Source organism: Carassius gibelio, chromosome A6, assembly GCF_023724105.1.
Source record: "Carassius gibelio isolate Cgi1373 ecotype wild population from Czech Republic chromosome A6, carGib1.2-hapl.c, whole genome shotgun sequence".
NCBI lineage: Eukaryota > Metazoa > Chordata > Actinopteri > Cypriniformes > Cyprinidae > Carassius > Carassius gibelio.
In genome coordinates, this window is record NC_068376.1 from 24,124,991 (window position 1) to 24,267,672 (window position 142,682).

Genomic DNA, 142,682 nt, shown 5'->3' on the forward strand with positions numbered 1-142,682 from the left:
GACTGACAGCCTCAGTCACTCTCATGGCTTCTATAGAAGTGATCAGTGACTGAAGATGTCATTCTACCAAACATATTGGAAAAAGGACAGGGACTTGAATTTAAAAACTAACCAAACTCCAATTAAACAATATCATACAGGTAATGCTACTGTGGATACACCCTCTGGTTGTTGTTCATTACAGCAGCACCAAGATAAAAAAAAAAAAAGCATAACTCTAATACACCTCCTTTTCTCTGTTTCACCAAGCTCACAGCAATTCTGTGACAAAGTGTTCATAAGAGAGAGTTACTGCAGGAGCCTTAGGATAAGACACTTGTATTGATCTGTATTGTCCATGGCAAACACATCCCCTAAACAGATGTACCATCATCTAATACAATTGTTCAAAAGGTTAGGATCAATGAGATTATTGTTGTATATTTGTAATTTTTAAAGAAAGGAAAAGAGAGAGATTAATACTTTTTAGAAAAGAGAGACATTTTACTTTTTTTTTTTTTTTTTTTGCTGTTCAAAGAAATGCTGTTCTTTGAACGTTCTAGTCATTAAAGAATCAAATATATATACTAATATTTTTTTTTAGCATCAGATAAGTATATAATTACAATATAATTGTAATAAAATAATTTCTGAATTATCATGTGACACTGAAGTCTGGAGTAAAGGCTGCAGAAAATTCAGCTTTGCCATCACATGAATGAACTCTTTCTCTCTCTCTTTCTATACTAAAACAGACAGCAGTCATTTTAAATTGTTGCAATACTTCACAATATTATGTTTCTATTTCTTTTTTACTTTACTTTTTTATCAAATAAATGCAGCATTGGTGAGCCAAAGAGACTTCTTCAAATCATTAAAAAAATCTTACAGACCACAAACTTTTGAATGGTAGTGTGCATATTTCATATCTTTGTTCAGTATGAAGGTTGCAGTAGCTGTTAAAATGAACACACAAACCACAAACACATCCACATTTGCCTTTCACATACTTTATACTTTCTTGCAGAATCACAAAGTAAAAGACTGATCAAATGACCTGCTGAACATGAGTAATTGTCAGTATCACAAGATGAAATGGCAGTATGACACAACTGATATTCTAACATTCTTATGGAGTAAGAAAAATATAATCGAAAACAATGCTGTTCCTCTCCTAATTAGGTTATGAAAAATGACAGATATAAAAATACATTGGGAGAAAATTTTATATATTTATAAGATATTTCCTGTATACTTCATGTCTTTGTTTGCATTGACGTTTTATTTTCCCAAAAAAAAAACAAAAAAAAAACAATAAATCAATTACATGCAGGGGGCACAAAAATAGTCAAATGAACACACTCCAACCATTAACAACATGCAATTTTTATTCTCATTGTTTTTCAGTTCTATTCTACAGCAAAAGACAGCATTTGGAATGAATTATTCATGTTTTGAAGCAAACACTACTGAATACTTCAGCTGTAGATCATGTTAATGAAAGAAAAGTAAGCTCCATTTAGCTGCATTAATAATGTTACCTCTCTTTCAGATTGTGCTTGATTTACTTGCTGCCTGAATGTTTTTCATGATTACCGTGGGAAGACAGACAGATAATAGAGAAAGCAACATATACAATTTGTTTTTTAGAAATAAATACAAAGCCAAAGAATAATGTGTATTTCTGCACATTTTCCAAGTCTTTAATAAAAGGTTCTGAAAGAGATAATTGCTTGTTTGCTGACAACAAAGAAGTAACTTTTCGGGGTATTTAGGGATGTTCATTTCAAAGGCTTAGTAAGAAAAAAGCCTTTGATGATTTCAAAGACACAGACAAACTTTCTCCCTCTCACAAATGCATCCACACTCACATATGCACTCATCATTCACCCACATTCCCTCTAATCTGCTTTATCCTTCACTCCTCCCTGTTCCTGATCGTTTCTCCAATCACAGGCGTCTGCTGTCCATTATGGTCTTCCTCCTCCACTTTGTTTTTCTCCTCCTCCTTCTCCTTCTCCTTCTCCTCTTCCACTTCCACGTCCAGCTCTTCAAAGGAAGAGCCACTGCCAACAGACTCACTGGATCCCTTGCTCCCTTGGTCCCCATCCTCACTCTGACCCTCTTCCTCACCCAGGCTCGGCTGAGAGATCTCCAGCAATGCTGCTGAGGCCTCTACCACGTCCCTGCTTTCTTCAAACACTTCCTGGATCACTTGGCTTGACTTTTGCAATGGCTCACCTGTAACAGTAGTATATTAAGAGATTAATCAAGACTTTTCCCCCATAACGCAGAATTCCTCTTTACAATTACAATAATCCACAAGTAATCCACACCATTAAAGTTAAAAGCTCCATCTTTGTAAGAAACAAACTCGTCATTAAGGCATTTTAACTTCAAACCGTAGCTGGCCAGGCTTGACATAGTCCATAGTATCGCTTCTTCCAGTGAAAGTCCAGCGCCCTTTTGTCCTCTCACATCAAAATCCAACAATTAGCAAATGTTCTTTTTTGGGTTTACTGTTCCTTTAACATCCATAGAAACCTTCCATTGCATAAAAGGCCTCTTCATAGAATCAGCTGCAGATTATAAAACATTCTTCATAAAAGTTTAATTAAAGGTTCTTTGGGGAACCGAAAATGGTTCCTTCACGACACTGCTGTGAAACCTCTTTGAATTTTTAATAGTGTAAATTATTATTAAAAATAAGCTAAGAAAAGTTAAAAAACTTAGATTATAAAACTAAAAAAATAAATAAATAAATGCAGTTTAAACTCCTGCTGTTACCATTGATAGCCTTTAGGGATCCTTTAATGGCATTTCAGCATCTGAGGGTTACAGTCATTTACTAACAGCAGTATAATTGCAAGATGCTGTTTTGTTTTCGTGAAACACACCAGGTGAGAGTTATAACTGCCAAAAAGCTAAATATGAGCTAAAAAACCCCCCAAAGGCTGTGTTTGAGCCCAATTAAAAAATGCCTCCAAAGAGATTTCAAATATTTAACTCAGAATTAAAGGTGAGACGTCTGTACACAGCTGCAATTCTTGGGAGAAAAAAAAAAAAAAGAATTCCTAAAAGAGGAATAGAAGCTTTATGAATCAAGTTTAGTCATTACACAAACATACTAAACATGGCAAAGACCCAAAGCAGTTGTTAACATTTTAAGTGCTTTAACTAGTTATATTATTTAGGCTGTATATAGATTAAATAATAAAAAAAAATCTAATTAATTACACAAAATGCTAAATTGTTTGGATTAATCTTGCCAAAAAAAGACTCCAAACGAAGGCACTACATTAATGTGACAAATAAAGAATTGAATAGAAAGCAGCTTTACAAGTCAACAAATTGATTATTTATATATTATTGACCACAAGCCTAATCACACACCAAAATCCTTTTGTAAATCAAATTTGTTCTGTGAAAACAGGAAGAAGGGTAACTTAAAAAAAAAATTGACAAATAATTAAACTGGATTGAGTCAGAAAAAATATTTGGGGCAACAGGCCATGATCTCTTTGTAAAGTGTATTTTAAGAGGGTTATGACTACAAATCCTTGCTAAAACTATTTGAAAATACTTAAAATGAAAAAAATAAAGAGACTGAATCACAACGAGGATGGAGATGGATGAAGGCGGGAGGGGGAGAGGAAGGAAAGAAGAAAGAGAATTAGAGAGTCTATCTACATTGTGTCTAAAACCAGCTATTAAAAACTTCCCATTTGGCCTAATTTCTTTTAGGCCAGCAGTGAATTTGACCTCTTGTCCCTCCCTGCCAGTATTGTTTTAGATGGAAAGGAAAGACCCCTCTCTCATCTAGCACATCTCATCATATTAGATATGGCATCTCAATTAAGCAGCAGCTCTTGACTCATTGTGAAGATCTACAGGCAGAAAAGAGGAGCAGTGAGGGGAAGACCTTTTCAAACCCCATTAGGTGCCACAACACACCTTATACATTATGTGCCCACCACATAAATATGCTTAAATGTCATGCCTTTTAAATAAATCCTCCCTTAGAAGCCTGAATGAATGGTCTTTTTGAATGAATGGTCGGTAATAAACTCCTGTCAAAGGAAAAGCCTACTCAGCTATATGCAAGATCTATATGCTGGATTTTATATATATATATAAGTTTCTAGGTTTATTTTCTGAATTGTTGCAATATCGGTACATATAAAATAAGAAATTCATCAAAGAAATATTAAAATATATATGAAAATTTATATAGATATATGTATAAGATGACAAAGCTGAATTTTCAGCATCATTTCTCCATTCTTCAGTGTCACATGATCCTTCAGATGTCATTCTATTATTCTAATATGCTGAATTGGTGTTTTGCTGTTTATTATTTTGTGGAAACCTTGATAAAACATTTTTTTTTCAGGATTATTTGATGAATAGAACGTTCTTCGACCAGCATTTATTTGAAATATATTTAATATGTAACATTACAAATGCCTTTACTGTCAAGTTTAATGCATCCTTACTGAATAAAAACTATATATACGTGTATATATATATATATCATACCTGTCAAGTATCCCGTTTTGGCCGGGAAAGTCACGTATTTTACCCTTCTTTCCCGCCGTCCTCCCGTATTAGTATTTTCCCGTAAATCTCCCGTATTTTAATTTTTTAATTTTAACCTGCGTTATTAATAAAATAATAATTAAAAAAATTCCAAATCTGAGCTCTGTCACTAGTCTCGCGATAACTGCCACCTGTAGTAGCCTGTCGCGAGGGGTGTGTGAGGTCAGATGACATGAGTTATAACGCGGGAAAAACAATAACAAAAGACAAAACAGAGACGGATGATGGATGCTACGATAGAGAGTGAAGGCACACCATCCCAAAAAACCAAAACCCTTGTGTAAATACCGTGATAAATGGGACAGCGAATTTACTTTTTTAAAGAATGCAAAGTTTGCAACAAATTTGTACAACAACTCACTAAAAGAGTAAAAGAAAAGTTATGTGAAATGAAAAGAAAAACTGTAAAAGAAAAGCAATATGAAATTAAAACAATGTGTGGAATGAAAATAAAATGTAAGTGTAAAGACAAGCAATGTTAAATTAACAGAAAATATGCAAATAAGCCTTTAAATAAATGCTCTTCATATATACCCGTTTGTGTTTTCATTTGGGCTATAACACCTGTCTTAAAATGTAAGGGATACTGGAGCTTTGTTGGGGTGGTGGTACTGCTCGCGGTGGGCGCCGGAAAAATTCCCTTATTTGCAAATCCAAAACTTGACAGGTATGATATATATATATATATATATATATATATATATATATATATATATATATATATATATATATATATATTAATTGTATTTACCCCAAATGTTTGAGAAATGTTTGAACAGGAATCATTACCAAAACCGTTCATCTAAAACCTGCTCGGTAGATGGAAGCTTCCTTTGTAAGTCCAAGTCACCACAGCTCATTATAACCTCTCAGCCCGAGCATTTGAAAAACCTTTTAACAACCCAAAAGGGCACCGCTAAGATTAGACTGGGCTTTCCGGTCCTGGTGAATTTGCCTGTACTTGTCCTTCATATTGTGCACAGTGTACCCTTGCTGCTCTGGAGCATCACGACATTGGAATTAGCTCTGTTCACAGCTTGGATGACACCCTCTAAAAGATCATTGTCATAACCGAGAAGGGTCATTTGGGAGCACAAAGTGATGCTCAGAGGGGCCCTAATTCACCAGCTCTATCCAGTTTTCCTAATCACTTTCCGGCCCCTAATAACTCACCTTATCGTCATTATCGGGTTCATTTCTAGACAGCTCCCGGCTTGCATGAGTCGCAGAGTGTCATACCACAGGAGATAGACACAAAAGATTAAATATGGAAAATGAGACACTATGGCCATTAACCAGTACAATACGAGCATGATAATAAATATCACCGTGATATTAAACAAGTCACACTCTGAAAATTAGCTTCATGTCTTTTCATTGAACACACCATCTTCAGGAGGTCTTAGCAGATTAATTTACATATGCAAAGGGATGTTACGATTCACTCAGATTTTCTCACATTTTATTTTTTTTTTATAAAATTAGATTTAAGACATTATAAATGTATAAATGAAAAGATTTCCTTTTATTCTTGCTCGGACAAATGCTTAACATTTATTTGTGAAATTTTTACGCAAACCACAAAACAAATAAATAACACATATAAAAGGAATCTCTTCATATGAACAAACTCAGGCTTTGCCTGTGCTCTTTCCATTCAGTTAGAGTGAGGCAACCACTGTATTTTAATCATGATCCAAAGAAAGATGTTGCATACATGCTGCATGAACAGTTTTTAATTAAAATTACAGTAGATTGTATAATTTCAATAATTTGAAGCAAAAATAGAATGGTCTGACTTTAACTTTGTGAATTTATGCTACATAAAACATCTGCCCAAAAGATTTAAGTTGCTGTGTGAACAAGACATTTTGAAACATAGTTCCCCTTAGAGACACATTCATAAAAACTTCTACTCCCAAATATATCACATATCCTTTTGATATCTCAGCTGATTTGAATCGTCATAAATTTGTCATTATATTGTAAAAAACTTTTTTTGTTATGTAAAAATTAGTATCTCTTTATTAATCACTTATTGAACACATATGAAGGGCTGAACTCAAATCTCAGTGCACAGTTGAAAAATAAAAAATACAGGTTTGGCACCAACAGGTAGGGAAGACCTTCTAGTAGAATATGAGTCCAGGCTCTTCAAATGGTTTGAAATCTCAACAAAGCTGAAGTATATATTTCCACGGAAAGCCTCTTAATATCGCATTTGCCTGAATTAGTTTCTAAATTGGGTCCAGTGGGATTGTTAGCCAAGCGTCAGGATTTTTGTTCCGTAAAATGTTTCAAACGAAAGGGATTTTGAAAGAGGACAGGACTACGTAATTATAGGTACAGTAAAAGAAAGTGTGTTTTTGAAATTGGAGAAAACTAAATATTCTTTTAGAGGATCTACCAAATGTTATTATTTATTATGGACTCCAGTGATCTCATACTTTGAAAAGGCCATAACTCTTCCCCGAAAGTAAAATTAATAGAGTATCTAAAATATGTATGTAAAATAATATATATATATGTATGTATGTATGTATAAGTGTGGGGGAGAGTGTAATATATATATGGTCACCTTTCAATTATAAGGTCCTATCTCCCTTTTTCTAATCAAAATTGGGTTTTGAAATAAGTCTCTTACTTAACTTATTTACATTATGTAATTTTCTTTTTTTTCTTTTTTTAAGTTGTGTACATTTTGGGACTGATGTATGAAAGAGACTTGTTCCCCATATCCCACTATACTACTCTGAATGCAGATAGAACCTTATAAATTCCAAGTTGGCGACAGACAGACAGACAGACAGACAGACAGACAGACAGATAGATAGATAGATAGAATGGGGTATATTATTAATAAAAGAGCATTGATATACATATGGTTCCACTCTCTATTTATATAGCTAAAATGCCCTTAGTGTGAAAGCACAATGTGAACTGCTGCACACTTACATACTGCTTATGCATGTGGTGTGAACAAAGGTCACTGCACGTTCACATCCAACTCATTGAATTCATCCAATGAGCTTGAAATACCTACTCTGAAATCCAAGCACTGATGGATTCATTTCTAAATGCGGAAATGTTAAGTTCTTTGGTTCTCGTTAAAGCAGCTAAGAGACAAAAAAGAAAGGAACGGATGGAGAAAGAGAGATGTGCTGAACTGCCCTGCAATCCCCCAAAGAAGTTTGATTCACAACCTGCACTTGTCAGATCCAGCTGAGCAGCTGTGATTGAACAGCCTTTAATTAAGAGAGCTGCAGGCACACACACACACACACAGAGAGTTTAGCTGTTGTCCCGCTGGAGTAATGACTCTGTTTAGCTGTGCAGAGCAGAAAACAGCCCTCGGACTTTAGCATCAATCTTCACAGCCATTAGTTTTACTGACCACAGAGTGAATTGTGATCAACTGCCGCTGTGACTGAGCCGCGCTCTTTCATTTTTCTCAGTTTCACAGAGCTTGTCAGCTCACAACAGAGACATAATATGGCAGATAAGGTGTGACTACTGTGCAACTGCTCTGGAATAAATGCACGTGACATGATGAATGAGTCCTCATGAACTCTTATTGAGAATTGTTATGGATTGATTTTCATGTTGCTTGTTTCTATTAATGGAATGTCTGTATTTCTTTCATACTGTAATGCATGTAATATATAATCTACTGTATGCATCAGAGCCTTGAAATCTTGAGCTTTGAATCATACAATTACAATTAATTAATATTAATGTTATAATAGTATAATAATATTAAAAGAAAATTAATACCATCGCCTTTAATAGTAAAATGTTTAATATTAAAATAATTTAAAATAAATATTGAATTTGTAAAAAAAATTACTTAATTTTTTAAAGCAATTTCATACTGATTATTAATGATCCTGATGATAATGAACATGATTAAAAAACAGTAATAATAATTAATAATTATTACAATCCTCAAATAATCATAATCAAAAATAAGCAATACTAAAACTACTCTAATACATTTCAGTGAATAATTTTTTTTTATTTCAATATGTTGTGGAATGATGCATTTGGACTTTTCTTTATTTAAACCTTAAATGTTTCCATTTTACTATATATTTTTTTTATTTAACTTTTTTAAATATTTTAAGAATTTAAATATTTTAAATTAGTTTTAATGTAGAAGACACTGTCATCACATCATCAAAAATAATCAAAACAAAAACTACTCAAGAACTACAAACAAGAACTGCATATATGATTTGTAGGGGTGTAACGGTTCACAAAATTCACGGTTCGGTTCGATACGATACACTGATGTCACGGTTCGGTTCGGTTCGATACGTTTTAGATACAGCAAAATGCAAAAACATCTCAACTTTTCAGAATGCCGCAAGCGCACCGCGGGTCATGTGACAAGAACCAACCAATCAGCTTCATCCTTTCCCGTAACAACGTTGAGAGCTCAGCCAAGATGAAGGAACAGCTGATCATAGTTGTATATGGATTGCAATTTTGAAATAAATTTAGTAGCAGAGCTACTGCAAGCGATTTTTAGAGCTGCAAATCCATTTATCCTTCGCTGAAATTTCCGTGTCTCATGGAGAGAGCACGTCATTGTTGCTCAGCAAAGACAGACGCCTCATGAGCGCTTCTGCCCGAGCGCTTTGGAAAGGAGGAGAAAGACGCGCTTAGCGTTTTCCATGCGTTTTTAGGCACGATATGTGAACGGCCCCTAAGGCGCTCGCTCACTCAGCACGCGCTGAAGGCTCGTTGCAAAATGTCGAATGCATTTAACAGACCAGAAATATAAGATCCTAAAATAACCAACAGGTCTGGTGTTTGGGTTGGATTCCCTGTAAGCTATAGTGTCTAAATGCTGCAGGGATAGTTTGCTGCGTGCATGTTTCTCCTTTTTTTCGTCTTTTCCCAGATAGTACTGACGCATATATCCCAGATATTCCCGCTGGTGTTTTTTTTTTTTTTTTGTATTCCCGCTGGTGTACCCTGTCATGTTGCAGATGCACATACCGTTGTTTTTTTTTATCCACCACTCTCTTGCCATCACCATTATAGCTTAAAGGGAATCCAAAGTGCACCCAAACACCAGACCTGTTGGTTATTGGAGGATCTTCTCATTTCTAGTCTGTTCAACGCATTGGCTATTTTGCAACGAGCCTTCAGCGCATACTGAGTGAGCGAGCGCCTGCTGAGTAGCCTAACATAAACATATAAGATGGTGTTTTTTTCTTCTTCGGGAGTGTCAGGGGCGTTGCCTGTTACGTTGTTTGGGTTATTGGGCTACCTTGTTGAACGCATATCATTATATTTCTCTCTCTCTCTCTTTTTTTTTTTTTTTCAAATATAATTAATTACTCCAACGAACCGTTCGGTATACGTAATGCGTACCGCGTACCGAACCGAAAGCGTCGTACCGAACGGTTCAATACGAATACGCGTATCGTTACACCCCTAATGATTTGTTATTACTGTTCTGTTAAAACATAAAATTTATCTCACAATTTCGCAACAGGTTAAACAAAGCTCATGCTTATTTAAAATAGCAGACGAATAATCAATGAACCTGCATCAATCCTAAACTCTCATCCTTAGACTGGGCCGATGAGTATAGTAACATACCTGCTGCTGACTCTGTGACTTCAGCATCTTTATGCTCCACTGTTTCCTCAGATGTTGTCTTCTCAAGCAGTTCAGGCACACAGAAGTCCTTCTGATTCTCCAAAGGACACATGTAATAGATCAGATCACCTTTGCATATCTCCAGGAATGGGTACGCATTCAGACTTCTTTCCTAAGAAGAAAAAAATAGAGAAATATGATTAAATGTTACATACTCACAATGTCACAACTCATGCATTTATACTGCAGTCCTATGCAGTGCTGAAACCACAGATGATTTAATTAAATTATTTTTCTTAAATATATAAAGAAATGAAAGAATTGTTCTTTTTTTTGAGCCCATTTGAAAAAAGAAACAAAAACTTCCTGTATTTTATTAGCTGATCATACACAACTGTAAATTTCTCTTGCATTTCAACTCCATCCACAGAGGTTTCTATTAAACATGTTAGCCAACATATAATATTTTTTCCAACATACAACAATAGCTTAGCTATATAAACAAAATTAATGGTGACACAAAGTTATTAGCTCTTTAATACATTCAGTAGTTGTTAGAAACAGAAAGACTGATTCAGCAGAAGGTGCAAGCAGGACTGTGTGTGGAAAGTGTGCGTCAACAAACAAATACCACACACATCTATACACACTTGTAATCTGTGATGCCTGTGTGTTGTTCATCAACAAAGATTGTCAGCAATTAACCCTTTTTGTATGGAACTGATCAAATCTAGTGTTCTAATCAATACCCTATTTATGAAAGCTAGAACCTTTTATAATTCGAACTTTCAGTCCTGCTATCGTACAGTACTAATTATTTCTGTTCATTATTGCTTAGAAGGGAATGACACTGTCCTCTTCAAAAGACCTTCAATGATGTCCTACCTCATTAGAATCAAACTTAAGTCAGACCTTTCCTGATCAAACACACCAGCCTTATGACAACTTTGCAGCTGGACTAGGCAGGAGTTTACACCAATTAGTCTGATTTTAATGAAGCAGCCTCATTAGGGATAAGACTAAATGCCACTGTAATGATCTGAAAGAACAATGCGAAACAGCAAGCTGATCAGGCTGTTGAGCAAATAAAATCGCGAAGCATGAAATCATGGACTAAAGTTAATACATTTGAGACTATTATTTAGATTCTAGCATGTTTAAGCAAGAGGTCAAACACATTTAGATGTAAATAAACCACTGTCCTTTATCAAACTGAAGTTTGAAATCTTTATTTATGCATTTATGCACAGTAAGCCATGCCTTAGTTTCATTTTTAGATGCCATATATATATATATATATATATATATATATATATATATATATATATATATATATTACAGTATATATATATAGTAAAGCTCACATGTAACCAACATCATGAAGCTTATTGTTTAAGAATACATTCAAATGAGAACAGATTTAAAATGCATAAAGTAAGAATATATGAATATTGGATATGACATGCCATTAAACATCATGAAGGTTTCCTTAGAATCAGAATACATGTGCAGAAAATACTTTGCAATGTATGGTTATAAATATGCAGATGCTATAGCAACATCAGACAGGGCTGCAATATTCTTTTGCACTGTAAATGATTTGATATATATTTATATACATGGAGGATGTTATGTTCCACCGAGCCCTCAGGATAGAACTGTGCTTCCATAATAATACTGCCTCTTCATTCTGAGAGCTTTATTTTGATACAGTAACGCTGTTTAAGGCCCATTGAAATGACAAGTGCCATTATAAAACAAGGTACAGATGGAAACAAACACATATATGTGCAAATATGCACAGGTGAACCTAAAAGACACATGCCATTCATTAACAGATAACATTATTAGATTTTAAACAATCATTTTAAGCCATCAAATTTATTACAGAGACAAACCTTTTAAGTGGCAAAATATTAACATTAGACTGAATAATCTTCATGAAATTGAATGTAATTAAACACTTTATTTTAGTGTGTTTGTTAAAGTGTTATTATTAGGGGTGTCACGATTCTCCAAATCCTCGATTCGATTGCATTTTCGATTCTAAGCTCACGGTTCGATTCGATTCTCGATTTTTACATTTATTCTTTTTAAAGCACAGATTGTCATTTTTCAAGCTAGACTTTTATGCAATATAATATCTGACCTTTGTTTGCAATGTACCACACTACATTGTCAAATTTAAAACTTTTATTAACAACAATGTAACAATGACTTATATCTTTAGTCAATTGAAACCTTAAAATAAACTGCCATCCAGTTTCTCTTTTGTAAGTGCAGTCTTCTTCACAAAAGATGACATTCAAGTTCACAACAAAACAAACAAAAACAATAAAAAATGACTAAACTAACCTTCAAATATTACGATGTATCTATTTAAAAGATTAAAGATAAAACACTTGTTAAACACTTCACTGTTATTCATTTGGATTTATATATATATATATACACATATATATATATATATATATATATACACAAAATATGTGTATCTCTTATTACAAGACTGCAATCACTAGCAATCAGAAGAATTCCAGTTAATCAAGTATCTACAAAAGATCTACTCTATAAACAATGCATTAAATTACATTAAAGACAAAAATAAATTAAACAAGCAAAATAAATGATTACTCACATGTATCTGGTCCACTGATGAAGTCATGGGTCAAGTCAAGTGAATTATTAATCATTTTCGAACAGGCGTCGAATACTGACTTTAGGAAAAGGGGAATAACCAATGACATTTGAGATAACAACTAAAACAGCAAGCCCCGCCCCACGACTGACAAAAATAAAATTGTTCGCGCGAGCAGAGGTGACTCACCTCAGGTGAGATGATAGAGCACGAGGATGTGGGGAATGAGCATGCGCGCGCGTATGGAAAGCCAAGTGGACCAGAAAACGCGTGCTTTTCAACGCCGTATTAATTTTAAAACGCCGTTTTCATAACGCCGCCAGGTGTTAAATAAGCGCCGTTACGCGATAAGTAAACGCCAGACGCCACCACGCGTTAAAATAACGCCACACGCCGACAGACGTTAAGATGCAGATTTATTTACTCATCTACATGGACACACCTCTCATGGCTACAAGGACTCTACGGCAAGTCAGAGCATCCAGTTTGCAAGAGCGCGAAGATGGCAAGGATAGCCCTTACAATTATACATATAGCTTTTGTCTCATAAAGTTAAAACACGAATGAGTGCAAATTTGGAAAATATTTTATTCAACAGTTAAATTAATACGAAAGTAATATTATTATTTTATTATTATATTATATTTTGAGTAGGCTATCATTTCAATTTAATAAATAGTTGGTGATAGTTTCACAAAAATAGAAATTCTGTTTATTTACATTTACTCAACCCAATGATTCAGATGCAGTTTCTGTAACAAAAGTATAGCATGTGTAATTCTAAATTAAATATTAATATTTAAAGCTACATTTTGTTTGCTTTTTCAGATTTAACTCAATTAGGCTCTAAAATATCTTCTGAGGGTACTTTTTTCTTCCTTTTTAAAAACATAATAACATATGATAAACTGAAATCATACTCAAAAGTAGTTACCTGATTTATTTTACAATAAAGCAATTACAAATATGGATATAGGGAATATAGTTATCGAATGACACAAATAAGTCCAAATTTGGAAATTATTACAATGGTTAAATAAATGAGAAAATGTATGGCAAGTCCTGACCTTTTGGATGTATTTAATTATAAATACCTTTGTAATCTATAATAACAGTACATTTGTTCATTCTTGAATATTAATATAGGTACCTGTAATTTTGGCCAAATTATATATACTTTGTTTGTGAATTTGCACATGCTATAATGTAAGCATCATTAATGACCCCTTTGTGTTTAATAAAAAAAATAAAAAAGATTGATTAGTGAAATGAAAGAATGATTTAATATAAAATGAGACTGATTATTAATTGTCTCCCATTGGCCTGATTAGCTTTGCCCTCAAAACCTTTCTTATTTAGTGGTACAGTATTGCATTATTTGTACATAATACACTTTGCATAAACGTTTGCAATTAGTTTTTTAAAAGGTAACGTTACAGTATCAAGGCCTCTATGCTTTTCTTTTTTTGATATTTCTTTGTTTAGGAACATAAATTAATAGGGCAATATTTTTTTTTTTTTTTTTTTTTTTGATCCCATTTTCCATCTAATTTTTATTAAATTAGTAAAATACAATCCAGAAGAATAAGTTACCAGTCAAATGAAATCAGCATCAACATTTCAGCTTTGCAAGACACAGAACTCTGCTGTTGCATTAAGGATTATGCAGACTTTTTAAAAAGACTTGGAGGTGGCGTTAATGTATTTCATAAGAACGATGTAATGAAATTAATGTTTAAAATATAAAGTTTTGAAAATGGAAATATTAAACGATTTAAATGACTCATTTATACTTTCAAATGAAACTGAAACCGACAGTAGGTGGCAGCATGTCACTGCCTTATCAATGAATCACAAAGCAAATGACTCTCTTTATGAATGGGTGATGGGTAAATCATTGACTCGCTAGATTTGTTCTAAAATGCAGATTCATTCATAAACGTTGTTCAGAAACAGCTGTGTGTTTGTTTGGAGATGCACCGCGATCAGCTGTGACTTTGTTTGAATTTGTTTTTAAGAAATAGAGCAAATTAAGTGTTCCTGAAATTTAAGTCCATATGTTCAGGGGCGCCTGCAGGATTTCTTCCGAGGGAGTCATCTCTACACTGTTTGTTATGATGAATGACAATACTGCAGCCTGCTTTCACGATCTGAGGTGAACCAATAAACATTTACTGCCTTCATTCAATCCCCATACTCCGTCTGTTTAATCTTATTTACTATCCTAATTGCATTATTATTATTATTATTATTATTATTATTCAGATTTGCCTTTGTTGTTGATGCTAATACAAAATATCAGGGGGGACTCCCATAAGTCTATTTTTAGTGGGGGTCAGCTCTGCAGTTCTGCTTAATTCAGCTATGATTATCATTTCAGTTTATGTTTATATATATATATATATATATATATATATATATATATATATATATATATATATATATATATATATAAGAAAAATGATATTTAATTTAGAATTACATATGCTCTACTTTTGTTTCAGAAGCTGCATCGGAATCGTAATATATTTACAGACTAAAACAGTTTGGTTATCAGCATTCTTCAAAATATCTTCCTCAAACGCAATAAAGGCATAAGGTTTGAAACAACATTAGGTTGAGTAAATGTAAATGTAAATAAACAGATTTTCTATTTTTGTGAAACTATCGCCAACTATTTATTAAATTGAAATGATAGCCTACTCAAAATATAATATAATAATAAAATAATAATATTACTTTCTTATTAATTTAACTGTTGAATAAAATCTTTTCCAAATTTGCACTTATTCATGCCTGGGGTGATAACTTTATGAGACAAAAGCTATATGTAGAATTGTAAGGGCTATCCTTGCCATCTTCGCGCTCTTGCAAACTGGATGCTCTGACTTGCCGTAGAGTCCTTGTAGCCATGAGAGGTGTGTCCATGTAGATGAGTAAATAAATCTGCATCTTAAGTGGCGTGTCGCGTTAACTTAACGTCTAACGGCGTGTGGCGTCATTTTAACGAGTGGTGGTGTCTGGCGTTAACTTAACGCGTAACGGCGCTTATTTAACGCCTGGCGGCGTTATGAAAACGGTGTTTTAAAATTAATACGGCGTTGAAAAGCACGCGTATTCTGACCCATTTGGCTTTCCATACGCGCGAGGGCTTGTATTGCGCGCAGAGTACATGTCACGCGCGCGCGAGAGTTTGAAATGAGCTCGCGGGCTCCCGTTTCTTCGCATCCGATTCAGTTTTCCTCTCGCGGAAGCCATATAGCGCGCGCGCCAGCATCAGTTGTATGCTCGGTTGTTTTTGTCATTGATTTGCCGTCATACAACATGGGGGCGTGGCAGCATCGACGATTCCATTTTTTTATTCGAAGTTTGAGACTGTGAATTAATTTCGATCGATTTCGATTTAAAATCGAAATCGTGACACCCCTAGTTATTATACATTTAAGTACAGAGTTATATCAATTAACTACATTTACTTACTATATCATTAGGGTTAGGGATGAGGGATTGGTTTAGGGTTAGCTGCATGTAATTATAAAAAAAATAAAGTATTACCATGAGCTCGCGGGCTCCCGTTTCTTCGCATCCGATTCAGTTTTCCTCTCGCGGAAGCCATATAGCGCGCGCGCCAGCATCAGTTGTATGCTCGGTTGTTTTTGTCATTGATTTGCCGTCATACAACATGGGGGCGTGGCAGCATCGACGATTCCATTTTTTAATTCGAAGTTTGAGACTGTGAATTAATTTCGATCGATTTCGATTTAAAATCGAAATCGTGACACCCCTAGTTATTATACATTTAAGTACAGAGTTATATCAATTAACTACATTTACTTACTATATCATTAGGGTTAGGGATGAGGGATTGGTTTAGGGTTAGCTGCATGTAATTATAAAAAAAATAAAGTATTACCAAAAAAAAAAATGAAAATAAAATATAAAGAAAAATATAAGGACTAGCTTTATAAAATATATTATATACAATTTCTGTATGTATAATTTAAAAAAATATTGATATAATTATACATAATTTATGTAATATGTAATAAGGAAAAATTTTAATGTTACCAAAAAACTAGCTTAGGGACTAGCTTATCTTCAAAATAGGCTTAGCTTTTTGGTAAATATGTGACCCTGGACTACAAAACCAGTCTTAAGTACGAATAGTCCAAAATACATGGTATGGATCAAAATTACAGATATTTATTTTATGCCAAAAATCATAGGGATATTCCATGAAGATATTTTTTTTAATTTCCTACTGTAAAAATATCAAAACTTCATTTATGATTACCAATATGCATAGCTAAGAACTTCATTCGGACAGCTTTAGAGACATTTTCTCAATATTTTGATTATTTGTCTGCACCTGCAGATTACAGATTTTCAAATAGTTGTATTTTAGCCAAATGTTGTCCTATCCTAACAAACCATACATCAATGGAAAGCTTATTTATCCATATGATGTATAATTCTCAATTTTAAAATGACACTTAACACTGGTTTTGTGGTCCAGGATCACATATAATTTCTTTTTTCGAAATAATATATACCCCATTTCAAGAAGACAGTAAAAAGACTGAAGAGTAATGCAGAGTTGAAGATGTTTATCAGTTTCACTGTTCTCTTTCTCATTGCTAATTGAATGGTTGTATTCTAATCCTCAGTAAAAGAGTCCTGCTCTAAGCAGTATGAATCACCTGATACACAAAGACTGCAGCCCTTAGGGGCGCACATGCAAATGAGAGCACATCTCCTTGAACCAGGAGTGATAATGAGTGCGAGAGGAAAAAAACAAAGACAATCCACTCCACACTGTCACCCTCATGAAAACAATGGCACCAAAGCAAAAAATAAGAATAAGCAAACTGCACAAACCTGTCTGGAATGCTTTAGCTCCTTTACCATCAAGACTGAGCATTAATGTACTATATATTTAGGTAAGTTTCACAACATGTCACTACGATCCTTTCGAAGAATTTCAGTCTCTTATAGTAGTGCCATCTGATTGCTATCCATCAACTGCGTCAACTAGCACTGCAGTAATAACTATCTTCCAGACACCTCATTAGTGTAACAGCTTGTGCTCTCCATCACGGCTCAGAGCGACACTTTGTGACAGACAACAAGCAGTCAGCAGTCCAATATATATATAACAGGAATATTAAACAACCTTCACTCTTTTCATGCGTGTCATATAATCTAATAATGAATCTAATTACTACCTACGAGATGTAATAATAATGATTAATAAAGCAAAGAGCATGCTAGGTATGAAAGAGCCAGCGGTGCTCTGAGGAGGAAGTCTTTATGATAACATTGACTGTCTTTGTTAGCACTTCTGTAGCTGTCAAGGGGAAAACTAGTTATATTGCACTTTAACAGGTAATTAACCCAATATCCTTTGTGACAGATATTTTAGCTCATATCATCGTGGTTTGTAAATTATACTGTCAAGTATTGAAAAACAAATTATAAAGATGGGGAATGAAACTAGTATGGAAAAAAATCTGAAATATTAAGAATATGAAGTTTCAGAAGTTTCTATGATATTCTGCATGGGTTGTGATGCTTAGCCAATGCCACTAATGCATTATAATTCAATAGTCAGTAAGTATCACTGTAGTAGTAATATAAAATAAAAGCAAATGGATAACCCTAAAATGTTTACATATCACACATATATAACATATGCTTCTATTATAAGGCACCTGCACCGCTGAGAAACCAACATCTGTATATAAATAACACCTGGTGGTTCCAGCATCATCCATCTCTCATAGCTCATTTATTATGTTGAATATCTTCATTTCACGTCCATCATAAAAATAAACAAATAACCAGCCACTAGATTAACCAGAGCCATTATAATTGAAAGTAAGCTTCCAACATAAACAGTTTTAATTACACAGAGACCATGCTCCATTTTCCTTGTTGCTCTTTTATGCGAAAACACATCCTTGTTGGTGGCCGCTGGGCGAGTGTTAACCAGTCCAATGAGTCCACATGACTCCACTTACCCTGAGCCAGACAGGGTGCAATCAGGAGATAATGAAAGGGAAACATCACCTCCTCAGGAGGATGAAAAGTGTCCGGTTTACCGGAGCAAGCAATCATGAGAGCTCGACTGATGGGGCTCTTTCTTTCAAAGCGAATTCTACAGAACAGTAGCAGATGTTGTCAGGACTGTTAACAGCAAATACAGTTACAATAGCATCTACTTCAAATTAGAATTAAGCAAGTCATGGTGCAACACACCTCAACCAGCAAGTGGTTTGCAGTTTTTTTAAGATGGTTTAGCCAAGCCAAACTTACGTCTTAATGGTTTCTAGTCAACCAGCTGGGCTCCCATCCAAATAAAATAAGGATGCACCAATATTAAACTGGCTGAAATAGATTAATTGATAATACGTTTCATGTTATAGGCACTATTTATTATTATCTTTATTTTGGCCATTTTTCATGCTTATTTAGACAGTACAAAGCAGACAGAAAGCACTCGAACATCGATCATGTTATAATTACTAAATGGTAGACATTAAAAGTCTATATTATTTTATCTAAATTAAAATAAAATAAATAAACTAAAATAAACTGTTTAAATGCTATATATAAATCTAGCCGTGTCTATTATAAAAACAAATTATATTAAGATTTATTTAGATTTTTTAAAGATCACATATTTTTTATTATTCAGATTATTTAATTATTCATGCTTAAAGATAAAATTTACTGAGCATTAGCTGAAGACAAAGGTAATCTTTGAAAGTTATTCATTTATACAGTATTTATCTAATATGAACCTGTACAATAAATTAAACAAATCTCGAATATCAGCCAGTAAACAATATGGTACCGATGCATCATGCATCCATACTATGAAATAATCAAATCAGAGCAGTCCGACCATCTTGGAGACAGCCAATACAGGTCTCTATATTGGTCATATTTAGAGTTCAAGTAGAAATTTTCCACATAAGCACTTTATCTCCAGTGTGGCAATATTTACCCACTAAGCGTTGGCCCAACTCTGTTCATTAAGTGTAATGGTATATAATTTAGAAACGTCTATACATGCTGAAACAAGCTTACATCAAACAGGTCATGATGATTTGATACCTGTCCAAGAGATAAAAGGCTATTTTTACCCCATTGACAGGAGAGATTTGTGCAGAGAAAGTCAATGTCTCCTGATAGATACCTGATCCCGGGTTCACTCAGGACCATCACTCTAATGACCGCACTAAGAATAGTTTTGAAAAAAAATTGGAATAAACCTCTATGTTTGTTTTCACTTGAGAGTTGAGAGTGTCTGAAACAGATGTGTCTCTGGATGACAAGTAAACATAAATAATAACGGAATAACCCTGGAAAAAAAGGCATGAATGAAAAAAGGACTAAGTCTAAAAGGACACCCATTTTCCCTCCCACTAACCAACTGGCATTAAACTACAAAAACCAAGGTAACAAGTGAGGTGTACAAGATGAAGGTGTTTGTCAGTGCCCTTGCGAATATAAATAGCCTGTTTCATTTTTACTCCCACAAGTCATTTTACACAGGGGTTACAAATAAAAGTGGGGGAATAAAAAAAATGCTGGTTAAATACTGATCAAGTGCTCTGAAAAGCGTCCCTGCTTCATCCATGTTTCATTAGCAAGAACTGTGAAATGAGCAGCCTGTATTAAAACATCAGGGTTGAATCCCTTCCTGTTTGCTGTCAAAGATTGTTGTAATTGTGGTGCTGGACACAGAGATAAAGGGGATGGGCAGAGCATGACAAACTAGACACGTGGAATGCTAGACGAATAAACATCTGCACCAATGATGACAGAGGACACTCAAGGAGGACTCCACCGCACCGCACAGGAACGTAAGAGTCTGACACAACAAGTCACAAAACATCAATAATGGCTTGATAATGCTAAGTATCTTTTAAGTATCTTAAACTCCATGTGTGCAAAACTTTATCATATGAAATAAATAATGAGAGGTAAATTGAAAGAAGAGAAAGAGAGCGAGGCAATGTGAGGGCGCCTACAACTAATTGGTTTTTCTACCCTGGACTGCTAATGTTTTCTTAAGAGTAAATTAGCAGGTTAAAAATCAATCGAATGTAATTTGAAAGCACATTAAGAATTAAACAACATCCAGTAAAACTAAACCAAATCACAAAGCAAATTAAAGGAAAAGAACCAATGAAATATGAGAGCTAATCCACTGGTGTTAACAGTGTTCAGCATGCTCACAGTGTCATCAAAAATATTAAATATTGAATTTTTAAGGAGCCCTAAATAAGCTTGTTCCTATACACACTGTACAGTGTAGTAGTGCACAGGGAATCCGGGGAAGAGAGTGACAGAAGGGGAACACTCCAGGGAGATGTCGTGACTTTGTTCTTTCAGGCAGCTGCTCCATGGATTTGTCTCCTCCCACAAACAGAATGTGAGGACTCACAGGTAAGCACATCCCCAATCTCCCTCATCTCCCCGGGCTCCCACTGTTACATAATACACATCTCTCTCAGTGCAATCAGAACCCAGCCATGAGAGCTGAGAGCTGCTCCTATCAGACAGAATCCATGTGAGACAACAAATACAAATTCCAGAAGACAAATTTGATGATTAGCTGCTATTACTATTGTCACAAATGCAGCATTTTAGTAGTTGTTGATACTATAAATCTAATAAAATGTCACAGATCTCAATACCAGTTTTGCTAGAACAGCTATTAAAGGGGGGGGGGGGGTGAAATGCTCGTTTTCACTCAATATCCTGTTAATCTTGAGTACCTATAGAGTAGTACTGCATCCTTCATAACTCCAAAAAGTCTTTAGTTTTATTATATTCATAAGAGAAAGATAGTCTGTACCGATTTTTCCCGGAAAAACACGACCGGCTGGAGGCGTGACGTGTGGGCGGAGCTAAAGAATCACGAGCGCCAGTAGGCTTTTGCGTTGAGAGCGTTTGGAAACTGTGACTTTACCGTGAGGGAAAAACCATCATCCAAAACAAACCATGGCTTACAGTCAGATTCAGCCATTTATTTATGATCCAGAATCAGATCCCGAGGCTGAAACTGAACGAGAGCAGCAGCAGCAACGACTCGCTCCGAGCGGGGCTCGAACCCGGGTCTCCGGCATGGGAGGGGACACACTAACAAGGAGGCAGAGATATTTTAAAGTACACATGAAATCAAAATTGACTATATTTACTTTCTTCGCCTAAATTGATCGTTTTGTGCTGAACAATTCATCCATGCGAGTCAATCCACACAAAAAAATTTTTTGGCTTCATAATCTTTAATCAAAATCTGAAAATGCCCCTCCCCTCTGCATTGGAGGACCTTCACTGATGACGTAGGCTTGAGGAATTGGGCGTCTGCTTGATCCGTAACCATGCCCCTTCAACTGACAGTAGACAGGCTGCCTGTGTGTTTGCGAGCTTTGACAGCGCGTGAAAGGAGAGATGGCAAGGAGGTGCATTTTTGGTTGTGGAACTCACGGAACACTTTTCCCTTTCCCTAAAATTCCCTCGTTACGGTCCAGATAGCTCGATTTTTATAAATTTCGAGGAAGGAAGGAGAGATAACAGAGTGGTCATGGATGTGCTCGAAGCACTTCACGCGCGAATGCTTCAAAAACTGGACAGAACACGAAATGGGGCTTGTCAGATAACTGTCATTAACAGATAATGCTGTCCCGTCAGTGTACACCATTGGTACCTCACAAAGTTTGACGACGGTGAGTTGAAATGAACCATGTCTCATGCAATTGAACACACCTACTTATCTAGATCCAATCAGGTGCTAGTTGGAAAATAAGCCACGGCCACTATTTTCCTCATTTATTATTCCATTTCTGTCGGAAATACGTCACAACACTGGAGAGAATTTGTTTGCAACTTCCGTTTCACGGGGGCTTTAAGCAGTATTTCTCACCGCCTGCGGATCCAACACACGATCGTGACCCTTTTTCGTTGGGAATGCATCATCCTTAAGAAATAAACGATACACAAATCCGTGGTCAAACTGGCCCTTGTTTGTAAAACAAGCATCTTCGAAATGCAGGGAACAAACAAAAACACTTGCACAACTCCGTTGATGCTCTGTAAAAATAATGTCTGTGCTCAGCCTCGCTATACGGGAGCGGGCGCTCTTCCGGCAGAAGTGCCCTCAGGACCCATATAAGGAAATTCCGCTCCATATAACGTCACACAGAGCCATACTCGAAAAAAACTTTCCGAAACTTGTGACAAACCGGAATGAGTATTTTGGGAACAAAAATACTCCTTCAAATGTACAACTAAATTTTTTAAACTTTGTCCATGTTTAGCATGGGAATCCAACTCTTTAACAGTGTAAAAAACTCAGTATGCATGAAATAGCATTTCACCCCCCCTTTAAATAATTGTGCTCTCTACAACAAGGTTTCAAGTAAACTTCAGAATCAACACTATAAGCTATCTTGACCAATTTCTACATTCGTTCCATTTATGTTCTATTTGTGGTTATGGCTGCCAGGTAAGGCAGATAAATAAAGTACCACTGCACTAAAGTCTGTTCAGGTCAAAGTGGATGTCCTCGAAATAACAACCCACCTGCTCTTTTAACTCTAGTTTGTGAAAAAAATAGTTCACAGAGCAGGGAGGAAATATGCCGCACGATAGGTTTTTTAACAGTATTTTTTTTTTTTTTTTTAGAACCAGCTTTTTCCAAATAAATAAATACATTTTGTCTCATTAATGATTCCTGAACATCTGCATGCTTTTTAAAATTTTTAAAGAATATTTATAAAAACATAAATTAAAAAATGTATTATATGCCATCAAATATATTTTTTTATCAGTAATGAAATAATTATGTTTTTTTAACAATTATTTAATTAATATTAAAAATAAAATATAAAAAAACAACTGAGTGTCTTCAGAGTGTTTTGAGCGGGAGTCCGAGATGAACTTGTTTTTACACTTAATTTGACACTTTAGAAAGTTAATAAAGTAGGCAGTTGCGGTTTAGGGTCAGCGATAACTTTATCTTATCTAATTTCCAAAATATTTTAAATAATTTAGGTTTATTTTATTTATTTATAGGTTTTTGTTTATTTTAATAGCAATATCTGGCAACATTGCATCGCCGGCATTATTCTGGCAGTAACCAAAAAAGGCAGCGGCTATTTACACTAAGTGCAAATAGATACAGATTTTTAAATAGCAGGATTTTCTGCTATTTGTACTACTTATTGTAGAAAAATTGTGGCAATTATCTGCACCTCATTATTGTACTACATTATAAAACAGAATGCAATAATAACTTACTAAGTGTAAATTTTCATTTTAATTCAAATTATGAATTAAATTAATTAAGTAAGCAAATCTGTATTCATCCTTTAAATTTTAAGTAAGCAAATCTGTATTCATCCTTCAAATCATTCATTCATAAAGAACTGCGACTATACTCTATGGTAGCAGAAGGAGGAGATGAGCATCATGAACAGAGAGTGACTAGACATACCCATCAAAAGTGAGTGAGAAAAAGGAGGCCTATCAGTCACCTGAGGCATAATAAGACAAGAGGACAGCAGCTGACAGCACACGCATCTACTTGTGAGACAACAAATGAGGGCGACAGTCCACTGAATAATGAGGAAGAGGTCAGAGAGAGGAGGAGAAAGATACTTCAGGGAAGAGAGAAAGCGAGGGGCCATTTAAGTCTCCTATAAAGTGTGACAGGAAGTAGCTTCAAGACTATAGCAACAACATGCCCGCTTCCTTTGCCCAGGAGCTTCAAATGCAAGGTCTGATCATCCTTGCTCGCAAGCTCTTCAACTTATAACAAATATCCCTACCTATTTTTAGACCAGCGATTTCTTACAAGGATCCCTGGGCAACATACAGATGCTGGAATTAATACATCCACAAATCACAGTGACAATTGGCAACAGTCCCCAGAGCGCTTCCTCCCCTGCCTATTTACTTTCATACGCTCACACACTCGCGGACACACGGATCTGTGAGAACAGAAGCAAACTCCATTTCACACCTACGGTGCTGTTCAATTACGATCATCCCTTGTGGTCGCACGCTTGAAGAGGGCTGTATTTTTATCTTACATGATAACACCTTTATTCTCCCCCCTCCACCCGCGGCAGGCATGTCCAAACCAGCGACAGAGTTCTGAAAGTTTTCTTTTTTTTTTTCCATACAGAACAAATGAACACACTCGGGACAGCGTGTTCATCTTTGTGAAGCGTGTCTGGGTATGAGTGGGTGTGCACTGCGTGTGCACTGCGTGTACCCTGCCGATCGATACGCCACGTTTTCATGATGAACAGTAATTGTGGGGACTTAGTCTACAGTGGTGCCCGAGTCGACACAGAAGTCCTAAATCGATTGGCTGAGCTGGGGGAGAATGTAGCCAATCAACACTGATCTAACAGTCACAGTTCATTACTTTTGTAAATCTAAATAGATTATTCTGCTGGTGTTTAAAGGGATGAATCTCACAAAGTAAAGTCTCAGTCATATTTAAGTCAAAAATCAAAAGGTAAAAATAGCAAATTATATTTTTCAAATTGCAACATTTTCCAAACAAATTTAATGACAATCAAACACCCTTTAAACTGTCTTTACTAATCATTTAAAAAGGTAATGAAAACCATGGTGTCTGGATTAATAAATGTAAATATATTTTTTTTAATTAATGCGACAAGTTATAAAAAGTTATAAAGTTATAAAATATTGTTAATTGACACTTAAAAGTAATCAGTATAATAATAGTTAATTAAAATAACATGACAAATATCTGTGTGTGTGTGTGTGTGTGTGCGTGTGTACTACATTTTACTACAACATTAAAAACATACATTTTATAAATAAATAAGTTAAATATTCTATTACAGTGGGTTCCTAGTTACTATGGATTGGGGTATGAATGTGCAGTTTTTTATTTTATTTTATTTTTCACAATGGAAAAATCTACATAAATGGTAACAATGGACTTCATTTTCTTTTTGCTAAATAGAATCGATTCATTTACATATATATTCTCCTCATTTTACGATAAACTCATATTTCTTGACACTATTTATGAGGTTCATCCACACTGAAAAAGAATTGGTGTAGGAATCGTTTTGAAACAGTTTTTACTCAAATACTGCTAGTAAATTTAAGAAATAATTGCAAAAAAAACAACAACATAAATATAATATACAATATAATTTTGATGTAGAATGACTGAACTAATATTTTATTTAAAACTCCAAAAATCTTTTTTTTTTTTTACAGTGCAAAACATACACCAACATACAGTCAAACATATCCACAGGTGATTTTCCTCGAATTTCAGACTCCTTTATTTACTTGCAAGGAAAACATGAGTGCATGTTCTGTGCATGGATCAATATTTAATTCCTGGAGATATTCCTTCCTCTAAAAACATATACAATACACCTCAGCACAAACAAATCTGTTTGGCAGGAGACACGTCTGTTCTCTGTGCTCCCTAACACACATACACAATGGAAGGTGGAAACAGCCAATTAAAAAGCCATTTATGCTTGGCACTGGTAGGGGATACACTTACTCCAGCACACATAAACATTTTCACTCCTAGCAACCCAGCAACAGGCCCAAACTCTACAGAATGAGCAGTATAGTGAAGGGACACTTTTAGCTGGTCTCATCACTATACATCATCACAAAATGTGCTGCTGGTGGTGCCAGGGTCAGCTCTGCAGGACATACATTCTCATCCTACCAATCTGACAAGGATAGATAGCAAACAGACAAACAGGCGTTTGACAGCCGTGAGTATGGACATGTAGTTGGAAGCCTGCTCGTAATCATGGCTGTCAAATGACTATTGGTTGAGTTTTTTACCTTTACCATTCCTCCATTTATGTAAAAAAAAAGAACTATATGATAATTTCAAAATAGTTAAATAAAGTAATAAAAAAATGACAGTATTAAGAAAATAAATCTATAAATAAAAATATAACTTTTATAAATCAAAAAGTAGTTGTAATGCAGTATCAGATGCAGGTAATCACACTTACTCAGTCCATCTCTCTCTCTCTAGTAATACAACAAGCTTTTAATGAAGCAACTATACGTACCTTCGTTACTAGTTCTAAAGTGACGTTTTTGAATTACTGTAGTAACGGAGGCTTGAGCTCAGCTTTTAAACAGTCAAACTGAGATTTGAATCTGTGGCAAAAGGAAGTAGTTCTGCACAAAGGGGTTTTTAAAGACACTCTGTTGTTGTTTTTCTTATATATTTACATACTTGTGCAAATCATGCAGTCAAACTGTTGCAAAAACACAATATCACATTCATAGATGTGAGATATGGCTATATATCGGCATGCTGTGATTACCTACGGCCGAATCACAGCCGTGCCGATATATACAGTACAGCTATATCTCACTACTACGAGTGTGACATTGCTAATTTATCCTCTCAAGAAACGTTGTGTCTTTAAATCCATTGTTCCTTAAAGGGATAGTGCACCATTTACTCACCCTTATGTTGTTTCAAACCTATATGACTTAACTTTCTTCTATGGAAAACAAAAGAAGATATTTTGAAGAATGATGGCAGCTAAAATGTTTTGGTTCCTTTTTACTTCATTTGTACAGACAAAAAAAAACACAATGGAAGTCAATGGGAACTGGTTGGTTTGAAACATTCTTCAAAATATCTTCTTTTGTGTTCCGGAGAAATATAAATTTATACAGGTTTGGAATGGCATGATGGTGAGTAAATGATGGCAGAATTATAATTTTTGGGTGAACTATGCCTTTAAGAAACCGTCTTGTGTTCTATGCCAAATTACATTCAACACACAGGAATACATACACCATGAGGATTTAGGTCCCTAACCCCTTCTGACCCCTGCACCTGGGCCCTGGTTCACTCCTGGCCAGCGACTATTAACGTAAAAAGAGCACAAACACTGCACTAATACTCTGTATTTACTGTCTTCACAGCTGAGAAGCCTCTCTGAACGTAACACACTTTTTCCACACTAATGACTGTGATTTTGAGAGAGAGAAAGACAGACAGACAGACAGACAAGACAGACATACAAAAAGAGGAGCAGGGCATCTCTGGAGATCATAAATCAGCAAAAAAGGCAGTTTCACAAACAAAATAATGTTTTTTTTTTTCAGTACAATATGATATAAAATAATATAAAATAATATAACAGTCAAATCTAAAATGCCAATATTACATTGACAACAATGTTTTATCATGCGGTTTACAGCATGTATTTGTTATATAATTGAGAGTGTGAGAAATTGTAAAATCAAAGTGAACTGATTTTATTCAAGTTGAAGTATTCCTTAACATCACTGAACCGATCTATCTACATTCATTCAAACAATCAAAACGAGTGAAATCAGGTTGACTTGACTTAAGCTTTTTTTCTATTATGGTCTGGTCAGACAAACAAGGTGAACAGGAAATATGCATGTAATCAAAGCTGCATTGCTTTTGCAATATGCAATAATGACTCTTGAATCTATTTGTGTGGCCATCTGAGTATGTATATACTCCAAAATAAACTGATTTTCAGTTTGTGTGCTTCATTTACATATTTGTCATCACTCACAGCAAATCAATTCCCTGCTGAATCAAGAGCCCTACCAACTCTCTTTCTGGTTACATTTCTTTTTTCAGCCTTGGCAATGTCAAATGACTTCCTTTTCACCTCTAATTCACATTAAAGAACTGACAAACAATTGTACTTCTTCCTCTATAAAAACATATGCATGAATTGCATTCTGATTCACTCTATCACAATTGTTTAAGTATGCACTATACGCTCTAGTTCTTGTTTCTATTGATTTAAACTGATATTTATTTTGTAACCAGCCCTTCTTGTTCCTAATGAGGGTGTATGAGATTTTAAAGGTCCCGTTCTTCGTGATCCCATGTTTTAAACTTTAGTTAGGGTGTAATGTTGTTGTTAAGAGTATAAATAATATCTGTAAAATTCTAAAGCTAAAGGGTTAAATGCCAAGCGAGATATTTTATTTAATAGAATTCGCCCATGAAAAAAAACGACCTGTTTGGACTACAGCCCTCTAGTTCCTGCAGTAATGACGTCACAGAAACAGTTTTTTGACTAACCTCCACCCACATGAATACACAAAAAGGGGGCGTGGCCTTGTTGCACTCCGACGGAGAAGAGGAAGAGCTGCGTTTGTGTTTGTCGCCCTGTCGTCAAAACGCTGTTATTTTCATCTCGGCCTTCCCAGGGACGCTGTACCAATTAATGGTTACAATGCATGTTTTACTCAGTTTCCGAAAATTATAATCCACATGTAAAACTATGTGCAGCACATTTTGTTGAGGACAGCTTGCTGAGGACAGCTTCCTCAATCTCAATCAGTTTAATGCCAGATTCGCACAAAGATTATTCCTGAAAGATGGAGCAGTTCCCTCTTTGTCTGGAGAAGGCGTTGTTAATGGACCACAACCGATAAGTGTATTTTATTATTTATGTTGGTGCGTTTAACAGTTTCTGTAACTTATTACACAAAGGGCAACGCTGTTTAGCTTTGTTAACTAGATGTTAATCGAATGCGATTTTCATGCGCATCTCGTCAGTAAAAACGCTCCTGTGATTATAAGTACATCTCCAGCACTTGTGTTCTAGTCCAATCACGTTTCCAGGTCAGCCTGCTCTAAGCTGCTGTCGAATCACAACACAGGAACCGCTGGCACAATCAGAGCTCGTTAAATATTTCTGAACAAGGAAGTCATCATCAGCCCGTTTTTATGACAGTGAAAACAGCGGTATACAGATAGGTGAATTGTGTGAAAAATACAGTTTTTTTTACACGCGAAACATGAACAAATGTTACATTGCACACCGTAAACACAATCAAAGCTTAAAAAAAAGCACAAAAATGGGACCTTTAATGAATCAGTAATACCTAGAAGTCCTAACCATACCGCTAAAACGTTTTGAGAATTTATTACTAAATTAGTCATTCTGTTGTTGTTTACAGATATTTACACTTTTTCCAGAAACTGTACAAAGAGAACATTTCAAACAAAAAAAATTTGATTTAAAAACAATTGTTATATATATTTGTATTATTTATAGTAATAATAAGAACAAAAACACATTTGCAAATATGCATTATAATATATTATGAATATTTATTAGTACTATTTATTTTGTACAATTATTATTATTAACAATTACTGTCAAAATCCAAATAAACAATAACAAAAAATAAGTTCTATAAAAACAAACAAATAAATAAATATTGAAATAAAGATTTTGCTGTGGTTAATATCACAGACATCTGAGGAAACAACTCATGAATTTAATCATAAATTGGACAAGTTCTGGAGGTTTCTTTCTTATAAGAACTCTGATTGTCTGTTCCAGGAAGGCTATGCCTTTTTTGTTTATGTATTTATTTATTTTTTATTTGTGTACACATTTATGTATTTATTTATTACATAGAATTTAACTGTTAAACATTTTAGCACTTTCTATTTGTACACTTTTAGTAATGTACATGTTTGTAATGTATAAATTATTAAATTAAAAATCATATTAAAAAGTATAAATCTTATCGGATAAAAAAAAAAGTAAAAAAAACCTACTGGTCAGTCTCTAAAAATAACCCAGTTGATTGTCAGCATGTCAGTTCTCCCTACCTTGCATTGAGCTGTTCTTGACATTAGGTCAGCTCTTCCAGATATAACCACAGCATCTCTCTGGACTTCATTAAAGGGTAACCTCTAGGTTAAGCTTGAAGCACTCTTCAAAATGTTCACAATCCTGAGCCCATTCAAACAGAAGGATGTTGCCAAATCCATGCATCTTAATGTCATTACTAGTTCATGAAAACTGACAAAGGAAACCAATCTTATTCACACAGACCTACTGTTATTTCAGACTGCAAAGATGATGGAAGACCAAAACAGACATCTGTTGATGCAGTGCCGAGTCTTGCACTGAAGGAACTAAAAAAGAATTAGCACAGTGGTGTTTGACATCTGCTGCGTCTCTGTGCTTCTCGCTAACATCCAAAGCACAATGCTGGGGCAGTTTTAGTTTGCCCTGTTTTTTTATGTTTGAAGTTCTGAACTTATTAATTGGGTTTGTAGTCCCCTGTTGGGATGTCAGAGAGCTTTGTCAGCAGTAAAGGGGAGGGCAGAGGAATATACGATTCTAAAAAAGCAAAAATAAAAAATAAACAACACTACTTAAACCCAAGTCCCCATCCAGTTTCCCAGAGAGAGTTTGTGCTGTTGTGGCCAGAACTGCATGGCCTGAGGCTGAGAAGAAAATAATGCAGGTAAATGATGACGGAGAGGAATTTAAAACCCAACAGGAAAGATGAGAGAAGAAATCACGCTCAAACACAGGCACGGTGCCATTTTTTCTCAGAGTGTATTAGTTGAACTTGAATAAAATGAGTAGTTGGGATGTGCTAATGTCGAGAGGCTTATTATATGTTTTATTGGTGTTTCGGTCCGGCGAGCCTGTGAAATTGAAAGACCTACCAAGCCAGGAGGGAGCACTTTAGACATTTTAGACAGAACTTTTTTAGACATGAGCATTTTAGAAATATCAGGTGAGAAAATATCTTTGCGTATCTTCAAAAGGAAGCACTGCTTTTATTCAACATTACAATTTATCTCAATTTAAATTCTTGGATGGCAACCGTGTAATTACACTTGAAGCTGAATGACACGATTATAAAATAGCAAAATTAATTTTAGACTTACAGTATAATATTGGCCATCATATAAGTTCCAGCCACAGTAAAAATCATTATTTATCATAAATAAATATATACATTTACATACATGCTGTGACTTTTCATAGACTCTCGACTAGACCTGTGTCCTGCTCCCATTTGTTTTTTTGTTTTGTTTTGTTTTTTAAGAAAAGGTGACTAATGCAGAGTGCCAAAGTGATGCGTGTTATAAACTCTGTCTTGCATTTTGTCAGTTTAGCTGTACTTACTCCTTCATCCATAGGCCTGGCTTAAGTGAGCTTGTTGCCAGGGCAACCGTCTCCTCTGAGCATCACTTTTTAAATACATTAAAAAAATGATTTAAAAACCTTACTTAACATTTATTTGAATCTCAATGTTATGACTTTATTCAAAAAATTGTAAGAATTAATTTGTGAAAATTGTACCTTATTTTCAAAATGACTAGTTTTAATTCATAATGCTACAGCTTTATTCACATTATTTTGGTTCTATTTGATGAATATTACTATAAAAAGTCAATTCCTAAAAAAAAAAAAAAAAAAACACTCCAAAAGACCAACTGAAGAAACAGAAAACCATAAGACCAATCACTTATAAAAAAAAAAATTAAAATCATCCTCATCACATCCATGATTTGAGGCAGCATTAAATGCATGCAGATTGTTAATTATAGCAAATAATAACAATAATAATTATACTTTAAAGCACCCTTAATTAATTTACAATCTTTGTAAAATCTCAGAGAAAACATATTGAAAAAAATACGAGCACCAAAACTGCCACAATTCCAAATGGGAGAGAAGTTCTTGCATTCTGCACACATACAAGGAACATGATAGAAAATGAGGGGAACAGAACTAGAGGAAGTGGATTGGGAAATGTTCCGCGACTGCAGCAAATGGAAATGTTATCCCTCATCATTAGTGCACGACTAAAAAAGTGCGTATTAGTGTGAGTGTGCAATTGAGTGAGCTAGCAATAGGGCACAATAAGGCATTGGGTTTACTATAGCTCAGATTATCGTGTCTTGTGCGTAATGCCATAAAAAGCAGATCAACTCCAAAGGCAGTAGAATGGTGTTGGTCGTAGGTGGTGCTATGGAATGCTAATGGCGCAGGATAGATGAGATTTCCACTGGCACATTTCTGCAGCCGCTAACTCCATGCGCAAGCCAGAGACATGGACATGATGTTTGCCATGCCTTAGTGATTTTTTTTTGCCCATCTCTCAAAGCCTGACCTAAACTGAGCCCTTTAATAAGGAATAATTTATTTGGTATTGAGTTATAAGGTTTAATTTTTTTAATCTATTTTCCCCACATTTCTGGAAGAGGGTTTTGATCTGATCTAATAAAATTTGTTGCTTTGTTAAGCTACCATTCAAATCGCAAAAATAATATAAATCCTTGTTTATTATTTTTTGAGCCTATTTGCTTTACTTAATAACTGATTCACCAGCATTATCCTTGCTGCCGCCCAACCAGCTCAGGAGAACTTGTGCTGTGTCCAACTTCCATATCATACAGAATATGAAAAAAAAAACTTAAAAAAAAAACGTATATATATATATATATATATATATATATATATATATATATATATATAAATAACATCCAAATTCATGGTAAATTTATGCATTTAGCAGATGCTTCTATCCATAGCAACTTAAAGTGCACTCAGGCTATCAACTTTTACCTATCATGTGTTCCCGGGGAATCGAACCCCCAACCTTGCGCTTGATAGCGCAATGCTCAACCAATTGAGCTACAGGAACACTAGTATTCGAAAAACAATAGGCAAAAAGTACCTGGATGACCTATTACTTTCAGCGAGATTCTGGAGTGTGCATTTGATGGACACTTTACTATCCCATGAAGCAAAAGGAAAAAATTTACCAAAAATAAAATTCTTGTAGCATTACTAATCCATTTGACTTCCTTTATTCTGTGAAACCCAGGACTTCTAAACGATAACTATATACTAATAACTATAGAGTATAACTCTTTACCCTAGGGTTGTGGGTTTGAGTCTTGGGGCGGCAATAACATGACTGAGGTGCCCTTGAGCAAGGCACTGAACCCCCCACAGCTCCCCGGGCGCCGCAACATAAATGGCTGCCTGCTGCTGCGGGTGTGTGTTCACAGTGTGTGTGTGCACTTTGGATGGGTTAGATGCAGAGCACGAATTCTGAGTATGGGTCCCCATACTTGGCTGTACATCACGCTACTTTCACTATATCAGCCTCCACACCAAAGCACAATAATCTTCTGTTTATTAGAGGGGTCATATGACGCTGCTAAAATGAACATTATTTTGTGTATTTGGTGTAATGAAATGTGTTTATGCAGTTTAAGGTTCAAAAAACATTATTTTCTACATACTGTACATTATTGTTTCTCTCCTATGCCCCGCCTTCTTAAAACACAAAGATTTTTTTCAAGACTTGTCACTCTGAAAAGCGAGGTGTGCTCTGATTGGCCAGCTATCCAGTGCATTTTGATTGGCTCGAAATAGAGTGAGCCGCGGTCTAAAGTGAGCAGAGGCTGGATTGAGTGAGCGGAGGCGGTCGGCTTGAGACCTGTGCGGCCGGTGGATTCTACGAGTGAGTGTCCGTTGGGCTTGCGGCAACCACATGTGACGATCCCGGGCTGGACTCCGCTTTGTCCATGGTGAAAGGCGATCCGGCGATCCACATTGCAAAGTTGATGCATTTCCTCAGCGACCAGCACAGGTCAGCTCCAGGCATGATGAAGCAGATATCGTCCACTTTTGGAAGGCCAAACGAAATAGTTTCGTATTCCTATTATTATTATTCCTAAACTTCATATTTAATAGGAAAATTGCAGTGTTTATTTAATTTAAGATAATCATTTTTGAAAAAAATACTATTCATTTTTCCTTGCACCTACTGCCTCTATCTCTTTCTGTCTTTTTCCAGACATAACATGTGCTCATTCATCTGTCCCCTGCCCTCCCTTTTTCCCCACATGCCCCATTTACCTCTGTCTCCTCAGTGGAAATCACTCACCGACTATCGACACAACACAAGATGCATTTTAGCATAGCTCAACACCCTCGACACGAGGCGCTACATTCCCCTGCCACAGCATCACGACATATTAAACAACCATCAACATCACAGAAGCATCCATTAAGGTCACCCACACAACTATAACTTTTATGAACCCATTCTCTAATCGAAGGAGCATGCGAATAGATCTTTGACGAGTTTCTCACTGCACAACCACCAGGACGCCGCAGTCCCTCAGGAAGATGAAGGGATGGGTGGCTAGATGTCTGCGGGTCGATGGTGGTAGGTTAATGGTCTCCAGCCCCCCCTACATTCACAAGGGATAACAGGAGTAGAAAGAAGTGCTTTCCGCTCATGGGTGCAAAGGCAGGAGCGGTCAGATGTAAGTTTGATTGCCCTCCCATTGCCTGTGTCAATCAATAGCCGCTGGTGGAAGGAAACTAGCGGAGTTAAAACAACACTTTTTCTGGTGGCACTCAGGTGGAGGAGACTCAACCCCAGCAGCTGAGAGAGCATGAGATGTGCATTACAGCAAGCATTTCAGTGTCTAAGCCAGAAGGATTCAATAGAAAAAGTGGTTTTAGCATCTCTCTGACCTCCCCCTCTAACTGACTTAAAGATATTGCCTCCTTCTTCTTAATTTTTCCCAATGTACTTCAGTTTATGGATCAACGTAGTCCATTAAACTAGTATCTGGAATTTGACTATGGCTTTCTACCCTATTTGGTATTGTACACAACAGAAATCTGAAAATTGAGACAAAATAGTCTGGAACATAAACCAGGGGTCTTGAGATATCATTTAAATAGCTAAGCTCGGCTCACTAAAAGGCAAAGATTTAATAAAACTACCAAAGACGCGTATCTGACTTATGTACATTTCTGTACATCAGCATTTAAAAGTAGCCCAGACAGAATGCATTCTTTGTGTACAGGCTCTTAACATCAAAATCAGCTTCTATAAAAGAGAAATGTAAATTATACATACATGCATTTCATTCAATATTAAAACGGGTTATTAAAAAATATTTACTCAAATTAACATTACAATTTAAAAAAAAAAAACTTTTATTCAGCAAGGGTGCATTAAATTGATGATCAGATGTTACAGTAAAGACATTTATCATCCATTCCATTCTGAAAAAAATATAGATATATTTTCACAAAAAGAAACACTGATAATAGTAAGAAATGTTTTTAGAGCACCAAATTATTCCTTTAGATTTTTAAAGGTTTATGTGACAACTTCAGCTTTGCCTTCTCAGGTGTAAAATAGAAGGCTAAAATATCTTTAAACAGAAAGCAGCAAACAATTATTTGAAATTCAAATAATATTTCACAATATTATTGCATTTTGATCAAACAAATGCAGCCTTGATCGACTTCAAATTGTTTAATTAATGTACATCTTCTATAGTTTTGAACTGTTGTAACATTTTATTTTTTTTAATGTGCCAAAGCTTATTAGTTTTTGGTGGCAATAATCACCAAATTTCACTGATACTGTTACTGACCGCTGAAATCTTGGTAATTTGATAACAATACTTAATATGTCTATGAAAACCGTAAACAGCAAGCAATCTATCAAAGCAACATCAATGATTTAGAAGCTATTACAGACTTTTTAAGATGTTCATCAAACGTTTAGTTGCTTAAAAAACACAGTGCCTTTCAGATGATGAACCCTAACAAATGCATCAGAGGTGGATGTGCTTATTAGTTATGATGACTGATGAACTGCTGTTCATCTATCCATTTAATCTGTGGCTATAGTTATTCACTACCATCTATCATCCTTTCAAAGCAGTTGCCTTTCATTCTGTTCATCTGTAAAGTCATGACAGAGTTGAAAAAGACTCATCTGATGCGAATCCTGTCGGACGATGCTTTTTGCAGCAAATCACCCCTAAGTAAAAGAGCATATCTTTACTTTAATATTCTATTAGACTCACTGAGGAGTCAAGAGGGGCCTAAGGGGCCATCCTATTCGTCACAGGAACTAAAGACCGCTCTCCCACTGTCCCACAATAGTTTCTAGCATCAAAAGCTTCAAACCGCCTCAATACAGTAGAAAAGGTTGCCATTATAATAGCAAGACATAACTGATGCTACATTCACTTTCAGTAGACAGGTTTTGATGTTTTGTCAAATGAAATACTATGAAATGTGTTGAAAAACTTGCTTAGACATGTGAAAGAAAAACCCTTTGAGGTATTTATCTATGTCTGATGTGCATTTTTCTCTACAATTTAACAAAATCCAGTTAAAAGCATCTTACAAAACAAAATAAAAAATGCCTCCCTGTCTGACAAACATATAAAGAGGCGTCCTGAGAGACCACAGCAATATACAGACAGCTGCAAAGAGCATCGGTGAATAGAGATTGAATAGTAAGCAAAAGGGGTTTTGGAATCCCAAAAGGGTGCGAGGAGAATAGAGACTCTACTTCGGAGATGCTAATGTGGTATTTGAGGGTAGATCTGATATGCAGGAAATGGACAGGAAATTGCAGAGATGCTTTTGAACTTTTTTTTTAACCTTTAATAATGACCATGGGCTCACTCAAAAAGACCTCTTGATAATTCTGTCTGGTTGAAGTTTATTGGTAAACCCAAAGTTGCTGTGTTGGTCTTGTTATGATGCTAAAAAACAAAGCAATGTTTAATTGAAGCTGTTTCTTAAAATGATGCTGGGATAAAATAAGGTAGTTTAACCCTGACAATTTGACACACATCACCTTTAAATAAAGATTGGCATTTGTGAAGAGCAGGATTTCATTTCCTGTCTGATTTCAGACAGCAGACAAAATGACAAAAGCAAACAGGCAATTGCAGAGACAGTAATTGCAGGTTTGGTCCACCAGCTTTCATACAGGAAAGACGAACACTGGCAAATAGTGAGAGATGAACACTTCCTGAGGCCTCGAGACACTTGAGGTGTCAGGTAACAGAAGTCTGCTTTTTCTCTAATGAACATAGATCAGACAGACGCAATCATCTCACGATATTCTCCCCAATCTATCACTTCTATTAATCTCATTCACATGTGATAGCTGTAACACAGATTACATTAGCTACAAAGAGATCAAATTAGGGCCTGGCATGTTCACCTGAGTGACAGAAAATGCTGGCAAGAGCATAATCAATTGGTCTTCATAATTTAATCAAGTTGTTCAGTGAAACCGCAACTCACATTGTCGGTTTCAAGCCCATGAAAAGGCAGAAGCTCTCAAGAAAACAAATCACACAGCAATACTCACACTTTATGTAATACATACCAACAGATGAGCCACACAAAAACCCAGCAAGATACATGATGAAAGACACACAGTGCTTCACATGCAGAGCAATGAAAGTCTACACATGAAAGTCCGCCTCCTCTCTCCGCCTGCACAGAAGAGGAGAACAAAAACATCTGATGGAAAGCCACAGGGGGGGAGAGCCAATCACCTGCCTTTTTAATCAACATCATACAATCAATGTGATTGTAACAAAAAGCATAATACTTAACATTTCAAATGTATTATATACATAATGTTCAACATAAGAAATAAACTCATACAGGTTTGGAACAACACAAGTGTGAGTAAATGTTGACAAAATTTTCATTTTTAGTTGAACAATTCCAAACCAGGGATTGTTCACATAAGAAAATATATATTTTTTAATGTGTGGCTTAATTCTTATTATTTTATGTATAAATACATTATATATAATACATGTTCAACATTATCAGAGCTGGAGGAGATACAACAAGCTTATAAAGCACTTTTAATATGAATACACATTAAAACATTTCTTTCAGTTCTTCCGAGTCAGAGTCTAATTTAGGTGAACAGCACACAGCCAAAATGAATTGTTTAATTACAACCTAAGAACCCTATGATTTCCGGCTATCTCCCTGTGTACCTACGATCGTCTCTGCTGGACCAGTGCCCTAAAATGTACCCCCCATAGTGTACAATTACCGCTGCAATACCAGCAGCCTGATCGCCAACATCGAACACATCTCTCTCTCGATGAGAATAACCGCTTCCTCACAGCGCTGGGAGACCAGCATTGTGTTTTGGACTTTAATGACTGTGGTTAAGAAAAGTGGGATGTGATTTTTGCCTCTTTAAATATCTCTGATGATGGACAGCGCTGTGTGAAGGCTTATTAAGGATATTAAAGGGGCGTTACTGGCAACATTAAAGAAGCACAATTTTACAATACAACAAAGGTCAGTTTGAATCAGTCAAAGTCTGTGCGTTCTTGGACTATCAAATCTATTTATTTAAACTATTGCACGTTTTAACTGATTAAAACACCCGTCTGAGAATCACTTCAGGCACATTTGTGTTCAAACACAACAGAACTGAACCAGCATCACAAAAAAATTCTTTTTGGGGGGGGGGGGGGGGGTTTGTAATTTCTGCCCAAGTAATATGATAAAATATAATTATATTAGTTCCTTGGTTAAACATTTGGTTAAAGAAATGTTGTTGTGTCGGTTGTGTGGTGTCATGCCTCAGTGTTTATAATTTTTGTTAAAATCAACCTGTGATAGGCTTATTTACACTTGTCTCAGTATATTAAACTGGTGTGTAGGATTAACAATTTTCCCCCAAAATGTGTTTCAAAATGTCCTGCGACTTAAATTTTAAGCCAAATAAATCCATTAAAGGGATAGCTCTCCCAAAAATAAAATTCTGTCATCATTTATTCACCCTGAAGTCATTCCAAACAGGATTCTTCAATAAATAGAAAGTTCAAAAGAACAGCATTTATATATAAACATTTTTACTACAATGGCTGTATGTCTAAAAAAAACATGGTAATACTAAGGTGCTATATAAATGAAAGCGAGAGTGGTATAATAATCTGTGATCATACAGCAAACACGCAGGGGAAAACAAATTCATGTTAAGGGAAAAACAGCTCAGTACACATACCTGCACGCACACTTTTAAGAAAAAAATATTGATTGTGATAGGTCTAGGTAATATTTTCTCGCATTCCACTGGGGAAATAAATGAAAATACAGTCTAGAATAATTATCAGGCAGTCAATCTTATACTATAACCGATACCATTAAAAGAATTCAACAAAAAACATTTTAAACACCTATAAGCAAATATATATATATATATATATATATATATATATATATATATATATATATATAAAATCAAATGATGTGTATATGAATGAGTGTTTGTGTGCATGGACTTTGAGGTGCTGGAGACTGATTCATGCACTGTTAATGTGTAAGGGTGTTGGTCTGACCCATCAACCATACTCCCTCCGGGTCTCACTTCCATCACCACCAACTTATCACCTTAATGCAAAAGAAAAAAGTAAATGGGAAACTATCTTAACACAAATCCAAAAGATCTATACAACTGTCTCAGGTACTGGTCTGTAGTAGACTGTGTAACGTGGGTCATTTAAACTCACAATGTTAAATACTACAAGCTTTAAAAGTCTAAGGTCCTTAAGCCATTTCCTGACAGATTTTAATAACCATTTAATGTTTTAGGTCAGAATTATTTATTAATACTCAACTCTGAAGTATCAGTAGACTTGTTTTAGCCTAGACTGCCCCATCTGAACAAATTATTAAAGTTTGAGAACCTCTGAATTAGAGGACAGACATATGGACTAACAACTTTTTCACCTGATGCACCCTTGCGAAATACAAGGTAAATAGAGTACGGTAATCATTCAGTGCCATGCCATATATTTTATCCAATTCATTAAGGGTTCATGCAAAATGAACCATATAATGTTAATGCAATCTAACAACCTTTAATGAACATAACATGCATATTTTTGGATAGCTTTGAAAACAAATCCTAAACAGATAGAAACTGAGCCCCGAACTACACTATATTTAAATACATTTTCTATTTATCTTCATGAAAATCACTCTTGCCTGAAGGGATTTTCTGCTGAACTTTCCTTAACCTCCAGAAAAAAGTGAATCCGTGAAATATCCCAAGACTGGATCTTAAGCATCCATTACAAAACCCACCATTGCTCCTGGCTCATGCCTCAGTTATCCATGATAACGTACACATATTATCAGTGTCAGCACACAGTGAACAATGCTCCACGAAGACCATATCAATTACAAAGCAGCTATATCTGGAATACAGCCGTGCCCTCACCAGAATGCATATGCACACACACACACACACACACAAATACAAACACACTCACTGATTGGCTACTTCACTGATTTAGTCAATGATCGTCTGACAAGAATAGTCTAAAAGGCTGCACAAATAGTGTAGTTAATTTTTGCTGAATGCTAGGCAATCTAAAGCCACTTTAGTCAGTTATAGCTACCACATATTTAGGCTTAGAGTGATAGAGAGAGATAGATAGATAGAGAGATAGAGAGAGAGATAGAGAGATAGAGAGAGAGAGGCACCTACTATTAACATCCATCCAATTACAAGTGGTTAGTTTGCCAGCAGATTGCCATTTAAACCTTCTTTTTCCTTCTATTATTCTTATCTAAATTTTTCTGTTTAACATTACACAACCTGATATTCTCATGGTTTTTGTGCTTGAATTGCAAAAATATCATTGACTATATTACAATTACAAATATAATTGAATATTTTTGATTGATGTACCAGTTGCATATTATATTGCCCAATAAATAAATTTTATTTTTACATTTGTTTTATAGTGTAGTTGACTACTTTTTACAAAGAGTAGTTTGGCTGCATGTTTAGCTTATTTAAATAACGACTAGTCTAGGTACAGTCTGTAGGTATTTATTTAGTTTTGAAGGAAATTAATACTTTTATTCAGTAAGGATCCACTAAACTGATCAACGTAGACAAATAAAAGACATGTATAACGTTACAAATGATTTCCATTTCAAATAAGTGCTATTCTATGACTGTGTGATCTATTTCTATTCATCAAAGAATTCTAACTTATATCAGTTTTCTAGGGGTGGTGAAAAAAATCGATTATTGATTAATCGCGAGTATGTTATGGACGAGTATGAATCGATTATTAAATTTTCAAAAATCGTTTTTTTTTTTTTTTGTTTTTTTTTTGCATTATTTTATTTTGTAAAAAAAAATTATACCGGGAGTTGAACGTCACGAACGCGCCCAGTTCCAGTTAGCAAGCAGCCAGAACAGGTGTGTAAAATGGAAAAACCAGGAGCGAGCAACCAACCGAACCACCCAGCTCCATCTGGGCTCAAAGCAAGCGTGTGGATTTATTTTGGTTTTCATGGCAGGAGCTCTAACCCTCTTGGCACCATGGTCGAGTTTACTCGACAAGATGCGGCACTGAATAAAACGGCCGATTTTGTCAAATAGGGTGTCAAATTTCACGCGACCTCCCCTGCACCAGATAGCAGACATGTAATACTTAATCTCTGACTCAAAAAAACGTAATGCTCCTTAACAAAATATTCGAGAGCGCATTGAATCAGTGCGAAAAAAAAGCGGAGCTAGTGTGAAAGTGAGCCATTTTATCTGACCAATGTTGTCAACGTCAGCGAGTATTGGCATTAGATTATTATTATTATCATTATTATTTTTATTATTATCTAATGGCATCAATAAGGCTTCAATAAACCCGCAATGAAGTGTTGGGACTTCTATTCGCGGACACTGATTCTGAAGGGGAATATCTGTATCCAGAAGATGACGGTGATATTGAAAGTGAAAGTACACCAAGCACAAACGGTGAATCCTTTGCCCAATGTAAATGGTCCTTTGCCAAATGTCAGAGGTGTGAACAATGTTTGCAGGGGTCGGAGTGTTCATTGCGAAATTAGCAGGCGTGTTAGTGTTGCGGGGACGAAGCGGGAGATTTTTTCCGCGCTAGACATGTATATTTGTCTTCTGACCGCACCTCTCCGCAATCGCGGTGACAGTATTGTAGTGGAAACTTTGTCTAATGCCTCTGGGTATGTTAGACGAGGTCGAAGTATTCATAGGACAGTTAGGAGGCAAGGTGGGGAGTCGCAATGACCCTGACAGTAGTCCGAGCTGTGCACACTCGGCGCGTGCGCGAGGCAGATCTGGCCGCGCTGCTCATAGCAGAAGCAGAGGCGATGTGACACGGGGCATAGATTTTGAACTAAAAAAGTCTTGTCTACTTGTGTTTGTGTGTCATATGAATAATATATATGTGCCCCATACATGGAATCAGAGTGCCTGCTGCATGTAGTAAACTGAAAATCCCAACCGCTACATGCATTCGGTTTGTTTCTACCATTTATTAGTAATGATTTACACAGTTTGTTTACTACTTACTGTTGTGAAATGGAAAATCAATAATCGTTAATCGAGAATCGTTAATAATCGAAAATCGACTGTAATCGAATCGGGACTTCAATAATCGTAATCGAATCGAATCGGGAAATCAGACAGATTAACCACCCCTACAGTTTTCACCAAAATATAAAGCTGCACAAAAATTTTCAACATTGATTATAAAAAGAAATAATTCTTTAAACCACCAAATCAGTATATTAAAATGACATTTTAAAATATAATGAAATAGAACAGTCTTAGAAATTGAAATAACATTACCGTTATTATGTTACCGTTTTTATTGTATTTTTAATCAAGTAAATGCAGACTGGTGAATTGGTGAGACTTGTTTTAAAAATATTACATAATCTTATTGACCCCAAATGTTTGAACAGTATGCATATATGCTTCCAAATCTTTTAGATGCCCAAAACAGATATTAATAGCAGGTGTAAATAGGCCCAAAGGAAGGCCAGGTGAAGGTAAAGAAAGTGAGAGAGATGGGGGAGGGTGGATAGGGTCTCATTAAAGATGTAGGGCTACCTGTGAGGATCAAATAGCTCGAAACAGACCGTCTGCCAGCCCACCCACACACACTCCCTCTAGAGGGGCACATTCAGCATAAAAGGGGAGCCTGTGGTCAGCTTCTATCCGTTTCTCTTTTCTCATCCTTTCTAGCTGACGTGTTAGAACCAGCTTCAGTTAATAAAAGATAACACAAAATTAGTAGTAGGAAGTAAAACCGTGCTAAGAGAAATAAGGTATTGCCTATTCAGAAAAATATTTCATGAGCGACTGGTGGTATACACACACACAAAATTCACATTTTGTACAAATTTTTAAGTAATCTTGCTTATCACCATATGTTTGATTAATCTTTTTATTAGCTTATTTTTTTTGCCCTATCAGATTCATTGCGCTTCTTTTCCAGCTGCCCACACAGTGGAAACCTCATTAAATATGGATGCCGTGTACTACCATAACCGATTTTGCATGTTTAATTTAACAAATAATAACATCAAACAGGATACAGAGGGACAGAGCTGCATTATTCATGAGCTGATGGACTAGAGGGAAATAGAATCAGTATGTTGTCCAGGTAACTGCCAAGGTGGGCGGAGTCAACTTGAGATAGATTAGCTTGAAATTAATAACATGTAATGATCATTACAAAAAGTATTTTACACGTGCAGAGAATACATCATATGTCCTGAAAATCTTCATGAAAAATAAGTTAAAAAATGGCAAAGATGTTCATTAATCTGCAAAGTAAAAAAAAAAAAAACATTTTTATAGGACTTTATAGAACTTTTTGAAACCAAGGACTATAAAAAGTGCAACCAACATTTTCATCATCAGGCAGAAAACACTAATCAGTTCAATTTCTTAAACGTGAAGTTGAGTGGATCAGTGAGATGCTTTTAATCAGATTAAAACTTTGTGTTTGGAGTTTAGTCAAAACTCTAGCATTGAGACGGGGTGCGTTGTTAGAAGACTGTAAGAGCTCAGACAAATCCCTCTAATGTAGTTCATCTCGCCCTTCCTTTATTCTTATTTCTTAAAAATCGTCTCCTCATCTCTTTTAATGGGTTTAGTCAATCCTCTGACAGCCAGCCGTCCACTAGATTCACACGGCTCACTCAAGGGTCGGCATGGACTCTCACAAACACACACATACACACACACGCGCGCGCTCACAGCTTGAAATCACTGTTACGGTGTAATGGGACTGCCCAGATACTCTGTGTAAGCTGTGTTTCTTAGGGATGAAGTCCTGTGTGGGTGCAGGAGATTCTGCCCTCTCGCTGTCTAACAGATGGCCCATGTGTTTGTGTGAGTGTGTTTATCATCTTCAGAGAAGCCTCGGCTTCTCAGCAGATTGAGAAGAATGTGTCTGTGTCTTCTAACGATAGCGGGTGGACAAGTGATTTATCTCCTCCACAAAGAACGATACATAAGAGAGGACTGAGGGACTAATCCAAATATGGAGAGGTGTGTGGGAGAGGAATAAAGAGAAGGAATTTGTCAACGGAGAAAATAAAAAGGGATATCTAGGGTTGGCAGTGGAGCAGTTCAATGTTTGACCCGTGCCACAACAGACTGCACCTCCCCGTGCCAAATGCCAAGCTCGGCAGAGAACCAACAGAAACCATTCCCAACACGTTCACTCCACAGGATATTTACAGGAACTACACACACAAGCCCGGGCTGGGTGACACACTGAATATCCACAATGAATTTAAGATTTAAAATTAAGCAACATTGTGAATATTACAGACCTTTTAAAGTCATCACTGATTGATACTTGGTAGCAAAGTTGTTGCTGGATTGTTGCCTTTTTTGGTCATCTTTTACAGGCAAGAGGGGGACAAAACGTTAAAGTTGCTGGTGGGAGCAGGACAAATGTAACATTTTGGGCGAACAGGACATCTTATGGGAACAGGATTTAAAAATCCATACAATGCAGACCTTCAGTTCATTTACATATAGGAATCAGTACAAGCTGAATCACTTTTAAAATCATTCATTCTTAATTTATCCAAAAAATTTCACAGATGACCATATGCAACAATTTAAATATACTAAAATGTATTAGTAAAATATATGTAGGTATATTCAAGTGATATTTTCGCCCCAAAAATTACAAAAAAAAATTAGACATATCATGATAACTGTTAACCATTTCAATTCAAACATACTGTTGACAAAAATATGACTATAAAAATAAGCCTGCTAGATAGTGGCAATGCATTACCAATGCTTTTAGAACATAAAAAAAATATGTTGAATATAGTAATTGTATGCAAGGGACTGATCTGCTTGAGCATATTACAGCAAACACTCTAGACATTATATGCCCTGTCTGAGTTGTCGCTGAAGTGTGGCGCATGCTCTGTGTCATAGTGGAACGTGTACAGAGGTCTTCTCATGAAGTCTTACTTCAGTTCCATATTAAAGGAAGCACCAGTCTGAACTTCTGCCAGACCTTATTCAATAAATCATTGTGAAGACATGTCCCTTCCTACATACACGTGCATTTGTGAATGTCTCTCCATTATTCATCTGCTCAGTCCCATTATTGTACACTCTGCCACTCCATATACATCATATTACAAACTCACACACACAATCCCATAATGCAACATCTTGTGCCGACTCCTACACTGCACAGCTCATGTAACTATTGCACTGCTCTTATAAGCTGCCAGACAAGCCAAGTTAGGACAGGTGTGTGTGTGTGTGTGTGAGTGTGTGAGCTGATGAGAGAAAGAGGAAAGGACAGCCCAAAAAAAAAAAAAAAAAAAAAAAGACCTGCAAGGTCAACAAGTGAAATCAGGTGCTTTCACTGTTCTTACATCATAGTTTTGGCTATTTTCAAGAAAATGGACAGAGACCTGTAGCTAAATTGTGTTTATAATCAATCCTTAATATATATATATATATATATATATATATATATATATATATATATAATAGAAAAATAGTATACATCTTACATTTTAATCAATTTCTTGAAAATATTAACCCTTTTTTTTCAGAATACCACCATAAAGATTACCAAAACTAATGTTTAATTTAAATTTAATTAGTTTAAGTGAAAACAAAATTATTCATTTTCAAATCGTAAACAAAAAATGAACCACAATTCACTGAGGTAGTGATTGTGAAATCAGCAATGGCTCTGAGCTGCATTCACTAAAAACATTGTAAGCCAAAGTATATCACAGAAACCATTCAAACCAAAGGTCTCTAAAATCATCTTAGGCTTGTGATGTTCCTGAGAAACACTGCCTTGACTGATTCCCTGACTGAATAGATTGACTGCATTCAGCAATTTAAATAAGACTGATTTATTAAGTTGTAATTCAAACTGTTTACAAACAAGCAGGTTTGAGACTGTTTTGTAAATCTATTCAACTGACGGACTCATTAACAGGATCTGGTTAATAAAAGCCACTTGTTCACAAATCAAACATCAAAATTCACACTGCACACACTCTAACAAAATAATATCTGACAAAAACACATATGGACATAAAGTTATCTTGACAGCATCTACATTATAAATTATTGCTGCAAATGTTTATTTTATGTTATGTTTATTTTAGTCACAGTATGGAGCCATGCCAGTCCATTAACTACATACATTTCTTGTATTCAAGGGTAGTATGTAGACAAAATACAGTTTATCTAGGGAAATAAGTGAGCATCTGGTACAGACAGCATTGTACTATATGTGATGGCCCATGCACCAGTGCAACAACTAGGACAGATTGTCATGTCAATATTGCAAGCCACGAGTTTGCCAATTTTGGTTGTGCATTCCAATGTGCACAGCTACCACAATGCAAAAGTGTTATATGGGGCTGCAAATGCATTGAAAGCTAGCTGCTAGTGTACACTAGATGTTTACTTATTGGAAAAAGATCACAAAAACAGCATTAGAACTAGCGCTAGCACAATCATCAAACATGATTGACAATTAGCATACAGTTTAGAATGGTGTTATGGTAATTTACCAATATAAATGTATTGCAGATTTTTTATTAATGTTCAATAATTTAATGTACTTTTTTTATTGTAGTTAAATCTAGGGCTTTATTAGTCTGATTCAAAGGAGAATCAGAAGGCCGAATCCTGACTGGATGAGAGGAGGAGCTGGGGATGGAGGAGGGTAATTAGCTATTAAGCAACATGGAATCTGCTGATAATACTAAAGGACCTTATATTTAGATGCTGTGATAGGAATTGTATCCCTTTAGGTAGACCTGGAACAGCTGAAAGTCAGCTGATACGAGCTTGACTGACGTGAGTTGCCAGAACTAACGCTATGCCTGATTTCTGTCAGAACAGCTATTGTCAAAGATGACAGACAGTTAGCACATAGTCTGGATTGGTGGTATGGTTCTTTTCTGGACAATAAATCCCTGCACATTTATGTAGCTTAGCATAGATAAGAGCAGGGAGAGCAGCGATACACATCAGATGATACTCTAGGATCTTACATATGGATGCTGTGATAGACGTTGTATCCCTATTGGTTGACATGGATCAGCTGAGAATTAGCTGATGCGAGCTTGACTGATGTGACCTGCCAAAACTAACACTTTGCTTGATAACCAGCAAGCTCACACAAATTGAACTCATTAACAGCCCCTTTACCATCTCTCCATCAAGTTATCTGTCCAAACAGAAGTTGTTAAGTTGTTACCTCCATAAGATCTGCCATATATTGACCAGTAGCAATGTGAGGTGTGTACAGCACCATAGAAATTACAGTATATAAAGCAGAGCGGTTCACTCCAACCAAGTTCAGTCAAGGTATCCTATATTGTAATTTAGTGGTATATTATCAGCTGTGAGAATGGTTTGGAAATTGATAAACCCTGCAACTCAATAACAGTCTGCAACACATACATTGGGATTCCATTTTGCTGTAAACTATAAGTTGAGCCATGTTCTATAAAAGGTAAACATACAGCATACATTAAACAAAAACAAAACATTCATGCAGTAGTTCTTTGTTAGTAATTATGAGTCAAATGTAAAAATAAGCATGACTGTTACCTTTATATACTGTTGTAGTTCAGGATAGACTCTATAAGCACCACAGACGGGGGACAGAGTGCATCTGTTTGGAAACGAGGAAGTTACAGCACAGGTGACTTCTGGGAAGGAGATGACCTTGTAGCCGAATTTCTCGTATAGACGCTGAAGCTCTTCATCAGGTTTCTCTTCATTTTCACACAGTATGCTGCCCACTACATACCGACACTGATTTGCTTGAGTCTGAAACAAAAAGAGAGAGAGATTACGTCAGACTGTGCCTGCAAGAAAAAAATATTTTTCAGGTCAGATAACAAAGTCTACACATTTCTGCAAAGTACTTCTAGGTTTTCTAAACCGTTTTTTTTCTCAGCTATGGCCTATATTTGTGGTTTCAACAATTTCTCATAAGCCCACCCCAAAATGCCAGAGCGGTCTGTGTTTTGGTCAGATGGTTTCTTATTATGTTTTACAGTGCTATCTACAAAAAGCTTTAACCGCCTTTGTTAACAACATAAAATGCCCAAGAGTTTTAGACTCAGTGTAGGACGGTTTAAACACCCCCTCAAAATCACATATGCACTGGAGCTAGCAATCAAATGATACATTAATGACAAAACAGTTAAGGCGTTTATAAAGTTGACATCTCTAATTACTTATCTAGCATGCAGTGGTGTCAAAAGTACTGGCATTCATTACTCAAGTAGAAGTATAGATACTAGGGTTTAAAAAGACTTTTGTAGAAGTTGAAGTATCAACTCAAGCTTTTTACTCAAGTAAAAGTGTAAAAGTACTGGTTTAAAAAACTACTTAAAGTATAAAAGTAAAAGTAATGTAAGGGGAAAAAAATGCCATTAAGAACAAAAGCTTAGGCCGCACCACAGGGGCCTATTGTGTACTACCCCACCTCCTCAAAAAACATTTTTCTAAAGGCCATATGCCATAATGACTATAATGTTATATTAAAATGTTCATGTTGAAAAATTTGGGATGCACTAGGCTTCCTGTTTCAGCCGCATATATGAAAATACAAAAATGGTGTGCACATCCCAAACATCCAATTAGGACACAGGTGCAAGACAACTAAATGATATAGACAAATAAAGAAGTGAAGTCTGAACACTGAAAACTACTGCTCCAGAGGAATTTAATCAAGCAACGTTTCGACCTTCAGGTCTTCATCAGCCGCATATATGCCCATTTAAAATGAACGCACTTTAGTACAATGCAAATACATTAAAGGACTAGAGATATGATGACTAGTTGCCAATAAGTATTGTTATGGTGCAAAAAGTCAAACTTCAGAGGCTTGTCATCAATAACTTTTAATGGAATGTAAATGTACATCCAAGATTAGCTGCAGGAATCTGCGAGGGCGATGGACAAGAACATTGGTGCAGGCTTAATAACAATTACACTTGTATGGTTGTCTATTTACAGTAAACATTATAGTGCTGTCAAAATGAATGATTAATCCAAGTGATTAATCAAAAACTAAAACTGAAAAAGAAATCATAATCCTGATACTTTCTTGATTGATAGCTTCTTGTATTTGGTACATACGTCTGCTATGTCCAGTGTTGGGGGTAACGAGTTACAAAGTTGGTATAGCCTACTTATCACAACTTTGTCAATCGCATCGTCAATCGAAAACGCTAAATTATTCAAACGTCTCGCTACCAAACTACCTACAGTAGCTTAATTTGTGGAGGACGAAGAAAAAGCACTCATTTGGTAAATGAGCCAGTGAGAAATAATAACTTTTAAGTAGGGTCCAGTGCCTTTTCAATACTTTTAAAACGGTACCGGCTCCTAAATGGTGCCTGAACCGATACTTTAAAAAAAAGAACCACAAAAAAACTATGGATAACTTTAAAGAACATTACAAATATTTTAAATAAATCCATAGCTTGTTGTGCAAGTTGTGCTTCCCTTAATCTAAGCCTAAAAAATGTATTTCACAATCTGGGTCATTATTTAATACAAAACCACACATAATGTTTCTACTGTATCTCTGTCACTCACTCTGATATTTAGTTAAGATGAGTGCTGTCTGTCACTGTCTTAAATCAGTTCTGTGAATTACTGTATGGTCATTCTTTATAAAGTAGCAACAATGTCGTTTTTAAAATACAGTACTGTGCAAAAGTCTTATGGAAAAATGAGTATTTTCTCCCCAAAAAGGGTTTTAAGCCAGTTATTTATATCTTTTGCTGTAGTGTGTCAGTTGGAAATATCAGTTTGCCATTAATTTTAATAATAATCTAGTGCGATTTTGAATGCACAAGCAGTCTGACAACGGCAAAATAAATGTTTGGAAATGTAAACTGATATTTTATACTGACACACTACAGCAAAATATATAAATAACTGTCCGAACACCATTCTTTTAAGTGAAAATACTAAAGTGTCTAAGACTTTTGCACAGTAGTGTATGTATAAAGTCCGTATGATTAAATTAAGTATATTTAAGTAAGTGTAATTAAAGTATGTGTTCATTCATATGTGTTAAGGGCTAGATTTTCGCTGGAGGAAACGGCTGTGGTGTGATGAGCGAAAACTTTACAGATGAGAAACCGACTGCTACCTCGTGACCTTTTGTAAACTGTATTTATGACAAAGAACTGCACAGATATGGATATTCTAACAATCTATCGATAAACACACACCTTGTGTCCTCTGTTTGTTTAAGTGCGCATGCGCTGCTCCGTTCGCGGTCTGCGCCTCTGCGGATTGAAGAGCGCGCTGAAAGACGGGAGGAGACGGTCTGACGCTGGTTTCATGTGAAATTTAAGCGGACTGACTCTGAGGCGATCGGATACCGTTTCCATACCCAACCCTACTTTTAAGAAATATATTTTTTGATAAACGAACCCAAAACTGTCTATGTCCTGGCTGGACTGTGATGTGATTTGTGTCACGTGCAGGTGCGATGGATCGCGTACAGACCAATAGGGTGTAGGAATGGTATATGTTTATACTTCTCATCCAACCACAATCAAATTCACTCCATCCGGATGGCGCGATTTATCTGGATAGGTTTTTTTTTTTTTTTTTATTAATGATGACAAGCCGGAATGTAAACAAGCCGAAATGAAATAGCAGTAACGAAGCTATTTTTAAAATGTAAGGAGTAGAAAGTACAGATACTTGCCTGAAAATGTAAGGAGTAGAAGTAAAAAGTCGGCTGAAAAATAATCACTCAAGTAAAGTACAGATAACCCAAATTTCTACTTAAGTACAGTAACGAAGTATTTGTACTTCGTTACTTGACACCTCTGCTAGCATGTGCTCGCCCACTACGTCGGTGAATGATTCAATATGTTGCTAACATCCTTATTTTAGACTGCATGCTGCATGTCGGTATTGTCGGGCGACGATTAAATGATCTTCTCGAGAAGTTGACAGCAGTGACAGGAACCGACATCATGCTAAATGTATCAACATCCTTTTCATAAACCTATTCGTTTCCTGTTTCTTGATCTGTCATTCTTTTCCACCTCCATCCTTTGAATCTCTCTCCCTCTCTCTCTCTACCCTGCCGTACTTTTCACTTTGTGTGCATTTTGTCCCTTTTCCCAGAACGAAGAGCTTGTTTCTCCAACCAGGGACTAATGATGGTATTCAGAACTCTCTCCATCGCTGCTGTCCTACACAACTGTCAGCAAATTAAGTGGGAATTTCTGGCAGTTCTCCAGACAGCGCACCCTGGAGACAACAGGCAATTACTAGGAGCAAGAAGGCCTAGAAGTAAACTTCCCTTCACTTGTCGTTTGCCGGTTTATGTCAAATAATTCAACCATCCAATGTGGATGAAACAAGTAAATGCAGTACCAATTCAAATAATAAGCAAAGCACTCTCAAACACTCTGCCAATCAAAGATAACTGGGAAGACTTGGTCGCCAGACATCCACGAAAAGGAAGCAAATTCATAATCAGTGTTCCTGGCAGTGGCCCTAGATTTGACTACAAACATCAATGGGCATGCTTAGGCCTTCTCTGAAGGCCTAATATTTTTTCGAGTTGTTGTGCTGGCCATGTGGACGGAGAGAAGAAGCAATACAGTGTGTTACGCATCTTTCCAAACTCACTGCGCTTCTCTACGATAGTACACTGAAATAGCCAGTCTAAAAATGGCTCTGCGGCCACATTTATAAACGGATCTTCTTAATTTCCCAATTTACTCAGAATACTAATGATTTGAACTGGATGAAATAGGAAACAGTCTCTGAATGCATGTTGTGCCCTTGAGAATATAAGATGGCCACTAAAACACAGCACATTGCCATTTGCTTGGCTTCTTTCTCTGTATTCCCTCCAGAGGCCTGCTGCAGGGAAAAGCAATTTTCAAAAGCAAATCTCTGCTCGGCTTTGCATAGCCCGTCGTTTTTAGACAGATAAAGGCTCTGCAACAATAAAAGGTGGTAATTCTTTATTAGCAGACATGTAACAAGGATTTACTTCTATCATCTTTCCCAACCCTTATCCTCACCCTTTGCCAATTCTCCCAGGTCTAGGACTTCCGGGAATTCCCCCCCAAGCCTCGTTTGGCATTGCTCACGGGTAACACACAGTTTGTGAAGCATGCACTCCAGGGAGAGTGTCACTTTTTTTTAAAGGGTTGGCAGAGAAATGGCAAAACCTCTCTGCATGCCGCAGAAGTCTCTAAGGTGCTCAGATCTGCATAATTGTAGAGAGTGAGGCGGCTCAGCCTTGGCTCAAGAGGCGACTCATGAAAATTCAACAGGCACCACATTAGCAGCACCACATCATTTAGACATTGATAAATAATTCACAGACGGTGAATCTTCAGACTTCGCTCCAAAATTAACACACTTGGAGATTACTGGAGCAAGTTTATATACATATACATATGTATATATGCATATACATATGTATATATGCATATACGCTGTATATACACACACACACACACACACACACACACACACACACACACACACACACACACACACACACACACATATATATACAGTACAGACCAAAAGTTTGGACACACCTTCTGATTCAAAGAGTTTTCTTTATTTTCATGACTGTGAAAATTGTAGAGTCACACTGAAGGCATCAAGGGCTATTTGACCAAGAAGGAGAGTGCTGCGCCAGATGACCTGGCCTCCACAGTCACCGGACCTGAACCCAATCGAGATGGTTTAGGGGTGAGCTGAACCGCAGACAGAAGGCAAAAGGACCAACAAGTGCTAAGCATCTCTCGGGGAACTCCTTCAAGACTGTTGGAAGACCATTTCAGGTGACTACCTCTTGAAGCTCATCAAGAGAATGCCAAGAGTGTGCAAAGCAGTAATCAAAGCAAAAGGCTGCTGCCAGTTGGATTTGAGGCTACCAAACCATATGAAAAGAAACAGATAGTGAGCTTAACATGGCTGCCCTGGTTTGAACCATTAGCTAAAGTTTGTGAAGTAGAGTTTTCATGGTGCTTCTCAGTATGTTTCATACAGAGAGCAAAATTCCACTTGGAGACCTCCGGTGGAATGTTCTAGAAACCATTAAGGTGTGTAATTACTAAAAGATGCATGGAGTTTACTTTAGAGATCAGGTCAGGACGTTATATGGCACAGAACAACTTTGTAGTCTGACTTTAAATTTAAAATATACCTCAGAGTCCTTCTCTCTATAAAAATTGTAAGGTCTGTTTCATACCACATGCATAAGCACCAAATAAGCAAAGCATCAACATAAATGCAACAGCAAGCTCACATTATGTTTCTGCACCATAACAGAACTGCAGAAGAACAAACGACATCCACACAATCTAAAATTTAGAATTAAATCCAAGGAAAAAAGTCAGAGGCTATGTATTTAACACTGGACATTAAAGTCCTGAATCAGCATCAGGGAGACCTCTGCTAACCACCTAGAGGAGCTGCAGGTATGCTATAATCAGAACAGACAAAAGTCTTTAAAAAGTTTAGGTTGGCTTAAAACTATTTATCAAGCTTTTGACTAACACACAAGCTTCACTGCTTACAGAAAATAGTGTCTCGAGATACAAGTAGAAGCAAAACCAGGCTGTATGCAACATGGCGAGTGTAACAACACTATCCAGGTCAACAAGCAGCAAACCACCACATTAAGCTTACAGCTAGCCTGCATACATTAAAGAATAATAGCAATGACACACTAGTGGATGAGCCTAGAGCTAATGTTTTTCACACGAGTTTGAAAAAAGGCTTTTCAGAGGGGCTAGGCAAGGAGTTGCATTACACATGACATTTATTAGACACGGGCATGAATTGCAAAAATGTGTTCCAGTTCCTGGATTCCACCTGGTAAGTTCAGTTAATTTCTGTGAATCCATTTTCAGTGAGACAATTTTACATTTTGATTCAACGATTCATTTTAATCATCACTGAAAACTATTCATGCAAGTCCTAGAGTGTCATTTTATATTAAATATTTATAAATATATTTATATGCTAAAAATGATAAGCACATATCAAAAAACTTAAATAATTTATAAATATTGCCGTGTATGACTAGGTATTGGTGCATAAATGAAAAATTAAATTTTAAGAGCATTTAGAGCACATAAATTAAGAACACACACACTTTTATATCACCCTAAATCAAATTATACATTGATGTAACAGTAATTAATTACTGTTACATCAATGTATAACCTACAATTTCCAGAAGATGATTAGCTGCCCTGAATGCTCCAAATGCTGAATAGCCTCCTATGCTGACTCAAATTGAAACTGACGGCGTATCATTTCCTCGGAACTGTAGGTGCGGTGTTGGGTAGGGGGCAATCTGGACAAAATTAATGGGGCAGAAAATAGAGTATGCAAAAAAGCCCAGTTTGGAAAGCCTGTGATAATATTTGAGTTGTCATGGAAAAGGATCACAAGAGTTTCGGTATTTGTATTTAGCTGACAACCGCAAGAGTCTGCACTGCAATAGCCAAAATAATCAACCTGAAGCTTTAAGGAAAACCTTTTACATTAATGTGATTCTTAATAATGCATGCTTCAGATTAAGTTCTCAATTAAAGATGGTTAACATCAGATGGATGCTTCATACATAAATCAGAGAAGAAACGCGAGGAACACCTCACATGCTCTCGATTCCGGCTTCATTAGCTGACTGACACCGCTAAACTGAAGCGCCTGGAACCACAATGACCGTCCATCATTCATGTCCTGCTCTCACAACCAGGCTATAACTAATCATAACTCCCAGCTCCAGGCTAAGTTCACGCCATCAGTCCTAATTAAAAAAGGCAGAGGAGGGCGACTGGCATTCAAAAGTCAAGCATGTAGGACATTTTGCTAGTAGCTGGACAAAACACTCATGACCGGTTCATTTCCTTTTGTCATGTGAACAGTAAGTTCAGATAAAGTGCTGAAAAGGTGAAGAAACCAGTAATATGAAGACTCAGCAGAGATTTATCCTGAAAATGGCAATAAATGTGAGGACAGTCTACCGTTTAATGCCATCTAAGATGAGGTCTTCTTAATCCCTAAACTTTAAACCAGTGCCCTGAGACAACAAAAAGTCATTCTGGAGAAAGCATTTCCCCCTTCTTTTCTATTCGTTCTTGTAAAATGCACTTATTCCCCTGCTCTGTGTCTTCAGATGGGTAAACAAGACAAAATAATGTACAAGAAAGCTGAACATGAGGGATCAGGTCAGAGCCCAACCTAGAAATGTGTCTCTCTATTTCTAGCAGTAAACATAAATGTATTGGCATGTTTGGCATGGGCATGGCGAATCCAAAACTAGACATTTTCAACTTTGACTAGTTCAGTGGGTTGTCAGAATGACTAGATAGCCTAAGGAAACGCTGTATATAATTGGGCTGGTTTAGGGTCATGTTCTCCAAAGACCATTTACATTTCTTAGAGATACATACATTACTGTTCAAAAGAAGTAACTCTTTTCAACACTGATAAACAAAAAAAAATTTTTCTTGAGCACCAAGTCAGTGCATTAGAATGAGTTCTTGAGAATCATGTGCCACTGAAGACTTGAGTAATGTCTGCTGAAAATATACATTATTATATTAAGATAAAATACTTATTTTAAACTGTTATAATAATTCACAATATTTCTATTTTTACTGGATTAATGCAGTGTTGGTGGGTATGAGAGACTTCTTTCAAAGCATTTTTATAAATATTACCGACCCCAAACTTTTGGCAAAGGTAGTGTACATGCAAAGTGCCGCTCTTCAATAGAGTAATATATTAAAAAAATAAATAGCCTAACTCTTATTCTTTATTCCACAAAATTACCGTAGTCCTCAAAACCTGCAGGTTGTGCATAAAATGAGAACACTGCTCACAGCAAGTGATTTGAAGTTTGAAAATAATTGTCTTGAAATCGAGTGAAAGCTGCGTTTTGATGACTGTAGCAGCACTGCTTCAAAGGTGATGAACTGAAAGAACGATGCGACTGCTATGAGAGGGTCGCTGTAGGATGCTGCTGACAGTCTGGTGCATTAATGTCCTAACCAGATGTGATAAAAGTGAAAAAGCTCTTTTGTCTATATTTATATTTATTCTATATTTATTAAATGTAATACTTCAGACAGACAGATTCGATGAGTTGGGTGTTTGACTGTGAAGAATTCTTTGACCTACAAAACAGAACATATAGCAAAGAGAACAATAAAGACATGTCAGAGTGATTTTAGTTTAGACGATGAATGTATAAGGCAGAGTATAGGGACTTGATGTGCTGTGAAATAGCTGTAAAGGCTTCGCTGGTTCGCTGATTTAATACATTAACTCTCGACAAACTAGGCCAGTTTTAAATGGCAGCTCTTTGCTTCTACCATTAACTTTCATGATTGATTCAGTGTTTGCGGAGGTTCTGCTGATTGTTCATCAAGCCCGTGTTCCACAGAAGTAACAACTGATTCACTTTGACTGCCATATAAAACCTGAAAAGCATCCTCTCCAATCAGCCCTGAGTGTGGACACTTGAGCTGAATGAACTGCCTGAAGAGAATAAGCTCTTCCATTTATAAACAGTAATAAATAGGCTGGTTTCATGCTGGTGCATCACAAGGCTGAATGGCATTAATGAAGGGTGACTGAATGTAAAAATCATTTAGAGTTCAAACAGTTGGAGCATAAAAGTTCAAACTTGTCTCAACTCTGAAGTTTTTTCCCTGACTCATAATACCCTGCATAAGTCACAAACCATCACTTGAGTCAGTGTTTCTGGTATAAGCTATGACCATCCACAGAAATGGGTCAGAATTAGGGTGGGAAACCAAATTAACAGCACATTTGTTGGTTCAACTGTTTCTGTTCTCATTCCCTATATCAGATCATAACGGTGACTGCTCATACTTTCAAAACTTTTGCCATAAGTTTAATCTAAAATAAGACCGATCATCAACAAGAAAATTGACAAAATTGACTCTCTCAATACTTGGAGTGGAATTCACAAGAGGCCTCATGATATGTTTTTATTATTACAATACGTAATTGGCATATGATGTTAATGTGATTTTAAACATTTTGTGATTTTTAAACACACCGACTGTGTGAGTATTGCAATAACATATTGCAATAATTTTTTTGCAAATATTCCCAAAGGACATTTTTCCACATCTGTTTATCTAATAAGTTGAAGTTCTCAGTCTGTTTATCTCACTTTATTTTTATTGCTGCTAAATTGGATTGTCAAGCAGACAGATTGATCAACACAGAAAAAACTTCACCAATATTGGTATGAAAAAGCAACTGATTTTAGCATTCAGTTCCAAAAACGTATTTTTATTTATTTGGAAACGGTGTATACTTTTATTTAGAAAGGATGCATTAATCTGATCCAAAGTGACAGTAAAAAGTTAAAACATTTAAATTGTTACAAAAAGTCCTATTTAAAAACAAATTCTTTTGAATTGTGTTCATCAAAAAAAAAAAAAAAAAAAATAACAAATAAAACACTGTTAATAATAATAAATGTTTCTTGAGCACCAACCCAACATAGTAGAACGATTTCTGAAGGATAATGTGACACTTAAGATATGTTTATAAATTGTAACAGTATTTCACAATATTACTCTTTTTTTCTGTATTTTTCTTCAGATGAATGCGACATTATTTGAACCAATAGTTTTGCTATGTTTAGTGACGCTATACTACTCATCATTGGAAATACTGCATGTACTGTAAATATAAACTGTGTTTATGTCTAGAATATGAACCACTAAGAAGTGTCATTTAAATGCAGAAGATGAATCACAGGTTTTCCATTGCCACTAATAAGCCAGTAGGTACAGTCATTCTCAGTATTTATATATATATATATATATATATATATATATATATATATATAAAAAAGATCTACCTCACTAAAGTGTAAATTCCTCTATTTTACGCTGTCAAGCTCAAACACTTTGGCTCCGCTGGTAGCTGACCTTCTGAACAGACCATATCAACCCCTGCCTCCTGCGGGAGAGCTGAGCATACTAATAAGTTCAGAGCATAATGCCAATTAAAATCGGACAGCGACCTCAGTGAGTGCTAACAACCGATCATAGTCAGATCTCAAGCTAATTGGCTTTAGGGGAGACAGTGGCTGGACACTAAAAGGTGAGAATGCCAATCGAAAGCCCCAACCCATCTCAATACAAAGACAATAAACAGGGGAATCCCCTCGGATGTCACCCCTGCACATGACTGCATTAAGCAGCTGGGAGAGCAGCCAGAGTACTGTAAAACAGCATCACTGTATGCAATGCAATGTAGCTCAGAACAAAATCGCCTACATGAATGGTACCAGAATCATAACACTCAAGGTATTCTATTATATACAATGATCAGTTATATTCACATGGCACATGGCTTTTAAAATGAATGAATGTCACTGCATAACTAAATATTAAAACCACAAAAGACATGTAAACAAATTCAAACAAAACATTAATAAAAATGACAGTTATTGTAATTGTAAAAGTATCATTATTAGAATTACTGTTGTTGTTTATAACAATAGTAATTATCATTATTTTAATAATCTAAAAAAGGGCAAACAATAATTATTATTACTATTATTATTGTTCTATTTCCTACTGCTTCCTACTACTACTAATAATTAGTATTATAATGATTATTTAAAACAGTTATTTAATTATTTAAAATATTATTTTAAAAAAGTGTCCAAGTATACTGTATAGCCACTGTACTCATACATAATAAAAGAATCCAATTATTAGCAATATTATGTTGTTGTTAATAATAATTATTATCTAAAAATGACAAACAATTATTATTATTACTATTATTGTTGTTGTATTTACTACTTCTAATACTACTACTACTAATAATAGTAGTACTAGTAGAAGTAGTAGTAGTAATAAAATGATTACGAAAAAATAAAAGAAGACCTGTACATCCTTGACAATCAACCTGTATGCCTGAACTGGACAATTTCCACTGCAAGTTACTTTCTTTATCCTGCACCATGAGTGCCATCTAGTGGTTAGAGATCTACTGGCCTGATTACAAAAAAATGCATGACCTGCTTTGACAACTTTCGTAGAAACACAGGGATCAGCTTAAGCCAACTAAGCTAATGTGTTTTTATGCTTTTTTTACGCAGCACTGGGAGAACACCCTTTACTTTGCATTTCCTTTTTGGTTTAGCAGTGCAAATATCTGAATAGTTCGGCCCCACCAAAAAATTACAATCCCATCATAACTTCACATCACCACAACTTTTAAATCACATCTTTACTTTTTTCTTCAGAACACAGATAAAGTTGTTTGATTTCATACAAATAAAGTGCATTATGACTATGGCTGCCAAACAAGGTTTCTTGTTCCTCACACATTTCAGAAGACTTGGAATATAGCCCAGAAACTGCATGGACTATTTTATAATGCATTTAAGGTGCATTTTTTGTTTTTGTTTATCCTTTAGTAGCTTGACAGTACCTTGTCTCCATCTACTTTGAAAGATTGCAGCTCAAAATTTCTACTAAATTTCTCCTTTTGGGTTCCATCCATGTTAAAGAAAGATTTATATATATATATATATATATGGTTTAGAACAACATAAGGGTGAGTAAATGATGACAGAATTTTCATTTTGGATGAACTAAGCATTTCATTTAGCTCACTGGAAAAGAAACATATAATTTAATGCATAATGTCATGCCATGTCTCTTTTTCCATTTACAAAAAATACTGGGGCACCACCATGAAGTGAAGTACCGAATGGGTAATAGCATGGAACGTTATAATATTAATAATTGTTTTTCCCCCACAAGTAAGCTGGTTTGTCTTGAGTGTGTATAATAATATCAATGGTGTTCATAGTGTAATATATTCCTAACTCACTTCAGACAATATCACAGCCATTAGTACGGTCTGTAACAAAATACTGCCAGCCTGGAATTCACTTTATTTTTAGTGTCCAATTTTTAAACCTACATTACTTACATTTTGTCCGAGTCGCTTCACCTTATGGTTTCAATAGGCCTTGTGTTGAATGTAGAAGCATGTGACTAAAATGTTTAATTTTTTCCTTTTTCTATTCTAAGATGTATGCCATATTCAACCGAGTGTCTGTCCAATTAGGTCCACACATTTACTTAAATCACAAAGAAAAGGCTTAATTTGAATGATTAAATTGATTTGTGACATAACAGACATCCTTTGACATATTTTGATTGTTTGGACAAACAGAATGACTATATTAACACTATATTCTAAGATTTCTAATCAGCAATTCTGTGGGTAGATTACTTAAAAATTGTAGTATGCTACTGATTCCAAATTACATTACATAAATTGTTGTTAGTATCATAATTGATATCATCATTTTAGGTAATATAATCAGAGTACTTTTTGATTACTTTTGACCTAACTAGTTTATCACATTGATTAAAATAGGACAATCTTATATTATAGGGGTGGTGTTGGCGCAGGGGATAAGGCACATGCCTTTGGTGTGAGAGACCCGGGTTCGAATCCACTATGAGACACCAATGTGTCCCTGAGCAAGACACTTAGCCCCCAGTTGCTCCTAGTTGGAATTGTAAGTCACTTTGGATAAAAGAGTCAGCTAAATGAACAAATGTAAAATGTAAATGTTATATAAAAATAAAAATAAAATTTCTCTTGATGAACTATCTGGTGTATAACCTCAAAATGGGCCAATGGTACGTTCCCAGTCATTCCTTCACAAACCAGCAATTCCATTTGGCATTGGGTGTCATACTGCACAATATAAAATAGAGCAGTTACCACGGCTCTCAACTTTCATTTCCAATGTGCAACCATAAATCTGATGCACAATTACTGCATAACTGCTGTGGTGACTGTACATACAGCCTTGGATCAGTGCAGAAATGCTAATGACATCCGTCCAGGGAGTCTATTAGCATGACCTGTTCTGGTTTAAATATTCATCTATTAAATGCTTAAACATCAGACATATTTTGCATGCTGTAGCTCTTCCATTTTCCGCTGACCAGGCCAAATTCAATCCATTCTCTTTGAGTTGTGCATGCATGAAGTGCAACTTTTTAGATTATACCTAATATATGCGTATGAAACACTAAATAGTAATGTATAATAGTGGATATGAAACTTAAGATTGACTTAGGGTTAGTGTTAGAGCAGACTTTTATTTTTGTTGTGGCCATGAAGTTTAAAAAAAAAAAAAAAAAAACAGATGAATCATACAGTAAGTATAAAACACATACAAATGAAATGCTTGAGGCTTGATTCTCATGAGTCTGTGCTGCAAAATCAAGTGAGAAAAAATGGTTTCTCAGTAAGCAGCTCACTAATGGACCAGAAAATAGTGAACCTGCTGTTTTGCAAGATTACAATTATACCTGCAACGACAACCCTCAAATTATTACTTAAATGCATCATGTTAGTACTGTGGTAATGTTTGAAACTCGGTACTGATATAACAGACAAACATCTTACCAAGTCTCAAGTATTGGGGCAAAATAGGTTAGTTATGGGTTAAGGTCTGCTGACAGGTGGTTTTAGGGGTTGTGATAATAACATAACGTTATTTTTTTTTGGGGGGGGGGAGATTATATATGTATATATATTAGGGGTGTAACGGTTCACAAAATTCACGGTTCGGTTCGATACGATACACTGATGTCACGGTTCGGTTCGGTTCGTTTTAGATACAGCAAAATGCAAAAACATCTCAACTTTTCAGAATGCCGCAAGCGCACCGCGGGTCATGTGACAAGAACCAACCAATCAGCTTCATCCTTTCCCGTAACAACGTTGAGAGCTCAGCCAAGATGAAGGAACAGCTGATCATAGTTGTATATGGATTGCAATTTTGAAATAAATTTAGTAGCAGAGCTACTGCAAGCGATTTTTAGACCTGCAAATCCATTTATCCTTCGCTGAAATTTCCGTGTCTCATGGAGAGAGCACGTCATTGTTGCTCAGCAAAGACAGACGCCTCATGAGCGCTTCTGCCCAAGCGCTTTGGAAAGGAGGAGAAAGACGCGCTTAGCGTTTTCCATGCGTTTTTAGGCACGATATGTGAACGGCCCCTAAGGCGCTCGCTCACTCAGCACGCGCTGAAGGCTCGTTGCAAAATGTCGAATGCATTTAACAGACCAGAAATATAAGATCCTAAAATAACCAACAGGTCTGGTGTTTGGGTTGGATTCCCTGTAAGCTATAGTGTCTAAATGCTGCAGGGATAGTTTGCTGCGTGCATGTTTCTCCTTTTTTTCGTCTTTTCCCAGATAGTACTGACGCATATATCCCAGATATTCCCGCTGGTGTTTTTTTTTTTTTTTTGTATTCCCGCTGGTGTAGCCTGTCATGTTGCAGATGCGACATACCGTTGTTTTTTTTTATCCACCACTCTCTTGCCATCACCATTATAGCTTAAAGGGAATCCAAAGTGCACCCAAACACCAGACCTGTTGGTTATTGGAGGATCTTCTCATTTCTAGTCTGTTCAACGCATTGGCTATTTTGCAACGAGCCTTCAGCGCGTACTGAGTGAGCGAGCGCCTGCTGAGTAGCCTAACATAAACATATAAGATGGTGTTTTTTTCTTCTTCGGGAGTGTCAGGGGCGTTGCCTGTTACGTTGTTTGGGTTATTGGGCTACCTTGTTGAACGCATATCATTATATTTCTCTCTCTCTCTCTTTTTTTTTTTTTTTCAAATATAATTAATTACTCCAACGAACCGTTCGGTATACGTAATGCGTACCGCGTACCGAACCGAAAGCGTCGTACCGAACGGTTCAATACGAATACGCGTATCGTTACACCCCTAATATATATATATATATATATATATATATATATATATATATATAACAAATACATTATTATTTAAATGATTACTTGTGTCATGAACGTTCTATTACTAATCCGGATTTATCTTAAAGTGGAAATGTTTTAAAAACAAACGGCAGAGGAAGCTGCATGAAGAATCAGTCAAATAAAAAAAATATATATAATAATAATAAATAAATAAAGGTGACCTACTGACCTGATTGGGGTCATCGTAAAACACACCGACAGAAGACAGCTTCGGTCCGATACTGCAGCTCTCCGTGAAAGCTGCTCCGCTGGCCTTGTACGATCCTTTTCTAAACTTATATGCAATCGTGATGTTTTTCACCGGAGGAGATCCAGTCCGAATCACGACTTCAGAGAAAAGCCCGGAGTAAAAAACGAAGCCCACCACAGTTAAGATAAGACAAATGACCAAAAACAGAATCAGCAGTAAAATTACAAAGTCAGACATTTTTGCACGGCTGTCAGAAAATCCAGCACACACGCTCAATGTCTATGAATAATTGTCAGTTACTGTGATGGCACACACAAAACCAATCCTTCCGCTTTCCGAACAAGCCTGTTTGCATCCGTGTCGCCCGGTAGATGTTTACAGTATCTGTGCTTCACTGCAGGTCAGTTTACACCCGTGTTTTAGTTGTGTTATTGACACAGCTGAGCATTTGTTTATCTTCCTCTGTACATATACATTGTACGCGTTTCTTCCTGGATGCACCATGTGACTGTGACTCAGAGGGTTGGCTTGAAACGAGCCAACCAAAGTGATGAGAAGTCCGACTCATTGCCGCGAATCGGTTCTTTCGAACAGGTAGAATGTAAAACCGATTCAGTGATTCTTGGAGCGATCAACCGAAACACGTGGATGTTCTAAAGTTTTTTTCACCAATATTTAAATTAAGGTTTAATAATAATGTTTATTATAATTTCATTATGTGGAATTGTCAGCATCTCTGTCATACATTCATATACTGTCAAGAACATACATAAAAAAACACCCATGGTCAAAATTAATGTAACTGACAAAATTATTAACATTAACATTTGTATTGAATATAAAAACAAATAAACAAATTATCATATAAAAACAAGCAAATAACATTAGATCTGTTCAAGAAAACCACTTGATTATTGATAACTGAACATTGCGCAACAGCATTAATCAAAATCTTCAATTTAATGAGATAAAAAAATCCCCAAAATATATATTTTTTGTAATAAAAAAGCAACAATAGTGTGCTGTTCACTAATATATTGTATTTTTTGGAATTTTCTAAAGAGAACATTTAAAGCTGCAATTAAATTTCATTAATTACATTATAATTAATCCAAAAAACACAATTTTTGCATCATTATAATCTACAGTATGAAAAATACATATTTTGCAATTTGCCAAAGATTACACTTAACACTTTTATTAAAGTAAACTATTTAATTGCATTATAATGCCAAACTTTGGTGAATGATGGCATAATTGTAATAATTAAAAATTTTCTAAGATTTGCTAAAGATTACATTAAAATAATAATAATAAAAATAATAGTGTTTCATTTCTTAATTATAAAATAATAAATATAATAACTGATTGGTTGATTAGAACAACATTGTAGAAAAACATAAAACAGGGTAAAGCAGGTTTAGATGTGTGAGTTCTCATTCTTTGAGAAATGGAGCCTTTTTGGCTGGTGCAGAAGCCAAACTAAAGTCCAGTTTACGCCACATGTTCTCCAGCAGGAAAAGTAATTCTGCATGGCCCAACTGCACTTCCTCCTTTAACTACAGACAAAACAGCTCTCTATTATTTTTCATAAAATGAAAGTATGTACTCGTACTGAGAACGGACTCATTTTACCTTACTATGCAGCTCAGTGTCTAAAAGTGTCGGTGACAGAAGGCCACACTAAAGCACGCTCAGAGCTTCAACATCCAGCTCTCTGAAGAACGGCCAGTACGAAGACAGACTGATCCCTGATTTGGCATCCTTTTCTTTCTCCTTCTCGCTCGCTTTCTCTGGATGATCCTGCCACAAATAAAATTGTCAGTTTGGGGATGTAAAAAGTTCTAAAAGCTTGAAAATAAAATAAAAATGTCAGTACAGATGTCAGTAAACCAGTGGACATCGAGTATGTCTGGACCTGTGAAGGACTGACCCTATATATAGCACAAATCAGTATTCTGATTTCTCCAGCATTCTTACCTTTCTTTCCTTTCTTTGGCAGAGCAACTGAAGAAGATGGTATCATCCATCAAAGTTAGCCTGAGGAGGAGTGTAGCCTGGTGTAGCCAACACAACAAACAAAGTTAACTTTTACAGAGAAAATTAAATATAGCAAATAGACAAATTTACTTAAAACGAATACATGCATATAAACAAATACAAATTAATAAACATAAATAAAATACATAAGTCGCTCTGTCACTGGTACCTGCCAAGCACGTTCGCAGTAAACTCTGAAGGTAAGTGATATTCTGAATACGAGTTACAACCTTCATTTTCATCTCAGGATCATTCTGCTTGCAAAATGTATTCACCAACTACATTCATAAAATAGACATGCATACCAAAAAAACAAAACATAATTCCAAGCCATAGTTCCAATTTCCAAGTAATAAAATGAACACAGAATTTTCATTTTTGAATGAACTATTCATTTACACATGAAGTGAGTACTTCAAAAAGGCAAAACAGTCATATGAGAACTTGAACTGATCGATGATGGCTGTCAAGTCACTCTGAATTTAGTATTCTGCTGTACTGAAGAGGTGTATTAACCTCTCTGAACCAGCTGATGGTGTAAAAGAGCAGAGAACAGAGGAACTCTCTCTCAGTCTCAGACAGACTCTCCACCACCTCTATATCAGTCACAATCAGAGGACAGCCTTTAACAGCACAAAACTCTCCAAACATGCTTTTCAAACTTAAATACATTTGATGCATCTTGTGATGTTAGAACTAATCTTACAGGTTATACATATTCATAATAAGAAAACATGAAAAAAATAGGGCCATCTAATAAAACATTTTCTTTTACTCAGTGTTCAAGACAAAACACAATCTAGAATAGAAAAAAAAAACTGCAGGAGTACAGTATCTGACCTAGCAGAGCATCAGTCTCCTCCAGATCGCTTTGGTGCTGCACTTCTTCACAGAACCCCAGCAGGAGGAAAAACGGGGACAGAAAAAAGTGGAGACACATGCCTGTGAGAGTCATTCGGATTGTAACATTGCAGAGATTATTAATTAATTCAATGCTGATAAAAAAAAAAAAAGCAAATTACAGGTTGATATACTGTATGGATTTGCGCCGTCAACAAACAGCAAATAAACACAGAATAACTGTGAAATATTTTGAAGTGAATTTCAGCCATTTTTCATACATCACATATAATGAAGCTATATATATATATGAAAATATTAGCATACAAAAAATTTACTCGAAGTAACCCCTGAGACTTTCATTATATAAGTATTTTTTATATTTGAACAATTTAAAGACAACTTGTGTAGTAAGTGTATAATTTTTACTGTTTCTGTTTTATTTGTATATAAACCTTGCTCTATATCAAGGAACATCATTTATGGTATATAAAAACATCTTGTTTTACAGTGTACAGTAACAGAAGGGTTAGTCTAAGATCAGCGCTGAGTATTCAGTAATAAACTTTCTTTCTTGACTCCAGTTTTGTCTGTTTACTGCTTTAGTGAGCATGAGAGACTCGTTTCATAAATCTAGAATACCACAAACTTTTGAACAGTGTTGTACACACTCAAACCATCAGATCATCTAACTCACCTGTCTGTGTGTCTCTTTGGGCAGCGTGAGAGCCTTTCAGGTTTATTCTACATGAACAACACAAGATGAAGAGTGAAGATCAAAGATCACAAAACTACTGAGGGTATTTAAGCGAAAACCATTTCAATGCACCAGCAAAGACTTTACCTGCATGCCCCCATACTGCCCACCATCATGACTACCAATACGTTTGATTTTAGTCTGACTTAATGAAATGAACTGATTCAAATACAATTTCCTTCCAAATGGACATCAAAGCAGGCATTTGTTGTAAGCTGTTATTAAGAGGTACTTCTTACCTGCTGACAGTAGGAGTCAAAGCCAGTGCAGGCCTGTTTGTATAAGTGACATCCAAAAGGCACCACACAGCAGTCTGGAGATGGCAAGAGTCCCTGAGCTAGAGCCAGAATTGATGAGAAATAAGCCTGCATCACCTGTATTGAACATTTACACCATACCTGATATGAACAAGGAAAACCAATACTTCGGGTAGCATAATTAGGGCTGTTCTTTTAGCATTTGAATGAAAGCATCCCTGAGTATTACCCTTAAAGGTCTTACGCAAGAGACTTTCCTGAATCAGACCATTGCGAAATTTGACCTTGAGCACTCTCTCTGTCCCTCGCTAGCTGTGGTTTGCATTAGTGGAGTGAAGGATGAACAGCATCAAAAGATCAAATACTGGAGAGACAACAAGTTTAGTTAATTCTTGCATTTGTATTTTCAGGCACGAACTGTGTCAATCTAATGGGAAACACATAAAAACATTTTGATAGAAATCAATCAAACCTTGATGGCCTGAAAATCACTCATTTGAACAGTAATTATATCACTTCAGTCGCATGAAAATATAGTACCTAGTGCTTGGAAGGCAGAAAGGCAAACCAAAAAGATTAAACCAAGATTAAATTAGCTCTCATCTAACTTTTTAGCCAAGCCTCTGAGATGGTCTTCTGAAAGCGGATAGCTGACTTTAAGACCTCCAGAACCAAAGCTACACTATCCTAACCACTGCTGCATGATGGGACACTGGAGGACCCAAGCAGTGACAAATAAAATCAAGAACAAGACAGAATATGGCCAACAGATCTGGACATATTACCAACTTCTTCTTTGTCTTTCAGTGAGTAAAGCCAGTCGTGGGTGTAACTCCTCAATGACAACACTGCACATGGTTTCTCGAGTATGGGCGCATTTATTAGCTTTCTCAGATGCCATGAAACACCGTGAAAACTACAGGACAGGGTAAACAGTGCAATTAGACACTCAATTTTGGCTTGCTAACACACAATTGTAAAATAAAATTAGCTACCTCGTGGCCGCCTGTCACTTCAGAGGTCTTTAGGCAAATATTCAATCGATTTGTGCATTTTCTAGCTGTGTACATTGAACAGTATAATCAGCACAACACAAATTCACACAAATGTACAAAACAAGTACCTTATGCAGCTGGATAGCTAGCCTTTGGAAGCTGCCTTAAGCGTGTCTCTCGCTCTGTTGTAACTGTGGCCCGATAGTCTCTCAAGCGCTCATTAAATCTTGCAATACTAGCGGTACAAACCAAAAGACTAGTGTAACTGTATAATAAAACATATTGCATCTTAAGGAAAATAAAGACACATTTTATCAGTTTGAGTAATAATAATATTCAACAAAAAAATATTCCCTTTTTTTCTGAACAAAAAGAAACATCTTTATGCATGAATCCTTTCAATGACACTGTGGGTTTGAGAGGGATGGATGAGAGTAGGTAGATGAAGATAGAATTTCACTCAAGAGAGAGCAGGAAAAAGTTTCACCCTGACATGGCTTTGCTTTTTATACGACTCTGGGAGGTCTGCAGCACAGCTGGCAAGACACACTGCTCCAACTCCAGCTTTTTACGCAGGTCACACACCACCATGAATGGACATGAGCATAACTACAGCGCTATAATGATCTGAAACTGATTATACAAACTGATCAATTTTCACAACCAAAAACAAAAACAAAACAAAGGTCAGTTTAGAGGCCTGACCTCATTAGCATCAGATGCCGAGATGGAGTGTAAGATGAACTTCACTACAACAGGAAGATCCTCTAACTGCACAGCAGAGAGCGTTCCCATTACTGCCTCATGAACCTGACAGAGAGAAAAACACACAGGATTTTTAATAGCATATACTACAATTGAAATTGCTAAATTAATAAAAAAAAAACATTTCAGCAAAGATGCTTTAACATTATAAAAAATGATTTTTACATAAGCATATTTAAAAATATATTTCAAATAAATGCTGTTCTTTCAAACTTTCTATTCATCAAATAATCTTCATAAAAAAAGTGCACAAAAATATTTGACGGAAATTGTTTTCAACTTTGACCATAATAAATACTTAAACAACAAATCAGGATATTAGAAGGATTTTTGGAGGATTATATGACACTGAAGACTAGAGTATATTTTTAGGGAAGATATTTGCCTGTTTAGAAGTACCTCAGACAGTAACGCAGAGCTCAGATTCAAACTGGATAAAGCATCCAACATAGGCACAGCGAGCTTCAGCGAGTGTTCGGCTGAAGTAAACCACTGCACAAGAGAGCAGGCACAGACACAGACTCACTTAAACACAACGTACACAATGATAATAAGTATCTACATTATAGTCATAGACAGCATTACCATCACGGCCAGCTATAATTACTAAACCCAACATAGGTCAAAACAACACAACTTTAATTTCATGCATTGGGAAATGGCACAAAAAACCAGCAGGAACAGCTACTGTTAATTTACTTCAGTTGTTTGGCAATGTCTCCATGCTGGGAATCCTCCAGGATTTCAGGAAGGCTGGTAATAATGTCCCTCTGGATCTCCACCAGAGCCACAGACACCATCTGCATCAGCTTACTGCTCAACTCCTACACATACACAGCAGTTAATCAGACATCAGTCAGACACTGGTCCCAGCAATGCCACAATTTGGCTATTACAAACATTTATGTCTACTACAAAGGAACTGTTGGCATTTTCTTCGAGTAGGTTTCTCACATTATCATTATTAATGTACCTTGCCATCTACAATTTGGTCCAGTTTTTCAACTGGTTTATCAATAAAGAGTATATGAGTAATAAAACAATTGCATAAAACAATGTTATGAATTCTTGTAAAGTTTCAGATGGAAAAACAAGAATCAGTGCATTAATATCCTGCTGTGAAGAGGATGCTGGCACACAAGGTAGCAGGCAGTTTCAGAATCTCTCTAGGTCTTCAATGTATGTTTCCAGTGTAGATATAAATTCCTGAATTATCTATAAAACAGCCATTTAACAATGTAATCATTTAAAGTAAGCTTGAAAAAAAAAGTAATGCAATGATAAGCTGTTTCTCACACTGGGGAATCTAGGATTTTTTCGTAGATGCTACTGAAAAAATATTGAATGCAAACAACATTGTCATAATTAAGCTATCAGTTGTGTGATTTCATCTACCTAATGTGAAATAACTAATTTGCTGTAACATCTCATATCAGTTCAATCTTACAATCATGGTACATGAAAGATCTCATCATATCTCCTCAAAAAAGAAACAATCAAACAATCCCAGAATCCATCTCTGAAGATGGTAAACAATCATTTTATGACGCAAGAACTAAATTACACATTCGACTAACTCGACGAAATTACCGTATTTGGAACAAGGTGTGGTCAGAAGTGTTTACCTTAACGTTACTCCCAGTAATGCTGGTCTTAAACGATTGTTACTTAAATGTTATATTAATAAATGCTGATTAATTTTAGGCTTGAGCATAAAATAAATGACAAGTCTGTTGCTGTTGCAACCTGCATCCTTGCATATCCTTGCCGCGCTAGTGTTTCGTAAAATCTAGGGACCGTGGTAAAAGTTTGTTTATGGTACGAATTGTTTTGGGAGTTTACTGTATGTTTATGTCTATTAACTATATCTGTCTATATCTTTCTTTCTCTATATTGATTTTAAAAATGCGAAATACATCAAATAGCAAGTAATCATACCCACAGGAAAGAAGATAAATATTCCCAACCTTTAGCTGTAAACGTAACTCTATGATACTCCCTGATATTTCATGGGCGTGTATTAAAAGTAGGCGTGGAATCTCTTGCCGTGATTGGTCGCTGCATAGCACGCCTCCCACATTTGTCAGTTTTATACAGGTGTAATTTTCCTAGTTCCTGTATTAGTTACCTGCGAGACAACGGTGTGGGAGTAAACATGGCCGGAATAAAATCGTTTTACGACATAACAGCCAAAACCCTTACTGGTGAGGAGTTAAAGTTTTCTTCTTTCCAGGGCAAGGTGGTCCTGATCGAGAATGTCGCTTCTCTTTGAGGAACGACCACCAGGGATTACACCCAGATGAACGAGCTCCACGAACGCTTCTCAGAGAAAGGGCTTGTGATTCTGGGAGTTCCCTGCAATCAGTTCGGCTATCAGGTAAGATGACTTACAAAGCAAAACTCGTTTTTTATTTATATGAAATGTGCCAAATTTATTAAATAACTAAGTATAGGACTTCTAATATATATATGTATATATTTATATATATATATATATATATATATATATATATATATATATATATATATATATATATATATATATATTTAACAATCAACATTTATATAAAAATATATAAAATGAGTTATATGAAATTAGATTTTATGTTTATAAAATTTACCAAAACAAAATCAATTCAAATTGAGTAATCACATATTAAGCAACACTCTTTCAAAAGTATTTTTCTTTGGTTTAGTAGTCATTTTATCTTAAAGAGATTCTCTAATATGTTTATTTTTTTTAAAATAATTTTTACTTTTAATATATGAGTTTAATAATGAGCCATCTGCAATGCCTATACTCAGTCATCTACTATATATTTTTCTTTGCTTTGCTGTTTTAGGAAAACTGTACAAATGAAGAGATCCTTCTGTCCTTGAAGTATGTCCGTCCTGGCAATGGCTTTGAACCTAAATTCCAGCTCTTGGAGAAGGTTGACGTGAACGGGAAAGCCGCTCACCCTCTCTTCTTATTCCTCAAGGAGAAACTTCCATTCCCGAGCGATGAGCCAATGCCCTTCATGAACGACCCCAAATTTATTGTGTGGAGTCCTGTGTGCAGAAACGACATCGCTTGGAATTTTGAGAAGTTTCTCATTGGATCTGATGGAGCGCCATTCAAACGCTACAGCAGGAGATACCTGACCAGCAACATTGAAGGAGACATCAAGAAACTTCTAAGCGTAGCCAACTAAAATGGCTAATGAAGTAATAATCCAGCTTCTGCATTGCAAACCTTCCCCTATATGGATCTCCAATAGGCTTTCATGACAGGTTGTGCTCTCACGTGCATGATGATGCTATGTTTGGACTTTTACTTCATGAAGGTGCTCCTGTAAACATGCTTGTCTGTGGGGAGCATCTGATGCCGTGCAAAAGTCCTAACTGAACAGTTTCATTTAGCTCTTGGGTGGCACAACATGCATTTTGAACCAATAAATGTTTCCTTGCTCAAGTTTCAAGATTGCCTTCATTCATTTCCCTAAGGGTTGTATCTGTTGTGTAATACGGTACTGATCATCAGGTGCTTTGAAGAGGTTCATTCTATTTTAATGAGTTCCAGTGGAAACTTATCTCTAGTGTGGGTGTGTGAGGCGGGAGTAGAATTTCCCACTGCAGGTACAAAAAAACAAAAATCGAAATTTGCTTATATTTTGGACCATCTATTATATAATTATAGACCACCAAATCAGCATATTCAAATAATTTTCGAAGGATCATGTGACACTAAAGAACAAATTAATGACAACTTTGAAATCACAAAAATCACACAATTATTATACATATGAATAAATATACTGAAATAGAAAAAAAAAGTTATTTTAATTGTAATATTTCACAATATTGTTGTTTACTTCTTATCAAGTAAATGCATGCTTGGCGAACATGGCGAGCATTATTTTAAAATCTTAATTATTCCAAAATATTTTACTGGTAGTGCTTATAGTTTATTGATATAAATGCACACATCTTTATTTAAAAAGAATAATAATAGTAATAATAATATGTAAACATTAATACATCCGATTCGGTGGAATCTTTTGACTGATCCTGAAGATTATTACACATTTATAAATCATCTGATGCGAATCGATTTCTTAATGTTATAAAAGAAAAAAAAAAACAGTAACAAAGACATTATCTATAACCAGGCTTCCACATTTTATTATATTTTCAATTCAAATAGGCTTTAATCAAAATCTGGTGTTGCACATGTTGGCATGTTAAATAGCAGAACACAAAGCAGCTATGTACTGTGCCCCAGATTGTGATTATGTACATCTATGCAAGAAAGGTCTTTGAAATTTAAAAATAAAAATTAAATAGATGTTTCACTAATGAAGGAGCTGCAGGGGTACAGCTCGAGTCAATGATCAGTTTGTGTCTGTAAATAACAATAGTGGATTTACCAGTCAAGGACTGCTAATACCATAGAAAGGTGAACACCGGAAATAAGTGTAGTTTTGTAGATTCAAAAGTTGCATGCTGTTTTGCCACACACACACACTACACACTTGTATTTTGTTCTTAGCAATATGAAGCACTTGTCTTTCGAGCTTGGAGTTGCTGCTAAAGCCATCTGACACACATATCACAACTTATCACATGGCAGATGTGCCAATGTAAATCTACAGGTAATGATAAAAGATATTCTTTATATCTATAAGGTTGCTCTTAATTAAAACAACGGTCATTCTTTGTGTTCCTCTTTGCCGTGTACTTGTACCTGTTCAAGGGTCATAAATTTAGCACCACTTTCGAATACTCTGGACTGAAGCCATTTAGAAAGCAGAAAAATCCACCGCAAAAACAAGCAAACAAAGCACAAACCATCATTATCTGAAATAAAATGCTTCGGAACTGCATTGGGCACAACAACCATGACTTAAGTTATTCCACATATTTTTTCCAGCTTCCGTTTTGACAGTTTTCGGGGCATAAAAGGCTGTTAGTGTGAATATATTAGAGAGCAGCCCCCCAAAAAATCAACGTAATAAAGAAAAAAAAAAAAAGTGAAATGTTTCTCTCTCCCGTATGGTACATTTTGAACAAAAAGTGTGGCTTGTGATAGGATAAACAAAACATGGAGACAATATTTAATGTAAGAGCGCAAGCTTCTCCGAGAGAATCTCTGTGCTTATCACCACACGCTAAAGTTATTAAACACAGAGTGTCTATTCTTCACAGGAGGCACATGTTACAAGATGCTGATAGCTAGAGTCCAACGTAAGTGTGTAGAGGCATAATTGAAACATTTCAGATGAGCGTAATGTTGCATACATAGTCTATGTCTAGGCATTTCCCCTCTCCCGATCTAGTTCATCTAACATTCATGTTGTCCAAAGAGAGGTTATATTGCCGTATCTCCCTCATTCACATTTCAGACTAAAAGAAATGAGCTTCTATGATCAGCAGGCATCAAGGTCCAAGAATAAAGTCTTTCATGTCACGCTTCAAACTAAAATTCTCTTTATTATTAATATTCATTTTTTTTGGCTCTTGATAAAGAAGCATGTGTGAAAGAAAACATTTAAATAAATCTAAAAACAAAGGGCCTGTTGGTGAGCCTTTAATAGTCACTGAAGTAGCCAGGGATGTGCATTGGTGCATTGATGATTTCATCTTTATGTAGTTTTTGTTTCAGTGCCAGTCCTTGAAAGACTAAAAGAAACTCAGTTGGTGTCCATGTGGTCATCCAGGGTCTCTGGAGCTCCGCCTAGTGATGCGGAGGGGGTGGATTTGGACGGCGTGTCTGCATCTCTGCGTTGGTAAAAGAGCACATAGGCTGCTTTAGTCTGCAGAGAAAAAAAAAAAAAAAAGACAATTCTGAGTCAATGTACAAATCAGCAACTGCCAATCCCCAGTTTCTATTGGACAACAACAGAAACTGAGGAAACACTTGTTGTCATAAACAAATGCTGGCATATCTTTTAATAAAATGGAAAGCATGGTAGCCTCACCACAATCTGATCCTCAGTTGACGACGACACACTGCTGTCGTCAAAGTAATACCATTTTCCATCCATCTTGTTCTTGCCGTATGCCGTGTCTGCAAAAGGAAATGAAATTGAATTTTGGCAATCAAAAACAAACCAAGCTATCGTTTCCAAGAAGCAATATAATGACAAAGACATAAATGATCAACTCGGTGTTAAAGTTTCTGTAGTAATACATCAAGTGTGAGATTCCAAACTAGATTGCAAAGGTGAACAAGTGAAGGTGATAGAGGGAAAATAAAAGGCTGCTGACACAACCTGTTAGACAACCCAGTTATGTACTGATATGATTGTTAATATATAACTGGACATATGAATAGTAAGGACGTCATCTCATAATGGAAGAGTCGTGCAAATTTAGAGAGACTTACAGTGGCCTCCGCCCATTCCTCCATAATGGTTGGAAACGGCAATCAGATCATAGACATATGGGTCAGCTTTGGGGTCACAAACAAACTCTGACATGTTCAAGTCCCTGTGTGAGAAAATGTACATTCATTTCCAAACATGAAGTCACCAGAATTCCAGACATTTTCTAACACTTTGTACATTTTTATTTGTAAAGTTAATTTCATAAAAAAACACAAACTACTAAAGATGAATCCCTGACAGTAAGTGTGGCTGATCAAATTGTTTTTAATTTTTTTCATCAAGACATCAGTACTAGACTACAGTTTTGGGTTTGTCAACTCCTTTTACCACAATGAACAATGGATACCTTTGTCTGTCCAGACAAACATGACTCAGCTTCCTGGTACATTGCACCTGACTTTTGTGCACTCTTTCCTGCTTCCTGTTCAGTAAGGTAACCCAAATCCAAATAGGATCAAGGCCAAATGCGCATGGCAAATAACATTAAGAAAAAAAGCCCAAATGTGACATTTTTGATATCCGAAGTGCCAATATTATGTCAACATTTATACCTGCTTGCTATAAATGAATGCGTCACATTATAACAAATTAATTTGATGAAAAAAAATCTGATGAATGAATACAAATGTGCACTTGAAGTCAGATTATGTATCATCCCCAAATGGGTGCAAAATAATGACAAAGGCTTGTGGGTGGAGGGAATATTTTTGGCACCATCTGGTGGGAAATTTACACAAGCACTTTACATGAAGAGGACACACTGTGGCGTCTTACTGAAAGGAACAAGTCCCATGTTCTTTGGAAAATATGAATAAAAATACACATTTTGTTATATTTACTCACACATATATCATCTAACTGCCTTGCAACAGAATTACCTAATTGGAAAGTCTACTACTGTGTCGAGCTTGTCTCTCCAGCAGCGGTTGTATGAGAAGCGCTTCAGATGCACGACCAGAATTCGTGGGAGAGACCATAGGTCAAACTTCTTTGTGGCCTGCTGGTGTTTCTTACACGTGGGGCAGTACCTTCAGAGGAGCATAGCAATCATTAAAAATGCACTAAATGTGTCAAAACTTCTGCAAAACACTTGACCTTGGAAGTATGGGCAATAAATGTCACAATCTGTAATGATCTAAACATCCTCCTCACCAGGGGTCGTGTTCTCCTAGGGTCTCCATTGTAGTAAAGAGCTCAATGCATTCTCGTAAAGCTACTGTAGTCTTCTTCTTCTGAGCATGTAGCATGCTCTCATGTTTGTCATAGGCCTGAGGAGAGACTTCACATTAATGTCTTTAATTCAGATTTAGCAGGCAGCAAAAAGAAAAGGCTGATTAGTCAGTTTTTGTAAGGATGATAATAATAATAATAGACTTTAGGGGTGTAATGGTACACGTATTTGTACCAAAAATGTCAGTATTGCTTGTGCTGAATGTAATTTCAAACACTGAGTTTCTCGCCCTAGGATGGGAAAACATTGTTTATATTGATATGCTTTGCTGTAGCAAACACATCTGAAAAATAACCAAGGACATAAGAGTGAGCTGCTGCCAAATAAGTGAACAATCCAAGATTAAAAAAAAAAAAAATCATGCTTAATATAAAGTTCTTGAAACTAAATCAAAAACTTAAGTGGGCTTGTCCTACTGTTAGATGTGTTTGATAAATGTAAGATCCATTTTCCACAGAGAACAACCAACATCTTACAGTTGTAAACTTACCTGTAACTGTTACAAATTCAGAAGTATTATTTTAATGACAAGCTCATCTTTGTTTAACTTCACAGACTTCAACGAACATGTGCACAAATGTCAAATAAAGTGGATTAGAATTGGAACAGGGTTGTTTTTTTTTTTTACATATTTGCATCCAAATCTCTTCCCCACTTACAAAAGTACCATGAACTGCAGTACACGATGAAAGACATTTTTTAATTCAAAGACAGTTTGTTCAGGACACTACTGTTTTATAAAAAAGAAACAGCACCCCCTGCTGTACCAAAATTATGCCGCACTGTGACTCCAAAAACACATAACAAACCATCATTTTTGTGTACCATTAAACCCCAATAGATATCTTTTTGACCATTGTGTCACATCTTGCTGGACCATAATTACACTATTTCCTTAACATCCACTGATCTACTGGTTAACACATTAACTAGATGATTTTATTTTATTTTTTTCACAAAAATCGTTCATAAGTTTGAAGTTTTTTTTTTTTTTTTTACTTTCTACAAAGAAATGAACCCACCATTTCCACAAAAATATTAAGCACCTGTTTTCAAAACGGATAATAAGAAGAAATGTTTCTTGAGCATCAAATCAGCTTACTACAACGATGTCTACAAGATCACTACACTTTCTAGAGTAATGGCTGGTGAAAATTCAGCTTTGCATCACGGTAATAAATTACATTTTAAAATAAACTAAAATAGAAAAAAAAAATTAATAATATTGCACAACTACTGTTATTCCTGTATTTTTGATCAAATGAATGCAACTTTTTAAAAGTAGTGTAATTTTGCACACTTCGTGGAATATAGAGCATTACCTCAGCCTCCTGGTCATCATAGCACAACTTCTTTGTGTCCGAGTCCCAATCAATGGCTACTGTAGAGTGAGCTGTAGAAAGAAATATTTATCAGTTTTGATTGAAGGGCCAGAGCAAGTGATCATAAAGAGTCAGAAAATAATGGTCACAGTTAACTATCCACCCGATTCATTTTTAGTGCATCAAATGTAAAAAGGTAATAGTTACTTGTGAGCTTTAGGAGATTGCCATCAAATGGGACAGAACTAATGTTGGCTGTGCCGTAGGAGTTGACCATGCTGAAAGAAAAGAGTTTTGGCCGAGAAGTAAAAGATTTTCCAGCACTGCTATTGGGCCCATTCTCTGGTTCTGAATCCTCCTCTCCATCCACAGTGTCTGAATGGCTGTTCTCTGGTTCTGGACTCTCCTGGTGATCCATGGCTTCCTCATCACCTGAAACGAACACATTTAACAAGATCAGATCTGTATCTGATGAATGTGAAAAAAACTTGAAATGGATGACAGTATGAATGCAGTATTTGGGAGCTTTTATGACATTTGCTCCCAATGGTTGAGTGTCCTACCATCACAAATTCCATTGGGACCGTTACAGGTTCCAGAGTGGTTGCTGTCATTGGATCCAGCGCTGCAGGAGGCTCCATCTGAAACTTGGCTGCTGCAGTCACTCAGGCCAGTGATATGACTGGAAACTGAAGCTAGGCATTCTGGTGATTGACTGCTGCTAGAGGACGTGGCCGAGGCAGATGCTCTACTATCAGTAATGGTACCCTGTGAACGTTTAACGTAACGCCTAAAACAAAACATAAATAAAAGTTAAACCCAGATTGCAGTGGCAGAAAAATCTCAAGTAAAATTGAAATGGACCACCAAAGCACAACACCAACCCGATCCTCTCCAGCACGCGCTCATAGAGGGTATCCACGGTAAGGTTGTGGCGCTGGACAGTGATGAGGAGAGGCTGGCCGAAGAGCATTGTGCCCGAAGAGCCTCCGCTGTGCTTAGAATGCCTCTCTCTGAAGTACACTGGAAGGTTCATCTTCTCACTATCTTCCTCTAACACCTCATAACTGAACCACAAAGACACAATCAGAAAAAGGCCACTCACTCGAACAAAACACTTAGCTGAGCAGCAAAACCTATAGTATGGAAGACAATTCAAAAATATCCTACAGTTCAGAAGTTCGTAGTCAGTGATTTGTTTTTGTTTTGTTTTTTTTAAATAAATTAATATTTTCATTTAGCAAGGAGCCATCAAATAAATAAAAAACGACAGTAAAGACATTTTCAATGTTACAAAAGACTGAGATTTCAAATAAATGCTTCTCTTTCTTTCAAAATAAAATTTTTTTTTTTTTAATCTTTTCAAAGATTCCTGAAAAAATTAAAAAAAAAATTTGTGCAGTTTCCATTTAAATATTCAACAGCACAACTGCTTTCAACTTTGATTGAAATTAGAAATTTAGCACCAAATCAGCATATAACAATGATTTCTGATCATGGCACAATTAAGATTGACTTAATAGCCATAGAAAATTCAGATTTGCCATCAAAGAAATAAGCTACATTTAAAATATACTAAAATGGAAAACAGTAGGGGTGTTGAAATTAATCGTTGCATCGCAATGCGGACGTGGACGATTCTGCATCAATGCAGTAAAAGACCTTAATCGATTATAGCCTATGACGTCATTCGCATATACGCGTGTCAGTCATGCGAGTTTAAAATGTCAGAAGGATGCAAAACACATATGCAAATATAAAAAAATGCACCTACAAATTTTATATCTGAGATCTGGGCACATTTTGGTTTTTATAAACGAATTGGTAGGCACGACGAGCTGGACAAGACATGCGGTGTGCAAAACCTGTCAAGCTGATATTAAAAATGTTGGGAATAAAACTAACTTAAGAAATCATGTCAGACATTTTCACCCTGGGATGCTGACGCAGCTGGCCCAAAGGCCGACCCAGCTCAGCCAACGATAGTTCAAACAATATCAACTCTGCAGCACAACTCAGAGAAAGGGAAGAAAACAACTAGATCAGATCTGTATTTATTAGTTCTAAATGCTCTGTTGTCTGTTGTGTGCAGACTTAAATTTAGTCAAATGTTTGCTACATTCAGGAAGTGCCCAGCACTGTTATTTTATATTTATTAGATTTTATGTTGTATATTAGAGCTGTGCAGAAACTTTTAGTTTTGAAGACTGTACTATTTATTATGGGTTATAAATTAAGTAATTTTTTATACTTTTTATTTTTGTTAACATTTAAATACTTTTTGAAGTAGTACACTGCACTTTAAAGGCATTCAGTACTTGACAGTTTCATGTGCCTTTAGTATTTATTTACTAGTGTTTACTTAATACTAGTGTTCATTTAGCTGTTCAGACTTAAGTTTTATTTGAAGCAGATAAAATAAAAAGGTTCGAGTTCAAATATCTGACTGCTTGTAGACTATTTACTGATGAAAATGTAGCCATGTGCAGGATTATTGAAAACAGAGGTTGCAAAGAATGCATCGTGAAATCGAATTGAATCGAATCATTGACATGATAATCGTAATCGAATTGAATCGTGAAACCATTGCCATTTCACACCCCTAGAAAACGGTTATTTGAAATTTAAGTTAAGTAATAGTATTTCAACAATGTTACTTTATTTTGGATAAAATAAAAATGGCTCCTTGTTAAACATAAGAAGCTTCTTTAAATAATAATAAAAAAAAAAAAAAAAAAATTAACGGTAATGCGGGTAGAATTAAAAAAAATGACTTACACAAAAATGTCATCCTTCTCCAAGATGTGATTGAGACCGTCATCCCGTTTGTAGTTTTTGTGGAATCTGTGATTGTAAACATCTGCAACAACCATCTACAACAGTATGGGGGTGGGTAAATGACAATTTTTTTTTTAAGAAATAATTGTTTTAAGCAACATAAAAAAAATTGAAAAATGATTGTTAGGTGGGAATGAGGGGACACCATGAAAGTCTTACATTCTCTGAAGAAACTCCGGATAGCTTGGCCAAAGCGCTGCACAGGTCTGCAACTACACCCATTTTGGGAACGACTACACGATACTGAAAGATAAAAAAATTTAACGTTTAGCCCACCTCCTGGACGAAACCATGTCTCTGAGTGTTTTCGGGAAAATGGTTCTTACTTGCATGGGTCTAAACTGCGGGTCAGTGCGGACCAGGAACACCTCCATAGTGCGATCCTTTTTCATGGGCAGGGGCAGTGTGAGGTAGCAGAAGGGGTCAAAGGTAACGGAAACTTTGGAGCATTCTGGGCAAACCAGTGTAGATTTGAACAAGCCATGGAAGATGTCCACGATTACAGAATCGTTCCGCAACCGGTGATTCGCCCATGCTTCCTTGGCTACAATCTACAGATAAATGAGATACCCACAACTCTTCAGTAATGATACAACATTCTTCGGTTTGAAACGTAAGGGCCAAATGCTTATAATGTTATAGTGGTCAGAATAGTGCTTATTCACAGGTACAAAAGAAATAAAATCTGTCATCTGATGGTTTATCATTTTCACTACTCCTGTATTTTGTTTCCAACTAAAATGCATGCCATGTTGTTTACACATGAATGTTTACCTCATCAGGCCGTCCCTCAGCATCTCTCAGGGCCAGATAAGGCTTCTTCTTAACACGGTTAAGGTCCTCATGTAGGCCGTCCAGGAGAAAGGCCAACAGCTCCTGAGAGTCTTGTTGCTGGTACCCTGAGAACTGCGGGGCAAACCGACCAACCTGGGTCTAACCATAGAGAGGAGATACGGTTCATTCAGATTGAATTATAAGTGTCCATTTTAAAAATGGCCAGTGAGTTCCATAGTAACTTTAGCCTCTGTAGGCTAAAGATGCACTCACTTTAAAAGTGCGTGGCGCCACATAACTGCTCCGACTAAGCCACATCTGTTTGACCAGATCCGCATAGGCCTCTGCAATCTCCCCTCGCATCCCTAATGGATTTTCCCTGTTGATCTCAGCTTCGTATCGGTCTTCCAAGAAATATTCCGTTAGAGGGGGAGTGTTGCTCAGGCACTGAAATAAGAAGTCAATAAGAATGAAAAGGAAATGAGGGTTTGTCTGCTAGATGTGATAACTACAGACATCCATCAGATTATCCATATGCCCATTAGCAAATAGGGCAGATTTCAAACATACTATTTAAATGATCATTCACTTTTGCATACCTGGAGAGCGGAGTTCATGAAGCAGGTGTTGCCCAGGTTGCTCAGACCGCAGAGGCCTTCCTGAGCGGAAGATTCTCTGTAACTGTAAGAGGAGCTGTAGGAGTTGTAACTTCCCAGTCTGCAAAATGTATGGTGGGTTAGCAAAGACATTCACCATTAGTTAACACCCCAATTCAGACCATCACAAATGGTCCACCCAATGTTGAATACAACAAACCTGACCTTGAACTGAAACCTTGTTTCAGTTCCCCATTTAAACTCTCCCAGTAAGGAACTAAATTACTAGTTTATCTGTGGAGTAATTTAGGACTGTTTTATGTGATTTAATCTGACCTGTTACCAGAAGTACTGTTGTTCAGCATGTAGCCAGAGTTGCTATTGCTATCCCCATTTGTTATTGTGGAGGATATGGTGGCAGATGAGTTAGAAGAGAGTTTTGGGGAGGTTGTAAAATTCCGAGAGGTGGAAGTACTGGACCTAGGCATGAAATCAAAGAATAGGTTAGGGTAAATCCAAACGGATAAGAACAAGAGTTAATGGCTGTAATGATATGAACTCCATAGTCATCGGGAAGAAGGAGGCGGGAACCGGCGCACAATCAAAACATCTTTAATAATCAAAAATAAATACAAAACGGCGCGTCAGCCCCTCACGGCGACTGACGCGCACAAATAAAAGCCAAAACATAAAATAATATCCCAGGCCTGGTCCTCTCTCGTCCTTCACGGTCGTCACTCCAGTTTTATATCCTTCCATCTCCTACGTGGGACTCGATACTGGCGGTGGGGCGCAGGTGTAGCTCATCTCCAATCACTACACCTGGCCTCACTCCTCGTTCCCACGCCTCTCGGCCCCGCCCCACTCGCCACAATGGCAATCAAAGTAACCAATTTAAAAGAAAGCTCCCAATAATTTAAAAATTCAGGTACCTCCAGTTCTGAACCTAAGCATTAAGCTCCAATGTTAATACTAGTTTGAGTGTGAAAAGGACCTAAATTGCATGTACATACTTGGAATGGCAGGTCTGTCTGGGCCATGTGCCATCCTCATTCTTCTTCTCTATAACAAGAACCTGAGGAGTGAGATGAGGTTGACAGTTTATGAGTTCACATCACCAGTCAGACTCTCAAACAAACCACACCTGGAATGGAATGCAGCACAATGGTTTACCTGGCCCTGAAAAAGCCCTGCGTCCTGTACGGTACTGTCGAGCTTGTTAAGTTGTTCGTAAGTGTTACTCATATATTTATTCCAAAGTCGAGTTTCCTTTTCAGATGGGATATCGAATAAAGACCTCATTTCCTTTTCAATAGTATCTAAAGGGGAAAGAATGGATATGAAATAATTAGTCACAAGTAGGGATGTCAACGATTAATCGATGATCGATTAATTGTCGATAAGAGATGCAATCGATTAAGGCTATCGATGGTCGGTTAACCGATTCAATGTTGGGCTGCGTGCGGCTCATGCGCACTCAACACGTGCGAGCGGCTGTGAGTGACGGTGACGATATATAAAAGCATCATCATTCATTCACAATGTACAAATTAAGCTTTTAATGTGATTTAAACTTTAAAGTACATTAAAATAGAAACAACATAAAAGTTCTTCAACATTAAATGCAATAGAAATGTAGTTACTAATCATTTCATCAGATAACTGTTTTATATCGCGCGCTTTGCAGGGCTGCGGGACACAGTGACAGGACAGGTAGTCTATTCATTCCTACAACTTGTTAATTCATTCCTACGAATTATTAATGTGGCAATTGTCCATGTTTCATTAATTTTGTTCCCTAAATAACCCATGATTTAAGTGAAATAAGGGAACAAATTAATAAATCGAACGAATTCTTAATTCATGAAATCTTTAATTTCCCTTCCCATGTTTACCACAGTAAGAGATGCGAAAACAGTTATTAAAAGCGAAAGATAATAAAATAAACCTGGGAAATTAGAGGGTTAGACTATGAAGATTTAGGAAAAGAAACAATGCCTAAATATACTGAATTTGTGGAAATTCGTGACCAACCGGCAAACCAGAACAAAGCCGCGTAAATGAAGACTATGGGGTCCAAAAGCATGGTCGCGATCTAACATTTTCCAGTTAACCTATTATTCCTCTAATAAACAAAGCTTTTATACCACACTTGTCATAATCAGATCTTATCATTTCTAAATAAATAATTGCTGGATTCAAAACAGCGATTAATAGGCGCTGTGACCGACACATTCCTGGAGCATTCAGTTTAAATAGACCGTAGTATACTGGTCCACTCTGCTGTTATGCCAAGGACGTTTTTGCTCATATGAAGAGGATCATCTTTTCCGTCTATATGCGAATGCGTGTTAAGTACAAGCCTAGTTTACATTATAAATAATAGTTTAACATTCAAATACATTGCGAATATGGAAACATTTCGATTTGTGCCGAATGAGACATGAGCAATAACATCCAAATAAATCTAGCCAAAGCCAAAACCATTTAAAGATGCGCGTTCAGCGTTCTACGTGCGGGATTGGAAACTGTCAACAAAGTAAAATGACCTCAAAAGTATGGCGCGCTCTCTTCATTTTATCAAATGATCATAATCGCATCTATTCATTTTATAATCCTGCTACTAGCATTTTATTCAGACTAAAACCTCTTTAATTCAAGTGAGAAAGCGTTTTGTGTGTGTGTGTGGCTTTTGCACATCCTGTCATACCGCTGACTGCGTGCCTGCAATAGACACATTTTGCAGTATTATGGTTAACGATTAATCGATTAATTGATCGTTAATTTAAACGACGATCGATCATGGAAATAATCGAAATTTGACATCCCTAGTCACAAGGTCAAATTTGAAGTCAACCATATGCACAGCTGCTGATAATAGCTGTAAACAAATAAAATGAATGATGAATGAGCAGTTTTCAATAACTACAGTGCCTTGTAGTGATGGTAATGGATATAATCAATAATGAAATACTACTGATGAGAGAAACTGATATTTGAAAAGTTTGTAAGTCTCGTACCTATAGTGTCAGCTTTGCTGAAATGGCGGGTAACAACTTTGTCGATGTTGTCATTATCGCACAGGTTCAACTCAAGCAAATACACTTCCACTTTACAGTGCTTCACAAACATTCCATGTTCAACAACCTGGAAAACAAGAAGAAGAAAAAAACACTCATTAACACAAAGCAAATCAAAACTAGAGGATTTTAAAGCATTTCAGTCCACACCTCAACTCAATTAATTAAACTTTAACCATTTAACTGTGTAAGAGTTTCAATGCAATTCAAAAATGACAATAGTATCACTCAATAACCCTGTCTGTAATCACTCAAGCATATCAGACATGTGTAAATATAGGTATCTCAAAATAAAATGGAAAACAAGATATTACCACAATATGAAACACTACAAAGAAATATACAATACACAAAGAAAGATGTAGAACCTTTCTGATGATGGGTTTTTGACCCTCCAGACAGCCGTACCAGCTGACCAGCTTATTCCAGGCCTCTGTAGGAACTAAAACATAGTCTAACTCATCTATGAGATGCTCTTTCAATGTCTGCGACTTGTGATCTACAATACAGAGAGAAGAGAAGAAAACCATTAGAAAAACACATTAGAGCCCTATAACACTACACTATATTGTCCAAAAGAAATAGCCATGCAATGCTCAGATTTTGTGTGGTGCACAACAACAACAAAAAAAAATTCCTTCAGTAATAAAATTTGGTCATCATTTTTCAAGTTTTTTGACTTTCTTCCATAAAACACAAAGGAGATATACTGAAGAATGCACTTGTTTTTTTCTGTCATTACAAAAATGGGTAATGGAGATTTCAAGCTTCAAAAAGAATGCAAACAACATAAAAAAGCCATACAACTATATTTCAAGTTTTCTGAAATCACATGATAGCTTTGGGTGAGAAAAATCAATACAAGTAGTTACGCAATGATAATCTTCTCCTCCAGTGATCTGTTAACTCACATTACTTAATTATTAAGTAACTCAAACAAATAATTTAGAAGAAGTCCAATGAAAAGACCCGATGTATACGGTTTGTTGTGTATGGTTTAAAATCTCCATTTGAGCGCCACTGAAGAAATGAAGTTGGATTTGGGACGACATGAGAGTGAATTAATTAAAAAAAATCAAATTTTCAGACAAATTATCCCTTTAAAACTGAAATATCAAAACATAAGTACACAGTAAGCTCCTTAAATTATTTAGGTATTCACATAACTGCATTAGAATTCATATTCTTAAAAAGGGCTGATAAAAATGTGTCTAGTATTATGACAAAAATAATTGTACTGCTGGCAAAAAAAGAAAGAAAAGATTAAAAAAATGACAACACTTATCTATGAGAATGTGAACGACACTCAACACTGATTACCTGAAAAGAGTCCAGAGTTGTCAATGGGTCCTGGGTACAGATTGTGCTCTCCAACATTGTACAAATCCCAGCTGTCAAAGCCCACATATTTCTTCCACTGTTTGAACCACCGGCTGTCAATCAAATACCTAAACAAGTGGGACAATAGGTGGAGATCAATGAAAAGACAGTGGAAAAGGATAAATAATGTGTTTCTAACCTAAAATATTAGAGCTAAACTGATGGCACAGCAAATATATATTTGTGTTGTTACACATCTACAAACATAGAACAGTCAATAAGGAAGTCTTTCTTAATCTAATCTAAAGTAAGAACTTGTTCCACTACATAAGCTTGTTAACACTGGATTCCACTCTGCCAAGGGGCAGACATATATGACTTTTTCTCTGTGGAACACAGAAAGAGAAGTTCACTTTCATTTTAGGGAAAATGCATTGAAAGTGAAAGGTAATAGAAGCTGTAAGCCTCTTAACTTTCTGCCTAACATCTCCTTTTAAATTCAACAAAAGACTGAGCATTTAAAAAAAAAGGTGAAAGTTGAAATGTGAATGATCCGTTTATTTTATAATGTTAAATTGTAGTTAAAGAATGTAGTAAACATAACATCTTTAAAAACTGAGTACAGTGACCTTCAAAATCAACACAAAATACCGGTTTGGGTAAATTAAATAATTTTAGAACAAGTCTATACACTGAAAGTACTTCTAATCCTACTGAAACCTAAAAACCGTCCTTTCGATCGAGTCGCTATTTATTCTAACTCCTCAGTCTGCTTTCAAAATAAAAGTGGACTGGCCATCCAAACATATAATATACATATAATAACGGGCTTAAAATCTGAATAATGTGTATACATTTTGGGTTTCTAATCTCGAGTAACTTAAGATACATTTTTGTGTATTTACTATATGTTCCATAAACAACAACAACTATCGCCAAACAACACTGTGAGTAACTGGGTGTTATCCAGAAGCCATGACAAAGCACTCACTGCCTCACAGTAATACTGATTTAGGTAGCTTAGTCTTCGTCACAACTTCACAGGGAGGGGTTTGGCCGTTATTTAAATCTAGTTTGACAGTTCTAGTTTGATTGTTTTGACAGAAGGTTGTCGTCTGACAGAAATTAACACTTAACCCGTCAGTGAAACGCAAACTAGCCTGGCTAACTAGCATCGGCTAATGGAGTGCCTTACATGCCTGACGCTACTCTGCCATGTAACTTAGCTTATCAGAGAACTGATAAGCGACAAAGAGGTGAAGGAGTTTATTTACCAACCTTTACACAACTAACGTGTCTGAATAGGTCTTATGTTTCCATTAATTTGAAATTTAAGATGAAAACGGGGGAAATATGGGAAGCTATGGCTGGTAAACCTTTGCTAAGTTAAATAGCTAATGTTACAAAACAGCTTCCTCGTTTTCAAACCGATATAAATAGCATTGAATCATTATTACAGTAAATTACACGCGTGACATGTACACCAACTCGATAACAATAGCAGCCTTCAAGTGTATGGGTGTTAGAGGAGCAGGTGGCTGTCCACAGCCCGGCTAGTTTAGAGATTTCCGGCAGCCGGTGTCTCCGTCTGTAACGTAGGCCTGAGCAGATGCCGACAAGCTTTCTTTGACTTCGGCTTCACATAAAAACCTCTTACCACTCATCTCCCTTTCGAAGTGGCCTCTTTAGCAGGGTGCCGATGCTCTGCTTTTGACTTTCCGTGGACGGTACTGGTGTCTGTGCGATCACCGGCTTCTCGTCAGGGTCCGAAGCGTTACCCGACTCGGGTCCGCCTCCCTCCGCCATCGTGCAGCGAGTGAACCCGCCGTGACCGCGGGCGCGCTGAAGTATACAAGGTACGCGCGGCGCTAGAGGGAGCGCGCATACTTCCAACCAGGAATTACATACTTCATGAATAATTAGGGATCTGGGAAGATAAGCATAAGCACTAATACAGTTTAAAGTATTCCTATCATACGCTACAATAATTTTTTTGCCTAATAGGAACTGATGCAAATTGTCCATGAAATTGCGCTTTAAATAACGTATTTGGTTTGATTTAATCGCAACCCATAAAAGTAAACCGACTTACGAAAGATTTTGGTCTGAATGTTCACAAACTCGTCTGAAGGATTCATTTATGAATCTGAGTTGGTTGAGTTCGAACCGACAACGGCCTCTCTAGGATATGTCATATTTTGTAAAAAAAAAAGTACTATAGTTAGATTGCATGAAATGCTTAGACTAGTCTTGAAGGTTTGTCATCTAATTCTTTTCTGTAACTTCTTGAGGTCACTTAATCATAGATTGGTGTTATTTGAATTCCAAAAAATAGACTGATTACTACTTTTTACTACAGTTACTGTTCATACAACTTGCCCTCTGTAAAACATTTGTGATGTGTTCCTTATAATAAGATAGAATTGGTTTTAATAAATACATTTTATTAAAATGTCATAAGAGAAATGTAAATAAAGGTAAGTATTGTTTAATGTAAATGCAAATTATATTTAGGTTATAAATGACTGTAGGAAAAAAGTGGTAAAAAAAATAAATTAAATAGTTAATAAAATAGATACAGAACAGAAAATGGTGCATAATCCTTTAGAAAATCAGGCTGCATTCAAAATGTACAAATCCAATAAATGTAGTGAGAAACATTTATTTAAACCAAAAATGCCATTAATAAAACTCAAATAAGTATATTAAACATGCCAATAAATATTAATCTCTCATGAGGAAAATCTACTGAAATACTTTGCCAAATGTCTTTTCCCACTACATACTCGGTGCATGGTGTACTGGCACCATAACAAAGCCTCTAAGGCAACAGTAAATTAAGGAACCTACTATCTAGGTAACCGAACCGTAGTTAGGGTCTGTTATGGTCTTTATTTCTTAAAAATTACTTTTTGCCGACTTGGTCCAATAAATCATATGGTCCTAGCAAAATAAGAAAACGGGGCTCTTAAAACAACAAAAATTAATTAGATTGTGTTAAAAAAAAAGAAGATTATTTTCGAGAAACCCAGACAACATGCTACATTATAGGTGAACTGTTTTTGTTGTGCTGTATAAATGCAGTTGCAAGAGATAATCCATAAAGCTTAGAGCTCAAAGCTATGTCACACAATGACACTAATGTCTGAGCAAAATGGAACAATGGAGGGAATGGTGCATGCATATTACACAAAATGTGATATGTCTGCAATGAGGTTTATGACACTTTCTCGAAAAAGAAAAATTCTGAATGGAAGCTATTTGCCACTTCCAAAACCAGTCTGACAATTCACTCTTATATTTCGTGAGGTCTTTCAAAACCTCACAGTAGTGGACAGGCATTTAGAAGATGCCTGTTGGCAACTCTTTGCTGAACATCCCGAAAAAATCCAAGTCTTTACTCATCAGATCCTCCTCGATATTCTCTAAGGACCACTGATGATCCGTCAACTCCAGAGCCTCCCATTCCGCCTAAGAGAAACATTCATATACATAAATCTTTAAAAAACTAAACAAAACGTAGTCTGCAGCCTCAAAATAACATATAAATAAACAAAAACTGTTTTGTTAATTTAATAAGACTAGGGTGCAGCTCCTAATTTGCGATACCTTGAATGCTTTGTTTGTGTCAGCAGGCATTGCCATTGCAGCACCACTCATCTGTTCCTGCATGATGCGAGACTGATCTGCACCTGTTGTAAATGTAAGAAAATTCATTGCATACATACTTCATATACAAGGCCTACCCTATTTAAATAATACAAATTTAACAAGAAAAGTATGCTTATAATTCTAAACTGATTCAAATTATTTTTAAGCTAAACATTTAAAGGCCACAGCTATTTCTATAATACAAATTTAGCCATTGTGTTGTGCTAAAAATCTATTACCTAATTTGGTGATCCCAATCAAAAATGACCTGATCTTTTTGTCAACCAGGTTTTTTTTTTTTCTCAATTAGCACAGGTTTTGTATTTCATTTCTGGAAGTGACCTCACTGATCTGAGCTTATGCATCCATGTTTTTGAGTGAAGAATGGCATTATTTGTGGAGAATGTTGGCAATATTGTACAAATACAGTACAAAGTTACCCCAGCACCCCAAAACGCATCCCAAAAAATTACAATAATAATGGTGTATTGAAATGGAACATCAGTAAAGTTATTTACCATTGTCTTGTCCAAGAATCAGAGAATACATGCTCCTGAGACCAAAGACATTCAGGAAATACCAAGATGCTGAACTGACCCTGTGGAGGTATACAGTATGAAACGGTTTAAAGACACAGCTTTGAATGAAATAAGTACAACATTCAAGGGTTTGAGAGCACTAACCAGGAAGCATCTAGAGAGAGCAACTCAATTCCCTGCTGCAGCATCGGCTTGAAGCGGAGTGTGAGGGGAAACGGTACCTTTGCTTAAGAGAGAACAGATTTATGAATGGGTTAAGACGAGCTCTTTGAGAATAGACTATAGGAAGCCATACTCTCATTTTTGATTGTGAAAACTCTATCTCTTACTTGTGACAAACCCAGAGAAGGTCCAGTTGATCCAACCACCAATAAGGATCATAGGCAGGACATTTGTCACATTGCCTTTCATCATGTCCGTCAACATGCTGGGATCTATTTGAGTAAATAACATCATGACATAAACATTTCACTCGATCCTTACTGCAATTTTATGACATATATGCATAAAGGAATTTCCACCAAGACTCACCAGTCATTGGAGATGGTGGGACCACCTTTCTTTTGGTCTTCTTGAAAAATCCATCTTCTTGATTATTAAAGTAGAATTTTCTCATCAAGAAAGACTTTCAGCAAGAGACAACATTTCAGTTTTAGTACTCCAGTAACGTCTCAAGCTAAAGACACACAAAAAAGATAAGAGCGGCTCACTTGTTTGGGGATGTATTTTCCATTTTCCCGTAAAACCCTGCTCCTGATGAGAACCTGGCTGTGTAGAGAATATGATCTTAAGTGTTTTGTAACATTTTGTGAGTTGCAACACACGTGGATGGATAATGAAACACTCTAGTGAACGTTACCTGTCTGAAACCTGCTCTAACGTGAGCTTCTTATCACTTTGTAACAGAATTGAGACATAATGACGGATCACTCCAACCAGAAAAGTAATAAACACAATAGGCAGCACAACCCAAAGACGAATATTGGAGTCCAGGAGGAGCTCAGGCTCAGCCATGCTTCAGTGAAGGGATGTTGATGGGATATGCCCACCCTGAAACAGACAAACAATCTAGTTGTCTCTTGGCATTAAATCGATCAAATGTATAAAGTAAACTTAAAATAACAAGTTAATAATCGCGAACCATTGTGGATTAATGATAAGTACATGTATATAAAAGGACATCACTGATATTTGCTTTTACTCGATTCAATAAAGTGCCTAATAAAGGTTAAATATGTTAAATCTTCTCTGACCTTCATGAGATTGCCATTTATCTATTACATTTATCGCTCAATCTTCACGGAGAAATGTCCAATTTATTTTTTCATATGTCAAATTCATACATGTGTATGTCGTTTCTATCTGTTACAGAACAAAGAAAAAGAAAAGCAGCTGATTTAGCTTTCAGTGTAAATCCACCCATTGTAACATCGCATCAGGGTTAGCTTGTTGCTAACAACCTTCTTTTAGGCTTAGGGTGGTGAGGCATTTTTTTTAGCATATAGACAAAGGAAACGAGCATATGCTATGTTTTCGACACTAAATGTTGCGACAGCTGAGACTTTTCATATTGCAGTTATTGTACCTACTCTCGTATTCAAATTGTGGTTTATCTCTTCGAAGCAAGATAACGACTCAAACCAGGATGCGACTGCATCGAGCCGCTGCTGCTCTTATTGTGAACGCACTAGGTAAGCAGTTTTTTTTTCCAAAATAAAAGCCATTTCTGCAACATTTTCAGAATTAATTCAAGTATCACATTGACATTAATGGCAGTTAAATAGGTTTATAAAAAATTATTTTAAACTAATGTAAATATTTTTTTCTTTCTGTTTTATCACTTCACTGTCGGCCGGGGCAGAGCCATATAGTCTCTATATGGCTCTGGGCCGGGGTTAAGGGTTATGTTTTGACTTGAAACACCAGAAACCGGAAATGTAAAGAGTTCCCGGAAATACTACAAAATGTCATAATAGATTATCGTTTACATTTATTTTCTAAATTATTCAAGCATCATGAGTGGATTTTTTTTTACACCGTATCTGAAAGGATAGTACAGTGTGTCCTGAACCCAAAATACATGAGTATCAAATGTGAATTTATGAACATAAGCAACCAATTAACACATTTGTTAGCAACATAAGCAACAAATTTCAAATTAATTTTATTATCATGGATGAGGGCATGCATTACATCGCATTAAAGCACATTACGACATTAAACTGAGAAAAAAAAATTAACTTAAAGAGAAGTTAACTTTATTATTATTAGTAGTAGTAAAATGTGGTAGCCTTGGTGGTTCTTATATTTTCACTCTAAAAACTACAGGAACAGTTTATTTTATTTTCAAATGAACCGCTTTAGAAAAAAATAATGTACAAAGAACAAAACTCCATACGTGGGTTATTCTCAACATTTTAATACTATGGGCTTTATAAGAAAAAAAAAACAAAAAACCTTGAAACGTTCTTTTACAAACCACATCCTCTAATATCAACACTGGCATATTCATTAACGGGCAGTTTCTGTAGCATTTGCTTCACTAAAAGAAACCACAGTTAATTAGATCTAAAAGTGTAGATAATAGAAATATTTCTGAGTAGTGTAACTGAAATATACAGAACTACTTTATAACAGTTTGTAAATACAGGAAGAAAACAACAAACATAAATAACTTACTCTGTTGGCAAAATTTCAACAAGTCCAACGTAGTAATCTCAAAGAAGTCGCACCGATAAACTTGGGAAAATTTAACAACCAATCCCATGTTATCACAAACTCAGTCCACACGAAATGCAACCGGCAAATGTGCACATACCCACACATACACTAAGATCAACCATTGCCATGATAGAACATTGTGCTTACCTCATCACACACATACTGAGACACATTTAGTCCAAGGCATATCAAAGGCTGATCAAGTTTGGACATGTTTCTTCTATTATGCTTTAATGAATGGAATGACATGTAATCAGAAACACCCAAATGCGTGTGTTTCTGGATTGGAAGATTCATTAAAAAAAAAAAAAAAAAAAAATTATACACAATTTTTTTTTTCCCTCCAAGAGAACGGATTACAATTTACTCTGCAACTCTGATGCGAAGCGAGCCACTACAGGTCAAGATCAGATGCACAGTGGGAGGACATCCTTGATGTAGAACATTGAATTTGTGTGTTAAAAAAAAAAAAAAAGAAAAAAAAAAAACAACAACAACTTAACCTCATAAATTCAGTCAGTCCGATGTGGTCACAGAGGGCTGTACTAAAAGAGGAGGGCACCCATACTGCCCATTTCACTCTGCTCTTTCACAAAGATCTCAAAGTACTGGTAGATGATGGTGACGGCCAACAAGATTCCAGTTCCTGAACCGATGGCTCCCAGGAAGTCTGCCATGACTGAGAGGCCACCTATACACAGGCCTCCGAAAGCTGCTGCTGTGGGGATGTACCTGATTGAGGATTTAAGGAAAGGTTTTAGTTATTCCATGTTTGATTCATTGAGTCCAATGAAGTTTGAGTGCACTGCATGTTTTACCGGTTCAGTTCATGGACCATAGAAGTTTCTCGGTGTCCCCTCATAACCATCTGCTGTTCTTTCAGCTGTTTGGCAACCTAGGTAATGCAAAGGGTACACATGAAGCCTGCATAGGTCAACTGTACAATGCAGCTCAGAGTAATCAATAAGCAGGACCAGTCTAATGCTTCTTACATCTTTGGCAGAGGATCCAGACACCTCAATCCAGGTCTTAGAGAAGAATGCACAGGATCCCAGCATAAAGATGATGTAAATGATGGCATGGACTGGATCCTCCAGAACTGTGCCGAAGGACTCTGGGGGAGAGAGGTAGTAACACAGACCACCTACTGGATAAGCACGAGCTGGCCCTCCACTTGAGGTATCCTGTTAAAAAAAAAAAAAAAAAAAACCTTTATAGGTGCACAAAGGTGTATTTTTTCAAATTTATGTTACTAAACTCAAAGAGTGATAAGCAAAATGAAAATGAGTAGCATTGCTATGGTCATGTGATTTTCTAAATGAGGGTAGACCACACATATGTAGAATAAACGGTTTTATAGGCTTCAGTTGAACATGAATGACAGTGTACATAATTTTAAACATGTGATTCTAAACCAAAGGGGACGGGGTCCACTAGAGGGACCTCAGCAAACTTACAAAGGGCCATAATTGTTAAACATTTAAAATTACGAATTACTATTACTTTTAATGTGTTTTAACTCTAATTTAAAATAGAAAAAAAATAATAATTATACATACACATATATACCTACATATACACATATTACATATAAGAATATTGTGTTGGACAATGTGGAGCTTTTGAGCCACAAAAGTAGTTTTAGAAACTGATTTAAAACACATTACTCTATTTATAGGTGAAAGTAAAAATGCACATTCAAACTGCAAAAAAATAAAAAAGGATTCAAATACAAATATGGGAAAGTTTAAATGAGTGACTTACCGACCAAGTACCCAGCAGGTTGACCAAAAAGTTCCCACTAAAGCGAGTGGAGAGCATTTGAGAGATGACATACAAGTTGGACACCAATGCAGACTGCAGGATGATGGGAATGTTGGAGGTGTAGAACAGTTTGATGGGATATGTGTTATACTGGCCACGGTAACGTGCAGATTTGATAGGGAGATCAACTCTGAAGCCCTGTGGAACAAGAAATAATATACTTGGCATTTAATACTTGAGTTGTGATCAATTAGAATTAAACCGCAATATCTGATATCATTTCCAAATGCACATTATTAGTGACCCAGACTGAGAGCAGATACAGAAAACTAGTTCCTCGCTCTAGGACATTTAAAAACACTGGATCATGAGATGATTGCATTTTGAAAGTCACTGAACCATTTCATTATTCCAGGCTTTGTTTTGAATTTATCGTACAGCCCTATGTGTGGGGAAGAGTTATCAGCTAATTAGGGTTAAGGATTTGAAGAGGCAATAGCAGCAGATATGGCTTAGCAAAACACCTCTAAGGTAGGGACATTTTTGTGGGCGAAATCCCATCATTCTAACAAGACTCTGCACAATCAGGAGCTTTGTGTGAGGGTGAAAAACTCCAAGTTTAGCTAATTTTTTTTTAAGTTGGTCACATGAATTTACTGCATTTAGAAACAAAAACCTACTCTGGTTGGAAGTTATTTCTGTGTGAGCTGTGTTTCTTACATCACTACACTTTGGAACTTCTTTTGCTAATGTGACCACACCTTTATGCAATAACTTACTAACCTGAAAGTATATGACCACTGCAAAGACGAAGACTGTAGAGATGAGGTTCAAGAGGTTGGGCAGGTTCTGTCTGTAGAAGGCTTCTCTCAGAGCTCGAACTTTATCAGTACGAGTGGCCAACAGGTGGAACAGAGCAATAATGGCTCCTTCAAACTCTGTACCTGTACGTACACAAACAAAGTTCAGTCAGCATCACGCAAGACACAAGAGACTGATTCAAAACCAGATGCAACATCCTGAAAACAAACCTCTTCCTGTGTTGACTGTTGTTGGGCTGAATGCCTTCCATACGATTGTCTCACAGATGTTGGTGGCGATGAAGAGAGAAATACCAGAGCCCAAACCGTAACCCTTCTGCAGCAACTCATCCAGCAGCAACACGATCAGACCGGCCACAAACAACTACAGAGAGTAGACAAATCATTAGTTACTGATCAAGCATAGCATAATTAACTAAAGGAAGGCGTTTTCAACAAAAGGATCATGTTTTTCACAAAACAAATCATAAGATAAGACTGATGGGATCCAAAATGTTGATCAATCAGTCTTTTAATGAGGCTCATTTGCGTAGATAGCAGATGTGAATACAAACAGATGAGAATATTTGAACAATGCATGCAAAGGTCACTGCGTTAGATAGGGCAAAGTCTTGTGAAATTACAGGTTATTTAGCAACCAACAGAGACATAACCAATAACTTGAAGGAAGCTAGAGAGAGATAAATTATTCCACAATAACGCAAATATAGATCCAATGTTTTTTTAATAGTCCTTGTCAATGATAGTATCTAGAATGAAGAGTACTAAAATTAAATGTACATTACATTAATGACAGAACATGAGCATTATCCATTCATAATAGTGTCAGAACATTTGATTGGAGCCAAATGCTTCTGTTAAATGGCCAAGCAGGGGACATCATCAGCTGAATAAATATCTTGAGTTTACAGATACATCAGTTTACCACTACAAAAATGCCTAAATATTTCATGCACAGGTGACTATAAAGAATGCAAATTAACCTGGATGATGATGAGAAGGCAGATTCCAGCACCCATCTCTGAAGGGTCTCCATACATGCCAGTCATCACATACACGATAGACTGGCCAATGGTGATGATCATGCCAAAGACTGGTGGAAAGATCTAACAGTTAGAGGTCTACAAAAGCAAATGCAATAACATTAAGATGGGTTTCCCAAAAGAGTATTGCACTGGGAGCTGCATTAGACCTTTCCATTAGTTTCAACCAATTAAATCACTTAACAGTGTCAGAGGAGCACCAAATTTATATAACCATGGCTTCTAACCTGACTATGGTTTATTAACCATATGAAATATAGAGTATAAATAAATAACTTCTGTGTGTGTGCACTATTTTTTTATGATGTGCCAAATTATAAGACCCTCTATACGCATGTTTGTGTGTGTGAGCTATATAGCACACACATACACACAATTCCACAACTTACCAATCAGAATTAAGAATTTCAGAGTTGTGTGTAATAAGCCATGGTATTATCCTGCATGCATAAGAATCATATAAGAGAATGTTTTAACATCTTACGTTTCTGAGCTCCGTTAAAGAGTGCTCTATCTTTCGGTGTGTCTCCAACTTCAATGATTTTAGCTCCAGCCAGCAGCTGCATGATCAGACCAGATGTCACAATGGGAGAGATACCCAACTCCATCAGAGTACCTTAAACACACATTATTAGACTTAATTAAACTTTTAATCTAAATCTAATGGTTGGCAAAAATGGCCAATGATCAATATAAAACACACACAAAAAAAATTGTGCATAACAAATATTACATATAATTGAGTGGATTTGGAAGAAATATTAATTTGGAATAATTTTGTATTTATTATGAAACAAGCAAGCACAGATAGTTTCTGGCTGATGTTTAATTTCTTAAAATTAAATGAAAGTTAAGTAAATGAAATTACTGTGTAACTGTTATTAATCAGACAGTGATTCTTAATTAAATAATTTGTCTTTAATCAAGGCGATGACTGATTCAATCACTATCTTCTTGCAGTGCTGATTCAGGTATACGCACCTCTGTTGGATGCCAGGATCACTCTCATCCAGTAAAAAGGATCTGCTGAGTCTGAAGACATGATTCCAAAGAGGGGAATCTGCAGAAGAGACACCATAGGAGATCATTCAAACAAAGTTTACGTTCTCCTAAAGCAATAAAACACATCTAAAAATGGTAATGTTTGGCTTGAGAAGTTTATAAATGCAAATTTTTTCTGATCATCAACAGTTTACAGCACTTCAGAGAGCTCAGAGTTTAAATGGGAGTTAACATACCTGGCAGCACACCAGAAATATGAACAGCGTGATTGCGGTCCATAACACCTTTTCTCTGAACTGAATCTGTGGGGAAGCGATTCAAAGAGTTTAATATCACTGAAGCTCCACAAGAACAAGTCAAGCAAGAGGCTGTTGTGATCAAACTGCATACCCTCCTCTCTGGTTTCTGGATCTCGGGTAAAACCGCACAGAATGGCTTTATCACCTCTAAGAATTTAACTGAAACAGAAAAGAGGTGCACTTAAGTTTACAGTTCTTATGCCCAACTTGAGAAAACAAGACAACGTATCCTAAGAGGTCTTGGTGGATCAGGCGACGTGGCTTTAGAGTTTCTGGCGTTCAAACAAGTTACTTGAATCGGTCTCTATTGCAACGTCATCATTCAGTCCAAGAAGAAAACTCCGACCAAAATCACACGATCAGACCGTGACATTAATCTGTCCATTAAACCAAACAAATCACGCTTCAAAACAGAGATAATTATTTACAATTATCGAAGTTAGCAGACTTTTAAATGAAGTTAGCGTTATATGTAAATTACGTACCATGGTACTAAATAACTTATGTGCAATATATATATACACACACATTTAGACAAATGTAAAAAGCATGCAACGTCTGTGCGATGAAAATAAACAGCAAATACATTTGTGACCATGCTAGTTTATTGACCAAGTGCTAACGTTAGCTGGCTACGGTCGCTTTAAAAATATGAATAATGACAAATGTATCCATTAAAGTCACATTTAAGACAACAAAATAAACAAATTGTGTGTTTCTGCAAACTGGACAATAAAAGAATAAAGAATATGACGTTATAAAAGTAAAATATAGTTGCTAATCTGTAATGAACGAGTGAAGCACTGAAGCTAAACATTTTTTTGTTTTGTTTTCAAAACAGCAGTTGTTAATAGCTCCAGAATGCATTAAACTCATTTTTAGTATACTCGAAGTAAAATAAAGTAAAAATCATGACGACTCACTGGCCATGGTGTTCCTCCGACGATCGTCTCCTGTAGTCTAGCGGCTAGCTGGTTAGCGCCGGTCACAGCCTCTATTAAGAGCGTGTTCAGGACACGTCATCAACCGGAGCACACAGCGGGCTGGATGGAAACCGAATAATGTATTAAATGGGCGGGATTAGTGGCCCGGAAGTTGTCTTTAAAACATGTATGATAGTTCTAAAAAACATTTTTTTTTTTTTTCATTTTTTGAATTGAAAGATTATTTTGGTGAGTGTGTTCAGGCGTAGGGTGGGGTCACGTGTCAACTGTTACTTTTCTCAGCGTGTGCAAAAATTGACCAATCAGAGTCATTTATGAGCTAATAAAAATAAAAGACTTTTTATAGACATTTCGGAGGGGTTCTGTATTTATGCTAGTAGAAATCATTTGAAATTAATACGTTAAAAATATATTACATTTTGTATAAATATATACCCAATAACTAAGACAAACACGTTCTATACACGAATGATTTGCCTGAGCCTCCATGCGCCACCTGGCGGAAGACATTTTTTGTCTCGAAGGACACGGGCTACGAAAATGTTTTGTTCCTTTTCAGCATAACATATTATATATTAAATATATTTTTAATAGATTACAATGATTACAATAATAAAAAAAAATCGATTATTTACAAGTTTTATTACAGTTACTTTTATTCTGTCAGTCTACCCTGCTGAGATTGACAGATTAATTACAAAGACAAACCTTAAGGTAATATCTATGGTTTTATTTTGTTAGAATTAAAAAAAAAAAAACACAAATTACGTTAAATTAGAACCACATATTATTCCAACGTAATATAATGGTAATATAATGGCGAGTTTTAAGAAGCACAAAATATAAATGTTCATATAAAATTATGGTAAATAATTAGTGTCTGCGCAAGATAAATGAAATCTTCAGTTTCACGTCTAATTTAAAAACAAAAACAACAACAAGTTTGTTTACAACAAGTTTACAACAACAAATGCAGTTTAATATCGGTAACTTGACACAAATAACCGCCAGGGGGCGTTCGTTCATTAGAAATCCGGAGGCTCTTGATTCATGAAAAACCTGTAGCCACGAGGATTTGACTGGTGAATCAGAGAGATTAGAATGTACCAGGTATTATGATACTCGTTTTTAGAAATCCTACCACATTTATTTGGACATGCACCAATGACAATACCATGCTTTTTGGACATGTATCATAATTTTGCTAGTATTCTAGTAATATTATTCATTTGATACCATAGGGGTGGTTCTAATTCAGTGCTTTTCAGCCCAGCACAGTTTTGGGTCCCACTTTATATTAATTGGCCTTAACTACTATCTACTTACATGTTAATTAATCATTTGGTACAATGCACGTATTGTTTATATAGTACATACATGTTTTACATTGTACTTATAATTTAAAAATGCCTGCTTGTAATTACATCTGTAATTAATTTCTAATTTCTAATTATACTGTTGACCCATCACATACACCTTAACCCACTCTTACCTACCCAAACCTATCCCTAACCTTACCCATATCCCACCTCTATAGCATTAGAAGTGTTTAGCAATATGAACACAATAAGTGCATTGCACTTTTTTTTTTTTTTTTTTGATGTAGGTACAATATAAAGTGGGACCCAGTTTTGTTATTTAAGATTATGATGTGATTTGAAAATGTACGATTCACATTGTTGCAAATCTGACGGATATAATCAGATCTATTTTATTTATTTATTATCATATAATTATATTAAAATGATTCATTGTTAATATTTTATAGCCTAATTACTAAAAGTATCATTTTTATAAGATGATGTAATTCACATCACAGCAACATTTAAAACTTGATAATGAATTATTTATCTAGTTTATCAAAACGTGATCGGATTATATCCTAGTCTTGTGCCTGCAGCTGATGCAGGCCAGTCTGACACACATAATCACTGAGCCCTATAACGTTCACACCAACCGGGGAATGAGCAAATGACACAGCAGAGAACACATGGCTTTTTGCTCAGTACTTTATAGACATTTATGCACACAGCGGCTGATTGAGATGAGCCATTGTCTGCACTTTAATAAAGAGGTATTGTTCAGACTGATTATATAATGTCAGTGAACTGTGAGATAACACAGAGGTGCCAAGCAAACACCACACAAATCACACACTTTTCTCACCCAGCATTTTTTATTTTTATATCTGTTTTGTGTCGTATAAGGCAAAAATGGTAATTAAGCTCTTTGTTTGTGTGTGTGTGTGTTTGTGTGTATCTTGTGTAAATTTATAAAGGAATACTATTTCAGCCACGTTAAAGGATGTGGAATCTGGACTGAGAAGAAAGTGGCGTGATACATAAGCAAAGGAAATTAATATTTTCCAGAATGTTTATTTTCACGTACACCAAGGCCTTCCGCTTCATTTATTTTCGTGGTGTTTGCATTTCTCAGTGAGATATAGTCCAATTGAGCTGCTATTTTCAGATACTGTTGACATAACCCAAGAACTAAATTCTTCCGTTGCTAACTGTGTTGAGAGATATATGATTTATTTTATGGAGTACGTGACATTCCAGTTGGATCATCTGATTCACTTGGGTTTGGTTTACAATTTGAGTGAAACAGATTGCTGAATTACATCCTATTTTCAGTGCCTTACATAAACTGAAGTTAACTTATTTAATTAAACTTTAGGAATCAAACTAATAAATGCTGTTTTACTCCATTACATCCATTGGTTCTCAATTTTAAGTTGTGATAAGCACTCAAAAAATACTAAGCACCAGTACAAATTCATATTTCGCTAGTCATCATGGCTTAAATATTTCCTCTTAATGAACTGACAAGCCAATTAAAAAGTCAATGAAATCTATCTATTTCAAATGTAATGGGCCACAATTATAGTCATATGTCCATGTATATAGTATGACATTACTAAAACATACAATCTTTGACCTAAAGCAATTGCATCAATGCATTTTAACCATTTAACCAATTAATGTTTAGCAAATTTCATGTCTATACAGTTAAAAACACTGAAACACATGGTTGTTTAACTAAGTTTATGAAATATATACATTTTGTATATTATATGTATATTTATTTTTGTTGTTTATTCTTGCTTCTAAGCATTTACTTTTCTTTTTAATGTTTAATCATTAAAACATTAAATTATTATTGTTTAAATATTAATATACATATTTGGAAGCATTCATTTTCTTGTGTTTATTTTAAAATATTGATCATATTAAAATATTGTTTTTTTTTCATATTTAAGAAAGTGCAATTACATGTGGGAAAACACTTTTATTCACAAATTGCTAGTGCATTTCTTAAATAATTTCAAAGAACACCTTAAATTAAGCTTGACATTTTAAAGTAGAAATTCTGAAATAAAATAAAATGTGCTTTAATAATCTTTATTATATTTACAACTTGGAAAAAAATCAGTATAAAAGGCATCTTGGGAGAGATAATTTATTATAACAAAAATTATACAAATACTACAAACTACTGAGGTAAATTAATTTATTATCATCAAATGTCAGATCCATTTTGCTCATTTGTGCCTGTTTTTCTCCTTATATTAGACGCATCTATAAATACTGTTAGTGATTTAGAGAGGCGTCTGATGAGTCAGAATGTGACTTTATATCAGGACAGGAGAGGAAAGAATGCACCAGGCAGAGCGCATTACATCTCAACAGATTCATAACCCAAAGAGTGCAATATTAGAATCAGTTGGGAAGTTAAAGCATTTTTTAATCTTTTTTTATTCCTCCTTAAAATGCCATATGTAAAATTGTAAGAATGCCTGTGGACCAGCACCCAAAATATTTTTTTTTTTGCAGTTTTATTGCATATTTTTACAATTTTACACCAACATACTATCTTCTAAGCAGAGCAGAACTTCATATACATACATATATATATATATATATATATATATATATATATATATATATATATATATATATAAATAACATGAAGTTGAGTAAATAATGACAGAATTTCCATTTTTAGAATGTCAATATGTGGATGATTGCAAACTACTTATATATATATATATGTATATATATGTATATATATATATATATATATATATATATATATATATATATATATATATATATATATATATATATATATATATATATATATATATATATAAGAAATGTAAAGGGTTTTTCTTTTTGTTTTTCTATACAAAAAAAAAAGAAAAATATGGCACAATATGAGGAACTTATATATATATATATATATATATATATATATTAACTGGTGTTTTACCTGCATTTTGAATTTTGCACTTAATTACGGTGTGTTTTAGAGTGGATGGATAATGTTCTAGTAACAAAAGACCAACATTATTGTCTGCACACTGATATAACTGCTCCATAAGAAATATCGACATTTGGACAATCTGTCATGATTCTGCCCTCGTGTCCTTGATTTTTCCTAGTCTTGAGGCAGGATCATGACAGACCCGTGTTTTGTGTACAAGCACATGGCCTTGCCTTTGGGCCATGTGCTTGTGTTGTCTCGTTCCCTTGCCCCGCCCCCCTTGTTAACCTAGTCGTGTCTTGATTGATCTGTGCCACCTGTCATGTCTTGATTGTTTCCCCTATTTAGGTCTCCAAGTGTGCTCTGTCTTGCGTCGGTTCATTGTGATTTGTGTACCTCATATGTGTTCATCATTCGTGATTGTACCTTGTCCTTGAAACTCCTCGAAGTCTTTTGTCCTGCAGTGAGTGTTTGTTAGTAGTTAGTGTTCAGTCTTTGTTTACCTTGTTTATTGTGTTTTGTAGAATTATTTAGTGTTTACCCTAGCCCTTGTTTTCCCCCTCGTGGGTTTTTATTTTCCTCTTTTTGTAAATAAACCTGTTTGTGTTGTAAATCCTGTCTGCACCTGAGTTCCTCCTTGCCAAAACCCTGACAGAATGAACCGACCACGAAGGAACTCAGCAGACAGGAGGCAATGCTGGATGGCATCAGCCAGCCAGCGAGATTGTTTTGAGGGCTCTCGCCTTGTGGTGTTCCGGGGGACCAGGGGAGGTCGTTCCGGAGCGAGTGGGCGAGAGGAGGAGCCCCAGAGGTCCCCACCTACCCAGCTGCCGGCGATCCCGGAGGGTCGTGTCCTGGCCGTGGCAACCCTGGGGGATCAGTTAGGTCCCTCCCAAGATCCTGAGGTACCTCCCACTACCTTAAGTCTCCCCAACAAGCGAGGGAGACGGCTTTCATGGGAGTCAGCTTCAGGGTCTTCGGCGTCCGAGGCTGCCCTGCCCGAGACCAAACTCCCCCAACCCGCCTCTGACCCAGCTGTAGCCTCTGCACCGCGCCCGAGGAGGAAGAGGAGGAAGAAGGGGCCTGCCAGTCCTGTGACCCTGTCTCCTCCCGAGCCAGCAGCGGTGAGCGTGCCCGAGCCAGCAGCGGTGAGCGTGCCCGAGCCAGCAGCGGTGAGCGTGCCCGAGCCAGCAGCGGTGAGCGTGCCCGAGCCAGCAGCGGTGAGCGTGCCCGAGCCAGCAGCGGTGAGCGTGCCCGAGCCAGCAGCGGTGAGCGTGCCCGAGCCAGCAGCGGTGAGCGTGCCCGAGCCAGCAGCGGTGAGCGTGCCCGAGCCAGCAGCGGTGAGCGTGCCCGAGCCAGCAGCGGTGAGCGTGCCCGAGCCAGCAGCGGTGAGCGTGCCCGAGCCAGCAGCGGTGAGCGTGCCCGAGCCAGCAGCGGTGAGCGTGCCCGAGCCAGCAGCGGTGAGCGTGCCCGAGCCAGCAGCGGTGGGCGTGCCCGAGCCAGCGGCGGTGAACGTGCCCGAGCCAGCAGCGGTGAGCGCTGGCGTGCCCGAGGCGGCAAAGAAGAAAGCCGTATTCAAGTCGGCAGTCGTGAGAGCGGAGGAGAGAGCCGCGGCCGACTCTGCAGCAAAGACTCTTGTACAGTCGGTCTCATCTCATAAGGAGATGCCAATTGTCCTAGCTGCTAAAGCCTTTTCTGATTATTTGTCCCGTCTTGTCCAAATTTTAGAAATCCCCGTCAGTCCTGTCTTGTCCCCTGACCCTGTCCCGAGTGTCCAGCCGTTGTCTCCCCGTGTCCTGTTGTCTCCCCGTGCCCAGCTGATGTAGCCCCGTGTCCCGTTGATGTAGCCCCGTGTCCCGTGAGTGTTGCCCCGTGTCCCGTGAGTGTTGCCCCGTGTCCCGTGAGTGTTGCCCCGTGTCCCGTGAGTGTTGCCCCGTGTCCCGTGAGTGTTGCCCCGTGTCCCGTGAGTGTTGCCCCGTGTCCCGTGAGTGTTGCCCCGTGTCCAGCTGATATTGCCCCGTGTCCTGTAGATGTAGCCCCGTGTCCAGTGAATGTTGCCCCGTGTCCTGTTGTCTCCCCGTGTCCAGTAGATGTTGTCCCCCCGTGTCCAGCTGTCGTCTCCCCGCGCCCCGTAAGTGTTGCCCCGCGTCCCGTGTCTGCTCCTGTCATGTCCTCTGTCAGTTGTCCCGAGACCCCTCCCCACCCCTCACCACCCAGACCTGCCCGTACCCCCCGTCGTCAGCCTTCGTCCTGTCCTCCTAAGATCCCTACCCCACCCACCCTGGTCTGTCCCCCATGAACTTTGTGCTCCCTCCTCCTCCCCTTCCCTGTTTGTTTTTTTTGATTTGTCACCCTAACCCTGCCGTCGTGTATTCATGTCTGCCTTTGTTATTATTTGTCATGTCTTGTTGGTTTGTGTCGGTGTCCCAGTCCGTCATGTCAGTCATGTCTCGTGTTTGATGTTCCCTTGAGGAGCGTCTGGAAGCCGCTCCTTAAGGGAGGGGTTCTGTCATGATTCTGCCCTCGTGTCCTTGATTTTTCCTAGTCTTGAGGCAGGATCATGACAGACCCGTGTTTTGTGTACAAGCACATGGCCTTGCCTTTGGGCCATGTGCTTGTGTTGTCTCGTTCCCTTGCCCCGCCCCCCTTGTTAACCTAGTCGTGTCTTGATTGTCCCATCTGTGCCACCTGTCATGTCTTGATTGTTTCCCCTATTTAGGTCTCCAAGTGTGCTCTGTCTTGCGTCGGTTCATTGTGATTTGTGTACCTCATATGTGTTCATCATTCGTGATTGTACCTTGTCCTTGAAACTCCTCGAAGTCTTTTGTCCTGCAGTGAGTGTTTGTTAGTAGTTAGTGTTCAGTCTTTGTTTACCTTGTTTATTGTGTTTTGTAGAATTATTTAGTGTTTACCCTAGCCCTTGTTTTCCCCCTCGTGGGTTTTTATTTTCCTCTTTTTGTAAATAAACCTGTTTGTGTTGTAAATCCTGTCTGCACCTGAGTTCCTCCTTGCCAAAACCCTGACACAATCAAGTCTTCATTAAACACGTTCTATTACGACATAATAGAAATTAAAATATAACAAAATACAATTAAATGGACATATTTAATAGAAACAATAAATAAATAAAAAATAAATGAGTAAATACATAAACATAAATTTCATTAAAAAAAATTAGGACCTCTGTCTGAAAACTGCTTCAGGCAGCTTGATCTTCCATTTCTTCAACTTTTTAGGTGGACAACAGAGAACGTCAGTTATGTAAAAACAATGCTTAGTCAACCTTGGCCTTTTTTCTGCCTGCCGAGAGGTTCAGCTGGGCTGAGCTGGTATGACTGAATGTTCACAGTACAATACACACAACACATGAGAAATAGGACTGGGATAGGAAGTGAAATGTATTAATCAAAAATTTATTTTATTCATGCACTACTCAAATAATAGTCTTTTTACCTTGCAAAGAAACAAAGCATTTACAAAGAGTTTCTTGCACAACCAGAATCACCTGAGCATTTGAAGCTATACGCTAATGAAATAATAAGACAAGCCAAGTCAATGGAGCTGATCAGGAATGCGTCGGTGAATAGATTTAGTTGATCTTGTTAGTGTAATTGGCAGGCCTGATTAAACACATGTTGACAGCACAGTCACAGTCCAGCTCATGCTATATGAGAGCGGCGTTTATGTCATGGCAGTGCTTATGTAAGATTCTAATTCTTCTTTGGACTGGTTTACTCTCACAATCCCTGAGTATGTCTTCTTCTTACGTGCTGTCTGAGAGTTTCAGATGAAGAGTCATGGCCACAAACACGCTTCCAGTGACGTAGGATCACTCTCGAAATTCCCTTTCCTGAATTATAAAACTAACCTAATACATGAAAGTATCACTTAAAGTAAATGAATTCCTAAAGCAATAGTTATTCTCCTTATTTCCCCTTCAACATACATTCAGTGAGGTCCAAAAACCCACTAGAGAAAATGCTTTTATTTTTCATTTTAAATTCAAACACAGTTTTGTCAGTTATATTTTCAGCAATGTATATGTGAGTTTATTAACATATTTATAAACTTTTTAATAATTTATTAATACTTCATTTATAAAGTTCGTTTCATAATCCTACAATGTTTTATAGTGAAAATGCTTCAGTTGTACATTTTAAATGTAACATTTTTCTTCACTGTAAATTATATTTTCAGTATAATAGATTTGAGTGAGTTGAGTGAATTCATTCATTCATTTTCATTCATTTATAAATGTCCTATTTTTTTATAAACTTGATTTAATCAATTTTATTTAAAAATCATAAAATATATAGTGAAAATGAGTCATTTTAAATTTAATTTAGAACAATATTTTCAGCATAAATTAAGAGAATTTGATTTTTACTTTTTAGTTACTTAGTAAAAGTCTTATTATATATATATATATATATATATATATATATATATATATATATATATATATATATATATATATATATATATTATATTAATTCTTATAAATGTTTTTATAAAATGTTAGTGAAAAGGCTCCAATTTAGCATTTTAAATTGAATTTAAAAAAGTATATATAATTGGAACTTACACTTTTTTTTAATTTTTTTTATAGCTGTTCATTTATATAGTTTTTTTTACAAGCTCTCACAGTAGCACTTGGAAAGCTGAAAAAAAAAGACGAATTAAATATTTACAAATGTGACCTCAAAAGGTGTGACTCAGTTCAGAGAAAAAGACAAAAGAAACCAATGCTTTGCCCTCACAATGCTCTATTCTTAGGAACACAGAGAGAACAAAGGTAGAACAGAATGAATTGAACTAAACCAGAGCACAGCTGAGTACATATAATGAGTATGCAGATCAACTCTCCAAATGAGCCAGCTGCATACTTCAATCCAGTAATTATTATGTAAGCTGAACATATTCCCCATATGTATCCGGTTGGGCATGAATTCAGTTGATATTTGCCATTATTGCCAACATTTTAGAGGCATAATTAACATATGTAGGCCAATTATCCCCACGAGCTAGAGTAAAGGACTAAAAATATGGTACTGTTATGTTGCCATAGCGATTTCAGTATTACCAAACAGCTCCATTGCTATGGCAACCACTGTTCTGGAAAAAGGGTGATGTCATAATTTACTGACAAACATTCAGTCACAAAAAAAAAAAAAACCCACACCAAATCTCACACAAACGTACTGACCATTTGCATGACTATTGACACACTTGCGGTCATCCAAGATGTTACATCAAATCCCTGGGACAATGCAGCCCACTGAGAAACGAGATAAAGCAGATAAAACAAGAAAACAGAACAAACAATTACATGCACACTGTCCTCAAAGCCTGTAAAGCCCATTATTTGGCATCTGAAGCCCCTTGTGAAGCGCTTATGTTTGGACCAGCTGTTCATGGACCACAATTCACCAAATCTAGAAGATTATTATATGACACATTTAAGTCCATTTGAGTATTAAATATTATTATATTATAGTGTTCCTGTGGCTCAGTGGTAATGCATTGTGTTAGCAAAGCAAAATGTTGTGGGTTTGATTCCCAAGGAAAATATGTTAGGTAAAAAGTGTTAACCTGAATGCACTGTAAGTAAAAGTGTCTGCTAAATGCATACTTTAAATTGAATTATATTGCGGGTCAAATGTTAGGAATTATTACAAAGAAGTCTTATGCTCGCCAAGCCTGCATTTATAGTGAAACTGTATTTTTGTTGAATATCATTACACTTTAAAATCTCTTTTCTATTTGAATATATTTTAAAATGTCATTTATTCACGTGAAGGCAAAGCTGAATTTTCAGCATTATTACTCCAGTCTTCAGTGTCACATGATCCTTCAGAAATCATTCTAATATGCTGATTTGGTATTCTATTACTAATAATGATTCTTATTTAATGATTCTGTTGTTGATAACGCATGCTTTACATGTGCGTCATTGTGTGACAGTGATACTGGCTCATTTGTAACCTAGACAAGTAAAGAGGAAAGTAAAGAGGAAAAGGTCAGGCCACTTGGTCAAGACACCTTTGCTTTAAAAGATTCACACAGGGCAAGACATTAGCATCCTTAAAACCTGTGATAATGCAGAGTGGTTTTCCATTATCTCTAAAGAAAACATTCTAAGTGAATTCCTAAAGCGATAGTTTACCCCAAAATTTTCATAATTTATTCTCTCATGTCATTCCAAACCAGAATGACTGTCCTTCTTCTGTGGAACACCAATGTAGAGATTTTGAAGAATGTTGAAAACCAAATTGTTTTGTTCGTAACCAAAATGTATTTTTCATTTTCCGGCTGACCATTATCAACTTAATACTTTTTATTGCACAATTCCTTATTTAGCATCTACAACTCAAGACCTAATCTGGGTTTTATCGACTTATAGCATCTTACTTGATAAGACAAAGAAAGCACATCTTGCTAAAAAAAACAAATCAAAGACCAGAATTTAACACAAACAAGTTTTATTTTTCCTCCAACATATTGTGTACAACAGATATAAGATAGAGGTATCTGAACATGTCAAATAATAATATTTATTAATATCATTATTGTAACATTAATAACATGGAATGTAGTTCTTGTATCCCCATTCACTTTTTCAATGTTTTTTTTTAGCTTATTTAGGAAATATGACAAATAAATAAAGCTTTATTATAGTCTCTGTATGTCAACTAACTATCTGAATATAGTCATCTCTTCACAACGGGTAAAGGTGCGAGGGGAGGGTGCTATAGAGCGTTAACAGTCTTCCTTTTCGCCACCTATTCCTTCATCCAATAAGGAGCACTCGGAAGCTAATCAAAGTTCCGGAACTTTCTCAAGGGATGAGCACATGAACGAAATCAGGTCCTTTTCTGTAAATAACCATTTTATCTTCTCAATAAATAGAACAAAAAGGGGAACGTCAGCAACATTGGAACAGTACATGAGTGAGATGCTCGTGTGACATCTCTACGTTAGCTTTTCAACCCTTTTAAATCCTCTACGCACAAAAATTCAGGAACCAAAAAACAACCGATCAGGTGGAGCTTTGAGATTTTAATGAGCTGAACGTCTCGAAGGACTGAAAGAACGAGGAAGAGAAAGAAACATTTTCCCCATCCGAACGCCGTGCTGGTTGTGGTTTAATCTGTGCCGTGGTCCTCTAGTTGCGAAATGATGGTGATTAGGTTCTGCAATCCGAAGATATAACCGCTATCCTGGCCTTCGTGGACTACACTGTCCTCGTCGTAGTGCCGACACGTGGTGTGGGCAAAGTCAATCATGCGTACGTCCACCACCGGGCCACTGTCTGATCTGGTCATGCGTCGCACCACAGAAGAGCTGCCGGTGCCGCTGCCACCACAAGCACCGCTTTTACTACTGCTGCTGCCCGCACCTGCGCCGTGAGGAAATCCAAAAGCACCACCCTCCTCTTCTTCTTCTTCTTCCTCGTATTCTTCCTCCTCCTCTTCTGAAAGCCCATCCTCTGCGGTGTGGCGGGATCGTGGAGGGTCTCCATCGTATATTATCAAGAGCGAGCTGGAGTAAAAGCGGTAGCTTTCGCAGGCCTCCAGGGCCGCCTGCATGTCTCGCAGTCTCCGCAGCACCGGCGACAGGAGCTCACGTCTTAGACGCCTCCCGTCGTGGAAGAACTGAAAGATGGCCTCTTTGAAGCCAGACAGGGTCAGCTTACGGCCGTGGTACTTGTTCATGAACATGAGCTGCCCTGTGTCTGAATGGAAGACCTGGAGGAAAGTGAAGAGGAGCGTGTGAATAAAACATTGCTTTTAAGTGTTTCTAATATCATGGAATTACGTTCCAGAGTTCGGCTTACCTGCATGCCGCAGAGGCGCACTCCGATGCTAGCGGACGTACTCTGCTGACATTTGCGGATCTGGACGGCCTTCTTCTCCTCAGAGGCGTCGTCCCCGTGTTGCCTCGTCCCCATCTTCAAATCAAGCACGCATGGAACCGTGTAGCGCCATGTCAGGTTCTCCAACAGGATGAATTCTGATGAGAGGTGCTGGGTTAAAGGAAACAATGATTCCCATTTCTTTTCAGTATTACTCTACTACAATTAACCTCCGTTTTATCTGCATGATAAACAGCCCTGTTTTATCGATTTACCTCACAATTGTCGTTCTAATTGTGAATCTGCATAGCAATAGCTTTATAATGTGCTTTTCAAGCTTTTTAAAGTACTGTTATTTGTTGTGCAGTATGAAAAGCTACAATAATGAGTAGTGATTATCATATACAATGTATATTTTAGTGACTTAGGTAAAATAGGTGTTTCTTTAAAATGTAAACGATAACTTTAAATACATTTAGTATATAATGTGCTATCATTAATTTGAATTATATATTAATTCGTTTTTAAATTACATATTACCATCATTTAGAAATACATTTTTCATTAGCTATAAATACACTATCAGTAATAATGTATCAATATTATATTCATTTGGTGCTCAAGAAACATTTCATTGTTGAAAACAATTGTGCTGCTTGATATTTAGTTCATAATCTTTTTTTTCCCTTTTCAGGACACTTTGAAAAGAACAGCAAAATAAGAGCATTTATTTGAAATAGAAAACTTTTATAACATTATAAATGTCTTTACTATCGCTTTTGATTAATTTAATGCATCCTTGCAGAATTAAAGTATTAATATTCTAGTATTCTAGAGTATTAATTTCTTTTAAAAAGAAAATACATTAGATTGAGCCTTATTGACCCCATATGTTTGAATTATACAGTATATAAATGTACGGAATAATTTATCAATCAGCAGTAAACTGCACTAGACCAATCCTGCTTTGTTGTTTGTGGCAGCACTGAAGGATACTGTATTGGTTGCGGTGTTTTGCGTTCTCCTTCATCCTCTGCAGATGTTGTTGGTGGCACTTGAGGCTCCAGGGGTTGTGCTTGAGCTGAGGTCCAGCAGCATTGTTCCTCTCCAGGCTGTAGTAAAACACCTCGGCCTGCGTAAGCCACTCCAGCTCCTCCTCGCGTTTCACACTGAAGGGGTGAGGGTAGAGATGGGTTAGCCAGACAGACAGATTACGGCTAACTTGCTGAATCAGTCTACGTGTTTGGTAGAACTTGTTTTAAGAGATCTGAACAAACCCTTAAGTCATGTGGCTAGCTTAGAGTTAATATCCATGATTCCTAAAATCCTAAATCCCCCACAAAGAACAAATGCCTCTTATCTGGCCTTTCGCCCCTCTCCCAGTCACACTGAGGTCACTTCTAAGTCACAAAGCTACGCTAGTTACATAACCTCCTGCTAAACTTTGGCTCAAAACACGCATTTGCACCAGTCCGGTTGCCAGCAGCTGAGAGTGCATCTGCTCTGCCCAGCTGGGTGTTCTTGGGTCAGTGCGCTCAGCGCTTCTTCATGAAGACAAGGACGCTACAATAGGTCACATTCTCACTGAGTCAGACAAGTACTGAGCAGGGCCATTATTACAGGAGAATACAGACCAGTATTATTCAAGAGACGTGGGCCTATGCATTAAAGCTTAAGACTGCTAACTGAAAAGCTGCTGGTTCGATCCACAAGGAACAGTACATGATTTGTCAGTATAGTGTCCTTGAGAAAGACTCAGAACCTCCCTCAAGTCTCTGTTAAATGACTACAGTTTGATCTGAATACAATTTTTTTACGTGAGTTTATTTATGCAATTTTGTGCTACAAAATTGTCACATCTGTGCTTCTTGGCTGCTAACTCATCAGTGTTTTTTTGCACATTGCTTGACAGTTATTAGGGTCTAGTAGCACTAAGCAATTTGGGGGAAATATAATGGCGTTTTTACTGATAAAAATTGTGAATTTTAATTTTTTTTTTTTTAAATGCCAATTTTTGGCTGCACAGTTTGGTCCAAAAACATGATTACACATCTTATACATTTATTTTTATTTCAATGTAAAATAATGAGTATTTCATGCAAATAATAATAATTTTATCACATGCATTATTAAAAATAACTTTAGAATTACTACATTAATAACTGCTCTGAGACACAGTAAAAATATTGTAATTGTAAGCTGCATGTGTGTAAATGAACACACTCCAAACTGTACATGTACATATTAAATTAAACATCAGCCTTTGTGATTTGAAAATTGAACTAAGACAAACTGTGATATTGATTGTATTATTTCAATTAATCATTCAGCCCTACTTTTTAGGTGGATGCTGTAAAGGCCCATATCAAAAGACACATCCAAGTTTCCATTGTATGCTGGTTTCTGGTCTTTCATTCAATGTAAATCTATTGGATTTGTCCAAATGTTAAAAATGTGTTTTTGTGAACACTTCTACGTTTCAACTCTTCAAACCTATTTTTTGCATCTATTATGCACAGTGCTAGGATGATTGCACAATCCCCATCTCCTCACCTCTTGTCCTTATCTTTCCGACCATGTCTGGACCGGTCCTTGCTGTAGCCCTCATTGTCCAGCAGCATCTTACTGACCCGTTTTATTTTGTTATTGGGTTCCAGGTCGGCCGAGGGGTCCACGTTCTCCAGGTCCCCAAGCTCACTGTGCAGAGGGTACGCAATAAGACACAAATTTCCTTCCTCATCCTCCTCGAAACTCACTGACACCACACCTGCAGAGGGATAAGAGAGAGAGAGAGAGAGAAAGAGAGAAAAAAAAAATAGGCCAGAGGTGAAATCACAATAACTTTGCTTTATTGTGAAGCAAACAAAAAGGAAGTGTCAGAGTTCCGAGCTTAAAAGTAAACTGTCTGGGAAATCTTTAACATCTCTTACCCACTTCTCTTTTTTGCGCTTAAAAGTTTGCCAGTCTTTAACAAAAGCTACTGAGCCAACAGCACGGGCTGCTCCTAACCTGACAGGAATCACACAATCCATAACAAACAAACAGACATACTTGAATAAGACAGAGAGGAAGCAAAGAAGGCTGAGGGTTAGGAAGAGAGAGAGAGATAAGTCTGTGAAACATCAACAGATAATGTACAGGAGCTGCTTCACTGGATCAGTTTTCTGAATCTCTCATAACTAACCACATCAAATGTCTCTTCAATCAATGCCACACAAGAAGGAAAACAGCTGACAAACAAATGACAAGAGGCTAAATATATGATGAAACCAACACTATTTATTGTCAAACATCATATCAATTTGTGACTCAAATTTAAGACCAATTTCAAAAGTATCCAATAAAACACAATGCTTTAAACCTGGTAAGAAAAAAAATGTAGGGATCTCATGTGAACATTACAAGAATTACAAGAATGTATTATAATCCCGAAAGATCCAAAGACATCTTTGCACTGAAAAATAAATAATATATAAACGAACAAATAAATACAAATCTGTTATTCTGAGAGAAGAGAGAGTACTTAAAGGGATAATGTTATGCAAACTCAATTTGAACCCTAAATAATAAAAAAACAATGAAACAATTAAAATAAAGATGAATTTTTTTTGTTTGTTTTTTATTCTCATTCTCAATAACATTATCCTAGTATGTTTAATATATATATATATATAAAGTAGAAAATATGCAAATAATGAAATACAATAGTTTTTATTTAAATCAAAAGAAGACAGAACAAAAAAATGCTACTCAGCTGTAGAACTTTGAATCATGTAAATTATACATTTAATTGTCCTTTTTTCTCTTTTTTTTTGCATTACGGAGAATGAGATTTTGTAAGCATTATAGTAGATAAATTATAATATATTATAACAGAAATTTATAAAGCATTTAAAAAATAAGTAAAGCAATTCTAAAGTATTATTTTCAATGCAGAGCAAAATGCAAAAAAAAAAAAACACACCCAGAGGCAAAGTGGCAAATGCACTTAATATTATATTATTGACATTGACCTCCTACAGTTCAGAAAAAATAATTTCAAAACAACATAAACAACCACATAGATTCCAAGCTTCTATTTTGACATCAATCATCCCCCAACCTCACCCAATAAAAAAACAGATGTCCTGCACACTTATTACACTGATAAAAAGGCCATTTAAAGCGTATGGATGCTGCAGTGTGCATCAAAACAGGGCTGTATATATCTGTGTCTGTGTTTTGAAAGAACAGAGAGAGAGAGAGAGAGAGAGAGAAAAAGAGGCAGAGGAACATAGGCATAAATCTAACAGGAGGAACTTGTATTTCCAGGTGTGTCCTCAGGAATGACAGCAAATTTTTTAAACCACAAGTGTGTGGTAGGCAGTCTATAATGTTCTGTCAGCAGTCTTTGGGTCCAGAAAGAGACATTTGCCTCTGCTTTTCAAGTTTGTTAAGGTGGAAGGCAGTCCACAATCAGGTATTTCATCTTCACACACACACACACACACACAAAAACCTGACACCTAGGTGTATGTGTTAAACAAAGCACAACCTTGCTATCATATGAAACTTACCTTATATGGGACCTACCTGAAAGGGATTTTTACAAAGATAACAAGTGCACCCAAATATTTAAAGAAATTTAAACTTCTATAAAACACAAAGGTGATGGTTGTGTAAGCATTCACTTTTATTGTTAAAAAATAAAAATAAAAACTATGAATGAGGTGTCTTTTTTCCACTAAAAAAAGTAAATCAACCGTGTTTGGGACAACCTGAGGGTGAGCAAACAATGGCAGATTTGTTTTATTTTTTGGGGTGAACTGTCTCAACAGCGCCGCTGTGAGGACAACAGCGTTCATACGGAAACAGCAGCACTGCTGGACATCATTTAACTTGAGCATGTTTTTTTACAGTCTAACACACCGAGAACTGTCACATTGTACGCGAAAGACAGATATGTATTAGAAAGTAATGTATTTTATAGCCAGGAAAACGGAATAAGACGTCACATTGTTACTTACCTCGATACTGCGGTGTAAACTTCCGCATGGCCACAGGGAGGCTCTTGTAAAACTGGTGCTCTCGGGGGATAAGGGGCTTGCATATCGTCTGCTCCCCGAAGCGGAGCACACAAGAGTGTCCCCCAACCTGGTGCACAAAGGGCTCAAGGAGTACGCCTTTCCCCAAATACCCCTGCGGCTCTGTCTGCATCCCCTCGATGGCTGGGCTCATCCTCCGGGGGCATTAGACTCTCGCTCCTGGTCCAGTTGGACACCAAAGACGTGTAGACGGATTAAACGGACTAGATGGCCTCTGTATATTTCTCCGCCTTTCGTTTGATCTCGATTCACTCTATCATTTATTCACGATCAGCTATGTAATCTGCGCCGTACAGCAGGACATAAACAAAAGAAACAGGAAAGAGGAAGCAAGTCGAAACGACAGAACACGGCCTTTCTTTTACGACACGGATAACGTTAATCTAGTTCGTATCTTCCTTATTTAGCAAAGAGCTCTATAATTGTTCAGAGGGCGAAATTTATGGAATTTAATCGAGAAAGTGCCACTTAAACGCTTGAGTTTCGGCCGCTTCTCTCGATTCTCGAGAGCTCTTCTACTGACGCCGTAATCTCTCGCCGAGTTGACAAAATGTCAGCGCTGCATCAGTAGCTCCGCCTCTAACTCAAAATCGACCAATCAGAGCGCCAGAAACGGTGTTGTGTCATAAGCGAAGATGACAGAATGCGAACAAAGAGGATGGGTGGGGGAGGGGAGGATGTAGAAGGAAAACAGTCTGGGGTGTAGGGGGGAGGAGCAGAGCGACTGTTTCAGCTGTTTTTCTCACTGTGACATGGATGTCTTGGGAAGCTGGCAAAGTGCACATTTTAAGGCCCTCGCAAGGGTCACGAAAACGAAAATGCGAAAAATGCAGTTTACGGGGTACAGGAAAGGAAAAAGCAGAAATGAAAATTATCTATATTAAATTAAAATATTAAATGAAAACAATTATAAACTAGTAGATTACATCGACATGGTCAAGATGTCAAAGAAAAAAAAAAACAACAACAATAATTTAAAAAATAAACAATAGTTTTTTTTTCTCAGTTTGTTTATTTGTATTTTCACAATACACATTGTTTCAGAGCTGCTTAACATAAATCATGATGTCAATTTTTATAATATCTTAATGTCCTCATACCTTTTATAACTGCTTTTAGCAGATAAGAGCAGATAAAGTTGGATATACTTATATATCCATATATTGTGGAGCTGTGTGTGATATATATATTATATATATATATATATATATATATATATATATATATATATATATATATATATATATATATATATATATATATATATATATAGTCAATTGCATAATAAATTAAAATAAAATAGAATACAAAAAGAATAGAAAGGTAGTTAGATTTTTTTAAAGAATAGAATTAGAATAGTGAGTGTTACAGTTAGAGAGTCAAATAAAGATGGAAGAGATGTTTTAAGCTGATTCTTGAAGATGGCTAAGGACTCAGCTTGCAAAGCTCCCTATATAAGGATGGATATAGCTTGTATATCCGAGATCATCCACATATATGATGATATTATATTTATTATTCAAATATTTGATGATATTCTAATTATATGACCAGCACCTGTATGCTATTCAGTGCAAATGGGTGGGTGTTGAGAGTAAATGGGAAATATAATTCTGAAAACATCACAGAAAGTTAATGGAATGACCTGGCCACATGATTTTTCTCAGAGAAAGAGAAATATTCATAATTTGAAGGAGGATGGACACACATATCATATACAGTAGGAGGTTTGTAGTAGTGCTGGACCACAGGCAGCGGGTTTGACTTTTATCCCTCTCTCTAATCCTGCCTGCTGGAACTCAGGAGTGGGAAATAGGCCATGGAAAAAGCATGAGGAGGGATGAAAAACATTAATAACCAGTGCAGGAACCCCTTTTTCTTGAAATTATCAACACAGCCAGATGTATTTTTACTACTGAAAATCACTTCAGATACTATCTATTAATTATACCATTGTCTAATATTATTTAGACATAAAGATTTAAATTGTCAGAATGTAAAAAAAAATCATAATTTTACTTTAATATGCAGTATAAGATAAATTAAATATATATTTTTTATTATTATGAATAAATGCAAGTTGTGAGTTTCCAGTAAAAAAAAAAAAAAAAAAAAAAAAACCCTTAAGTGAGTGAGTGAGAATAGGACCCAAATTTAAGTTGTTATTTGCTGAAATGTATTTAGCATTAGCAGCATTTTCTCTGATGCAGAGCTTGAAACATTAAAACGTAATTACCGTATTTGAGAATGTGGGCCACACAATTTAATTTATTCATTAATGGAATAAATGCTAATTTAAGGGTGGTATACACGCGGATAAAGGTTTTGACCAGTGACACAAGCTTGGCCTTTGGTCACAGAGACCTTTGAGACCTTTGAACTTGAGAATCCCTGAGAAAACCGTTGTGCCTTTAAATAGGGTACATAACCCCAAATGGCTGTATGTGGAGGCTTGGCCCTGATATTTTTGTTTAAACAGCATATGCAAAGTAAATCATCACAGAACTAGATATGCTGTTATTAAGAGCTATAGAGACCAGTATGTCTTTACAAATTGTTTAACAACACTGACCTCCATTTAAGTTGTGAAATGAGGGAAGGAGCCAATTCAAACTGCCAACAGAGTGAAACACAAGCCTAATTACTGATCTGAGACGGAACAAAGAGTTTCAGCAGTTGCTTGCTGTTGCAATACATTCTGAGATATATGAAACATTCTGAGCTTTGAAAATCTTAGCAGTGTAAATCTTAGACCCAAATAAGAATGAGAGCACTGGATCCTGCAAGGGTTTTCACAAGGGCATTAAACCGCGGCCAATGCCAAGGCAGAACTCCTCTTAATTCAATCCCAGACTTGGTACACTGTGATCCAGCCCAAACGAAGTCAGCCAGAGCATGGTCTGCCATGTAACCCAATAAGAACTTGAGGTCAAAGCCAAGGCCAAGGCCAAGACTGGGCTTCATGAATGGAGACAGGTGAGACAGTAATGCGATTAAGGCCATGCAAATCTCTCAGTGTAGCTCCTAATGGGTTAAAGACGCTGGAATGGATGCGGAGACTGGCATTAACAAACCAGGACAAAGTGTACATGTTAGCATGCTTTGTGAAATTATGAACACCGGTTGCTGGCCATTTGGTGTTGTGAGATTTTTTTTTTTCAATATATTTAATAAGTAAATAAAATATAAATTTACTCTATTTACTTTCTTAATACTATTCTTTCGGTTTCTGGTGTGCATGATTTATCAGTGCATATTATTAAAGAAAACTATGTATCTGCAAAATCTTTCAACAAAATATAGTTTAAAGGCAAGGACATTCCTTTTCAGCTGACATCAACAAGATCCTTTATTTTTCAAACCTCACCTTCTTCTTAATCCATCTGTAATAAAGGACCACTTAGAGACCACTTTTCGTGATCCGATCAGTTTTTATTGTTAATATAAGTCCTGGCCTACATTTTATTTTCCTTGCATTAAATATTCAGAAACATTTCGGAAATATGTGTCCCTTTGCAAGAAAATGGATTGTGAATGCCGTTTTTTAAGTTTAATTTGGATTGAGAATAATACAATCTACAATAAGCTATAAAATAAATAGAAAATAAGGTTGGTTAGCTTTGATAAAAAGGACAGCATTTTAATTTATATATTTCATCATTCTAAGCAATCTCCATTGGTTAGTAAACTATCACATACAGAAATAGTGTTAAATAAACTCTCCCTGTGTTTTGAATCACTTATAGCAATTAGAGAGTAATGACAGCAGAACATGACATCTTAAGAATCCAAATCTGTGTGTGTATATGAGACAGAGAAATTAATAGAGGACCGGATGACCTTGTGGAATCAACGGGGGCCAAATCTCCTGATTTTGCCCACCTGATGACAGTGGCATGAGCAATAAGGATGGATTAGTATGGGGTAATGAGAAGGCGTTGAATGAAATACCTGAAAACCAACATAAAGGACAGCTGGCAAAGTAAGTGGGAAAGGAAAACAATAGGAAAACTTGCAGTATATAAACACTATAAAGTCACCTGAGGAACACGAGAACGTCTTTTCCATGAGTATTATGACCTACAAACAGTTCATGCTCAGTAGTGAGATCATACTCTGGATCTAACTGACCAGCCAAACCCGACAACAATACAGGCCAATAGCCAAAGATCTCTTAACAGCCACGTCCTGCACTGGGTGGAAAATAGTTGGGCTCAAGGTAAGTCTATTTACCAGACAGCTCAGAGCAAATCTGCACAGGTCACTGAATAATACCTGCACAGCCTATACTCTCACAAAGTGCCTAATAATAACACTGTTTTTCAGTAGTCTTATAATAGAGGTGGATTATATTTAAATTACATGAAATATATGCATCCCTAGTAAATTTAGCCATTTTTCCTATTTAGATTTACATTGCACATATATTTCAATAACATATAGTTTACTAAACCTTTCATTTTCTGCCATTAATACAACCCCATTTTTAAAAAAATCTTGCCATAAAACTAGGCAAGTGGACAGGCAAATGAGATAATAAAACAATAAATTAAACCAATTACCTATAACATGCTCTAAAAGTGTTCAGCAGCATATACAAATAGTAGAAGAATCAGGCAATACAATCTTAAAGTACTCTGTGGCTTTCTAATTTTAATAAACATATGGAAAACATGTTGAGCCTTTCTTGACTGGCGTCTTTAGAGTATCTTAAATGATTGCCTGGGTGTCAAAGTTGTCTGCGGTTTTGACTTCGCTCGTCCACACTATGAAAACAATCCATTACGTGCAATAAACACATGTTCTTCACATGGAGATAATCCGTCTTCAATGTCAACACATGTAACCCAGAATATCCCTGTCTATATATGAAACGTCCCTGAGCTGGTGAGATCATGACACGTATAACGGGTGGTTTAAAATAAGCCACATGCAGGATAAAGTGAGAGTTTCTTGATGTCTTTATGAAGGGTCGTTGGCCTAAACACACATCCTCTCTAAGACAAAGCTTTTGAAACTTCCGTGCTCTCCACCCTACTTTAGAGAACAGCATATCCTGCTGAGATACGAATGCTGTTAGTGAGTCAGGTTTTGCCAAAATTGTGATGACCAAATGTCCCCAATGTAATCAAATGTTAAAGAAGAAGCTTATCACACTAGATAATGAAAATATAAAAATGTAAAAAAAAAAGGTACGGTTAGGGGTAGGTGAAAGACCACAATAGACACAATCGAAATCAGTCTAATTAATCATCTAATTAATTATCTCTCATATGTAGCATTGGAAAGTCTACTTCTTTCTAGTAATTCAATTTATTATGAACTTGTCATATGTAGAAGAAGTCTTCTTCATTCTAATGAATCGGATCATTTTAAACTTTCTCATATGTAGGATTAAGAAGTCCAGTTCATTTAATTGAGCTTGTTTATTCTAAACTAGTTTTATGTCACTGTAAAATATGCTTCATTCTAGTGAATCAGTTCATTCTAAACTAGTATAATATGTAGAAAGTTAAGTCAGACTCATACTAGTGAATCGGTTAATTGAAACTCTTTCATATGTAGCATTAGAAAGTCCACTTCATTTTAGTGAACTGGTTCAACTAGTTCAATAAATAAACTAGTTATATTTCATTGGAAAGTCAGATTCATTCTAGTGAATCAGTTCATTTTAAATTAAGTAGCATTGAAAAGTCACATGAGTTTGGCTCAATGGTTCAGCCTAATCTAAAAGACAGGTCTTTTTCTTTAGAGCTAGGCAAGTTTTCCTCATCATCTGCCCCAATCATTCGTGGTGTACCTCAAGGCTCTATTCTGGGGCCGTTTCTTTTTAACCTATATATGCACCCTCTGGGGGATGTTATTAGGAAGCACAATGTTTCTTTTCATTTATATGCTGATGATACACAGTAGTACCTCCGATACTTGTCCCCCAAAATGAGGACGGATATCATTAAGGAGCCGTGCAATCATTTCCCATCAATTTCCTCACAGGTTAGAAACCTGGGTGTTATCATAGACTCAGAATTAGTTTTATCCAAACAAATCAATTCTGTTGTTAGGAACATTTTTTATCAATTGCAGGTCATTTCCAAACTAAAATAGTTTTTACTTTTCAAGATTTGGAGAAGGTTATTCAGGCTTTTATTACCTCTCATTTAGATTACTATAATTAACTGTACTCAGGTCTTCCTCAGTCTTCGTTTTCACGCCTCCAGTTGGTACAAAATGCAGCTGCAAGGCTGCTGACTGATGCAAAGAAATATGACCATGTCACCCAAGTTTTAGCTTCCCTCTACTGGCTTCTGGTCCATTTTAGAGTTCAGTTTAAGATTCTGTTGTTTTTTTCTAAAGCTCTTAGCCATCAAGCTCTATCTTATCTCAAAGATCTTCTTATCCCTTTGTCATCTACCAGACTTTTAAGATCTTCTGATAGGGCTCTTTTATTTGTCCCCCGTTCCTATTTGAAAGCAAAGGGTGACAGCATTTTCTGTCACTGCCTCCTTCTGTGGAATCAATTGCCATCTTGCACCTGCCATTACCAATTTTAAATCGAGGTTGAAAACTTATCTCTTCTCTTTAGCATTTTAATCTCACTTTATTGTTGTTTCATTTTTGTGTCTTGTCTTGTTCTTTTCTGTTTTAAATTTATTTTACATTGTTCAGCACTTTGGATATAGTTTGCTATGTTTAAATGTGCTATATAAATAAAATGTACTTGGGCTCACTCGGTCAATCCATTGAAAATAAACTGTTTGACAATTTGAGTCCCAGTACTATGTTTCCAACTCAGATATGTAATTGAGGATAAATGTGTTGTATTTAGTATACATTTATTAGTTCAAGTTTAATTCTATGCTTGTAGACTAGGCCACTGGTGTTGGTTGTAGTCTAGAGTTTCAGGAATTTAGAATATGAGAAAGAAACAATTAAAAAATATATTACGTAGCATAGCAAATGCCACACAGGAGGACCTTGTTCATTTTAACTTTCCTTAAAGGGGGGGTGAAATGCTCGTTTTCACTCAATATCCTGTTAATCTTGAGTACCTATAGAGTAGTACTGCATCCTTCATAACTGCAAAAAGTCCGATTTTTCCCGGAAAAACACGACCGGCTGGAGGCGTGACGTGTGGGCGGAGCTAAAGAATCACGAGCGCCAGTAGGCTTTTGCGTTGAGAGCATGTGGAAGCTGTGACTTTATCGTGAGGGAAAAACCATCATCCAAAACAAACCATGGCTTACAGTCAGATTCAGCCATTTATTTATGATCCAGAATCAGATCCCGAGGCTGAAACTGAACGAGAGCAGCAGCAGCAACGACTCGCTCCGAGCGGGGCTCGAACCCGGGTCTCGGGGAGGCGGAAGCACTAACAAGGAGCCAGCGATATTTTAAGCAGTTTTACTCACCGCATGCGGTTCCAACACATGATCGTGACCCTTTTTCGTTGGGATTGCATCATCCTTAAGAAATAAACGATACGCAAATCCGTCTTCAAACTGGGACTTGTTTGTAAAACAAGAATCTTCGAAATGCAGGGAACAAACAAAAACACTTGCACAACTCCGTTGATGCTCTGTAAAAATAAACTCCATCCACTGGTCCCTTAATGCTGTTTTTTGGTAATCTGTGCAGGGTTGTCTTGCCCTGGCAACCAAAAACACACTTCTTTTGTGACTTTTCGCGACGCTCTCGCTCTGATCAGTGAATGTCTGTTGTGCTCTCAGTGCTCTGCTATACGGGAGCAGCGCGCTCTTCCGGCAGACGTGCCCTCAGGACCCATATAAGGAAAATCCGCTCCATCTAACGTCACACAGAGCCATACTCGAAAAAAACTTTCCGAAACTTGTGACAAACTGGAAGGAGTATTTTGGGAACAAAAATACTCCTTCAAACGTACAACTTAATTTTTGAAACTTTGTCCATGTTTAGCATGGGAATCCAACTCTTTAACAGTGTAAAAAACTCAGTATGCATGAAATAGCTTTTCACCCCCCCCCCCCTTTAATTTATTTGCTGAAGAGAGCAAACTCACACACCTGTGCTCATAAAGAGCAGCTGTACACCCATGCTTATGCTCACACAAATGTGCATCGTCAATACTTACAACACATATATGCTGTATACAGACACTTGGAGACATTTTTCTTGTATCCATGGTAACCCGCTGCTGTGTCACATTTGGTAGAGATGATACATTTTGTATTATATAATCGCATGATATTCCTGCAGATCATTTCAAAATACCTGTACTCTAAAACACTTTGAGTAAAATAACAAAACAAAATAAATAATATTGTCTGTGTTCTTGTGTACACATTGTAGTACACATACAAGAACAGATTAAAGATTTATTAAACAATAAATAATAATAATTTTGCCTTTAGTGTATGATGTTTATGATTTAGTTTATTTTGCCTTTAGTTTATGATGAACATTCCCAATGAAATGTATACATAAATAAATAAAAATGGGCTAAACGTGTCTACTGTTTGTGGACTGTAGCCGAGGTAACACAATCTTAAGAATGTCAATAAAGAGAGACATTTCATCAACTAGAATTTAGCACTCAAGGTGAGAAGAAAAAAGTCTAGAGTTGGATCACTAACAGTTAACAGTTATTTGGAGAAAAGTAAATTCCAGAGCACTGAGACCTGACCCTCATGTGAGGGATAAAATGAGCAAACATATTATCCTTATTGATTGGCAATTCATCTACTCACCATACCCTAAAACATGATGTGGCTTTCTTTTTTACAGCCTTCTTATTTAACATTTTATAAAAGGTCAGAATACAGCTCGCAATGAAAAGACCCATACGTAAATGTAATATATGACATACTGTATGTAATATCCGACATCCCCAATATCAAGAGAGATATTGCCATATACTGTACTGGAGTTAATATATACACAATTCCCATTGAAAAATCTGTATAATATACAGCTTTCTCATGACATGCTGCCCTTTTAATTTTAGATAAGTGCAGTGAACCTGAATAATTGTACATATGAACTGAATAATTGTAGGGACCAATATATTTAAAAAAATAAAATTAAAAAATACAATTCTAGAAAGTAGACCCTCATTGTCAGGTTTATTAAGAGCATGTAGTTTGTCGAGGTACAGTCTCAAAGTGGTTTCCCCAACACAAACAACGGATGTAGTGCAGATCATTAGAGGTGGGGGAAGTGTGCACATAAGGGGAGAGAGAACGTGCAAGATATGAAGAAATCAAGAGACACAGAGGTGAGACAAAAGAAAGGCAGTTCTCTCATTTTGTGTCTAGAGAAGTGTTCAGAAATCGCTATTGGTGACTGTGGCACGCAGGTACACTGAACTACAACCCATGAGAATATCTAGCTCCCTCAAAGCAAAGGAGTACACAGATGCAGTCTCAGGATGTTTTCACAACCTAAATTAGCATGCAATTAAATGCTATGGTACACCGGGTACAATGCATTATATCACACACAAAACACAGTAACAGCACAAACAAACACACTTAAACACACTAACAGAGCGTATGAGTTTTTCCACGAAATAGGTGTGTGTGTGTGTGCGTGTGTGTGCACCTATAATGAGGGCTATTAAAGTATATTAACTGTAAAATGACAATGCAGTTGCTTTAGAGGGATGAATAATTGGTGTATCCATTTTAATATGATTAGATTTCCATGTTAAAAATTTAAAAGCTTATCTTAGGTTACAGTCTGTCTGTAAGATATCTCTTTCTAACCGCACATGAGACTACACTTTAATTTACTCTGAACTCACTCTGGTTTCACACTTTCACTTTTTCCCCTCCTTCTTGTTTTTCTTCAGTATAGCGTCACATCTGGCTTTGCTCTATGGGTGCTAGCAATTGATGGCTGCTAATTAACCTATTAAATATAAATTATCACATTTTAATTGACTATTGGTTTTTCTATGTCAAATTGCCCTTGGCTTGCTAACTGGAAGGATTTGTAACACACTATTTTCTGTAAAGTTGATTATGAAACAGTAAGTTTTGTGAAAAGCACTATATACACATATAACTGACTTGACATGACATTTACAAATGTGTTTAAGAATAATTTAGGTGAAGTTGTGAAATATGCATCTGACATAACAAAAACGGATTCACAAATAAAAACATACATTAAACTTATTGGTTGGAACAATTTTCATGTATTTTCATAAATATTTAACACATACAAATATGTATACATGTCCTAAAACTTGTTAATACATATTGATATTATATAAGCAAATAAATGATAGATTTATTTAAAAAAAAATGACAAAAACATAATAATAATATCAAACTGTATAAACTTTATCTGCATTTCTATATGTTTTTAATAGGTTTCCATATATAAATTATATATATATATATATGTATATATATATATATATATATATATATATATATATATATATATATATATATATATATATATATATGCATGTTGACAAATATGGTTTTTATATAATAGCATTAAAAATCATCAAATAGAAATTGTTTACATACTACAGATCCTGAGATAATGTTTGATTTCTTTTACATGTTTTAAATTTTTTATTTTCATGGGATACAGACTGTTAAATTGAAAATAAAGGCAAGAAGAAAGACAATAAATTGTAATAATCATGTTTTATTAATGGCCATAAATAAATAAATAAACAAATAAATTAATTCATAAAATTTTCTGAAGTATTTTTAACTTCCTGCCCTTTTAAGGGTAAAATCTGAAAAAAAAGTTAACTATAGCCTACAAAGTAAGAAAAGGTATATAAAGACATTGAAGTTATATAAGAGGGTAATGTGTTTTAAATTCCACTAAGGATAATTATGTTAACATTGACTCATATTTGATCTGAATAAATAATAGGCCTAATTATTGTTAGATAAAAAAAAATAGGAGTTTGGCTCTCTTGCCCAAACTTAATAAGCTATATCAAAAACATAGAATTTATATAAAATTATATAAAGTTATTACTAATATTATGATTTTTATTTCTACTTATAATTTTATATTAATAACCATTCTGTCTTACATTAAACCATACCCCGTGTTAAAGTGTTGATGTGTGAGAGCGATATCAGGAGATGGTGATAAGAGGTCGCCTTGTACTGCAGCCAAAAAGCTGTTGGAGAGTGTGGATGTTCTGATTGGCTGTTGATTGTTTTGTAGAAGGGTGCTGATGTTCTAATTGGCTGTTGAATGTTTTTGAGGAAGGGTGCTGATGTTCTGATTGGCTGGGTCCCAGTAGGCACAGCACACCTGAGACCAAATGTTGACTGTCTGTGGGCTGCAGCAGGCACAGTGGAAAAATACAGAATCCCAACTCTGCCAACCGTGAATAGGTTCACAGGGAGATGTGCATAAACACAGGCACACAAACAGGGCATAGAACAGAAAAATGTATTCTGAATCAGAATCCATTCAACACCTTTGAAGTCTAATATGCATGTGTGCTTGAGTTTAATTAAGCTCCTGTCAGCATTGCATGTTATTTTGATCACACAGTGTCCCACAATATACATATGCATGTTTGAAAATAAATTATCATAAGTATTAGCAAATGAAATGCAGAAAATCAGTCCTGGTCCTAGTTAGACAGGAAGGACAGCAATTTAATTACCAAAACAAAACCCATAATCCTATTCTATGCAATCTCATCCGGATTGAAATGCACCTAATGTTCCACACGATGCTACAATGAAAATTAATTACTGAGATTTTCTATGTTCAGCTTATTTGGAAATCTGAAATCTACAAATACAAGCATAGCAGTTTAACCAACACAATTTTACATTTTCTCATGAAAACTGTGGTTGCCAAGTTGGTGCTACACTGTAATCAATGATATGACCAATAAGTTATGACAACAATGTGTTTTTACATCATTAAAATAAGTTTTTCAACTTTTTTTTATGTTGTACAAAGTTCAACTAATTTTTTAAGCCATTTTAATGTAATTTAATTGGAAATGAATTAAACCGCTAAGTGGATTTGGTTTTTTTTTTTTTTTTTTTTTTTTACAGTTTATGCACTGTGGCTAACGTATTCTAAGTAGTTTTTAGCTTATTGATATTTGGCTACCAGATTATTTTGGTTGGTTGCTAAGGTGTTTTGAATAGTTTTAGCACTTTACTATGTGGTTGCTGGGGTGTTCTGAGTATTTTTTTCTGGCTAAAGAAGGAACCATAGGCTAAGAACTGCTTTGGTAAGGTCGATGCACAAAAAAATAAAAATAAAAAATAGATGATGCAATATGGCAGCTATGATAGGCAAGGCAAGGCAAGTTTATTTCTATTTCAAATTTCGTACACAATGGTAATTCAAAGTGCTTCACATAAAAGAAAGTAAAAATTAATAAAATAATAACATAAATAAAACAAGCAATTTTAAAACTTTTAAAATTATTGAAAAATTACTTTAAAACGAATTTAAAAACAGTTAGAAAATGATTTTACATAAAAAAAACAGTGAAAATATTGTGCAATCAGTTCGGACAATGCACAGTGCTCATTCAATAAATGCACAGCTAAACAGATGAGTTTTAAGTCTAGATTTAAAAGTGACTAGTGTTTTAGCTCATCTGATCTCTTCTGGAAGCTGACTGCAGCTGCGGGCGGCAGAGTAACTAAAGGCGGACTCCCCTTGTTTTGTGTGAACACTTGGTATTTCTAACTGACTCGATCATAATGATCTGAGTAGTCTGTTAGGTTTATATTCAGTGAGCATATCTGCAATATATTTCGGTCCTAGGTCATTTAGTGACTTATATACGAGTAAAAGTACTTTAAAATCAATCCTAAATGTAACTGGAAGCCAGTGTAAGGACCTGAGGACTGGTGTGATGTGCTCAGATTTTCTGGTTCTAGTCAGATTTCTGGCAGCAGCGTTCTGGATGAGCTGCAGTGGTCTAATGGTCTTTTTGGGAAGGTCGGTGAGGAGCCCATTACAATAGTCCACCCTGCTGGTGATAAAGGCATGAACTAGTTTCTCCAAGTCTTGGCTGGAAACAAAACATCTAATTCTTGCAATGTTTTTAGATGATAGTATGCTGATTTAGTTACTGCTTTGACATGACTACTGAAACTCAGACCAGTCTCCAGAATCACACCAAGATTCCTGACTCGATTTTTAATTGTTTGACCCCTAGTCAAAGGTATGCCTTCACCTTGAAAACTTCATCTTTGTTTCCAAATGCAATGACTTCAGTTTTTTCCTTGTTTAACCGAAGAAAGGTCTGGCACATCTAACTATTAATTTCACCAATGCATTGGCAGAGGGAGTCAATGGGGCTGTAGTCATTTGGAGATAAGGCTAGGTAAATCTGGGTATCATTAGCATAGCTGTGATAGGCAATTTGGTTCTTTCTCATTATTTGACTTAGTGGGAGCATATACAGGCTAAATAAGAGTAGTGCGATAATTGAGTCTTGTGGGACTTCACATGTCATGGACGTCCACTTAGACTTATGCTCTCCTAGACTCACATAATAGCCTCTCCATTCCAAGTAACACCTGAGCCATTTGAGTACCATCCCAGAAAGCCCAACCAAGTTTTTTCAGTCTCTCTAGTAGTATGTTATGATCGACAGTGTCAAACGCAGCACTGAGATCTATCTAAATTACTATGATGCACAACCTGCTAAGAACTTGGTAAGCCACACTGCAATCTTTTTACGTCTTTCGTTCAAATCCTGTTCCATCCATCTCCTCACACAATACGTCTGTCACTCATAAGTCTCTCTGCAATGTCAAATCACTTTGGATCTGGCAACAGTAGCCCATTAAAACCTACTTCATGACTGTGTCTGATACTAATAGTACATGACCTATTAAGTCACCGATCCGTGCTGCCATCGAGGTCCGTCCCTGCGTCACCCACCATCAAAACCCATCTGACTTTGTTATAATAAATACCTGTTTACTTGCAACTGCTTCCTGTCCTTATCTCCTGTGACATCTATGGCCTCTTCATGAAGATTAAAATGTTTGTAAAGCAAAACACTTGTAAAGAAACCAACCATAACATTTAATGAAAAGTGTAAATATTATTTCTAGCAAATATGCAGGTACATTACTAATATAATTTTTTTTGTAACTTGTTAAAACTAAATGTTGTTTTTTTTTTCAGTTTACTTGCATGTATCATTGACTTCCGTTGTAAACCAATTACAGTAAGCACAATTTTGTTTTCTTTGTTTTTATGACAATATTATTTTATGTGGAGAGCATTGTCTTGCTTTGTAACATTCCTGTAACCTGCATAATTTTTGAGGTAGTAATTTTTACATTTTGGAGTCTTTATTATTAGAATTTGCAAAAAGGACATGAACGGTAATCTATTCTCTCCCTCTCCATCTTATGGGGGTGTGAAAGTGTGGTCTTTTCTCAAGCTATTACAAATTGGAACACAGTGTACTAGACAAGAGCTTCCCATGCTGTGAGTAATCAACACAGTGCATTTCTTCATTTTAAAATGGATGACAAAACCAGAGAAAACTGCATTCCTCTCAGATTTCAAAACAGACTAGGTTTATTGAGGTGGCCAACCAAAGGAAAAGAGTTAGGCAAATAAATAACAACACACAGAAAAGCAGATTGCCATCGTGCCCTTAAGTGTGCCAGTAAATGTTCGGTTTAAATATAAACATGGTGAACACCCATGAAAGGCCACGCAAAATACAGAGCAATTTAGCAGTGCTGCAGTCATGCTCACACAAAGGGAATAAACCTCTTGATTAACCCAACCGCCCACACAGACATCCAGCCTCCACATCACTCACTCATAACAACCCAAACTTCAAACAGAAATGCCACGCACCCCTCGTCCCTCCAAGCACACCTGTCTGTTCTTCTCTGTTATCCCTGACGGCCAGTGAACTGTAAGGCATTAGATGCTCACATAAACAGTGGCCCCAATATTGTGTTCAGTCACTCTTACAAATGAACTTTTTGTAATGAAATGCAATAAAAAGTGCAGTTAGGTGGATCAGTATATAATAAAATATATATATATAGGTTGATATAGGTTTTAAATGATAAAACAATAATTTCTGAGTTAATATCTCCCAATTCTTTTTTTTTTTTTGTTTCTTCCACTTTTTATATCATAGTTCTGACTTTTTTTCTTGCAATTGCGAGTTTATATCTCGCAAATATCAGTTTTTATCTTGCATTTCTGAGTTCATATCTCGCAATCAGAATTTTGAGATAAAAATTCACAAATACTCTTTTCATTTTTTAAATCTGTGACAGAAACAGGCTTCCAAATGATATTTCATTCTCTAAAGAAGCGTTTTTTTCTCATTTATATCTCTTTTTATTTCTATTCTTTTATTTTTTTTCTTTCAATCCAAGTGAACAAAACAAAATACAGAACAATTACAATCTTTGCACCCAAAATATACAACAAAGTTAAAATAATGATAATATTTCATTAAAAAACATATACTTATAGATACACACATATACATACAGTACATGTATACATAACAATAACGGAATAAATAAAATAAAAATAGTGATAAATTAACAAGTGTAATAAAATAATGTAGTCAAATTCTGTATATGAAAACAAATCCATTGAACATCAAAGACAGAAGGACAATGATCTCATTGCATTCTGGTAGAGAGGCAGAGATGATTTCATGCATTGCTTGGATTGTGGAAAGAAAACAGTGGCTGAGAAGTGATTTCATGCAATGTTATTCTGACATATCAGTTTTGTTTATCTTCCGTGTAGAATGTGATAGGTTAGTGAAGACTAAGACAAAGAGTGAGTGAATAAAGGAAGGAGATGTGTAAGGAAGCAAAATTAGAAAAGGACATGTAAAAAGTAAACCTCACTTCAACTGAAGTGGGATCCCCAGAAGTCCCATTCACTTTTCATTCAGCAGTCTTTCAGTTTCCCCTTTCATCCCCACATAGGTGCAGCATGTGTCTATAAAAAGAAAATAGGTCTGTGTGTGTGTGTGTGTGTGTAGGCTTGTGTAGGGTATGTGGGTATGTTAGGGCTTAGAGTCACCAGAGATCTTCCTGATACTCCATACATTTGTTTACACTCAATACTGCTCATTTGAGCTTACAGTCAGTTATTGCGTGATATATATTAGTAACCTATTTGTTATTGGCTAATATTAAAGATAGAGATACATTCATTTGTGCATGGTTCAAATCTCTATTTTCACATTTAAATCACCTCTGCGACATATAAAACACACTTGAATTTCATATTTTAAAACACTGATAAATTATTTACAATTAAATGTAATTTTTGAAAATATAAAACAGAATATATTTTTCATATACTAATTTTTTAATATATTTTCTTTATTTAAAACCATTTATTTTGATACATAATAATTCTATTTCCTTATTACAAAAAATAATCCCATTTTTGGTCATAACATGAATTTCAATATTGGTGCATCCATAGAAAAAATTTGTATGTTTGGATATAAATTGATCCTTTTATTCACCAAAGATGCAGTAAAAAAAAAAAAAAAAGGAACAGTTAAGACATTTTACTATTTCTATTTTGAATAAATTCAGTCTGTTTATTAAAGAATGCTTCTATTTTACAGTATTGCTTTATTATTATTATTTTCTTCACTTGATTAAATGCTATTAAATGGTTTTCTTTTTCAGAATCCCAACTCTAATATCCCTGCTATTTGAGCTATTCAGAAAAGGCAGATAATTATACCTTTTATATCACATCTTCTTTCCATGAACTGTGCAATGAAAGTCACCTTTCAACACTTTCTCCAGGGTGACTGACTGCTCTAGGTCTCATGTCCCACAGGAGAGCTAAAAAAAGAGGATTGGATGTTCCTTGAAGTCTTTGGGAATCTGGATTGATGATGGGGAATGTTAGGCAGCATGGTCCTTTTTGGTTCACTAATGTAAGAGGTTAATTCAGTGTGTATTTCGGTGCTGGTGTCATCGCTGTCCAGGCTTCCTGCCAGTGATGTCTTCAGTTTAGAGTTACAGCTGATGAGCTGTGTTGAAAATGAAACTTTGTTTGACGAATCCATTCCCTTAGTTTACTTGCAACATATTTATGCATGTATGTTAAAATGCCTCTGCTTCCATGCCATATCTAAACTTGACATGACACTCTAGGGTATCGTTACTGACGTGATTACCAACCTCCCAAGTTTGGTGAAGTCATCCAAGGGCCATCCAAGACTCATCGGATTGTTTGGAAGTTCTGGATGTCAGAGCCAGAACCAAGGCCAGGGTTTAGACACCAGAGGTGAGAGTGTGTGTCCTCTGCAGGAGAATATATCTCTATTACATTATCAAACTGGTTTTAATATTTACTTAGATTTTTTTATATTATTATTATTAATACATTTTATGTGTAATGTGCTGCAATGATGTGCATGAAGCAAACAGATATAAACCATAAATAAAAATACAATGAATGAACTAAAAACACCCTAAAATAAATGTGTCTCAGCTGTGCTAAAAAACACATGTACTGGAGCTTTCTGTGTGAAAGGTTAATCAAACCTGAGTTGACCTGAAAATAGCATCACTAATGACTTTGTCAATACACAACACTTCTAATCAATAACAGTTTGGCTGTAGTTAGAAGGTATAGTGCATAAAACCTGGGTCACTGGCACCAGCCTGCTTGGCTTTGAATTATACATGTTTGTATAATTCAACAGGATTGGCCAGAGACAAGGTTACTGGAACCCAGTAACACAAAACCTCCAACATGAGGAGAGAAAATGAGCACACACACACACAGACACACACGCGCGCACACACACACACACACACACACACACACACGCACGCACACACACACACACGCGCACACACACACACACGCACGCACGCACACACACACGCATGTTTGTTTTTGTGAAAAGTGGGGACATCCCATAGGCATAATGGTTTTTATACTGTAGAAACTGTATATTCTATCGGCCTTCACCAACCCTACCCCTAAACCTAACCCTCACAGGAAACTTTGTGCCTTTTTACTTTCTCCAAAAAAAAAAAAAACTCATTCTGCATGATTTATAAGCTTTTTGAAAAATGGGGACACGGGTTATTTCCTCATAAGTCACCCTCTCCTTGTTATACCTGTGTCATACCCATGTCATTATACAGAGTTGTGTCCTGATATGTCAAAAAAACAAGAGCACACACACACACACACACTTACAAATGCACTGACAGGGACACACTTCCACAGCAGTACAAATATAGTCCAACCCGGGAAGTCATGGCCTAGTGGTTAGAGAGTTTGACTCCTAATCCTAGGGTTGTGGGTTTGAATCTCGGGCCGGCAATAACGTGATTTAGGTGCCCTTGAGCAAGGCATCGAACCCCCAGCTGCTCCCCGGGTACCACAGGATAAATGGATGCCCACTGCTCCGGGTATGTGTGTGTGTTCACTGCTCTGTGTGTGTGCACTTTGGATGGGTTAAATGCAGAGCATGAATTAGTATGGGTCACCATACTTGGCTGAATGTCACGTCACTTTCACTTTTTCCCTTTCAACCCATTTGTAGTGAAGCACTGTTTCGGCTACTATCTGGTTGGAAAGATATAAACAACCACCAGTCAGCAAGTTCTCACACACACCCACAAGACACACAGACTGTCTTTCTGTCATTTGAACATTCATATCTATCTGTCCATCTTTACATAATACTGTTTTTACTGTATTTGTTTTCATTGAATATTTAATATGCATGGCACATTTCTATGTTCCTCTGGTCTGAAACTCTGAAACAACATATACAACTATCTTTGTTTACTTTAGTGTAATTTTGGCTTATCATTACTTAGACATTATGTAAATATTAGGAGATAATTCAGATCCTATTAATCATGTGACTAACAGGAGTGAACTGAAATCCTTTGTTTTGTATTTCTGAAGACATATTTAAAGCAGGCTAAATGTTTCCTTATGTGGTCTCAAGCACTGGGTTAGCCACCCACCACACCAAACACGTGAGAGAGAAACGATAAGATGAAGTTTTTGGGGAAGCTTCACTGCACAGAATGGACAAGACCTCCGCTCACATTATGTACAAAAACATCCACCGAAAAATTTAATTACAGGGATAGTTCAATTTTTTTTATATAGTCACTTTTTTATACAAACAGTTCTCCTAGCCAACTTTCAGCTTGGCTCAGCAGTTATTCAATATGAACTAAAACTACCAAAACACTTCATACATCAGCTAATTTTTCCATAACACTAGCAAAGGCTTTCAACCAACAAATACATTGTATCGCTCATAAAACACTGACCTAAAAAAAACACCAACAACAGGTAGCATTATACAATTTTTGCTTTCATAAGTCTGCTTATAATTCACTACATAGTCCATGTTTACATTACAATACAAAATTAATATCTTTCGACTAGATGGAAATGAAACTGAAAGACTACCTGTGTATGTGTTCAAACTTGATTTGACAGTATTTGTTTTTTGAAATTCTGAATATGGTTTTCAGTATAGAATTAAAGTAGATATGTTGCAGATTTAATCTTATACATTTCTGTATCATAGGTTTTGAAGTCTCAGAGTGAGAAAATAATTTATGTAATTTGAAAGATGCAGTTTTTGCCAAAGCAGTGATAAATGATCCACATTTTAAGCCACATGTTGTGCTCAGCGTGTCAATGTTGCCAGGCTTTCCATGTTTTTTAAATAAACTAATTCCTTTTAACCAGTTCGAAATATTAGGAAACTGGTCTGAAGCCGTTTTAAAAGAATTAAAAGAGATGCAATCAACCAAACACGTGTAGTTTATTCTCAGCCTAACTAATTATTGAGAAACAACAAAAGAGCAAATCCTTTTTGAAAACCGAATAAAAGCCTGATTGAAAGTACTGCAATTACCCTGCTGCTAATTGTATTGAACTACCTACTATTCAATGAAAAACAATGAGCGGATCAAATCTGTCACATTTGAATCCACCTTGCATTGATGAATATGAGGTGTATATTAAGACCTACAATTAGTTTCATAATGGCTACATTGAGCTCATCTGCTGCATTAATTATATGTCTGGTGATTTGCCGTCTCTTGGAGCTGTGAACACGAGTTCATGTCAGTCCACCAGTAGAAATCCATGAATCGGTGCACATTGCATGGAGATCTCTAAAGTAGCCACATCAGCACTTTCAGACATAATATGGGGAGGAGGAGTAGACTTACATAACGCTACGATACAAACACACATTCACACTGCAGCACGTGTTCACAGTGCTCCGGGGGAGACACAGACCAGACAGAAAGACAAAACCAGATGTTGTGCGAGACATGTCTGGCTGATGGAAGGACATTGTGCATGGGTGGTTTTGTACAGTAGATCTGTTAAGTAAGAATGTTGAATGAAAGGATTGTATTTCTTCAGCAAAAACAAAGAGAGGAAAGATACGAGATAAACGCCTCAAACGCTCTCTCCTGGGGCTCAGAGGTTTTTAATGTCAGAGTCTCACTTAAAATACGGTCATTCTGGTCACATTCCATCAGCATTTATCCTACTCACGCAGTTTATCTGGAGAAGAACAAGAAGCGTGTGAAACAGTAGCGGGTGTGTATGAGTGTGTGTAAGTGGTTTAGGGTGATGGCTATTAAGTGTTAGTGATTCCAGGAACAGCAGATAGCACGGGGTTTATTGATGCCTGTGACCCTCCTACAGGCCTGGAACTGTTCATCACACATTTCTCTGTTGTCTCAAATGTTTCTAGATAGTTCTAGATACTGCAGCTCAGTCTAGAAAACGTTTTAGAGATACACAGTATAAAAACCAACTGACTCTTTTCAAGTGTCATTAATAGCCACAATACAATGCAAAACTGTTCAAAATAATTTTTTTTATGTTAAACTATTACAGCCCTAAATAATAATAACAATCAGTGAGTTGTAATTTTTCTTTTTTAATTTTAATAATGCCAAATAATACCACATTTTATTTTTTTATTTAATTACATTTTATCTCATCTGATCATATCTTTATTAATAGCTGAGTTAAAAATCCAGAACAAATAAAATGGCACTGATAGACTAAGCCCCACATGTTATTTATGTCTAGAGACGGCACTTCTTTGAGCACACACATTTCTGTTTCAGTTTCATAGACATGAAGTGTCTCCACAAAAGCCTCAAGCTCCGCCTGGCCTTATGAATACCTCTACACTCAGGAGAGAATGAATCACCAGCATCCTACTAAAAATCACAGCAAACCCTCCTAAATAGAAATATCTCACCCAGGCAATTTTGGGAATGTCCAGGCAGTTATTCAAACAGAGCCATAAAATCCACATGACTGTTATTTCCTGATTAAAATGCTATTGAGTGAATGGATCTGACATTAAGAAATAATTTAGAGTGACATGCAATTAAGGTCAAGTGAAAGTAAATACTAACCATTGTTGGGCATTAAATTGCATTCTTGCGATAAACATCTGTGTTTTAAAGATGCTGTCTTGTCTATACTGTTGGATTGCCTGGTACAACCAATGTGATCATGAGTTAAGTAACAGTGGGCATACAGGCTTCTCGAACAGATGGACCTGTGGAGCACATGACCTACAGTGCAAATCTAACTCGTAGTTGTAAACTATATCCATTTGTGTTATGTGCCCCTAAGCAGGTTGTTTTGAGTTTTTATAAAGAGCAATAATGCAGGCAAATGTTCATGCAACTCGGATGTGAGCCAAGCATGTCTCAATATCCAATAAATTTGACGTTAGCAGTCCGCTGAGAGTCTATGTGTGTGGGTAGTTTATTTTTCACTCCGTCTCTCTCCAAGACAATGAGCCTTTTGCACATCATACAATGGAGGATCATTCACATTCTGTTCTCAAACTCTTGGCTTGTCCTCCTACACATTCGAGTGGAGAACGAAAGAACATCAGACCAGGCCAGTTTATGCTGCATTTGACTAATGACCTGTTTCTGTGTACTTCCTCTGTGATGATGACAACAATGTTTGGCTAATTAAAGGAAATTAGAAAGACAAAGCATCCAAATACCCATTGATCCAAAGTCAAAGAAAACGCATTACAAATGAATAGGGGAAACCAGGGGAAACAACCTAATAAAACCACACTGAAAACAGTGAACGTTTATTTCTTCATCTAAACAAATGACATCACTTGCTCACCAACTGATCCTCTGCAGTGAATGGGTGCCATCAGAATGAGAGTCCAAACAGCTGATAAAAGCATCACAATTATCCATAAGTAATCCACAACACTCCATTCCATCAGTTAACAAATTGTGAATTGAAAAGCTGGTCAGAAACAAATCCATCACCATCAAGTCTATACTTATGCTTCCTCCAGTGAAAAAGTACACCCCCCGTTGTCCTCTCACATCAAAATCCACTGACACACTTGTTTAAACAATTTTTGGCTATTTTTGTTTGTAAAAAGTGCTTGATATGTGCATATTTCTCTCCTGATTCCGACAAAACAGCTTTTATTTTTCCACTGGAGAAAGCGGTATTATGAATAGAGGACTTGTATTTTATCCAGAATTAATTGTTTGAAGTGAAAAACTTCTTAATGGATGGATTTGTTTCATGCTAATTTTTCACCTATTATTTATTGAAACATGGGAAACTTTGTCAGGACAAGGTTATTTTACCATGAATGTCAGGTCGGGGCAAGCTTGGATTTTCATGCATTTTTAATGTTTCAAGGCAATCACTATAGAAATGTTCAACAGCTTTTTTTTTGTAGGAAAGAGACAAGTATGTGTCTATACAGAAACTGGCATTCAAAATCCACTCTGATGAGCACGTGAGTGCTCCATTATTATAGTTTAAACTTGTTTTTCAGGTATCAGACTTATTTAAGAGCTTCTCAGCAAAAGTTCACGGAAGTGAACAAGGGAAATGGTGATGTTGGGCGGTTGGTGGTTTACCTCATGTTGCTGCTTTTATTTTATTATCTGAAACAGCAGACACATATCTGCACATGTATGATTTCACACTATACACATGGACCGGCAGATTCTTTTTTATTATTATCATTTTTTTTTTTTTTTGCTAACAATGACAGCTAGCAATGTAGGATTAATGGGACAGTGGAGCTGACAGCATACCTACAATCTGTGAGTAATTTATTTTGCAAGTTTCCCATTTCTTATGCAAAGAAGACATTTACATAGAATTCTTAAAGGTTCAGCACCAAATAACAGCTTGTTGAGTTTTAATTACCATACTAATATTTTTTTTACATTGTTTTTCACTGAGACATTATCAAGGTTTTTTTTTTTTCTGCCCTGATTCATCTTCTTAACTTCCATCCATTTTCTACTGTTTGGCAATGCCCTGCCTTCCTTCTTCCATGTATCTAGTTACTGCCAGGTCATGGATCCAGCCAAGTCAAGAGAGGGGGAGTAAAGAGAGAAACAAAGTCAGAAAGAGAAGCAAGAAAGCCAAAATGTAATCTTAATTGCATGTCTTGATTCAATACATAAAATCCAAATATTCAATCAAATAAAATTAGTATGTCCCAAATTTGTCTGTTTACCTTATAATGACATACTCATCTTTCCAATTAAATTAACATAATTTATGCACTTGATGCATTAATCCTTTCTTTTTTATTGTTAGTGATGCTTGCTTAACAGCAGCACTCATGTTTTCTTTAGAAAATGTAAAATTCTGTTGTATTTTTTATTTTTTTATGTCATTTGCATTGTTCAAACATAACCAGTAGCTACTTTGGCAATGCAATTGCACAGTTATTTGTCATGAAAAGAAAGCACACTAAAAGTGATAGAAGAGAGAGAGAGAGAGTGAGAGAAGGAAGGAGAGAGGAACATTGTTTGTGTGTCTTTGACTGTTCCACAGTAATGCAAGCCAGAAGTAAAACGTCAAACTCTTCCTGCACACCAGTGAAATAAATCACTGGATCAAAGTAACCAAACACAGACAGAGCTCCATGCTTCATAGCTGATTCAATGAGTTAGTGAACTGAATTAGTGGCGTGTCTATGGAAAAGCATCATATAGGCCTTTTATGAAATTGACAATGTAATTTAGAGAGTGCAATGAAGGGCATAAGAGCAGAAATAGGCTGCTCCCTGCTGGCTGCATTGAGGGGATTTCTTTTTAACACCTCAAACTTAAAAATCTAAAAAATAAATGAAAACGGCATAAATAAATGTGATTTTTCAGGAGTCTTTAATGAATAGAGTGGTCACTGAAAAGCATTTATGTTACTTTGTAACATTATAAATGTCTTTACTGTCACTTTCGATAAGTTTAATGCATTCTTGCTAAATAAAAGTATTATTTCTTTCTTTCTTTCTTTCTTTCTTTCTTTCTTTCTTTCTTTCTTTCTTTCTTTCTTATTTCACTCAACCCAGACTTTTGAATGGGAGTGTATCATGGGTCCATAAAAATATTAAACAACCAACATAGATAAAAATAAGAAATGTTTCTGTTTCAGTATATTATAATTATAATAATTATAATTATAATATTACACAACTGTGCTGTTTTAACTGTATTTTGATCAGTGCAGCCTTAGTATAATAGACTTCTTTTAAAAACATTCAAAAGATTTATATGTTTAAAAATGGACATAAAATAGTAAATTAAATGTAAAAATTATGATTACAATTCGTTATAAAGAGAAAACAGACTTTTTTTTCTTTTTACAAATGAAAACAAATAAATAAATAAAAGAAACACCCTTTTCCCTCAGTTATAAATGACCTTAGTGCTAATGGGCATGGACTTTAAACCGCAAAACTCTCATTTTGATTTCATGGGCTCTTTAGAAAGCTTACAATCATACAACCGCTCTCTTTTGTCTTTCTCCTGTTTTGGAAAGACTTTATGTATCACCCTCTTCCTCAACTGAGGCCAGAGCAGCACCTTTGGACACTCATAAACAGACAGAGGGAGAATAGCCTTCACTCCAGCCTGAATGGCTATGACGCAGATTCCTGACCAATGTAGTTTACTGGCTACTGAGTTTAACAACAACCCATTCCGGCAAACAGACACACACTAAAGAGATCTGAACAGACCCCAAACAGAGTTTGAGCTGACGAACGGAAGTCTGGATGACCTTTGTCCCTCAACTGGCTGTCCAAAATGGACTGTTTAGGCTAATAATAGGCCAAGCTGTTCTCAAATGCTTGTAATGAACAGAAAAGTACTTTCTCTGCAACTTTAGAAATTTCTCTTTCAAGCAATGTAAAGTAAAACGTTTAGTTGCGATGTACATGTTAACGATATTAGCATGTGTAACTGTAATTGATAACGGCGTCTACATTTGCAGTTTATGTTTTATATTGCATTGCTACAAAATACTGACCTTACATGCATGTTTTTAGTATAACTCAATGCTTTGCAACATTAAAAATAAAATCTAGAGTGTTAATATGTATATTCCATAGAATATTGTTTTAAAGTATTAATTTCCAAACAGCAAATACATATGAATAGCTGGCTTGTTACAAAGCACTCTTATTTTATGACACGTTGTTTAAATGGATAGGTTGTGGCGCCACCATGTGGATACTGTGTTTCTAGCATTGT

The 142,682-nt window shown here is 36.3% G+C and overlaps 5 protein-coding genes, 1 long non-coding RNA gene and 2 pseudogenes across 9 annotated transcripts; 1 reads left to right on the plus strand and 7 right to left on the minus strand.

Moving 5' to 3' along the window:
* Window positions 1–1,349: 1,349 nt before the first annotated feature.
* On the minus strand, window positions 1,350–64,467 carry LOC128015821 (testis-expressed protein 264). Its single transcript, XM_052600005.1, has 4 exons — window positions 63,931–64,467; window positions 48,452–48,673; window positions 10,192–10,363; window positions 1,350–2,220 (listed from the first exon to the last, which is right to left on the minus strand). The coding sequence occupies exons 1-4, from the start codon at window positions 64,186–64,188 to the stop codon at window positions 1,898–1,900; spliced, it is 975 nt and encodes a 324-aa protein (XP_052455965.1). The 5' UTR covers window positions 64,189–64,467; the 3' UTR covers window positions 1,350–1,897.
* Window positions 64,468–65,280: 813 nt separating this feature from the next.
* Window positions 65,281–67,563, minus strand: LOC128015823 (uncharacterized). 2 transcript variants are annotated; one of them, XR_008184014.1, is made up of 5 exons: window positions 67,529–67,563; window positions 66,832–66,876; window positions 65,932–66,008; window positions 65,587–65,754; window positions 65,281–65,510 (listed from the first exon to the last, which is right to left on the minus strand). It is a non-coding gene; the product is annotated as an uncharacterized LOC128015823 (long non-coding RNA). The 2 variants fall into 2 exon arrangements; XR_008184013.1 differs by lacking the exon at window positions 67,529–67,563 and having other exon boundaries at window positions 66,832–66,918.
* A 797-nt stretch (window positions 67,564–68,360) lies between these two features.
* Window positions 68,361–71,373, minus strand: LOC128015822 (Fanconi anemia group D2 protein homolog; annotated as a pseudogene).
* A 343-nt stretch (window positions 71,374–71,716) lies between these two features.
* Window positions 71,717–73,066, plus strand: LOC128015824 (glutathione peroxidase 2-like; annotated as a pseudogene).
* A 1,607-nt stretch (window positions 73,067–74,673) lies between these two features.
* On the minus strand, window positions 74,674–88,971 carry LOC128015825 (ubiquitin carboxyl-terminal hydrolase 4-like). The gene is made up of 22 exons (XM_052600007.1): window positions 88,792–88,971; window positions 87,135–87,262; window positions 86,183–86,313; window positions 85,755–85,881; window positions 83,908–84,053; window positions 83,748–83,809; window positions 83,071–83,214; window positions 82,738–82,855; window positions 82,412–82,585; window positions 82,139–82,297; window positions 81,691–81,915; window positions 81,524–81,607; window positions 81,305–81,399; window positions 79,411–79,593; window positions 79,090–79,316; window positions 78,734–78,958; window positions 78,527–78,597; window positions 77,126–77,241; window positions 76,852–77,001; window positions 75,973–76,076; window positions 75,566–75,654; window positions 74,674–75,400 (listed from the first exon to the last, which is right to left on the minus strand). Exons 1-22 carry the CDS (start codon window positions 88,938–88,940, stop codon window positions 75,278–75,280), a joined length of 3,030 nt encoding a protein of 1,009 aa, XP_052455967.1. The 5' UTR covers window positions 88,941–88,971; the 3' UTR covers window positions 74,674–75,277.
* An 809-nt stretch (window positions 88,972–89,780) lies between these two features.
* Window positions 89,781–93,030, minus strand: LOC128015827 (ER membrane protein complex subunit 3). Of its 3 annotated transcripts, XM_052600011.1 has the most exons (10): window positions 92,914–92,984; window positions 92,578–92,686; window positions 92,184–92,374; window positions 92,035–92,092; window positions 91,856–91,949; window positions 91,654–91,758; window positions 91,469–91,550; window positions 91,304–91,383; window positions 90,744–90,826; window positions 89,781–90,605 (listed from the first exon to the last, which is right to left on the minus strand). In XM_052600011.1, exons 3-10 carry the CDS (start codon window positions 92,336–92,338, stop codon window positions 90,477–90,479), a joined length of 786 nt encoding a protein of 261 aa, XP_052455971.1. In that variant the 5' UTR covers window positions 92,339–92,374; window positions 92,578–92,686; window positions 92,914–92,984; the 3' UTR covers window positions 89,781–90,476. The 3 variants fall into 3 exon arrangements, with proteins under 3 accessions (XP_052455971.1, XP_052455969.1, XP_052455970.1); XM_052600009.1 differs by lacking the exon at window positions 92,578–92,686 and having other exon boundaries at window positions 92,914–93,030; XM_052600010.1 differs by lacking the exon at window positions 92,578–92,686 and having other exon boundaries at window positions 92,910–93,006.
* Window positions 93,031–93,471: 441 nt separating this feature from the next.
* On the minus strand, window positions 93,472–100,018 carry LOC128015826 (protein transport protein Sec61 subunit alpha-like 1). The gene is made up of 12 exons (XM_052600008.1): window positions 99,898–100,018; window positions 99,066–99,133; window positions 98,912–98,977; window positions 98,655–98,733; window positions 98,158–98,289; window positions 97,614–97,723; window positions 96,841–96,994; window positions 96,593–96,753; window positions 95,810–96,007; window positions 95,038–95,229; window positions 94,864–94,940; window positions 93,472–94,777 (listed from the first exon to the last, which is right to left on the minus strand). Exons 1-12 carry the CDS (start codon window positions 99,902–99,904, stop codon window positions 94,591–94,593), a joined length of 1,431 nt encoding a protein of 476 aa, XP_052455968.1. The 5' UTR covers window positions 99,905–100,018; the 3' UTR covers window positions 93,472–94,590.
* Window positions 100,019–110,652: 10,634 nt separating this feature from the next.
* Window positions 110,653–117,680, minus strand: LOC128015828 (inositol hexakisphosphate kinase 2-like). The gene is made up of 5 exons (XM_052600012.1): window positions 117,049–117,680; window positions 114,596–114,809; window positions 113,039–113,211; window positions 112,025–112,200; window positions 110,653–111,935 (listed from the first exon to the last, which is right to left on the minus strand). Exons 1-5 carry the CDS (start codon window positions 117,257–117,259, stop codon window positions 111,333–111,335), a joined length of 1,377 nt encoding a protein of 458 aa, XP_052455972.1. The 5' UTR covers window positions 117,260–117,680; the 3' UTR covers window positions 110,653–111,332.
* Window positions 117,681–142,682: the final 25,002 nt, after the last annotated feature.

Bases quoted from the DNA above. Each gene is read 5' to 3' on its own strand.
- LOC128015826 (XM_052600008.1), bottom strand. The intron at 98,734-98,911 runs GTATGTTAACTC...TCTCTTCTGCAG, and splicing joins TATTTCTGGTGTGCTGCCAG to ATTCCCCTCTTTGGAATCAT. The intron at 97,724-98,157 runs GTAAGATGTTAA...TCTTTCCACCAG, and splicing joins CTTTAACGGAGCTCAGAAAC to TCTTTGGCATGATCATCACC.
- LOC128015828 (XM_052600012.1), bottom strand. From the start codon at position 117,259: ATGAGCCCAGCCATCGAGGGGATGCAGACAGAGCCGCAGGGGTATTTG. The intron at 114,810-117,048 runs GTAAGTAACAAT...ATCCCTCTGCAG, and splicing joins GTTTACACCGCAGTATCGAG to GTGTGGTGTCAGTGAGTTTC. The intron at 111,936-112,024 runs GTAAGCCGAACT...ACTTTCCTCCAG, and splicing joins TGCGCCTCTGCGGCATGCAG to GTCTTCCATTCAGACACAGG.
- LOC128015827 (XM_052600009.1), bottom strand. From the start codon at position 92,338: ATGGCTGAGCCTGAGCTCCTCCTGGACTCCAATATTCGTCTTTGGGTT. The intron at 91,950-92,034 runs GTGAGCCGCTCT...TCTTGCTGAAAG, and splicing joins GAAAATACATCCCCAAACAA to TCTTTCTTGATGAGAAAATT. The intron at 91,759-91,855 runs GTGAGTCTTGGT...TTACTCAAATAG, and splicing joins CCCACCATCTCCAATGACTG to ATCCCAGCATGTTGACGGAC.
- LOC128015821 (XM_052600005.1), bottom strand. From the start codon at position 64,188: ATGTCTGACTTTGTAATTTTACTGCTGATTCTGTTTTTGGTCATTTGT. The intron at 48,674-63,930 runs GTCAGTAGGTCA...TTTTTGTTTCAG, and splicing joins TTTACGATGACCCCAATCAG to ACTCAAGCAAATCAGTGTCG. The intron at 2,221-10,191 runs GTATGTTACTAT...CTACTGTTACAG, and splicing joins AGTCACAGAGTCAGCAGCAG to GTGAGCCATTGCAAAAGTCA.
- LOC128015825 (XM_052600007.1), bottom strand. From the start codon at position 88,940: ATGGCGGAGGGAGGCGGACCCGAGTCGGGTAACGCTTCGGACCCTGAC. The intron at 83,810-83,907 runs GTAAACCATTGT...CTCACTCCTCAG, and splicing joins CAGGGCTTTTTCAGGGCCAG to GTTCTTGTTATAGAGAAGAA. The intron at 81,916-82,138 runs GTAAACATTCAT...ATTTATCTGTAG, and splicing joins CTGAGGGACGGCCTGATGAG to ATTGTAGCCAAGGAAGCATG.